This window comes from Typopeltis vanoorti, chromosome 19 (genome assembly GCF_054136105.1).
Source record: "Typopeltis vanoorti isolate ZY-2024b chromosome 19, IOZ_Tvanoo_1.0, whole genome shotgun sequence".
Taxonomy (NCBI): Eukaryota; Metazoa; Arthropoda; class Arachnida; order Uropygi; family Thelyphonidae; genus Typopeltis; species Typopeltis vanoorti.
Genome location: NC_143567.1, coordinates 4520517 through 4664695, shown reverse-complemented (window position 1 = coordinate 4664695; position 144179 = coordinate 4520517). Strand labels below are relative to the sequence as shown.

Below are 144179 nucleotides of genomic sequence, written 5' to 3'. Positions count from 1 at the left end.
AGGGAAGGGGAGCACTTCCCCCCCCCCCGGATCGATTAAAATATTCCAAAAATTATAATCGTAAAATTGATTGAGATATGTAATCTTACACCCTCGACCTTGGGAACGTTTTGTCTGTCTTAAAATTTTATTATGGGTTTGCCTCTTGCGGGGTAGCCATAGAACGCGTGTTTTATTGCAGTAATAAAACACGTGTTCCTGTTTTTGGTTCATCTTTTTCTGATTTGTGAAGAGTGACCGTTTAGTTTGCTCTCTGTTTAGTAAGTTACAGAGTGAAGTGTGAATTGTAAATTTATAGTGAAACAATTTAAACAAAAAATGCATTTTTAAAAGGTAAGTGTATGTAATTTAATATTATTTTACTTGTTAGTTTTATGATTTGTTTTTCCTCTAAACTGAAATAATTTAATTTAGGTTTAATTAATTAGTTGATTTTTAATAAAATATGCTGCTCAATTTTTCAATATATGAAATTGTGCTAAAACTATTAATTCTAAATAGCTTTTTTTTCCCCAAGAAAGATCATTAAAATCGATGCAAAATGAAAATAATGTATTTATAGTTTACATCGACAAATAATTACATAAAAAAGGTAAAAAACGTTTATTGATGTAATTATTTAATTAAATCAATAATTATAAAAATTTATGAATTAATTAATTATTTGTCTCCAAGCTTCCCCCCCTCCTGGAAAACATGACAGCACACCCAACCGAAATGATCATGCAACGCCACTAATATATATATATACATACAGGGTGGTCATAAAATAACTTTCCCTCTTCCGAGGCATTTGTAGCTAAAGTCAATAAACGGAATGAGACCAAATTTTATATTGAGACTTTTAAAGGCATGGGGAGATGATTTCCGCAAAAAAAAAAAAAGATTTAGTTCCAAAAGTCGCCGATAGGGGAAATTTTAGCGCTAGCGGAGCCGAAAACTTTAATGATTTACATTAAAGGCAGATAAAATGGAATAATAACATTTCGACGGTGTAAGCGACAGCCGCGTCACTCATTCCAGCTGGATATGTTGTGCATTATAATGATAATAATAATAATAATAAATAAACTAAAACAACAACTTGCGAGAAGACACAGAAATTAATGTAGTGATTTAACTAACAGGAAATAATGTTTTAATCATCATAATCAGGGTCCCCTAAACTACATACACGATTTTCAATGTGCTGACCTTTCTTGTGTACAACAAATTACATCATGTGAGACATGCTCTACAGCGGAGCTTAAGGAGTCGGATTGGATGTTCATAACAGTCCGCTTTATGTTCTCTTTCAAGACATGCAAGTTGGGAATGCCACCAACAAACACAACGGATTTCAAATATCCCTAGAGCCAAAAGTGACATGGAGTGATGTCTGTGTTCGAGGCGGCCATGCCGTCGGAAATAACTGACTGATAATCCTCTCATTACTGAAATGCGGGCGTAAAAGAGCTGTACTGAACGTTCAATGTGTGGCCGTGCTCCATCCTGCATAAAAATTATGGAGTCCAAACATTGTCTTTGCTGCAATGCAGGAAATGACAAAATTTCCCAGCATTCGTTGATAAATATCTCCAGTAATGGAGCAGGTTACAGGACCTGTAGGGATAATACGCTCAAAAAAGTATGGTCCTATTATAAAATCGGCTGTGAAGCCACACCATACGGTTACTTTTGGAGAATGCAGTGGTACTTGCTGGATCGCTTGGGGATGTTCAGATGCCCAAATTCTGCAGTTCTGAATGTTGACCCATTTAGGTAAAATTGAGCCTCATCACCCCACAATATTCTCCAAGGCCTGTCATTGTCGACCTCCATTCGAGCAAGAAACATTATCGCGAAGGTCATGCGCTTATCATAATCTGCGGTAGTTAGTGCTTGCACACGACTGAACTTATAGGGATAGAAATGAAGCATTTTATGTAAGATTTTCCAGACTGTACCATTCGCCAACTTGATATGGCTTATGGACCAGTACTGGTCCCTGTGTCGTCGAACATCGCAGTAGCAATGTCTGTTACTGTCTCTTCTTTGACTGCTTTCCGTCCTCTTCCAGGTCTAACTCCTAGTGATCTAGTTTCTTCAAATTTCTTAATCATAGCTCTCAGTGCTACAGCTGACATAGGACCTGTACGCAGGTTACGAAGCCTTCTAAATTCCCGAAGGGCCGCTACGGCATTGCAGTGGTTAAGGTAAAATAACTTAGCAAGTAAAGCATGCTGAGGCAAGGTCGGATGCATATTGAGCACAATTCGTAAGTCATTCGAATAACTGCCTGAACGGTTCCAACAATCCCTTTTTAAGTGAAATTGGTGGCGCTGCTGTCACGTACGCACAGTAAAATTTGCATAATCCTTTTTACCTGCGTTTACGTGAAAATTTTGACTGCTTTCGACTCCGCCAGCGCAAAAATTTTTTCTATCGGCGACTTTTATATATATACTGTATATATATATATATATATATATATATATATATATATATATATATATATATATATATATATATGTTAGTGTGAGTGATATACACTTATCATAAATCTCATCAAGAAACAATCTTTAATTATTATTTTCCATGTTAGGAAGAAGCCGAAATAAAAGTTAAAAACCCGAGAACTGTGAAATAAATAATACTTACTATATTAGTACATTATGGCTCAAAAGAAAAAGTACTGAACTTCGACAACCCCTTCAGTGCACGCATTATGAGATATGCCGTTAGACTGCATGCACATTAATTGAAGAACACATATAGAGTCTATGCAATTACATTTAGCTGTAGCAATCGAATTGGAGTTTGTAAGAAAAGACGTTAATTGTTGAGCATTATTTTCGTTCATGCTGAGCTGATAGTGCAAATTGTCCAAGCCTGCGACATGTCTGGTGATCAGTTTGTCCGTCATTTCCATAAGCGTGCCCCAAGCAGTTGTGTCACCATTACCTTAATCGAGAGTTTCTGACGTACCAGAAGTGTTCTGCCGCAAGCCAAAGGAGTCAGGGAGACCACGAACTGTTAACACAAATGAGAATCACGGTCCTCTGGCCGTGATAAACAGGGACATCACGAGTGACGTCCCTGTTTGCGGATATCAGTTAGTGAAGTCACTTATCTCAAACTGATAGTCGAGTCCACAAACAGTGAATTCACTCGTGAGGCCACTCATCTCCCCTTTACTAAGTGGACATCTTCTGCAGCAGGGTTGGGTGGAGGTCATTGCAGGGAAGGGTGACTTCACCCTCTCGACTACCTCTTCCCCCTCCTCCACCTAATCCTATTTGCTTCCTCCGCTCATTACAAGCCGGTGATAACTGTAAAAATGGAACAGAAGGAGTAAGCAATCATATGAAGTTGTTCATTAATTATATATTTACGACAATTTATCACATAATTATACCTCTGACATATGAGTGACAGAACTAGATATTCAAAATATGAAAAGGCTGTAAGAGCAAGTAATATTAGAATGACAATTTATCACATCATTATACCATACAGCAGACGCTACGACTTTTAATCAAACCAAACAATCGCAAAATGTAAAAAACACTTAGAAATAAATTAACTAAGTCTCATTTCCTATGAACGTTTTTTCCGCATCCCAACAATTTCTGACATATGAGTGACAGAACTAGACATTGAAAACATCAAAAGGCTCTAAGAGCAAGCAATATTAGGAACTCTCGATGCTGTTTTCAAAAATAAAGAGAAGTTACATTTTCTTTTCTTTTCACACAGTTGTACATGATAGAAGTTGAAAATCATGTGGCTGCCAGTCGAAACTTATTTCAAAACTTTACGATCCCTACTATTCAACAGCAGAACAACAACAACAACAACAACAACAAAAAAAAAAAAAAAACAGAGGTGATAGCTAATAACGAAATTTTGCTTTTTTTTTTTGATGGATAAAGTACAAAATGAATAGTAAAAAGTAAATAGTGACAATTTTGTTACTATATCTGTAGATGTTTCCAACAGACTAGAATATTTGTTCAACAGTTTGGAATTAAAGTAAAACTGTAAGAATTTGGTGATTTAACAGACTCTTAAAACATTTGATATAGAAAATTAAAAAAAAAATGTATCGTACTCTGCAGATAACACAAATACAAATTTTGAGGAATGAGAAGAGAGCGAAACTAATGTTCGTACAAAGTAAAAACAAGAAATGGCTCTTACATTTTTACAGTAAGAGTAGAAAACCAAAAGAAATTTGCGAGTTTGAAGATATTGAGTACAAAAAGTTTTGCTACACAGTAATATGAGATGTTTAAGTCTTATTTGATTTGGGTAGAATTGAAATCTTATTTCCTTTCACAGTGTGAAACTTCTTGCCACAAATTAATCAGAGACTTTTTTGAAAATTCACTCAGTGAATTATTAGTCTTATTTGTTCCTGCCAAACTTCAAATGTTTCAAGAAACTGTGTAAACTTTTTGAAAAAAACAAAAAATTAAAATTTCAGCTACAGAAGTAGATTTGAAGCACAAGGAATCGAAGGTAAAATTAATAGCCAGAAGTGATAATAAGTTCATCCAACAGTTTTGCAAACAAAAGCAGTTTCTGTATGTCAATGAAGGAGACATAAAAAGTAGATTTTGGAAAGCATATTTTGAATTTTTATGAGAAATGTATCTCTTATTAAGAAATGTGGGAAAGTAGGCCTCAAAACTACAGAGCAGTTTTCATGAATACAATGAAGTCGGGATTTTGAGCTTCAGTGGCCAGACGTTGATGCATCCTCAGAATTTGTTAATTCCATACCACCCTTCCGAAAAATCAGTTGTTGAAATAGACAATCTTTTTGCTAATCACGCAAACAAATCTTAAGATTCGTTTGCGTGATCAGCATTTTGATGTACTAATTAATGGTTATAAAATAATTAATTAATAATTAATTATTTTATAACCAAAAAAAAAGCACAGTTGAGTAACGAACATTTTTTTAATTATTATTAAATCTTTGGAAATTGTGAAATATTTGTAGGTAATTATGTTTCGAATTATACTCTGTGAATATAGTTGTAAATAATATTTCAACAAAAAAAAAATGCAATTGCATATCTAAATGAACAAAGTTTGGTGTCGTTGGATGTTTTCAATATTTAAATTACACTACAGTGAAATTTTTACTCAGTTATTCTGTTGATATATAAATCCATAATTTTATACCTTAATGCAATTCTCTTTAATTATGGTACAAAAAAAAAGTTAACATTTAATGAGGAAAAAGTAATGAAATTTTAAGATCTGCAAAACGACAATTATACAATTAAGAAAAAGTCTAACTTTTTAAATAGTTACAAACATACAGATTTCTGGTTAGTTATGCTGGGGAAAACAGATATCCCAGTAATTAATTATTTTATAAAATGTCTACTGCTACCGATTGACAACGAAATGTGAAAAAAAAAAAATGTGAGGGTATGTGTATGTTTGTGGGGGTAAGGAGGGTGGACACCACTGATGTCATCCAGTAGTTAATTACTTTAGAAAATGTCTAACTGCTACCTAATGACAAACCCAGAATTCCAATCTCTAATCATTACCCATAATGCCACACTCGAACCAAAGGCTCACCTCACGTCACTGACAGATGGCGGCATATCGCAGAATTACATGCTCTGACCAAAAGAAACAACGTGATGTCATCGGCAACTGGGTTCAACAGACCATCACCAGAATTCCATACTCTAACCATCATCCAGAATTTCATACATGAACAATTACCCAGAATTCCATACTGTAACTAAAAGTATGTCAACAACGTGATGTCACAGAGAGATGTGTCCCCCAGGGAAATTCCAAGGATTCCATACTCGTGACATCACTTATCTAATCACCCAATGACGTCACTGATCTTATCGACCAATGACGTCACGTTTTCTTATCTTATCTTATCTACCAGGTGATTATAAAATAACATCAAGTGTTCAGAGCCCTCTAGCAGTAATATATTGGACGAAACACACCAATATTCGGTAGATGTTCACAGTGGAACATGGGGATTCAATTTAATGGGGGGAATAGTACCAAAAGTCGCCAACAGGGGAAATTTTGGCGCTGCCAAATTAATTTTAGTAGGTGTGACTAATGAATGACTAAATGGCAAATGAGAGACAGCACACATCAATTTCATGACGTTCGATATGACCACCATTCTGATGTTCCAGGAATTGCATACAATGCACGACATTTTCAACAGTGGCTCGCAACATATCGGAATTGATTTGTCTCACGTGTAACGTTATTCGATCTTTCAAAGTTGGAATATTGGGTACATCTCCTTGATACACAATGCTTTTAATAAATCCCCACAGACAAAAGTCACAAGGATTGAGATCAGGTGATCTCGGTGGCCATGGCATGGGAAATGCATGACTAATGATTCTTCTGCCAGAGAAATGTTGTTGCAAAACATGCTGTACCTGAAGTCTGATGTGGGATGTGTACCATCCTGCATGAAGATGGTCAAATCGAGACATCCTCTTTGCTGCAGTTGTGGAACCACAAAGTTCTGTAGCATATTGGCATACCTGTTAGCATTGACGGAACAGGTCACTGGTCCATTTTGGAGATTTTCCTCGTAAAAGTATGGACCAATGATAAAAGATGCCATAAATATGCACCACACTGTGACTTTTGACGAGTGGATAGGCATCTGCAGATACACGAGCGGATTAGTTGCAGCCTAAATGCGACAGTTGCATGTTAATATCACCATTCAAATAAAAGTGCGCTTCATCACTCCATAAAATCTGCCATGGCCATCATCCACTTCCATGTGTGCTAAGAATCTCAAAGATAAGTCGATTCGTGTGGTCTCATCACCAGGGCGCAAATCAGTTTTCGTAAGTTTGTTACGCTAATCAGTCCTTTTCGTAAATTTTTCATATGCTGAAAATCATGAAGACAAGCACTGCCATTATTGTTCCACTGATAATAGAGTTTGACTAACAAAGCGTGCTCACGTAAGGTAAGAGGCTTCGAAAAGCAGTTCGTCTGTGAATGATAAGAAATCTCACAGGCTTTCCTTTTATTGCATGATCGCTCACAAGAAACGCGATAATGGAAATTAATGCATTTTACTCGGCAAACAGGGCCAAAATTTCCCCTGTTGGCGACTTTTGGTACTATTTTTTCCGTAAAATCGAATCCCCGTGTTCCACTGTGTATGTCTACCGAATATTGGTGTGTTTCGTCCAATACATTACTCGCTAGAGGGCTCTGAACACTTGACGTTATTTTATAATCACCCAGTACATCTTGTTCGTAGTGACACCCATACTACTTGGTTATTTCGTAGGAACATTTTTCTGTTTTGTGACTTCTCACTTTATGGTAATTATGCCTACATTATTGTGTTATTATTCAACTATTGTTTACAGTTTTGAATGTGTATATAAAGTCAATATCAACAATCGCCTGATTATGAACATATGATGTAAGGATAGGGAGGCTTGGAGCTTCCACAGATAGCATTCAAAAGTAAATACAATTGCTTATTTTGTGTAAGATCCCAGAACTTATTTGCTTAGAATTTAACCACTGTCAGTAGGTCGATTGTCTTCCAAGGAATATCTGAACATTGTTGCAGGTCAAGTCCATCCTGTAGTGTTGACTTTTTATTTGTCAGGTGAAGATTGTTTCATGTTCAATCATGCTATTGTCCATCGTGCAAGAATTTTTCAGTTCAGAGAGCTTGACAGTGACTTCCATCATCTTCCCTGTTCACTACAAAATATTGTCCTGAATTTCATTGAGATATTATGGGACATATTGGAATAAGAGATCTGGGGAGCAAACTCTTCTGTCAAATCTGAGGAAGGTAAAGTACTGTCTGGTGAAAGTATGGTATGTTGCGACATAGCTACAATCCTAAACCTTGTGGAATGTATGACTGCATACACTGCTTGGAAAGAAGTCAACAGACAACCCCCATAGGCGAGGTACATTGAAGCATGTAACGAGTCATGTGTTTGTAGCCAGTATAAATTACAGGAATATGATGCTCCAAGTCAGTGTAACTGTGTCAGGATGAAAAGACTGTGAGACAGCATCTGACGGATTTCGAAAGAGGGGTTATTATAAGTGCCATTTTGCAGACCTGTTCGTCAAATTGTTGACAAATTGGGATATCCCAGGTCAAAATCAGTGATCATTGGGAGATGGAAGCGCAGGTACTCAACTGCAAGTGCTACATGCAGTCGACTTCTCACCACACTCACCGAACGAGACCGTAAGGTTCTAAGAAGGATATAATAAGAATATATGTTAAAATCCACATTCGTCGGCCGACATTTTGAATGAATAGTTCTGGGCATCGACTAAAACATTAATCTGCACAAAAACATTCAAAACTGAAGGTCACGACATGGATTTCCATGGTAGGACAGCAATATACAAGCCCCCACATTATCCGAACTAACATGCAGCATCGTCGTCAGTGGTGTAAGAGCATGTACGGTGGGCCGTGTACGCTTGGAAAGCTGTGTGTTATTGAGCGACAAATCACGCTACGCCTTCTACCAGGCAGATGGACAAATGTGGGTGTGTGGATGCCTGGTGAACGTCTCTTACCAGAGTGTGTAACGCCAGATACGAAAACTTGGATACTGTGATCCAAGACTGGTGTTCAAATCCGAACGACGAACACTATTTCTAAAGATTGCAACTGCAAATTAAGAGTATACATTCAAATTTTCTTGATCGCGCACAAAGGAATCACGTGTAAATACTTAACAGAAAAAAAGGCAAATGGTTGCACTAAGCAAATTGTGTGTGAAGGAATGAAGTAGCAGACTTAGATGTCTTGTAATGTCTCAAAGACAACATCTGGATGATTTCACTCGGGGATTTGGAAAGTTGAAGGCCGAAGAATTACTAATATTACCAGACAGTTCGGAATCTCACATAGCGTTGTATCCAAGCTCTGGGCAGCTTTTCAAACCAATGGAATGTTCCAGGCATTCGTAAGATGCCTGGAACACACTGGATGTCGCTCGCTCTACCACAGAGCATGGGGACAGATTTTTGATTATAACTGCAAAATTTAATCAACACAACACGGCATGTGAACTTCCATGTCGGCTTCGTTCAACCACAAGTACGCTGATTTCTCGACAAACTGTGGCAAGTCGTCTGCTACAAGTAGGCCTACAGTGTGCATCCCTTTATTCTCAGTTCATCATAGAGCACTTTTTTCAAGTGGTGTTGTATCCATAAAAATTGAGCAAGGCACCAAAGTGCTAATATACTCTTTACAGATGAGACTCGTTTTAGTCTTTCCTCTGATTCTAGATGACACTTGATGTTGTGTGAAAGTAGCACTGCTTACCAGCTCGAGAATGTTCTTGAAAGGGATAGATACGGTGGTGTTTGGGACATGCTGTGCGAAGCCATTATTCTTAATGAATACACCGCGCTACAATTGCTGGAAATAAGGACCAAGACTGGTGAACGATATTGCAACGAATCTTCAACGTCATGTTTGATTGTTCCGTGGAGTTATACGCGAATAATTGATTTTTATGAATGACAATGCCACACCACATCATACACGAACAGTGGAGATACTTCTGGAGACTGAGGATATTAATCGAATCGAGTGGCCAGCACGCTCCGCAGATATGAACTCGATAGAACACGTTTCGGTCGCAATTCCCTTCCAGAAAAAAAAACAACGCTGTATCCTTACTCTGAAGGAGGAGTGGCCAGTTTGCTTCACGACCTCCTGAATCACTTGGTGTTAAGCATTATACGAAGTTGTTAGAACTGCATCGCCGTTCGAGATCGATATATTTCATACTAAAATATCTGTTCTCGTACTTTTCTGTAAGCACTGTACATATTTCCTTAGGAAATTTGTAACTTTTTCCAGAAATGTGCTGCAATTTAATTTGTACGAAATTTATAATTTATTGTGTAATATAATTTTTTATTATGCTCGCAATAAATATATGTTCACATTCGGCTGTAGTCATCAAAATTTTTTCGTATACAGGTAAAAATGTAGTTCGTCCTTAGCATTTGGACATCAGTGTATTTAGTGTTGTCAGAAGGAGCTGATTATTTTGATTAGCGTATTTTCATTTCCGGAATTCTAATGTCTGGTTTCTGTTCTGTTTTGATGAGAGATAATTATAGATTACTCACTTGATTTTTCAAGTAACTGAAATCTGAAAATTTTTCATAGTTTTGAATAATCACTGAAATGAGTTTTCCTGATGAATAATTTGTTTCTTTGTTTGATCAGCGTGTTAGAGTAGTATCAATATTACCCATATCAGAATAATGGAGAAACCATCTATAGACTAGGCGAACTTCGACAAGTTCTGAATGGGTTTATGCAACTCGAAAAAGTCTTAGCTACCAAATTATCTAGTTAGGTCAAGCTTTAGCGGAATTTCTCTTTTTCTTTCTGATGCTAATGACATAACCACAGTAACCACAAGGCAGTGATGCCTTGCATCAATCGAAAACCGGTAGATGCTTTCAGACCACAAGAGGTAGGTTTTCAACCTTACCCCACAGTAATATATCCTCTTCCGTACACACCTCAAGATCAAGATCCAAAAAGGAAATTTTCTTACTCCAGTGATATCGCCAACCCAAATAGACGTCTACAAATACAAATGAAGGAATACGCATTTTATCTGATTCGGTTACCGGTTACAGGGAGCTTACCAAATTCGTCCATAATAACAACTTGCATCTCACGCATTCACTCTTAAAAGAGAAGAAAATCTCCAACTCATACTCCAAGGAGCAACGGAGTGAATCTTCACAAAAGAAATTAATACTGATCTTCAAAACAGAAGATCAGTATTAATTTAGTAAGAATCCAATTAAATTCAACCGTAGGCACAGAACAAAGCAGATTCTACTTATTCCCTTCCCCCGTAGTTTTAGTTAAAATCAGCAAAAACCAGAGACCTCTATCCGAACAGTCTGTGACTTAGTTATAAAAACAGCATCCTTGACAACATTTTGATTTGTTTGGCCACACTCTATGCTAGCAGACACAATACCAAATGGCACTAAAAGTTCAGACAGAGCGTACTGTGCACCCACCTCCACCTCACGCTATCAACCTCTTGTACAGATGAAATGATTAAAGTCAAGAACGTCCATCATTCACCAGAGAAATTAAAGGTGGGGGGGGGGGACGTATAAAAGTTAGGTATCAGTGATGTTGACGCTGGTAATCGTAGACAAGTGGCGCTGTCAGCAAATATACCATGGCATAAAAAGCATAACACAAAGCCAACGGTAGTTCAGAGGGTATTTTTTTTTTATTATTGGTGTTTTAGATTTATCACAAGACTTTCTTCCGTGTTTTTACTTATAGTCTTGACGTGGTTGTCGTAAAGGTAAGTTTTTTACTTTCATTTTTTTACATAAAGTTTTTTTTCATGTCCATAACACAGTTGTTATGGACATGAAAACACCGTAACCTAATCTTTTGTGTGTAATGCTAAACTACCCGCAGGGTCGTATCTCTCATCCAAGTATCTTGCGTTACTATTTAGAATCTCCCAATGCCCGAGATGCGATTCTACATACCATAGTAGTTCCAGTTGTGACAGAGTAAAGTGTGAACTGTTTGTCCTTGCCATAACAGTACGCAATGTTCGACGGCATGCAAAAATGCAACAGTATACTACGCGCGCGAGAGCACACACATACACGAGAAAAAAGAAAAAAAACTCCTCTAACAAAAGAAAGCAACACTCCTCAGTCCTGAAAATAACGAAGTAACATGATTTCTAGGGGGGGGGGAAGAAAATCGCAATCCGAAAAGGGGAAGGGGGTTGTCCCGCCGCTAACAGAAGCAGTCATTGATTAGCCGACTTCCTCAAATTACTGAGGGAGGGGAGAATGGAGGCACCTCCATTCTCCCAGAAAAAGATAGTAGTATGACACCCCCCCCTTCGAAATCCTCGGCCGAGAAGGACTACGTAAAAGTTTGGTAAAGAGAACAGCACTACAGAAAGGTGCAAAGAAACCGAACATGAGTAAAATTGACGACACCAATATTAATGAAGTTAATTCCAGTTTTGGTCTCTTGAAATAGTGCAGTAGTCAAAGGAAGAGCAGTTGTACAAAATTCATAAGTTTGAAGTATTCATAAGTCTTGACCCACTTTGAATGGGGGGCGGGGAGAATGAAGTAAACTTCTAGGCATACTAGAATTCTAAAGGAGGGGAGCAATACCATTTGTCGGTATGAGGCGCAGGTAAGCTGAAAATGAAATTTGATCTTCCTTTTACTTAAAGTGCCAGTAGTTTTAAACCTAAATTCTAGCACATAAGAACAAGGGGAAAGTTCAAAGTGAACCTGGGCTGCAAAGGGCAACTGAATATGGGGACTTTCCCAGCCGTTGAACTCTCCCCTTATACGGACTACATATCAGCGCATAGTATTATTATTATTACGTGACACCTCCAGGGAGTGCAAGACTCATCATGGGAGGGCACACTATTCTACTTCACCAAATACATCTCATCCTCTTCACCACCACTAAATTCTCCAACCACCACACTACTGCCATGAACGTCATCATCACTAACAACAGTATTTTTTGTCTGTAAATTGCGTGTGTTCTGAATGCTGATTTGTCTGTAGGCTGCATGAAACACCCGAGTTTAGATCGTATGAGATCGGCTAACTCCACTTCAACTGAAACTTCGGACAGAAATAAGTGAAATTACATGCAAGTTAGGATTTAACTACGGTTAACTGCTCGCTGAAGCAAGAATGCTACCCGAATTAGCTATGACCTGACCTATCGACGTCTCAAATAACACTGGTATCTGCTTCCACTGTGCACTGAAGACTTCACCAACATTAAATCAAAGACCGACAGGAGTCGGTACTGCTTACACACGATTCCCAATTTGCTCTAAAGCGATACAAGTAATGCTCAGATCGGGGGTTGGGGGAGAACCAAGAGACATGTTATTATGATTCTAATTTTAGCTAAACGTACACTTACGTAGAGGTAGTGTGAAAATTTGACGTTTTTTCCCGTAGACAGGTAGGTACGGTTTTTTATTTTTATAATATAGTATTGTATTCAATTTGACCTTCCAATGTTAAGGATATCGATATAACTTATTTGATATTGTGTTCGATAAGTACTTAATAAAAATTACAACTCTGCAACATTGAATTTAATTCAGATGTCACAATATTGGCATTTAAACAAAACTGAGGAAAATGCATGCTTGAGAATGTGGATAATACAAAGATTGACAATGAGATCCGAAAGACGATTGAGAGTGTCTAAGGAAACTACCCGCGTTATTTATTTTAATTGATAATATGTAATTGCTTTAAAATATTAAAATTCGATTTTACGCATGAATAATGTTTATCGCATTTTAAATAAAACCGTATATTTTTAGTTTATTCTGCAACAATTAACCGAGTATGCCGGAGACTGAGCGCCAATAATAACTCAATAGTGATTGTTATCAGTATCGAATAATACCACACACAATAGACATTATGCACATAATATTTGTTTTTACATGCACGGTTGTCTCTAGCAAGGGAATAATCGACTGAAATTTTTGTATATACGAACTGTTTATTTCTTCACTGTTTAGAGTTTTCCAACTGTAAAACGTCACACGGTGAGCAAAACGGTTTCTAGTATTTATTAATAACCGATTAAATTATTATTATTTAAACGTCTGTATTATTTAAACTTTCACGATAATTTAAGTTTATTTATTGTAGAATATATGAAAATTAAATATTATTCTTAGGAGATATATAAGAATGTCATAAAACGATTGTAAAACAATGTAATGCCTCCTACTTTGACAGTTTCTACAGAACTGTCCATTGTCTCTCAGCAAGACAATGCACCTTGTCACAAGGCTGATGCTGCAACTGCGTAATTCGTGGACATGAACATCACCACACTTGACTGGACTACGGAGCCTTGATCTCAACCCTACTGAACATCTGTGGGATGGAGCATCCGGAGTGCTCATCGGACGTCCATCCAGCAATAGTCCAGGACTCATTACATGCCTACAGGAAGAATTGTCCCCATCTCCCATTGATTTCTATCATATGCTAAGAATAATATTTAATTTTCATATATACTATAATGCTATCGATTATATAAACTTAAACATAGAGAGAGGTATCTGCAAATTAATCAGTTTCATTATACTCTGTATTTATTTGTTGGAAGAGAGAAAGGTACATGTAATAATTTGATTAACTTGCCTATGCAAGTTAATATAATGAAAAAAAAACATTAATTTGCAGATTTTTCTTTACTTGCCACCATTGCCTGAGGCTGTTGTATTCAGCAGAAATATTTACTCATTAAAATCTGAGCAGAAAGAGCAAATATATTAATATTATAAAAATATCAAACATTTTCATTTGTTCATAGCAAATATTTTCAATATGGTTATAATTACTATTTAATAAAGGAAATATACAATTTTTAGGTGTCATGCTAAAAGAAAAGGAGAAAAAATAACCGACAACCAACCAAAGCAATATCCTTAGTTTTTTGTTGGTATAAGAAGAAAGCAGGTTCAACCGTAAGTACATTAAGAATATTTCAAATGCTAGTTTATTCTCCTTTCATTAAAAATTAAATATGGCATGCATGAGTATTATGAAATTCAGTTTGGTTAGAATAAGTCAGTATACTAATTCAAAGTAGGGCATGCTGTTTTAACACAGCAGAAAATTAGGAACAAAAACTCATCTGGAGGTGTCAAGTAATAATAATAAAGGTTTGGGTTTATAAAGATTTTGAATGATAATTCAAAATATTTTGGAATATTTCAATGAGTACTAAGTTGATACATGGAATTTAAATCAGGTTAATAACTAACACATTGTTAGTCCACACTGGCAGTATCAAAAAATGTGTGTTCATTTTGAAACTAAACAGACATCAATGAGCAGTGGTCATCAATTTATATGCCTATAATGATTGCCAATAAGACGAGAAAAGATAAACCAAACAAATAAAATTGAGGTGAGAGTAGAATAAATTCTTGGGATGTAGTGGTGAAAACAAAAAGGAATAATTACACAAATATGCAATTTGGTGATCCAGCTGCTACAAAAGGACACAAAATCTAATACAAAAAACACTGTTAGGTAGGACACAGCTAATAAACCAGTTTATTCATTTTATTTGTTGTTGCTTTGTGATACTTGATAATTTGATGAATTGATTTCTAGCATTCTCAGCCATTATTATTGGTGCAGGGAAGATTCGTGTAATAAGTTATGTCACTTTGATTGTTTAATGGTTAGATAAGACGTTAAATTTTGCATTATATTTTAAATACCCAGCTTTTATAGCAAATGATGAAATTGTATGTAAAGAACTATACTAACTAAAGTCTACTAGTCATCTTCAAAAACATTCGATATGATAAGTTTTGCAGTGGTTATTTTTATAGGAATCATACATATTCCTGATTAAACAATGTTTCATTCACAAGTTAGTTATTCTGCAAGACCCTTCTATAAACCGTTGTTTTATTATTATACAAGTAGATATAAGCACATTGTATATGTAGAATGTACAGAAATGCATACTCGGATTGAGAGGCAGTAATTAAAGAGAAATGCGACTCAGGAATACCTTTTTTGAAATCTAGCAACCAGTTGTCGATGCATGAGATCGAGGGAAGGACTTCCATTGAATTTTAATCTTGACTTGTGTGAACTTACTAAAGGTGTCACTGTGATATAAAATCATGGCTGTTCTTGAAAGTCTGGTGTCCAGTCTTTAATTTTCTCTCCCTGTTTTCCTTCCTAACCCTTTCCTGCCTCTTTCCATCTTCATTTCTTGACTCTTGGGGGGGGGTGGGGGGGGGGGGGGGTGGGGGGGGGGGGGGGTGGGGGGGGGGGGGGGTGGGGGGGGGGGGGGGTGGGGGGGGGGGGGGGTGGGGGGGGGGGGGGGTGGGGGGGGGGGGGGGTGGGGGGGGGGGGGGGTGGGGGGGGGGGGGGGTGGGGGGGGGGGGGGGTGGGGGGGGGGGGGGGTGGGGGGGGGGGGGGGTGGGGGGGGGGGGGGGTGGGGGGGGGGGGGGGTGGGGGGGGGGGGGGGTGGGGGGGGGGGGGGGTGGGGGGGGGGGGGGGTGGGGGGGGGGGGGGGTGGGGGGGGGGGGGGGTGGGGGGGGGGGGGGGTGGGGGGGGGGGGGGGTGGGGGGGGGGGGGGGTGGGGGGGGGGGGGGGTGGGGGGGGGGGGGGGTGGGGGGGGGGGGGGGTGGGGGGGGGGGGGGGTGGGGGGGGGGGGGGGTGGGGGGGGGGGGGGGTGGGGGGGGGGGGGGGTGGGGGGGGGGGGGGGTGGGGGGGGGATTAAACTGAAATCCCCACTCACTTGCCAATTCAGTCTGTTTAGGTCTTTTTACAAAGCTACATTTGTATATTGCCATTTAAGCACTTTCCAATGTCATTTACATACAAATTAAACAATAATGGTCCCAAACAGATGCCAGGGACCAGGGCTGGATTTAGACTTGCTGAGGCCCTAAGCTATACAAAACCCAGCGGCCCCCTACTGTTTTAAATTACATCAGCTGGTCTCAGAAAAATTTAAAATATATATGCTTTTTAATATATGAAAATATATTGTCTTTTTTAATTTTTATTAAAAAAATAAAGTATGCATTTACAATATCACAGAAACAATTATATAATTAAAGGGTTTTAAAAACTACAAATAAGGCTCAAAAAAAAAAAAAAAAAAAGACAAAATATCCCAGTCACTTCTACAATGCACCAAAATTATTTTAATGTTATATTTTGTATATTTAAAATTATTTAGAAATTATCATCGTGATATGTCTGACTTCATTTGAGTGATTTTTCTACGAATATTTTTTCATATATTTTTATTTGAGGCACCAGCAGATTGCGAGGCCCTAAGCTGTAGCTTTTTTTAGCTTATACGTAAATCCGGAACTGCCAGGGACACCACTAGTGATTTTCCTCTTCTGGGATATCGCTCCCACATACACAACATGCTGATGCCTATCAGACAGCCAGTCTGCAATCCAATGCACTAATCTACTATCCAATCCTCTGTTCCAATTTAACTACTAATTTGTCATGTGGCAATCTATTGAAAGCCTTTGCAATATCTAAAACTACTGTATATGCATCTCCACTTAACACTTAAGCTGTCTCTTCCTTGTCTCTCCATAGCCTTAGTAGTCTGAATTTGTTTAAGCTGACTTCTATTTTTCAGATAAAGCTTCATGTACTTCATTACTGCACAAGATGAATTCAGCTTTTTTACCATATCTAACAAACATCATCAAATTCTTGACATGTACAGGATATGATAGTACTACATGAAAAATTTGCATTCTTTTTCAATCTCCAATTTTCCTCCAAATCGGTGTTACCTGTCAAGACTCCAACAGTGTCAGATCTTATATTTCTATTGTCTAAGGCATGTTTCACTGCATCAATCCACTTATATCTTGGTCTTCCTCTGCGCTTTTTTCCTGCCAGCCTGGCAGAGAACACTTGTTTTGCTAATCTTTCCTCTCTCCCATTCTGTTTAAGAATGGGAGAGAGGAAATGTTAATTATGTCAAGTTTTTACCTAATATCCTAATTTTTTATGTGATGTTGCCACTGACACCATCACATCCTTAATCTTTCTCAGGACTCATCTGCAGTCTCCAGTCTTTGGTCAAGTGTTTTACTTCTAACCCAGCTCTCAGATTCATTTTCCTAATTTAGTGTTTTGACTAATTTCTCTCTTCCTCTATATAAACTTATTCAGTCGATTTCCTACCATACCAGCTTTGTTGATTCTGTTGTCTATTTCCATATTTAATTTACTATCTTGACTAAAAATTGTGCCGAAGTAGCTGAAATGTTTTACTTCATCTACATGTTCTGTATTCACAATGCAGTTGATATTTTCAATGCTTCTGCCTATTTTCATTGTCTTTGATTTGTTATTGCTGACCTTCATACAATATCTATTACAACAGTTATTCAATTTAGTCAGGGAATCTTGCAGACTTGTAGTGGATTTATTTATAAGTATAACATCGTTCACATAAAGCAAAGAGCTGACATTAACATCTGCAATTTTTATATCAGGTTTAATACCATTTTCCTTCATGTGATCCATATACATAATTAATAGCAGAGGAGATAATGCATCCTTGTCTAACACCAGATTTAACATTAAACCATCTTCCTGTACTTCAATTCTAACTGCTAACATCCACAATGAACCAAATATATTATTATTTGGTGACTTCTTTCAATTCTGTTAGAAGCCAGCAACATTAACAACAACAAATGTGCTGGAATGGTCTAATTGGTAGCTTCACAGACAGAAATGGTGCCTTTCCTCTGAATGGATTTTTTAGATGACAAGATTTCACATGATTCTTCACATATTTGTGAAGAATCATGCCGAGTAGTTAGTGTATCTGCTCTATAGCCAAAAGGCTGCAGGTTTGAATCCTGCCATGGTCATGGATGTTAGTGATTGTCTGTGAAAATACTAGTGGCGGTGGTGGATGGTAGATGACATTGGGGTAGTTGCAGTTATTTGTAGTTGGTGAATTTTGAGTACTGAAGACAGAGTTGTAGAGTAGGTGCCCTTTCTCGATGAGTCCTTGGACTCCTGGAGGTGTCACGTAATAGTAATAATATTGGCCAACAAAATTTCTAGGTATTCTCTCTAAAGGTGACATGCCAAATAAATGATAACCTGATAAATGATACTGATTTTCGAGCCAAGGTATCATTCAATTAACTTGCAAATCATCCTTTGCCCACAACCCCAATTTTTTAAATCCTGCTGCAGAGGATATACATCACCTTTATCAACTATTGCCTCTACAGTGTATCAGTAACACCCCCCCCCCCTCTTTAAATCTTTCCTTATATCATTGATTATACAAAATAGAGTAGTGACTCTAATAGAACCCTGAAGTACTCCACTAGTTACTCTGCTCCTCCTAGATTTCCATTCCACCATATACTTCTCTCTGGATTGTCAGCCACCCTTCCATTCATGGTACCAGCTTCATAAGCATTTGTTCCAACATTTTGTGATCACTTTCCATTTGATATTCTCTCTAATATATCTTTGCAAAGTCCAGCAGCATCATGGTGTACCTATATCTTCTCTACAGTTCTGCTGTCACTTTATTATAAAATGCAATTAAATTACTTAGGCAGGACCATGCCACTGCTCCAATATGCCTTCTAAGTCTGTCATAATTACCTGCTTCATACACTGGTATCCAAAAGCTAAGGACAAAGTACATGTTTACCTATATATGATATGAAAATATTTTCATGACCACAACCAAATGTTGGATATAAATTTATTGCCAGTAGGTTTATTACAGAAAATACATTAATAATTTCATGCAAGTTCAATTGCGATACATTTATGGAAAAAGTTACAAATTTATTAAGGATATAGTTAAAGATTGAACATTACAGAAAACTAGGTGGAGAACCATTTCAGTATGGAATTTGTCCACCCCAAACTGTGATGTAACTTGCACAACATCCTATCATGGTTAGCACAAAGTGATTCAGGAGTACTTGAGGTATCTGTCTCACTCCTTCGGAGAAGAATAAAACCTTGTTTGTTTTCTAGGGGGGGGGGGAGGAATATCAAACAGCAATGTGACTCATTGGTTTCCACAATTCATGTATAATGTGTTGTGTCATTGTCATTCACAGAAATGAATTCTTTGTCATCAGCACTTGTAGCTCAGAACGTTCACAATGGACATAACACCTTCCCACACAATTACCCTAGTACTTTTGTATCTATCCCTCTCAATATGATTCTCGCAATTCAAACTAGTATCACTGCTACACCAGATCAAGTGTCATCTAGAATCAGAGGTAAGACTAAAATGACTCATCTGTAAAGAGAACATTATCCCAATGGCATCTTATCCAATTTTATGGATATAGCATTGCTTAAAACATTCACTATGGTGAGCTGTGCAGAGTACATAATATTGGGCATGTAGTCTGCATTGGTCTACTTGTCAAAGATGTCTTGCCATAGGTTTTTGAGATATCTACATATGTGAATGTAGCTGACCTGCTATTGTTCGTCAATTATGTTTTACTGCTATAACCAAAAATCAGTAGGTAGAGTGAGGGTGACCTTTTATCAAATGTCTGGAACACGTTCGATTGGTTTGAAATACTGCTCAGAGCCTGGATACAATGCTATGCGAGGTTCCAATGGCAATATCAGTCATTCTGCAGCCTTTGTCAAGCTTTCCAGTAATTATTCCTTACATGAAATCATCCAGATGATGTCTGAAACATTACAAGACATCAACGTTTCCAACTTTATTCTTTCACAAAAAGAGCTTCTTTCAAACACAATTCCCTTGGTATAGTCTTTCCTTTTATCCTGTTGAGTGCTACCACAACTCCTTTGCATGATTCAAAAATTTAAATGTACACACTTTCTACTGTAAATCATCAGTTAGACAAATCAACTGGTGGGCAATTTGTATATCTGCAGTTGTAACCATCAGAAAGAATGTTTGTCGTTAGATTTGGACACTAGGGTACTTCAACCTGAACCCTTCATTCACAGAATCTGATATGGATTCCAGCGCTCTCAACTCTCCGGTCACTTCTATTACATGCTGTTTCAGGTAATTATCCTTTAGCAACTGTGCTAATTCTATGTCCCTTCAAGTTCCACTTCCATGCAGTGGCATAGCTGGGGGGGGGATATAATCTTCTATCATATTCAAAGCCTTGCATGCATTCTGGTAGGTTGAATATACTACACCATTTATTGTTCTTAGGTCACTGAATGATTTGGGTCCTTCAATGTGCATCAAGAGTATTTGTAAATAAAAGCATTCAGCATTATTGAGATGAACACTACAAACACAACCTAGAGCATCGCCCTTTTTCACACCAGGATAACCAACCATCCATATTGCCACCCTTTCTTTTTCATTGAAATTTGTTTTGATGCCAGATATAGTATGCAGGTACCTTGTTATAGGTCAGTGTTGGGATAAAATGATCTTCAATGCATAGCTTAAAAAAAAAAGGCTGTTAATGTTATATCCCTTGGTGACTCCACTATGCTGAATGCATTATTTTCTGTGAAGCATACTCTTTGACCATTTCCGAGTTGAACTGTGAGATGATCTACAGTTGGATGGTGATTATGAATATCTAAAGATAAAGATAAAATCCACCAAATGGCTTCAGAGGTACTGATGTATCGTCCAGAGTAGGTGAACTTGGACTGAGCCCTTGTTGATATACCTGCATACATATTTGATGGATTTGCCGGTCCGAGTGGTTAGTGTATCTGCTCTCCAGCCAAAAGGCTGTGGGTTTGAATCCCGCTGTGGGAATGGATGTTTGTAATTGTCTGTGAAAATACTAGTGGTGGTGATGGGCGGTAGATGGCATTGGTATAGATGATTGTAGTTGATAGTAGACTAACCTCCCTGGATGAGTCTTTGGACTCCCTGGAGGTGTGATATAATAATAATTTGTTCATGGTTCCTTATTGTAGTTCCATTCTTATCATTTATTGCAGTTATTTGACTTTTGCCTACTGATAAATGTTTTCTTAGTACTTTCATATTTTTGTTTTTCAATTGTTTTATTTTTGTAGTCACGTTAAGTATTACATAATCATTTCTGTACACGCTCATTTATCTCAGAGATGGCCAGAGAGATGATTGATTGCATTCTCTCCCAACCCCCAATGTTTCTCGTTTCCCTGGTTTTGTTCTTCTAAACACTAAATACTTTCTTCAAATATCTAAATTCAAAACTATTTAAATATAGTTAATCAAATATTTGTCCATCAAATTCACTGCAGACATCTATAAACTACATACAATTCCATATGCTCAATCTTTTCATTGAATTGTTTGTAATTATGATTATGAAGTCTGTCCTATCATACCAAAGCAGCATACTCACGATCTTTTCTTTCTCTGCATTTTTCACTTCTTTCAACAAATTTTTCACATCCTTTCATAGTGCATATTTCTCTTTTGAATGATTTGTTCTTGCTAAAACCATCAACTTCACATTGCTGTGAACTGTCCTCTTCACTAACATCCTTGATCTCTGCATCCAGGAAACATGCTTTTATCATTTTCTCATTAATTATACATTTTATCATTGAATTGAATCTCCATACAATATTACCAATTTCTTACACTTTCATACTTTTCCAGTCATTTTTTTTCCCATTCTCTTGCCTGCTATTCCACATGACAATTGTTTCTCTAGTTGCTCTAGTTCCTCTATCTTGTGAATGCCCAAACATATGCACTTTCACTCCTTACTGTCACCTCATCTTCTACATTACTTTCAGACACTTCTTTCTTATTATCATATTTCATATGCTACCATTCACTCCTTCCACATTCTCAAGAACACTTTCTTTCATTATATTATTAATATTTTTCACTTCATTTTCCCTCTTTTGACATGACTGGCATTTCTTGCACTTGCACAAAAACATTTGACTCTCTCTACTCTTGCTTTTATATGGTAACCCATTCACTCTTGGTAATGGACACATAGAACATACACTACATCATACAATATCCTTCATGCTTAACTCGGTGAATAATAATAATAATTATTATTATTATTATTAAACAAGACCTCGTGGAGTCAAAGACTCATCTAGGAGGTCCTTTTATCTCACACACATCTCATCATACCAGGTCTTAAACACATTCAAACTCCTTGCAGACACCACACTCTCAGGCAAGGCATTCCAATCATTCACAACTCTGCACGAAAAAAATAATGAATCTTTGTCTTCCGTTTTCATAGTACAAATGGGTGCCATGAAAAAAAAGTTTTCTAAACAATATCACCAACACAACTTCATAAGTTGAAAGTAAACAAAAAAAAAAAAATGCACAAAGCAAGTGATTTTGGGTGATTGTGGTTAGAGATTTAAAGTTCCTAGGACATATAAGGAACTGGTCAGACCACACTCGGACTGTTGTGCTCAAATATGGTCACTTGGTTTTCAATGTGATGTTGAGACATTGGAGAGGGTCCAGAGATGAATGACTAAGACAATATCAGCAGTTTGGGATGCTGGCTATGGAGAGAAGTTGAAGAAATATGGATTGCAGAGGTTGGTGGATAGGAGGAACTGAGGTGATATGATAGAGACATTTAAATTAGAGGATTTTATCAGATTAATCCAGAGGGGATTATAAAAAGAGTAGAGGAGAGGGGAGGAACAAGAGGTCATCCTGGAAGTTATGTAAAACTGTGTTGAAGAGTGGTGTGAGGAGTAGTTTTTTTACGTCTTGTCAGATTGTCAGTGAATGGAGAATTGTCAGTGAATGGAATGCATTACCAGAATGTGTTGTTAATGCAAGGAAGGTTAAAGACTTTAATAAGATATTCTATATGATAAATGTGTTGGCAGTTGAATGAACCTCCCACAGTGGGTCTGTCAACTACATGGAGGGTGTAGTAATAATAATAATATTGCTGAGTTATAAAGACATTCAGAGAATTACTGCAGTATGAAGGAGGACATTGACAACGAGTTAAGTGTGGTTGTTCCATTGTATAATGCTATAATCAGACCACTTCCTGATTTCTGTTCAGGTCACCATGATTGAAGGGGATGAAATAATCTTGGGGGGGGATTCAGATACATATAACAAATATCAGGACTGTGCAGTGTTAATTGTAAGGATAGACGAGATGGAGGGTATGCAGACTGCAGAGTTTGGATAGAAGACAAAGGGTGGATGAGATAGAGATATTTAAGCTGCTGTCGGTTTATTATCTTAACAGGTTATTCATATGGTAGAATGAGAGGGAGCGATGACAAGGGCCATCCCTGGAAGTTGCAAAAGGGAGTGATGAATAAAAGGATAAGAAATGAGTCTTTTGCATAAAGCATGGTCTGGGCAAAGTCATTGTCAATGAGAGTTGTGAATGTGCAGACAGTGGATGAGTTAAATGGTATTATAGACTTTGTTTACATCCTGTGGTGTTTTGACATGAAAATAAAAATTACTAATATTCACTCAAATTAGATTTATATGTTGGATATGTGTGATGCTGATTAGCCAAATGTACCATAGCTATATCATTCAAGTTCTGTTTTATTAAAAGCAGAAAAGTGAGCATCACTATTAACTTGCCTGGGTGAGAATTCTTCCCTTCTAACATCTTTCAACTTTGAGATCTTTATCAATGGAAACAAGCTAATTGTCCAGACACCTTTGTTATTTTAAGTTATGGAACATTCCAAATTTGTTGATAACATAAAAACTGGTGCACAGATAATAGAAAGCAGTATTTCATCATTATAGTTGAATTCATAATCTTAAATTTTTGGGCTTCTAGCATTAAATACAAAATACACTGTTTGGAAATAAGTCAATGGTCATCATAATGTGAGGAACAAACAACCACAGCACTCATCTTAATAAGATGTACAGCCTCCTTTTGCTGCAGCAATTCTGTGTAGAATGACGATCATTGGGAATTTTCTACCATTCTTCACATGTAATGAGGTACCTCACAATATCATCTATTCTGGGCATTCATAAATAGTTTCTGAGAACACGTAGTATGCACACATGACCAAGTATTTTGCATATACTCTATAGATAAGTGATGTTTTGTATACATCTACATAAACGTTTCTAATTCAGTGGCCATTAGGTGTAGTGAAATCTGAAATTCTGCAGATCCTGAAGCCTTGAAACTGCAGTTCAGCAGCCAAATGAGAATGCTGTTTTTGGCCAAAGTAGAGTTGCATAAATAGGATGAAGAACTTTAGCATAAAGTGTTGTAATACTATCCGTATAAACTTTTGTCACAGCCAAGAGTTGCAAACAGAAGATACCAGCATCTGAGGAACGTGCCTGTCGACATTTCTGGCACACAGAAGTTGACGAATACTGGCCTTGGAACATCATATTTAGTGATGAAGAACATTTAGAGTTCCTTATTTGGGCTACAGAGAATTGCTATGCATTTCATTCGATAATAGTAACCGTACAGATAAGATTTATGGCCAGATTCTTTATCACACTGTTTTTAATTCAAAGAAATCCATACAACTGAACTTTTGACCTTCCCGCTGAAGGCTCATGGATGGGACATGTCGAGCAGTTTCGTCACTCCACAACTGCAGCAAAGAGGGTGCCTGAACACACCGGTGTTGATGCAAGATGGAGCATCTTCTCATACAGAACGTCAAGTTGAACCATTACTGCATCAACATTTCAGAGGATACTTATCAGTCACTCATTGTTAGTGAAATGTACACGAAGGCCAACACATTGAATATAGTCTCCAGATCATCCCAATCTCCTTAACAGCTCTCTGCAGTATGTCAGATCTGTTTCTTGTGTTGCATTTTATGAAATGAGCAAAATGAACATCAAATAAATTCATTTGGCATTGACTCTGATTTCACAATCACTTACCATCTGGTTCATGTTATTGCAATTTTCTTCATTTTATTTATCTTCAGTGGGATTCTTTTTATTCAGTTAATAGTTACTTTGCAAATTTGATGCTTGAAATTCACATTCAGTCACTCTTGTTCAAATTAGCATTCTCTACTAAAAATTGAATTTTTGTCCTAATTTTTCTAACTTTCATGATCTACAATTATGTACACCACTTTTTAATGTTAGGCACATATTTTTGATTCCATGGGAAATTTGTTCTTATTACTTTCTCTTCCATCTCTCGGTTCCTGTGCGAGTATTGAGGGAGGGGAGAGGATACTGTTTTTTGTCATGACTCACAAATGTGTGCTATGCTATGTTGGTATAAAGATATAATATAGCTCATGAAAATCTTCATACAATTCGGCATTTAATTTTTATAAATTCACGTTTCAACAATTGGAGACCCAAAGTATTTTATTTTACTCTTCTATAATTTAGTTAGAATATATTTATTCTATTTTCTGAGGCATGGACTTCCTGGGTTCCCATTGTTTACTGATTCATATACTTTCATTCCTTCCAAAACCTGCTTTGGCCAGATGATTCAGATTTCTTAAATTGTATTGCAGTAATGGGCTCCACTATGAAGAGAGCAAATTCAAGGTTCTTTCTTAATGGCAATAACTGAGTTACTACTAGATATATACATTCTCAGCATGACTATTTGCATAATTCCAGGGATAACTTATTTAGTTTTCTATTTCTGAGTTGGCAAAAAACTTTGGAATATCCTCTATGTATATTATGTTGAATCCTCTATGTATAATTTCTTAAATTACAATTTTTTTTTCTCTCACTTCAAAACCTTTATTTTTACAGCAATTTTGTTATGGTCTTAAATAACATGTTTAAGTAAAACTAAGTTTTGTTACTGTTAACGCGACTGTGATCTCATTTAATTGCTTACTCTTTTTTTTTTTTTTCCTAACCACAACTTGAAACTGAGCGAGAAGAACCAACAAAATTAACTAAATGAAGATATGACACATGGAAATGACAGGAAGAATTACAGGTAATTATAACTGAAAAATCCTTTGTAAAATCTGTAAATAACATTAAAATATTTTATATTACATATTTTATTTAGCAACATACATTCCTTCATCAATCTACAGGTAATTATTCTCTTATTTCATCATTGAGTTATCAGCTTTTCCAGGATCGTTAAACTTCCACAACAACATCTAAATTTGTGTTGCTTTCTTAAGAAATACTTAATTATAGTAATATTTTACAGAATTGTTGAGATTTATCCACATACAGGGTGAAAATTAGACATTTGCTCACATAAGTTGCTTGGAAAGAAGTAAATGGATACCATAGTGCCCACCTTTATATGTAGGACTTCCTTTCACTGCGATGATTGCAGCAATCCAAAGGGGCATATTTTACACAAGTGTACAAAGCAATCAATGAGAATTTTGGACAATTCTTCCTGTAGGCATATAATGAATCCTGGACTGTTAAGTGGGACAGACATCCCTTGACCTCACCTGATGCTCTAGTTCATCCCACAGATGTTCAATAGGATTGACATCAGGACTCAATGAAGGCCAGTCAAGTGTGGTGATGGTTATGTCCACAAACCACACTGTTACATCATCAGCCTTGTGACACTGCATTGTCTTACTTTTTATTTATTCGTATGGGGATTCCTCCTTTCTCCCAAGTCATTTTTAGGGGAGAGGGGAAGGGGGGAATCTTCTTACTGAAAGAGACAATGGTTAGTTTCATAGAAATGCTACAAAGTAGGAAGGCATCGCATTATCCAAAAAGTCCAAGATATCTCTCAGAATTTGTTCATGGCTCCACATATAGAGGTCCAAGGTCAAATCCAAGAAAAACAGAACCATGCCATGAAACCACCACTTCTGAATTTCATAGTTATGATTATGCACTCTGGTAAAAGATACCCACTGGGCATTTGCCACACCCACACTTGTCCATCTGCTCAGTAGAGGTGTAATTCATTGCTCTATGACACAGCTTTCCAAGCTTCCACATCTCACTGTACACTCTTTGCAGCACTGAATGTGCATGTTGGTTTGGGTTATGTGGGACTTGCATATTGTGGTCCTCCTGTGGAAACTCATGTTGTGTGCCTTCGTTCTCAATGTCTTTGTGCAGATTCATGTACTAGTTGATTGCCAAAACTCTGCAATCAACCTGTTGGCCATTGAATGGTGGCTTTTACATATTATCCTTCATTGCACCCTATGGTCACAGTTGATGATTGTGGTGGGTTGTCTACTGTGGATACCACTCACAACTGACTCCCTGTGCTTCCATCTCAGCATGGTATCACTGATTGTTGACTAGGGATAGGTCAATTGGTCAACAGTTTTCTAAACAGATAGGCTTGCAGCACAGCATCCTATCACAATGCCTCTCGTAGCCATTTCACCAAGACATGGTGCACTGACTTGGGAGCATCATATTCCTCCAATTTATACTAGCTAAAATTGCATGACTCGTTACATGACACAATGCACCTTGTCCAGTTGGGGGTGTTCATTAACCTCTGTCCAAGCAGTGTACAAATACATAGTACGTATTCGGAAATGAAATTCTTAAGATTTGAACTACTGTTCTCATCATGATAGTCCATATTCTAAATCATGATTGTCTTATGCATTTTATTTATTATTTTATTATTATTATTTGTTTTGTAACTGCCTCTTTGATTTGTTTTGAGCTTCATATAGTATTTTTTTTTAATATAATTTATCATTTGTTTGGTTCAGATATCTGTCACTTAAATATTCTATCCCATTCTGTTTCACTTTTCTTCTCTTCATTTTATTTAGTATTTTTTTATATAATTTCTAGTAAACTAGTATGTTTTGCAGTTACGGTAATTTGCATTTTTGACTATACTGTTATGGGAACTGTGGTTTATATAATGTTCCCTAGATTCCATTTTTATAAATCTGTTGTCTATATTCCATTTATCATTGTCTCTTTACTGCTCTCTCTCCAGATAAATTTTGAACACCTGGAAATTATCACTCACCAATTCATACAAAAAAATCTACTGTTCACTCCTTGCTCACACCTTCCTTCTACTGTTTCCAGGAATGGTCCATTGTTCTCCTTTTGCCTCCAGAAGAAGAACAATGAACCATTCTATCAAAAACCTCATCTACCTTATTTTGATAATTATCCCTTATCAAGTTATGTCTTGATAAAGCAATCCCTCCCTCTTTCTACTCAGTGAATCTGTAATACTCTATGGGAGGAGTTATACTGGAGGAAGTAGGGGAGACGAGAGATCTGGGGTTGACGATTGATAGAAACCTGAAATTTAGAGGACATATTGCCAAGGTGGTGAAGCTAACACAGAGGATTGCTGCAATAATGAGAAGGACACTGACCTGCAGAGATAAGAGTTATCATTCCGTTGTATAAGTCTCTGATCATACCACACTTAGACTATTGTTCTCAGATTTGGTCCCCAGGATTTGAAGGGAATAAATTAACTGTGGAAAGGGTACAAAGACGGATAACAAAGATGGTTTCAGGACTGTACCATGTTATGAGGATCGGCTGAGTGAATGTGGACTGCAGAGTTTGGTGGATAGAAGAAGGAGAGGTGATATGATTGAGACTTTTAAACTGTTGAGAGGTGGTTACATGTTTGACACTGGGGAGTTTTTTGCGCTTGGTTGAACAGCGGGAAGGAGTGATGACAAGAGGCCTTCCCTGGAAGTTACGAAAGAAAACTGTTTGTAAGAGGGTGAGGAGTGGTTTCTTTGCATGGAGGGTGGTTGAGCCATGGAATGCATTGCCTGATGGAGTGGTGAGAGCGAGAACGGTCAATGAGTTTAAGGTGTGGTATGATAGATTTTGTTTCTCAGGGGAGACCTCCCCTCAATGAGTCTTGATAGACTTTGTGTTCCTTAGGAAGGACCTCCCACGATGAGTCTTTTGACTCCATGGAGGCCTGAATAATAATAATAATAATAAATTTGGATTCTCTCAGTCTGTTCTCATTCTTCATTCCCAAGACCTGAAGCTGACTTAGTTGTCTCTATCTCCTTTCCAGCAGCTCTTCCTTTCAAATATTAAAGTGAACTAAATCTGCACTGTCCTCACAATTTTAACAAAAATGCTCTGAAATTTCACATCTCTATCCACCATCACCACCAGATCCCTCATCCTATCTAAGATATCTTGGAACATTCCCTTAAGACACCTTATACCTTATTCTGCCATCTAATCCTCTTGCTTTATTGATATCAAGTTTACTCAGTAAATCATTCTTCCTGCTCACTCATCATCAGTAGTAGTTATCCTACCAATTCTCCCTGCTCTTGAGTTATATACATGTGACATTCACAAGGATTTAATTCATTGTTTAACACCTAATTACGAGTATATCCTCAGTGGTTATCATTATTACTGACCAACATCCTCCCATAATCATTCTTCCTTCTATTGGCCTCATATTGAAAAAACTCCCTAGGATGTCTTTTTGCCTTATTTGATAACTGCTGTTCATGCTGCACTCTTGTTACCCGTAACAAGCCTTGTTTAAAGGTAACAAATGCTTTCCTTGTTCTCCTTATGTTGCCACTGATCTTGTGCTCCCATCATGTGAAGCATGCAATCTCTTCCAGATTGCATTATTCACTTCTTCACTCATCCATTTTACACCTCCTTTATTTAATCTTCTGACCTTTAAAATACATTCATTGCCTCTGCCAGATAGTTCCTAAGTATGGGACCAAGCAGCATTGATTTCCTTCCCATTTAATTCCTCATACCATGATATAACTGTAAGTCAACTGAGTTTGTCAAAATCACCTTCCTTATAGTTCTACAGCTCTTTCATTAAAGTCCTCATATGCCTAGCGACCACTCAAATGACATTCATGGTCACTTTCACCAACTGTGGGAAGATTTGACACTTCATTCATCTAATAATATCCTCTTGGATAATCAAATACAAATCCTCAATTCCTGTGTGTCCTCTGTTGCATTCTGCCTGAAATAGTCATCCCTCAAAACCTCAAGAAATTCATCCTGTTTAGTTCCAGACTATATACTCATGCCAGCATATATTACCATAATGCTCACCCTTATTTTATTAGTCAGACCAATATGCCTACACATTTCTTTTTCACTGCCTTCCAGATTACCAGGTTATAGCAATATCCTACTAAATATTTCATCCTGTCACCTCTGCTTTTCACCATTCTGCTTCAACACTATTGTCACTATTTGCTCCTTGTATCACCATCTTTGATGGGCACAAATCCTCTGCAATCAACAGCACTGCTCACTTTTTTGCCGTGGATGAATTAACTATCAAATACTACAGTTTCATTCCACTTGTTTCAAAAGCATCTTTCATTTGTGAATATGCACACTAGTTCTTTTGTTTTTATAAGAAGTTCTACACCTTGCTTCTATGACTCCTCCATACCCCCCCCCTCGGCCATTCCTCTTTATCAATACTGATGTTACTCTCCTGAGACCTAAATGTTTCCTGCACATGCTTTATTATCTTAATCCTTCCTTGCACATTCATTATCTACGTGAAACCTTGTACATTTCTCAGGAAGTGTATCCCTCTTATTCTATTCACACTTGCCTCTCCATTTACAAATTCCCTAACCTTACTCTCATCTCTCCAATAGCCCATCGCTTTCATACAGCTCTATATGTCCCTCAAATTCATCCCATAAATTCTCAAAATGCTCCTTTCTCCTCAAAATGCTCCTTTAACTCTGCTAGCATACTATTCCATAATCTTTGCTCACTGTCTCAACTCATTATCATACCTAGGCAACATGCTTAACTACCTTGCCTACCACACTTATCTTTCAATCTCCTTGATACAGCCTCCTGATATCCATCCTTGCATTCTCCTTACCAACCAGATATTTATGCCAACTATCGCTATCAACACTATTGTTCCTCTACTCTTATCCAGTTCACCCTGCTCATAACTCTAAAAATGCTGAATAATTACAGTGACATGTCATGGAGTAAATGGGTTTATTAAGAAAGAAATATGTTTATGCAAGATGATGTGCACATCCACAACAATTGATGGAATCTTGGTGGAATAAAGCATTGATGATACATTACATGCTCAAAATAGGCACCTTGCCTTTCAATTCAGGTTTTACAGTGCATGCAAAGATTCTCTGCCATCTCGTAGATCAAGTGTTGGGATATCTGCTGTACTTGTCGTGTAATTTTATCTCTTATCTCCTGATCTCATATCAAGTGATGTGAGATCAGGAGAACGTGAAGGTTATGGGAATTCTGTATACCTCAAAATGAGCCTCCTGGGAAAGTGTTCTGATACTTCGGCTCTAGAACCACATGTGTGACGGGTTGCTCCATCCTGTTGTGATACCTAATGCACAAAATGGAATGTTTTTTGCATGACACATCCTGGGTGAGCAGAATCACTATTCAATGTCACAATTACACCATCCCATTCAATGAAGTGAGGCCCAATTATTCCATGGCCGGAAACCGCACACCAGTTCACTTGACCATATTGTTTAATTTAAGTCTCAGCACTGGGTTAGTTCCGAGGGGATAGAAAAAGGGGAAAAAAGTTCTGTTGCATAAAGGCGGTTTCAATTTCTCGTGAACAAATTCAGGTCTCTAAATGAAGAAACCTATAGATTTGTTTGTTTACAACCACTTAGATGGAAATGCGCTTCATCCAAGAATCAGACATTATGGAGGAAGAACAGATTTTCAACACATTGGTCAGCATGCGTGCACAGGTATTCCTGCCATTCAGCATAATCTGTTGCTGTTAAACACTGAACAACCTGAATGACTATGAAATTGCACCCAGCTCCTTAAGGATACTCGTAGTGACAGTGCAAGTGTTCCAAGTTTTACTGCTGTTCGGCATTGACAGTGTTTTGGAAACTGTAACTGTTGACACTATTGCTTGGGGTATGTTTACGAAAACGATGAACAAACTGTTCACAAATATATTGTGAACTTGGATCATTTGATATACCAACTCCACATGAACGAAAATAATGCTCAACAATAAACGTCTTTTCTTCTAACATCAACACCAATGCTACAGTTAAAAGTAATGGTATAAACTCTACATGTGCATATTAACTACTGATCACAAGCTATCATACAGCCATATTTCAATAAGATATCCTCTATCACCATAAAATTTTAAAATTTAACATTCTTTTCACGGTTCTCTTCACCACCTTAAATAAGCAGTATTATCCTTCTTTTAATCTTCTGCAATGTTTTGAAGTGCACTCATAAATTTTTGCATTTAACCATGCCAAACATGACATGACAACCTTTTGCTAGATATGCATAAATAGTAGTAGTTCAATGGTTTGCATCAAATTCATCTCTTAGAAATATCCATAAACACATCTGTGGGATTGGATGGTATACCAGCTTGAGTCTTACCTGAAGCGGCAAAGGAATTGTCAGTTCCCTTGACCATATTGTTTATTTTAAGTCTCGGCTCTGGGTTAGTCCCGAGGGGATGGAAAGAGGGGGGGAGTTTCATTGCATAAAAGAGGTTCCAAGACTGCTGTTGCAAATTACCGACCGATCAGCATATCAGGAATCATTGTCAAGGTTTTGGAGATATTAATCAAGAGCAAATACAGAAATGGATACATGAAAATGGGATACTGTATGGAGGACAGCATGGTTTTGTGAAAGGTAGATCATGCCTCAGTAACTTGCTCACGTTTTATGATACAGTGAGGGCTGAACTGGATAAGGGTAATGGATTACTGCTGGACTTTGCTAAGGCCTTTGACAGGATACCACATGGAATTCTAATCAGTAAACTGCAGCACATGGGGATGGATAGGAGGATGGTTGATGGAGAGATATCAGAGAGTAGTTTATTCAGGAGTGGAGTCCAAAAGAAGGCCTGATACTAGTAGTGTGCAGCAAGGTTCTGTTCTTGGGCCACTGCTATTTAATTTGTTCATTAATGACATAGGAAAGGATCTAAGAGGAACTGTTCATTTATTTGCTGATGATGCAAAGTTGGGAAGAGCAATAGTGAATGCACATGATGTCAAAATTTTGCAGGATGATTTGGATAGATTGGCAGTCTGGGCTAACGAGAATGGATGTCAGTTTAATGTAGCAAAGTGTAATGTTATTCATTTTGGGGTGAAAAAATTAGCAGCAGTATATCACATTAGTGGAACTGTACTCCAGGAGGTTGTGAAGCCTGAGATATGGGGCGTGTTGGTGGATAGGAAGTTGAAGTTTAAGGGGGCACATAGTAAAAGTGGCTAAATCAGCACATCAGATCACTTGGTTACTGAAGAATACTTTGATGAGCAGAGATAAGCAAGTTATTGTTCCTCTGTATCGAGCCTTGATAAGACCCCTATCTTGACTACTGGGCCCCTCGGTTCCTTCTTGATGGGGAGGAGGTAGAGAGAATCCAAAGGTGAGTGACCAAGATGATAGCTGGTCTATGGAATGAACCTTCCAAGAAAAGGTTGAAGATCTGTGGGTCACAGAAATTGGTTGATAGGCAGAAAAGGAGTGATATGATTGAGACATTCAAATTACTGAAGGGTTTTTATAAGATTAATTCAGAGGAAATTTTTCAGAACAAGTCTGGTGATGGGAGAACTAGGGGCCATCAATGGAAACTGAGCAAGAGTGTAGTTAGCAAGGGTGTTAGAACTAGGTTATTACTTGGAGAGTGGTGAATGAGTGGAATAAGCTGACAGAGTTTGTTGTGGATGACATGACTGTAAATGAGTTCAAAGTATGATAGATACTGTGTGAATGCCGAATAGTTGTTCTTGATGTGATGTTTAGGGCCTCTCTTGATGAGTCTAAGGACTCCTTGAGTTGCCTATAATAATAATAGTAGGGGTGGGATGGATTGTGTTCTTGAGAATCGCCTCGTGTATCAAAATATTGTAGTTATTTATTTTAGCAATTAATGCATCTTTAGATTGTCTGCTGAAGTTCAGCCCGTAAGTGGCTGAAAGCTACTTTCAACTTATGATTGTAACCTCCTTCCGCTATCTTTGTTTTGAAGATAAATTCATTCAGTGGCAACATGATCTACATCCGCAGCATCGTCAGTCAAGTTTCTGCGGAACGCATAGCGACTTATAGTGGTCGAACCACCCACAACTTCCAGCAAAAGATGTCGGTTGCTTTTCGCCTTCTCCCCAGACAAAGGGACAGTCACACGAGAGAATCCATATAGTTAACATCATTTTCATAATTGCATTGACGATTCAGCGCTGTTGTGCATTTGTCAGTTATTTATCACTGTAGAATCGCTCAATCCAGTCATCCTTTGAATGTCAGCTACGTTCACCTTCATCAAACCGATTCAGAACTTCCCATTTTACCGCTGAAGAATGGGATTTCCTAGGCCTTCTCTTTACATTCTTCTTTTCACTTACTTTCCTTTCTTGCCAGAAATCTTAAAGGTCGCAACATTTTTTGCAGATACAGACGATACTGGATGTACTAATAAAGCAGTAGGAACACAAAATGCTCAGACCTGGGTAGAAAAAAGCGCATGCGCCAATACTTCCACACCTTGGATAGAAAACAGCTATACTCCTTATGTATCGTAATAATAAACACGGATAACGAAATCACGTATAACAGAGTTACCACCTCTACTTAATATTAACTTTGGCAGCAAAATTTAACCATTCTGTACTTTTTATTATTTTGTTAGTACTTATTATTACTTATTAGCACTTATTACTTTATTTATAATAATAAATTTAATAAAGATGTTGGAACATTTTTTTAGGAAAATTTTGAAAATGAAGAGAACATTTAGATTTAGCATTTATATTTATAACCCATTTTCTTAGGTTAGCTGATACTCTTCGCGAGACAAGTCAGCGCTCGTAATTTCTAAACTCTAATCGTAAGGAATATGAAATGCCTAATAAAACAAGCGGCTAAAGTTGCTTGTACTTTTCGAGTATTTAACCGTACAGGAATGATTTGGATTTAACGGGAAATGATTAACACATGTTCGATGTATAGAAGTCAAGAGAGGTGGCCATCATTTTCATAGCATTGCGTTATTGACTGTAAATTATTTTGCTACATTTGACGTCTTACAATTTTACTTCTCCTAAAAACCCATTTATTCAACACGCATCTCCAAAAATTCATACCATTTTAGGATTTCGTTTTTCCGACTTCGTAGAAGAAATACTTGCATACTGAATATTTGTACGAAGTGGTCATTTCTGTATTTCATTATTTTATGCGGCCTTGTGAAAAATATGAAAATTAGTTATTCCACATTTCTATTGCAAATCAATACAAATAATAAAATTACATAAATTGTGATGTAATTTCTATTGTAATAAAATAGAAATTTTATTTTAAAAAAAATTATTGCAATGACATCTTTTAGTGTTTGTTTCTTCCATGAACTTTTAAGGTTTATTTGAAATGAGCCTCACTCAAAAATTTTATTTCTTTTCAGAAACAAAGATTAGTCGGTCTCTGCTTAATGAAGTTCGTTTACATAACTTTTGTTCCTGAAACTTTGTGGAGCCTGGTTTTTAAACATTCAAGTCGATTCTGTCCACAATGAAGGAGAAAAGTTTTCTATGCCTTTCTCTGATCAATGAGATGAACCAGTCTTTGCCTGATTTTGTAGGGTTTTTCGTCCCGGTAACGCGGGTTTTTAATCCCGCAAAATAGGTAAAGCTGTAACATCCATTGACTTCTAATGTACGCCTTTTATCTGTGTTATATGAAGTGCTACATTGCAACTCCGTGTCACCAATGTATGCTATCATAAATCTTGTAAATTGCGTCTCAATGCCAAGACTCAAATTGAAATCCAAAAGAAATGTAACGACGTTCTTATGTATAGCCACATGGAATTAGAAACCAGTTATAATTCTCAATTGTAGAATGTTTTAATTGGCAAATGAAGTGTCGAATAAAAATGTCACTGTCAGCATTCGAACGTGTCGTTCCTTAGTAAGCGAATCCAGTCACGTGTCATATCTGCAGTAAAATAGCATTGCCTGTCTTTAAGGGCCGCTTATCGGTGAGTCTCAATTAATTGTAACCGGTTAATATCACAAAATAGTAAAAGTGGAATTTTTTTTCTTATCCCTCCCCCCCTTCTAGCACTCCACAAAAATCAGTTCTGAATGTATTGTCGAATACGCAATGTTAAAAAAAAAAAAATAGTGTAAGGGTATTAAAAATAGCAAAGAGACTGGACAACCGACGTGCAATGGAGACTTTCATGTCACATGCATCTTTGGACAAATAATTATGATTAATATGTGGTAAATTAGAGAATGAAAAGCTTATATTTTAAAGTATATATATATATTTTAAAGCTGTGGGTGAAATTTGCATTTTGTAAGTAAATGAGATTTTCGCCAGTCCTATGAGCTACTAGTGAAATATCCACAGAAATCATGAACTTAAATAAAGGATGCATACTTAAGTGTTTCAGCTGTTTTAACCAGTTTTGCATGAAAGTTTCTTTCCTCCTTCCATGTGATCGCTTCAGTTGAATTAACCGATTTTATTCTGGAACGAAACTGACGCGGTCATATTTATTTCGGTCACTATGATACGTGTATGCTAGTGGATGTCAAATATGGCGCAGTGCGATGCAAAGAGACTGGACAACCGACGTGCAACGGAGACTTCCATGTCACATGCATCTTGAGACAGATCGTTCTGGCAGATCATGTTAAGTGTGGAAGAAGTTCCTTTTTATGTACCCCACAAAATACTTTTTAAATTTTCTCCAATCAGACGATATGTAATCGTGTCATGTTCCTTCACACACACTTCTCAGTCCACCTGTTCTTCGCATAAATACATTATATCACGTATCTATATCTTAGAATGTTCAAGCTAGGTTTATGGAACTGGACTGAAGTGTTCTCGGCAGCTGAGATGAAATAAGAAAAACATTAGATCTCCCCCATCCCATCAGTCATTACACTAATTTTTTTTTTCTCAGTATAAATACTAATTCTTCCCTTAACTTTGATTCTTAAGAAAGCATTTAATTCAACTCCATGGGTGAAAAAAGAGGAACCGAAATCTTAATTTTTCTTAACGATTTTAAATGTGTAAATTCGTAGTTGTGGTGCAGAGTTTTCTTTATTATTTTTTCCCTGTCTATTAGGCTCACTACGTTCATCTTTTGAATGTATGATCTGTTTCCTGCGAATAAAACGGATATCCATGTCCGCACGGTTAGCCTAGTGGGTGACTATGCGCTTCGCAACCATATGCCTGGGAAAGGGGTGTCCTGGGTTCGATTCTCGTCTCTGACGTGAGGACCTTAAGGATATTTCTCAGACATAGCCAAGTTAGCGGAACGTGGACAGCAGAGTTTTTTTTTTTTATTTATAAATAAGTTTATCTGGGATTTTCCTCCTGCAAGCAGGCAAACCAGTCCCGTGAACACAGGAATCTACAGCCACAGGATATACCAAGAGGCATAGGGCTAGTCACCTTATCCTCGGGACGGGTACGACTTAGAAGAGCTTAATATAGCCATGTAACAGGCCAATAGGCCTAATATGTAGAAGGGAGAATAAGAAAACGGATATCCAAGTTCCATATGAATGCTTCATTTCTTTCCAACGTCCATTTCATCCACTGGTATACGCTTTAGTCCAATAACCCTTCCCCCCTTTGGGATTACCATCAAAATAGATTATTTATCAGTTATACTAATTATGCGTTAACAACTAATTCGAAACCTTACGATGTCACCGAAAACGCCAGTTACAATGGGATACGAAAACAATTGGGAGTTGTGCTTCGAACGTCTGAATTTAATGGTCTGGACCTTTGGAAGATAGGGGATTTTCGGGTTTAAAGATTAAACCTTAGCAAGAATGCAAGTGAATAGGATTGCTGTATATTGGAGGCTCCAATAACAATTACAGCATAAGTCAAATACTGACGTACTTGAACTAGAAAGGTAGCAAATCTGACTGAACAATGAAAGGATTGGCGAGGTCTATGATGATCTTTTTTGTTCCGAAAAGTGGTATCTTTAATAACTGGATTTAGTTTATGAATGTGGTCATCTTTATAGCTAGGAATGCAGGAAAGAATAATTAGGAAATTGCGATTACATTTTTATTATTGAAAAGTGCATGGTTGAAGATTCTTTCAGACAAATTTGGAAATGCAAGTTGAATTACTTGCGTTTCCTTTTTTTTTTTCCCAGCTTCAGTGGTTTTTCCATGGCTATTTAAAATCTTGAATTTCTAGTTATGAATGTTCTCATTTATATCTAAATCACAGATAACTTTTGATGCCAAAATTAATTAAAAATATCATAGCTGTTTTTATTTGTCGAAATCTTGCACTGAAGTCTTCCTCCTAATATTTTAATTCATACACCACACAGGTACTAGCGCATTAACTCTGTGAATGAAGGACTCAGACTAGGAGAATTTTACTGACATGTTATATGGGAGTTGGCGATCCGGGATATTCTTTTAGTTAGGAGTTAACTCTTGTCAAATAGGTGTAAGATCTCCATTGCTCGTCACTTCTGGTACGACTTCCACACTCATCCTCGTTTTCTTAAACTGCCACATACACTACCAGTTGATAACCGTCTCTTCGTGATATCGGCGTTCTCTGTGGTATTGCCTAATATTTATTGAAGGAATTGTGGAAATTGCCATATTTATGCTAATAAAAATGCATTCAATGGCTTTATCTTCTCTTCTAAAAGCTGTTTTTTCTTTTAGATTCGTATTCCACACTCCCCATGCAGAAGGTTAGAAGCCATCCTCTTAGAAACTGCACTCTTCTGCAATAAAGCAGCTGTGCTATTTATATGAATATACGCGACGTACAAGAGTTAAATATTATTATGCAGATCAATGAATTCAACACCTGAACACTGTTAATTTCTCCAGTACTCATTCCGTGTGTGGGTGGAGGGAGAGCAAGTACCATGATGGAGTCGTAGCGAGTCATTTGATGCATAGCCTTGGGCTCGCATTCCGTCTAGTTTATAATGGTTTTTCACCAGACATCGAATTAGCCGATCCATTATGTGGTACTCCATCCCACATAACAAATTGGCCAAAAGAGCACATTCAGTTTACAGATATAACGCACTGCCCTGAAAACTTTAGTTTCTTCAACCAAACAGCAGCAAAATTTATGGAAAATTTTGTGAAATCGTACCGGAGAAAACAATAACCTGAAAATTGGAATTATTATATTTGATTAATATTGTCATGTAAGCATGAAGGCAATTTGAAATTCCAGTGGAATGCATAAACTATGGGACTTTTGCATAAGGATCTGCAATGAGTCTTCTGTGCAAAAGTACTCTTAAACTTACAGTCTACCATTAATTGTCTGGACACACCTGTTATTTGAAGTTTTGGAACATTCCAGATTTGATAACATAAAAACCGGTGGACAAGATAATAAGAAGCAGTATTTCATCGTAGCAGTTGAAAAAGGTAGTATGGCAACACGACATGAACTCGGTGACATCGAGAGATCGCTGGCTGTCACATTGGTGCCATTGCCGCTCAACTGGAATATCTAAAATCAATGACTGGCGATGTTATCAACTAATGGAGACGTTCTGGCATCACTAGAAAAACACTCGGGGCGGCCGCCAAAAATAACCGACAGAAACAGGCAGGTGTTACAACAGGTCGCACGCAAAAATCGACTACAATCTGTACAGACCATCCGTGATGAGTTCCAAAGCGCCAGTAATACCATGGGCGAGCACTAATAGTATAAAAAAGACCTCCATTTACTGGGTTTCCATGAAAGAGGAGCGGCACACAAGCCGAACATTACAACGAACAGGGCAACTCGTCTGACCTGGTGATTCGTTGATCACCAGGTCAGACGACCTGTGATCTCCATTCGTTGATGGAAAACAATTGAACAGTGGAAAACTGTACTTTGGAGCGATAAATCAAGATTCATCTATTTGCAGTCTAATTGCAGTGTGTGAAGGCAGCCTGGTAAATGCTTTTTACCACAGTGAGTTGTACTCATTGTAGAGTTTGGTGGTGAAATATTGTTGTGAGGTGCATTCAGCTTGTTTAAAGTGGGACCACTGGTCACTGTCTGTAGTTTGGTTCAATAAAGGAAACTCAGTACCTTGATATTCTGGATAATCAGGTGTAATGTACGTTGTCGGTTTTATGGAATGGACCGTGTTACTGTCAAGACGACAATGTCGCGTGTCACAAAGCTGCAGCTACTATGTAATGGTACAAGGAAATGGGTGTTTAAACGACTACCATGACCGGTGCAGTCTTGACACTATAGAACACCTGTGGGACGAATTGGAGCGGCGATTACAGAGCACGTCCTCGATCTGTCGTATTCAGTGCTGCTTTGATGGAGGAATTGTTCAAGTTCCACCTGATGTCTGCTGCACTTTGGTGGAACGCCTCCCTTAAAAGGTTTAAGAGGTGATCAAAATCATAGGTTGACATAGCGGATATTTGTGTTCGCCTGCTGGTATCAGTTGTAAATTGATAAAGTGTCCGGAGAGTTACTAGTAGACACTGTATATCTTTTATACAGTATCCAACAGTGTTTGATATTACTAAAATTGGTATCGTTCTGATTGAGGGGGGAAAGCAATATGAAGCCAGACCTAGTGTGAAATAATCTTTTACTCTGCTTTGTAAGATAACTAAGAATATAACATATTTTTTTTCTTATCTGTTGAAGAACATAAAACTAGACTCTTACAGGGTACCTCATTACCGTAAAGCGGAAAAAAAAACACTACTGAAGTTTGTCAGCCCTCCGTTTAGTACACGCCTTATGAGAATGCCGTTCGACTGCATGCATATTAATAGAAGAGCACGTATGGAGTTTACACCAATAGCTGTAGCAATGGTGTCGTTGGAAGAAAAGGCGTTTATTGGTGATTATTATTTCCGTTCAAACGGAGTTGGTAGAGCAAATGGTCCAAGCCTACGACATGTTTGTGAGCAGTTTCGTCGTCGTTTCCATAAGTGCACCAAAGCAATAGTGTCATCATTGCCTACATCGAGAGCCTCCGAAGTACTGGCAGTGTTTTACCGCAATGCAAAGGACATTTGAGGAGACCACGAACTGTTAACACAAATGAGAATCACGGGTGCATGCTGGAGCAAGTGTTAGTCTCCGAAAGGCAGTCAACGCCGCACATCGGTAAAACTTGGGATAACGAGGCAGTCACTACAGAGTATCCATAAGGAGCTTGGTGCTTTTTCGTGCGTCATTCAGGTGGGTCAGTGTTTAACAGCAACGGCTAACGATGCACTGCGAGAATATTGTGCACGCGTGGTGGCTAATGCCTATGAAGATCTACCCTTCCTCCATAATATCTGGTTCGCGGAAGCAGCGCATCTCCATCTAAGCGATCATGAAAATAGACAAACCTAGAGATTTCTTGGTTTCTCGAGACCTGAATTTGTCCAAGTGAAACCTCTTCTCAGCGAGGTCACCGAATGATGTATTTTACGGCAATGACATAATTGTTCCCTATTTCATTGAAGAGTGTGGTGTAACCGTTACCTTGAATAGCGAACGCTACATCGAGAATGTGCTGATTCCGTTCACCCAGGATATTCATAGGGTGTTTCGTGGGGTAACATTCCATTTTGTGCATAGGTATTCAAACAAGATGGAGCAATCTGTCACAATAGTCTCTAGAACCACACATCGCGTGGTTCTAGAGACTATTTACCAGAGGACTGTCTCGGGAGGGACATTTCGAGATTAACAAATTCCTTTACCCTTCAGGTTCTCTTGATTTTATGCTTTCGTTTGGGATGTGTTGAAGAAATGGATATTCCACAATGATCCGCCTTATAACCTTCATAAACTAAGGGATAAAACTATACGATATGTCCAGCAGATTCCCCAACCCTTGTTCTCCAAGATGACAGAATTTGGGCTACGAAAACCTGTATTTAAAGATAAAATGCCCATTTAGAGCACGTAATGTATCATCCTTAATGCTTTATTCGACAAAGATTATACCCAAATTTGTGGATATAGATAACATCATGTGTAAAAAATATATTTCTTTGTTCATAAACCGTTTACTCCATAACATACGAGGGTGGTCTGAAAAGTTCTTGGCCTCGACCATAGATGGCAACACTACCGGCAAGATTTTTTTCTAAGTTGGTACATCTGTCATAGCATCCATGTGAAATTGCAAGTCATTCTATCACGTAGTTTGTTTTATACAGCTGTCTCGCACAAAACTGTTGTCTGTATTCCTTGAAATAGATAAAATTCAGTATCGTGCAATTATAAATTTTTTTCTACAGGATGATTCATAACTCTTTGGCCAAACTTTAAGGGGTGATAGAACACACCTAAACAAGCACTTTTCGTCGTGCAATGCATGGTCCGAACTCAAGCGATGAAGCGCTAGGAGTTAGCAACTACTGTGTCAGGAAATGAAGAAACACAAGAACGACAGAGGAGATTTGAAACAATTGCAGACATTACAGAACATAAATTAAATACTTTTATTGAACAAATTACAGAAACTGCTCAAAATAGTGACCGCCAACATTAATCCAGGCTGCACACCTTCGACGTGGTGATTTTGCGTACGTTGGCGAAAACACCGGACATTTCTCGTACAGCGGCAGCGGCAATAGAAATCCTTGCACTAAGGTCCTCATTGGAATCGATGGGGCTATCGTAGATCAGGTTTTTCATATGGCCCCATAGGAAAAAGTGCAGACATGAGAAATCGGGCGATCGTGGCGGCCAAGGGATGGGACCACCCTGAACAATCCATCGTCCTGGAAATGTTGCATCTAAGGCGTTCCGCTCATCCACGTTGAAATGGGGTGGCGCTCCATCGTGTTGGAACCACATACGTGTTTAAATGTTTGCTAGAACAGGGTTCAGTAATTCTGGGAAGATCTCTTGTACAAATACGAGGTACGTTCTCCCATTCAGTTCTGCTGGCAGAAGGTATGAGCCAATCAAATGGTCATGTAAGATTCCAGCCCAAACATTTATGGAGAAACGCCACCGGTACGAATGTGGACGTGTGGCGTGCGGATTTCTGCTCGCTCACAAATGATAATTGTGGGTATGAAAAATGCCTTCACGCGTAAAGGTGCATTCGTCAGTGCATAAGATTTGGGCATCAAAGTCTGGCTGCACTGCAGTCTGCTGCAGAAACCACTGTGCAAAATCCACACAAGCGCAATAATCTGCAGTTGTCAAGGCGAGCACCCCTGTGCATTGGAGGGGGGATGTAATCGTTCGTCTCGTAGAACTCGCCACACCTTCGATTGTGGCACGTACGGCATAGGAAATTGCTCGTGTGCCACATTCCGTACGATCTCCAACCCTACGTAGAATATCCTCTGTAACACGTGGCGTCCTCACACTCCTTGCACGCACTGTATCTTGCATGCCGCTGACAAAGGAGTCCATTTCGCACAGATACCGTTGCAATCGCTGAAAGGTTTTACGATCAGGCACGCGTCGAGTTGGAAAGCGCTCTCGGTACAATCTTTGGGCTTCCCTCGCATTCCCGTTCGCAGCTCCGTAAATGAAATACATGTCAGCCTTATCCTGATTTGTGAAAGAATCCATCCTTTTTACACTCTAGAAAGAACGACGACTGCAAAAACCAGCGCTTATAAGTGTTCATTGGAAAGCGCCGTGTAGCGCTTCACCGCTTGAGTTCGGACCATGCATTGTATGACGTAAACCCCTTAAAGTTTAGCCGAAGAGTTCTGCATCACCCAGTATAAGAAGGTTTAACGCCAAAAGAAATTCATTCGAAGTTCATAAAAGTTTATGGGCACGCTTCTCCTTCGTTTTCGACAATTAAGAAATGTGCTGGCGAGTTTAATCGTAGCCGTACCAGCCTTGAAGATGATACACGTGAAGGACGTCCAAAAAGTGTAATAACACCAGAAATCATTGATCTAGTGCACGATATGGTATTGGATGACCAGCGAGTCAAAGTGCGTGAAATTGCTGAGACTATAGGCATTTCAAAAGAACGTGTAGGATATGTTTTCCATGAAGAATTGCAAATGAAAAAGCTTTGTGCAAGATGGGTGCCGCGCTTGCTCACAGTAGATCAAAAACCCACTCGCACGAAAATCTTTAAACAGTTCTTGCATTCACCATTACACACCAGAATCCAAACAGCAGTCAAAACCGTGACAGAAGCTGGTTGTTCAGCGTCAAAGAGAACAAAGTCGGTTCCATCAGCAGGAATGGTCATGGGCAGAGGTGTAGTTGGGACAGGGCGACGCCCTGGTGCTTTTTTAGAATATCAAAATTATTAAATTCATTATAATAAATTAGGTTAATTATACCAATGAGACTTATAATGCATTTCCAGCTTTCGGTCAAAAAATAGCTTGCCGCTGTTGTCATTTTCGTTGCAGAAAACAAGGCAATCTCTCTGCCGTCGTAATAATAGTAATAATAATAATGATAACGCCGCACTTCGTGCTCTGGATTTTAGTTTCCAAGGTAGTTTCTTTTAGGACTACACCCCTGGTCATAGCATCGGTGTTTTGGGATGCTGCATTTTGTTTATTAATTATCTTGAAAAGGGTAAAAAATAACCGGGGAATATTATTCCGAATCTTTTAACCAGACTGGACGAAAACATTCGTCAGAAAAGACCCGGTTTGCAGAACAAAAAAATTACTTTTTCATCAGGACAATGCACCTGTCCACAAAGGTGTTTTGGCAATGGTAAAATTAAGGGATCTGCACTATGAATTGTTGGAACATCCATCCTGTTCCCCAGATTTGGCTCTCTCTCTGACATCTATCTCTTCCCAAAACTAAAACTGCTCCTCGTTGGTCAGTGTTTTTCTTTGAATCAAGACGTGATTGCAGCTGTAGAGGGGTATTTTGCAGATCTTACCGAGGTACTACAGGGATGGGATAATGGCGCTCAGTGGTGCACTCAGGATTTAATCTTGGAGGGGGCCGAGCACTCAAGATTTAATCTGGGGGTGGGTGAGTCGAGTTAACGATTTAAGAATACACACTACGCATTGCATACGAGCTATGACTGAGCATCTACAGTGATCACCAATACATGATACCTGTGATCTCCTCTGACCTGGCTCGGGCAAACGAAGTAGTGCCCGAGCACTACTTCGTTCGCCTTGCGTTCACAGCGGTCGTGATTCCGGAGCGCTACAAGGCAGGGGTGGCCAACCTTTTATAGTTCATGCGTCAATTTTTTCATTTTTTAGTTAAGATGCGCCATACAAACTTATACCACTTTTCAGCCCTTTTAAAATATGGTAATATGGATATATTTAACAGTTATGCATAAAATGATTTATTATATATATATATATATATATGGTAATATAGACACTTTTAGCAGTTTTAAATAAAAGGATTTCATATAAAGACAAGATAAACATTAATTATTTTATTGAGACTTTTGAAATTGCTAAGCTTGTAATTTTTGGAGTTAAATCAGTTACAGAAAGCATCAAGCAGTTTTAATTTGAATCAGTCATTCGCGACCTTAATCATTTTCATTGATGAAAATGCTTGTTCGCATCTGTTTGTTGTTCCAAAACGACAAATATAACTCTGAGCAAATTTTCTCAGTTCTGGAAAATGTTCACAGGGCAACAATCGCCAGAAATTGATGATATCAGAAGTATCTGGGAGTGATGGAAGTTCATTAAATTTTTTTTCAATAAAGAATTGGTTTTGAGATCAATAAGTTCCATTTGTATGTTACTAGGCATCGTGAAGATTTTTTGTTCAGTAAGTGAAAAGGGATTTAAAATGCAAGTATGCAGTCTTCTTCTTCGGCAAAAGTGCAAAAACGAACTGTTAAAGGACTCTTGCAATAATATGAGTTTGTCAGTATATTCTGTAAAGTTGCCATTAGCTTAAACAGATTCACTATGTTCTTTTAAATGTGGAAGACTCAAATCCCCGTTTTCTAACTGGGAGATGAAGAGTTTTAATTTCATTTTGAATGCATCGATGTCATTTACTGAGCTAGGAAACAATCTGTTCTTGCCATGTAGTTTCAAATTTAGATTATTGAGGGGGCTGGTAACATCAACTAAAAATACTAAATCAAATAGCCATTTCTCATCAACAGGGCTTTTTCCTCATGCAGCTTATCCTTCTCTTCCAGAAAATTACGAACTTTCTTTCAGCGTCCAAAATCTACTGAGAATTATCCTTTAGAAAGCCAGCACACCTCACAATGAAGGATGAGATTACCATATTCCATATCTAGCAGTTCACAATATTCTCTGAATTCTCTTGTGTTTAACCCTCTTGCTCTAATTTTATTCACACACTTTACAACTAGTATCAAAACATGCTTCATTTTTAGAGTGTTTCCACACAGAGATTCTTCATGTATAATACAGTGTTACTTTAGTAGAGAACGACCTAAAAACCTTTCAAGTAAAGTTACAGTCCCATAAACTCTACCTACCATTTACGGTGCTCCATCAGTGCAAAAACACTGATGAGCTTACTAGAATCTAGTTGTTGATTTTTTTAGATATGACTTTACTTTGTCAAATATGTTTGACCCTCTGGTTTTTCCATGAAGTGACTCAAGACGAATAGTTCTTCAAAGATGTTAAATTACCATCAGTTCATCTTATAAAAATGCTTAATTGGGCTACATCACGTATTTCAGCGGATTCGTCCAAGGCTAAAGAAAAGAAAGCACAAGCATGAACATGGTCTTTTAATTGCTCAGTAACATCATGGGAAAGTTCTTTTATGCGTCTTGTAATTGTTTGCTTGAACAGAGCAATTTGGTTTACTTTTCTTTCAGTATTCTTATCACCAAGACATTTTGCAAATTTTTCGAGACAGGGCTTAACAACTTCCTCTCCATCAGAGAAAGGCGTGTGTTTTTTAGCTAACACAAAAGGCAATTTCATAAGATGCCTCCAGTACTGCCACACTTTCACAACTTCGTTTCACAAATATATTTGCCTCTTTTTTATTTCTTCCTTTTTCTTAACCACACATTCTTTCTGCAACTCAGACCCAGGAACTAACTTCAGTTTATCTTCTAATCCATCTTGATGTTTTCTATAGTGTCTGTTAAGATCATGTCTTCTATTATCTGATAGAGTGCTTTCACAAACAAAGCACAACGGTTTTCCTGAAGGACCGCAATAAATAAGAACTCATTTACCCACAGTTCATTAAACTGGCAGTTGCTATCACCTTCTGCTTATTTTCTTTTTCAAAGTAATGGGTAACTGACTGTAAAAAAAAAAAATATTTCAAAAAGTAAAGCTTATTATTAAATTATTTAATCGTTTTAAACATTATGAACATTCAAAAACAGTTCTACGAGTTAAAATAAGATTCCTGTTTTCATGAAGGCCTAATACAGTTCTATAAGTTTAAAAATCATATTTTTTTTTTCATTGAGTTTTCGTCTTTCTCTCTCTCTCATCCAGTGGAATACGAGATCGCTTCCTGCCATAAAACAGTCGATCAGCTGGCAATCACACACACTACCCAAACATCCTCATTACGAAAACTTTGCTGATGATCAGTTATATTTTAGGAAGAAACCTACGATACTTAAATAAAAAGGAAAGATATTGTATAAAAAAAAAACATTAAAACACACACATACAAATACACCGAATAACTGCAGGTTTCAGTAATCAGCGAATTAGGGGAGCGGGCAAGAACTTGACATACGCGTTAAAATTGAAAAAAAATTATTTTAAAATTTACAGAACTATATTAAGCCTTCATGAAAACAGAAATCTTATCTTAAACTTAAAGAACTGTTAATAAAAACATATAAGTTCGAAAACACAGAATTGTTCACTCACATCGAACGTTATGACACGCGAGTCGGCTGTAAACTGATTGAGTAACTAATGACGCATGTCACCAGTTACTCAATCAGTTTACAGCCTGTTGCTTCAAAATCAAACAAGTATAATAAGTTTGCACTCTAAAATTCAGTGGCACGTTAATTGTGTGTTATATATATATATATACATACATATATATACACACACACATACATCTTCAAGGCCCACTCTTCCTAATTGGGTTGTGGGGGCAACAGCTGCAAGAGGAACTTCCAATGGTCACGATCCTCTGCCATCAAGCTCAGGTGTTCTGGTGGGATTCCCAAACGTGTCCACCCAAGCTTTTGGATATAATCCATCCAGCGAGTCCTTGGCCTTCCACGTGGCCTCCCACCCTCTGGCTTGGCAAAGAGGGCCTGCTGAGATAGCCTCTCTTGTGGCATTCTGACCAGGTGCCCGTACCAGCGTAACTGTGATCTCTCAACACGCAGAAGCAGCGGTTGAGTATCGAGGGTTTCCCGAATTGCAGAGCTTCTGACTCTGTCGAGTTTTGTCAGCCTCGCAACCCCATTTCAGCCGCTTGGATTCGTGTCCGCATTCTTTCGGTCATTACCCAATTCTCATGACCATAGGTGAAGATGGGGACATAGACTGTATTGAAGACAGCCAACTTTGCCTTCTGGCTTAACTCCCGCTTCAATACTACCGAACGGCCAAGCTCCCGCAATATTGAGCTTGCTAAGCCAATTCGAGTATCTAGCTCTACATCCCATTTTCCATCAATTTTCCATCATCCGTGAATATGGACCCAAGGTATTTAAACTTCTCCATCTGTCTCATTGGGACTCCACTTACATTTAGAGTGCACTGGGATGGTTGTCTTGAGACCACAAATGTTTCAGTTTTGGCCACACTGATCTTCATTCCGGCGTCTGCACAAACAGCTACAAACCTATCCAAGGTCCGCTGGAATTCATCTGTGGAAGAGCTAAGCAGAACTAGGTCATCTGCAAAAAGCAGACGTCCAATGCTACATTTTACAATTCTGACACACTCACTGCCTCGGCTGTGCCTATCGATCCAGTCCATAAATATTATGAAAAGGAGGGGTGACAGAACACACCCTTGGCGGAGGCCAACGGAAACTGAAAGGTTCAGACTTTGTGCTGTTTACCCTGACACAAAACTCTGGGCATTCATACAGGGACTTGATGGCAGCTAATAGTTGACCATCTACTCCATACTCCTGTACTACTTGCCAAAGCTTATCCCGAGGAACCCGGTCATATGCCTTCTCCAAGTCCACAAAACATGTGTAGACATTCTTGGCATATTCCCAAGATTTCTCAAAGACTTGCCTTAAAGTGAAGATTTGGTCAGTTGTGCTTCTACCAGGACGAAAGCCACATTGTTCTTCCTGAAACTTTGACTCAACTATGCTCCTGCACCGTCTTTCCAAGCACTTAGCATACACTTTCCCCGACAGGCTGAGCAGAGAAATGCCACGATTGTTACTGCAATCCTTCTGGTCTCCCTTCTTAAAGACTGGTATTATTATGCCTGTCTGCCATTGCTTTGGTGCTCGCCCAGATATCCAAGCAGCCTGACACACTCGAGTCAGCCAGAGAACACAGTCTCGATTTAAGGCTTTTAGCATTTCGGGCCGAATTTCATCATCGCCAGCAGCCTTGCCCGATTTTAGCGATTTTATTGCTAAATGGACCTCTTCTGTTGTGAGACTAGTCATTGCCCCGATCTGCACCTCTTGGATGTCCACAACTGCTGGGCCACCCGGCTTAAGAAGGCTCTCAGAGTATTCCCTCCATCTGTGGAGGATATCCTTCTGGGTTGTTAAAAGTACACCATCAGAGGCCTTAATTGCCCTTGCTGTGCACGATTTCCTCCCTCGAAGGCGGCGGATGGTCTGCCAGAATATTTTGTTTGTATTTGCATAGGATGAGTCTAATCCTTCTCCAGAGGATTCCCAAGCCTTCTGCTTTGCTGTCTTTACTGCCTTAGCAGCAGCTTTTCGTGCCTCAGCATACCGCAAACGCATCTCAGGTGACCTGACTCTAAGCATTGTTAGGTAGGACTCCTTTTTTGCCCGGACAGTTTTTCGGACTTCCTGATTCCACCAAGGTGTCCTGTTCTCACTGCCCGTTGCCACGCCGAGCCGCTTTCTGCCACACCATGAGAGTGCAGAGGCAGTGACAGCTGTTCTGAACAGCTTCCATTCCTCCTCAACATCTGCAGTATGCTTGGGAATCTCTTTGAACCTGGAGGAAATGTCATATGCAAAAATAATAAATCGTATGCAATTTTTTTTTAAATTTTTCTCTGGGGTTCAGTGCACCACTTCTAATCATGGAATGCGCCACTTTTGGCGCATGCGCCATAGGTTAGCCACCCCTGAGCTAAACAATAGTCATGAAAAGACTTTGGTAAGAACAGAAAATAAATATCAAGGTGGCGGCAAGATATCTCTGGGAGGTTGAAGCTCAGAAATGGAGGAAAGATTGCTGTAAAAAATGAATTAGAGATGATAGAAAGGTGACATGAAAACTAAACTGGAGAAAAAGATCCTTTATGTATAAAGTAATTACTTCGAAAAATTGCTAAAAGTAACGAGCACAGTAGTAAAAGCACTCAACAGGCATGCAATCAGGAATACATATCCATACTTGAAGTAAAAAAGCCACCAAAATCCTGAAATGTGGAAAGGCAGCTCGAGTAGATGATTTTCGACCAGAAATGCTCAAGTATGGAGGTATAAAAACTGTTGTAATTCCTGCCTCTGTCCAGGCCTTCTGTCCTACAGTGGCTGCACTGCATAGTTCAGAAGGCCTGGACAAGGGACAAATTCCAGATGATTGGATTAGAGCTCTCATGGTGCCCCAATATAAAATAAAATGGGAAATAAAACTGAATGTGAGAATTACAGAGGTGTTTCCTTATTGAGTGTTCCTGGTAAGTTTTTATGAAAGTATACTCGAGAAACTGTTGAAAATGATTGTGGAAGCGAAACTGTTGAAGAACAAGCTGGGTTCAGGCCAAAGAGGCTATCAGGATCAGATAATTATTTTCCACCCGTTATTTTCACTTTACGAAATTGTTGAGAAATCAATGGAATATAACCAAGTCTGTATTTAAGTTTTGTAAATCTGGAAAAAGACATTTGAAAAAGGTCCCAAGAGAAAAGCTATTCAAAACAATACAGTTATATGGTGTCATTGGGGCATTATATCAAGCAATGTCTTTGAGTTGTAAGTCAGAAATGAAGTACAGAAAGAAGGTTTAACCACGCTACCGTCCAAGACGTCAAGGTCATCAATGATGCGAAATACATATAAAAATTGTAATACCATTGATATTACATTGAAATGCGTGATAGATACGAAGCGTATTTGATCCATAATGGCCGGTAAGGTGGTTAATGATAAATCTGGTGTCAAACAAGGATGTTCATTATCCCCCACCCGTTATTCATTAACAATATGGATCACATTATTAAGGAAAGTGGTTTAAACCTGATATCAAAATTGCAGATGTTAATCTCATCTCTTTACTTTATGCGGATGACGCGTTATATTTCTAAATAAATCCGCCAAGTCTGCAAGATTAACTGACTAAATTAAATAACTGTTGTAATATATAATGGTATGAAGGTCAGCAATAACAAATCAAAGAATGAAAATATGCAGAAGCATTGAAAATAATCAACTGCATTGTGAATGGAGAATCAGTAAAACATTTCAGCTACATAGGCACGATTTTTAGCTTAGATGGTAAATTAAATATGGAAATCAATAAAGCTGGTTTGGTAGGAAGTCAACTGAATAAATTTATAATGGAATGAGAGAGAAATTAATCAAGACACTTAATTAGCTGTATACAAGACTGTGTTCAAACTAATTTTAACTTATGGATGTGAGAGCTGGGTCAGAAATAAAACACTTGACCAAAGACTAGAAACCGTTGATATGAAAGCCCTGAGACATTAGGGGCATAAACGGATGGTATCAATGGCAATATCATATTAAAATGAGGATATTAGGAAAGAACTTGACATTGTTAACATCCAGGAATGTGTTACCAGAGCTACTCTCATGTAGTATGGTCACTTAAACAGAATGGGAAGAAAGATTAGGAAAAGAAATGTTCTCTGCAAGGTTGGCAGGAAAAAAAGACCCAGAGAACAAGATATATAGGTGGATTGATACGGTAAAAAGTGCCTTAGAAGATAGAAATAAGATCTGACGATGTTGGAGCTTTGACAGGTAATAGATTGATTTGGAGGAAAATTATAGACAGGAAGTTAGTAATGATGTAAATTTTTCATGAAGTACTATACCTGACTGAGTATTTGAAATAAAAGTATCAGGTATTTGAAAAAAAAAAAGTCAGGTGAAATTTCTCATGATATTCGTTAAGGCAAGAGTTAAAAGTATTCTCCAGGTGCTTGTGTCGTAAATTCAAACAAAAAAATTAGATAAATATCTTTAAAGACTTAGTTCAATTCGCTATACATCCGTTCCATCATTGGACGGTTTCTCCATTTCCGAAGCAGACTCTCAAGTCCGATCGACCCAGTCTTGTCCTCAGAGCCAATATTTGTTCCCGAATTTACTAATCTATCATGTCGACCTTAAGTTATTGCTCTGTGGACTAGATTTCACATTTGAAATTTGCTTACACCTTGTCTGCGATTCTCATACACTTAGCAACGAAATCTAAGAAAACAAGAGCAATTCCGTTATCACTTATGCTAAACGTTCAAATGTTACTCCTTAGCAAAATAATTTTATTTCAAAATAAAATACAAATAGCTTGGGAAAAAAAAAAAAAAAAAAAAACTTTATAACGGAATGACTAAAATCAGATAAATTCTCATAAAAATACATTCTTTGGGACAAAGGGTAAAAACATTAATTTATTTTCCCACTACTTATCGGTCGAAAGTGCAACGATAAAAATCTAAAAATAAAAGAATTAAATGCTTATATGAAAAAGATTTCCATCAAAGTTCACGACAGAAAGTCATATAGAAGATTTAAGTATCGGTAAGGTTTTTCCAACGTCGAATTTTCTTCAAGGACTTTAAAAGTTGTATTCCACATGATGTTCCCACGCACGGATTTAATGATCGCTGTCATCTCTTCGATCATCACGGCAAGTAGGCGAATGTGAACAATATTCCATGTATAATATGTCATCACTATCGTCTTTTTCTTTGTAATACAGATCCATCAGTGCTGTTGAAAAGGAGAAAGTCTGTTTTTTGATAGTTATATAGAAACCTTGATAATCGGCTAAGTTCAGCTGTTCCCTAAATAAATTAAAAAAAAAAAATTAGTCCAGTTTTTCTCTAAAACTGATTGAAAGCTATGACTAATGCACATTAAATTGAATAATATTGCAACACTCATGATATATGTATGCTTATTAGTGTAGTATACGTACACATCGAAGATGGTATTATTTGGAGAAAGATCAAACGCATTAGTTCATCAAATCTGTGTTCAAGTATCTTCAAAATTTGAGTTCAATAACTGTTCTAAGAGAAAGGTTCCATAAGTCGCAGAGAAATTCAATGGAACAAGTTACATTTCCTTAGGGAATACTGGAAAGGTTTCGATAGACCTGTGATCTGGGAAATATCACAATTTGAGAATATACTCAAATGAGTTAAGATTAGTAATATCACCTTAGTGTACTCCAATTTTTCGCCAAGTAGTCTTAAGTTGAAATCTGACAATTACTATGGTTGGAAAGATCGAAATTCGAATCCCGTCGTGTGAAGCGCTTTTAGAACGTTTATAACAAAGTTCCTCACCGAAACTTGTTCATCCGGCAAGACAGACCGGCCACAATGTTATTTACAGTGGTCTCAAGTCTCATGCCTAGTTGCTTTGGCCGTAACTTCAGATAGCATTTCGCAACGGGGTGTTTAACGATAGAAACGGACATTCTACTACACTCTAGATCTGATTTGGCATACATTTACTCGTACACGGTGATTAAAACATGTAACTGACACCTTAACGGGTGTTTATAAGCAGAAAAAGAAGTTTATAGACTAACTTTGAACTCAGCTACTCGAGTTCAAAGCCCGATATTCATCAAGTATTCATTTATTTGTATGAATGTTTAGAATTAAGTTATTTCTTGATCTTTAGTTTTTCTAAGTAAACTAGTGTCGCTAACGAAAGGCGAGATGAATTTTGAGATATTTGGTTTTACCAAGTTGTTTACAATGCATTTCCGACTTTTTCCGTGGATACCCCCCCCCCCCCACACCCGAGTTAAATTTTATCCGTCAATATTAATGCAGCATATTTTATACTTTGTCCTTCCTCTTCTAAAGGGAAGACTTGATTTTCTAACTGCTGCTACTGTTTTCTGAACTTAAGAAATGCTGTATATGTTTGGACGAATCGCTGGTTTGCCAAAAAACATTGTTCAAGATCGGCAAACTCCCTTTTAGATGAAACTCTTGAGGAATGTTCTCAAAATCGAGGAACTTTCATTAAGTGTCTTCTGGACGGGATTTGAACTCTGATCTTTTCATTCTGAATGAAAAGTATGTCGCGTCGTGTATGTGACATATTTGCCGAATATGTCACATCACGAACTGAATATACTTCGAAGCTGGAAGTAACAAGTTTGAGTTCGCCATTTCATTAATTAAAATGGGCTTAAATTTTAAACCAATTCCAGCACTTAGTCATTTTTACTTCGTGAAGTGTAAAACTTGCAGTTGTGTTCTGAAGAATGTCATGCTACGAGCAATCAAACTAGCTTTATTGCATAGGGAGAAGGTCCGATTCTTTCGATCACAGAAGCATTGTTGTGTATCACTCACTTTCATTAAAGAAATATCAGCAATCTCAAATTTCATTTCCTAATATTTAGGAATTATTCCACTTGGGTACTGAAATAAGTTCAAGTAACTAATTTAAGTGAACATACCTCAGTATTCTTGAGAATCTACCTACTGTCATGTGTTCGGAGAGTAAATACCTTACGGAACTCAAAGTTGGCAGTTCCGTCTCGCTAGCACATCTTTCCAGCACTACCTATAAGAATAATGCGAAGTTAGTTAAGCATCATAACGGTGTAATCAGCTTTAAGAAAAGGAAAAATTAGCTAAGAAATTTAAGCGCATTTTTAGTTAGCATAAGACAAGTTAAAGTTCGCGAATAAATTTCAACTAGATTATTTGGAATTATGAGTGAAGCAACTAAGGCTACGAAATAGGCCATAAAATTGTGTTGAAAACTTACGGATTTGAACCGCAGGACCTAGTTTTTACCTACTGAGAAAGTTTCCGCAACTTGGATCCTTCTACTTAGTAGTCCACCAGAAAGTTGAATGATAATGCACTAATAAAGCATCAACTGCTGAATATTTTGCCATCCACCATATTCGTTCCAACGATATCTCTTGGAAACGAATATTCCGTCATGTCTAATGTGTTGCTTAGTACCCAGTAACATTTCTTTGGCTGCTTTCTGTAGTAATATCATTACTACATTATCACGGTGATGAAACTTGACCACAGAAGCCAAATTTATAGTGGAAGCGTCTTCATAAGTAGTGGAATGCCATAGAGGCATCTCGTAGTGAAGTAAGTACGAGAGTCAAATTTGTTGTCATCGTAATGAATGCAAAATTAACACTAACCATGGAGAACCATATTTCCAGTTGTACCTACCCAGGAAGAGTAGTTGTTCCTTCAATGCGTTTCGCATTTAGAAGTGGTACGCCGTAGACCAGAGCCATGTCTATTACAACCAATTCTTATGGCAGCCCTGTTAGGAGAATGCAAATTTCATTAGGTTGTCTTATGATCCTCATTCTAAGTTAAAATATACTGAACTATAAATTAGCAAAGCAGTCATTTCGTTAAACGCTGTAATTCACATCCCTCCGCCAATTTGACAATTCATCGACGAATCCCTGATGTGAAGGGGGGTGCGGTATTCTTAATTGGTATTCATGTTGCGTCATTTATTCTCTTTCTTTTGCTTCTGAGGTGGCCAATAAAATAGGAAGTTTGCACTTCAATACTTTCAAAAGTTGAGTACATAAACATGATTTCTTTAAGTTAAATTCCTTACGTTTAAATAAGATTCTCTCCCGTATAATAAGGAATAGGAAACTATACGTCGATTATACCCCCCCCCCTCAATGCTGGCTGGTAAAAGTTCAGTCTGAATCATTTAGTGGAGAAACAGAATTAATTCCGTTGACTGCTCATTAATCAGTATTTGAACGTGGAATGATACTAAAACTGCAGACGAGTATGAGTGAGTAGTATTTCAACGCAGTGATTAAAAATTCATAAAGTTTAAGAAAAGTTTTAACTACAGCGTTACAATAATCTGTGGCTAACTGGGGTGGGTGTGTGTGTGTGGGGGGGGTTGGACCTCGATATTTAGTAAGGGCAGAATGGCTAATACTTCTCAGGAAGACAACGTATTCAAACATAGCCCCGGTAATGTATACCACTTCCCCCTTCCCTTCGATGACCCTGACGTTAGTTGAATGTGACGAGTTTCGGGAATCTGATATTTTGTATCTCCAGGGAAAAGAAGTGACCATCACATAAGTTCAGAGGCGCTTTGCATTCAAATACCACTTGTCTTATTTCATGCAAGTTAATATACGTTATACGAATAATTTTATTTTTCAATTATTATGAAAGTTAACTTACTGGTATTTTGTTTGGAAACTTCTGGAATGCTCTGTCACACATCTGCCTTCGTTCCTCTGCAAGCAAAACAAAAGCATTGCTTAGTTTAAGTAAACTTTTTGGGGATTATTTTGAATCAAGTGATACGCATGTCAGTCGGTTCAGAACTTTTAAAACAGAATATCGGTAGTTTGAAACTCCAATGACTAATTAAATCCAACCAATATACTCAATTGCCTATAAAGCATTACTTCACATGCCGCAAGGTCAAAAGACCCGAGTGGGCTTAATTTAACTGTCTACATAATTACATCTGAACATGAATTTGATACACGCATTCAATTTTAACCGGAATAATATCGTTTGGAACATTTGTTTAGAATAACCATTCATGCCTTGTATTGATAAGCAATGACCAACTTCATTGAAAGTTTTATTTTTGTTTGGGAAACACCGAGTAGGAAGGAATTGTTGAAACTGACGGGGGGGAAGGTAGTTTTCTGCATTAGGAAAGAGTTAAAACCTCAGGAGTCTCCAAGTTGGATAGTCTCGCACCGAGCATAATAACTAAAGCATACAAGGAAGCATTGAAGGCACTGAAAATATCCAACAATATTTTTCACTGATGAGAATTTAATTTTAGCAGCGATATTTTAATACTTTTCATACTCAGTATTACGAAACTGCCTGACCACTGTTGCCATCAAGGTAGTTTATCACATATTTAACATCTGAAAACAAAATCATTAGCATTTATTCATATTGGACAGTACTGGAAATTTAACATGCAAGGTAATTATTATCTTATTTTCCTTCTTGGGCGAATCGTTCAAATTATCGGTATTCGTTCAGACGAATCGGAGAAGATTGACAACATATTTATTAATTAAAAAAATGAAACACACGAAAACCTATTTTAATCTGGTGAACTCATTTTACACAATTAAGGACGAGAAAATTAAAAATTATTTTCCAAATTATAAAACCGATGAGTAACTTGAAGTATAATGTCTGCTAATATGAACATCGCTTACCTGCCGAATATCTTTCCTTAAACGTTTTTATGTTTTCTTCTTGTTTCATTGGCTGTTCTTCTGTTGTTGGTTTACTACCCATGACGAATTCCACGTACTCTCGGCAGATCCTTGTTGTTTTCTTTTCGTTTAGATTAAAATATCAAAATTCCTTTTCCAATCGATCCTTAAATAGTTTTAGTTATATCTCCATTAAACCAAAAGGTGGCGTTGACTTCGGACCTTCTTATTGTGAAAGGATAGTCAGATTGATTTCAAACCATATGACGGTTAAAACTTTCTTACTTGTCGACTTGACCTCTAACTGTTCGCACTTTAGAAAAAGGGGAACGATTTTTGCATATTCTAAACGCATCCCATAAACCTTCAAACTACGTATTACAACAAATTCTGCAATTGGACCGTGTGAAAGTTCGTCGCGTATTTTTAAAGTTGTTTACTTAGTGATTAACTTTCCAAACAGTCCAGAGGTTTCTTGGAAAGCTTTGTTGTTTGATATATCCCACACAAAAACGCATGTGACTCGAAATACAGGAAATGCGCCTGATATGAGAGATCGCTCCAATAACCCCAGTTTCTGAAATTAGCTCAGAAGGCAAAGTGGTCCTGATTTCGCTTTTAATCAATCAAGATATACTTTTGTTTGGGAAATTGATTTTTTTACGAACAAAATTTGTTTCAAAACATGATTTCATTTCTGGATTAACAACAAAGTTAATTTATAAAATAAATAAAAAGTAATAAATTGAGTCTTAAGCAGAGGTCCGAATGCAGTACCTGCGCTCCTGCACTTTGCCATCTTCCCGGGGAGGGCAGTTTCTCCCCTTCTTAGTTACTGCACTTGTTATTAGCAAATACTCAGGAAAAGTGTGATATTTCTGAATAGGTTTATAAAAAAAGTGTGATATTTCTGAATAGATATATATATATATATATATAAAATCACTTATGCATTGCAAGATCATGTTATTTTTGAAATAAATCAAAGATGGCCCTTAGTATATAGGAAGAGATAATTTTAAAATGATTAAAATCGGAACAGGAAGTAACTGTTCTTTTGCTGTGAGGTCTACTAACTAGTTATTATTTTCAAACTACGATTATTGCAAGTGAGAAAACGTTTCTGAAATGTATAGTAAATAAACACACTTTTCGAGTTGTCTGTTAATTTGAGTTAATTCTAAGTAGAGACAGACATCTGCATCGTACAAAATAGTCCAAATAGATTCTACAAGAAATATCACCTTAAAATGTGCTGGATTTAAATGTTAAATGTGCTAGATTAAAATTTTATAATCATATTAAGTTGAAGAAAAAAATGATTCTTTCAAGGAATCATTTTCTTATCTTCTCTCCTTATTCAGTCCAGTCAATAACAAAAGAAGTGTTTTCTAGATTTGTTAGTGAATTAGATGGTCCATAGGTAAACATACCCAGCTGACAGACAAACATTGTTATAACCACCTGGAATTAATTGTCTCTATTGCAATTGTAATCCAAACTTGCCTCGACTTAATTCTAAACAACCATCATTGTAAACTGACCAATTCTGAAAAGTTCAATTTTTGAAAAAAAAAAAAAATGTATGTCATAAATATTTCAATAAAACAAACTATAGATTTTAAAACTAATAAGAATAACAACGGTCGTAGTCCATTTAAAAATAACCATATCTGTCGGTATTGATTATTTTATTATTATTACTTCTTTTTTTTTTAGTAATTATTCGATATTATACTGACAGAACTTTTCGCAAGTGGCGATTCGTGGAGACGGAGAGTTGTAGAATAGGTGCCCGCCCTCGATGAGAGTTTTCGGACTCGTTGGAGGTGTCATGTAATAATAATATTATTATTATTACATGATCAACTGAGTTCCCCACCTTCCCCTCTGTTGGGTCCATAACTTGTTCAACTAAAATATCCTTTTGGTAACGACCTTCGTCCCAGGTAAATGGTAACGATTTTTTAAGCGTGCTCGTTTATTCGTTCCAGTCTCTTATTTTGAAGTCATACTTTTTTTATTCATATAAAGCATCATTTTAAGAATCTCTCTCTTTCTAGTTTCTTTCTATTCCAAACCCTTTAAACAGTTTTTCATAGCAGTAGGTATACACTCCTATTTAAGTGGCTTTAGTATTTAATTAAGAGCGAAATACTGAAATACAATATTTCTCGTATATCTATCTGTCCTTTAGCTTGCACTTTGCTGTGATTACTTCTCTCGATATTTTGAACGGCTATCATGTAGCTAACGAAAAATAACACCTTGCATGATTAGCTTTGGATTTCGTTCTTGTACCAGAGTTTTTTATCCTCAAAGTTTGAATCAACTTAGCCGTACATTCTGTTGAGCGAATTGTGATGTACTGATGCATGTAGGATGCAGTACATTTACGGTTTACATATTCACAAAATTAATATTCACAAAACTGTCAGGGCAATTAAAAAAAAATTCTGAATTTTTTTAATTAAAAAAAATTAACAGTTATCAACAACGCAAGAAAACAATGAAAATACTGAACTATCCAATTTAATGCTGCTCTGTATGGTTTCTCTCTCTCTGCCTTCTTCGCTTGACAATAACGTTTAGGTAATGGGAAAAATGCATGTTCAGATCTCAAGATGTCACACTTTTTTTTCGGCAATATTTCACCGGCACTTTCAGCCAAAGGTATAAACATTCAAAATATCAGTGGGAAAAATATAAACAAAAAATTAATATTTTGAATGTAATATTTAATAGATTAACATAACAGTATCAAATAATCCTTATATATGCAGGTTAAACGTCTTAAAATCACATGATCCCCAGATCCACAAAAAACCACTAACATCCACGAGAGCAACGCTCATACATATGTAATCACTCTTTTTGAGGGACTTTAGATTTTGTGAAAACTTCTCCCAAAATAATTAAAAGTAGGAAGCCAAAGTTGCCATGAATTTGGTCATTCTCACGGTGTGTTCTTTAGGCTCCTCTTTATAATGCCAAGGAAAAAACGAATTTACTGAAATTTACTGATAATAATAATAATAAAAGGAAGTGGGTGTTGTATGCCACGTGGGTGTTGTGACCACTGGGTATATTTCAAAAGCGAAATGATCGTTAAAACGTGAGATCGCTCATGAAAGTAAAGGAAGACATCATTGGATATACAGTAATAACAATGTGTAGTAAGACGCATGCGCAGTTCGTCGATATAAACTCAGCTCTGTTCAGCAAGGTTCTGTGATGGAATTACTGCAAAACGTGTCTCGTATTCCCTCGTCATCTTTCGTTGCGCACAATATTCTTATCATTTATTATTATTTTTTAAAATAATAATAACGCAAGTGAAACCTGAGTTTATTCATGTGAAGACAGCGAATTCGGCAGATCAAAATTAAGGTCAAATAGTGTCAGTCGAAATTACGTACAGTAGCGCTTCATTTTATTTCATTCTGTAAATTGATTTCCTTTTACCATATATTTTTATTATTTTTATTACGTTTTCAAGTTTCTTAGGTCTGTTTTAAATTTGTCTTTCGTATGCTTCAAGTTTTAGGTTTTTTGTCCGATCCATTTTATTTTTTCCGGTTTTTATCCTCGTTTTTTACTTATCATCAACATCATACATCACTATTCATTTATTTCATCGTCTTTTACATTAATTCTGATCAATCTTACCTCTAGGAACTACCTAAAGATTTCATTGGCTATGCAGAAGAGAGGTAGACAATGATACCTGTTTATGATCGCTTTCATTAATGGGTTTTAATACTTTCTCAATTTAGAAAGAATTGGGTCATAATTTCAAACAATCCAACCGAACCGTTCAGGGAGTGTGTGTGTGTGTGGGGGGGGGAATTTCCGATAACCTCACGCCAATGAGCACACATATTTCAATAAATAGCCATCATGTAAGTTTGTTTATTTAGATTTCGCGCAGATCATTGTATAATACAGACGAACGTTTTTTTCTTTGTTTTTTAAATGCAAGAATCTTTCGTTAACGTCGTTGAACAGTTAGAATAAACCGTATGCAGGGGCGAGCGAAAGGTATTTGCTGCCCGAATGCAAACTTTTATCAGCCGCCCCTTAAAAAAATAACTAAAAGAAATGGCATGTAGCATTTGCTACAATAAATAAAATAACAAATTATGCAAACCAAAAGTTACATGTCTTATTTATTAAAAACACAGAATACATAGTTTCGTATAGTTATTTTTAACATTTTTTCAAAAACAACGACAACAAAAAAAAAGAACAACAATTATTTCTTAATATAAACAAAGATTAATTGCACATGCCTTTATGTAAAATTTACTTGACGTGATTTTTTGTAGCAAAATCATTTATTATATCCTCCATATCTAAATTACTAACAATTTGATGTTCTATGTTAATAAGACTTCAATTGCTGAGTCTGTCCTGTGTCTATATTGTCTATATTGTACTGTGGAGATGATTTGTTATAATTTTCAGCTTTGAAAAGGATCTTTCGCCAGTTGCAACAGTCACAGGTATTGTTAAATCAATTCTTAGTGTTATTGACAAATTGGGGAAAATACTAAGAAGATCATTGAAAATATATACTCAAGTACCGAAAATGCGTTCATATTCGGATTAAGACAGATTAAAATATTTTCTATTTCCTCGCATAATTCCAAGGAGTTTATATCAGAATCTTTACCATCTGTCAATTTTATCTCCAAATCTTGACAATATTTTAATTTTTCTTTTTTCTCCATTGGTTTTAATAAATAAATGTCATTTAAAAATTCAAACATATCATTATATTCTCTCAATAATGTAAATTTTTCACCAAGTTTTGAAATTGCTATATCAATTAAAGCTAAATAAAAATTGACTTTGAAATTTTGTTCTTGCGATTCAATAACTTCCTCTTCACGTTCATACGAGAATAATCTTTTTGTTTTCCGAGGTCTGACTATTGGCATACAAGGAAAAATTGGATCACAATCCACTGTATTTGCAATTTCGGTTGCTTCCCCTAACATATTTTTGAATGCCTCATCTGGTCGGTCTATAATCCTTTAGATATTTTTTTAGGTCTATCGACATTTTCATTATTCTAGATATAATTACGTCCGGATTTTGCATCAAATTACTTATGACATTAATTTTCGATAAGATTTGGTGCCATATAACAAGAGAACATATGAATTTGAAAGATTTAATTTTTAATAATAATGATTCAAGTAGTATGGTAGGAGCTTTTGACAAGATCAAGATAAGATAAGGAATCGTAACGTGATTGATTGATTGATAAGAAGGTGACGTCTTTGTGGGCGTGACGTCATGAGATTGGAATGTTTGGAATTTCCCTGGGGGTATATGTGTCAGTGACATGAGTTCTTGTGTTTTGGATCGCGTATGGAATTATGAGTGATGGTAGAGATAAGGATTCGTGTTGTGATTGGTGGTGCACTTCTGACAAGATCAAGATAAGATAACGAATCCTGACGTGCATGTCTGTTGTTATGAGATGTAGATAAGTGACGTCATTTGTTAATTGTAAATAAGTGACGTTATTGTTTTGAATGGAAAGGATGATATTAGTGGATAAGGAGTCGTGTCGTGATTGGTGGGACACTTCCGACAAGATCAAGATAAGATAAGGTATCGTGACGTGAATGTTTGTTGTTATCAGATGAAGATAAGTGACATCATTTGTTAGTTGTAACTAAGTGATATTATTGTTTTGAATGGAAAAGGTAGATATATTAGTGGATAAGGAATCGTGTCGTGATTGGTGAGACACTTCTAACTGGATCGAGATCAAGATAAGATAAGGAATCGTGACGTGAATGTTTGTTATTATAGATTTTGGAATGTTTGGAATTTCGCTGGGGCCGTTGTCTGACAGGGACATCACGTGGTGTGTTTGGTTCATTTAGTGACTTGTGGGTGTTATTTAGAGATAAGAATCGTGACATTATATGTTTGGAAATTTCTGGGCAACATGTCTTTCTGTGATATCACATGGTGTTTTGGTTTGCCTATGGAATTGTGGGTGATGTTTTTGAGATAAGATATCTTGGAATTTTCCCAGGGTGACACACATTCGTCATTGTCGTCATGTTTTGTGTTTGGTTGTCTATAGATGGCTGTACTAATTTTCCAATACATTTTTAGGGATTTCTTTCCTGTTAAAGGGTGGGAATTCTTAGAGTACAGTTGAGTCGTGATGGCGACTGTGTTTAGGATTTTCAGAATAATTTAATTTTATGGTGGTGTCCCTCAAACATACAGTTTTTTTCCTTCTATAGATGGCTGTACTAATTTTCCAATACATTTTGGGGTATTTCTTTCGCATTAAAGAGTGGGAATTCTTAGAGTAGAGTCGTGATGGCGGCTGTGATTAGGTTTTTCTGAATAATTTAATTATATACTGGTGTCCCTTAAACATACACTATTTTTTGCTCCGACGTTTTCATTATCAGTAGGAGCTGACATTATTACAAGATTATTGGCAAATGATAACCTCTTTTTCGAATTAACGTTATCTTGTTTACAATTGTTTGGGTAATAGTGTTTTTTTTAGTTTACATGAAGAGAAAAAACCAAACGGTATTTTAAAAATAAACGGAGACTTAAAAGTTTACAATAACTTTTTTGTATGTAGTCTAGAAATTCTAATGATGATATAAATTTACTTACAGTTTTCCAGAATGATTCTTCTTAATGCAAATAGCTATTCCAAAATAGTTGAATTTTTATCCACAGCAGAACACACACACACACAAAAAAAAAAAAACACGCAAGGTTGAAAGAACGAAATTTCTGTAATAACCTGAAAAACTATTTGACTTTTGTTGCTTAGATTTTCTGTCCATTTGTTACACTGTAATTCCTTTGCATTGGGTCATTCTGTCTTTTGCCAAGTAATATATATGGAAGCGATTGGTAATTGTTGTGTGTACTTGAGCACTTTACTGACTGGTAGGATTGTAATTTTCCCGATCTTACTTGAAGGTTTGATAATACATTCCAAACATTATCTTTTTCATGACTCTTATTCTTCCTTTGATGTTTTGTGCAGTATTATCAGTTCGGGAAAGTGCGACTATTTTTCTATAGTTGACTACTTAATTTAGATTACTATCTGATTGGTTCTCTGTTTATTTCCTTCCCCCAGTTGCTCTTTTTTTTTCTAAGCTTGGTGGGAAAGTCTATGTACCTTTTTTGTTTAGGGTAAGCGTTATTTCCTGTTTCGAATTCCGAGTGGTGTTAGAGAATGGAATTCTGACAAGTGAAGTGATTTTTTTTCCAAATTGAATGGTTATTTTCTGTATTTTACTTTTAAAATGCAGCTTAACTACATATTCTAACAGAATAACTGAGCAAAATTAATAAATAAATAAAATGTATGTGAATTTATTTTCCAACACTGTAGATTTCTCATTAAGTCTTATCTTAAAGATATCTCTCTTATCTGGTCGCCAAATTGTTGTACCTAGGTGAGAAATTGTATTTATGTTGGAACTCTTGGTGGGAAATTTACTACAGCAATAATTTCCTGTTGAAAATTATTGCTGTAGTAAATTAATGCTTCCATTTTTTAAAACCAATATTACTATTAATTGTACCTTCAATTCCTTGTGCTCTTAACCTATTTCTGTAACTGGAATTTATTTTATTTTTTTATTTTTTCTTTAGCATTAGTAATTTTAAGTAAGGGATATGAGACAAACAAGGTTTGAACTCTCCGCAGCGTTTTTCTACAGCAATCTTTTTAAGAGTTTTAGTAACGTGTTGGTTTAAAATATCTAATGGCTCTGTAAAATAACCAAATTCTAACAGTAATGTGACTTTTCAGGTGAAATGTTCTCCACTAAAATTCTGGCTATTAATTTAATACCCGATTATTCCTTTTGCTTCCAAGAGTTGAGTTTCATGAAATATTTGAGGGCTTACATGACCAAATAAGACTTAATTCACTGAGTCAAAAAAAAGTTTCTGGTTAGTTTGTGGCATGAAATTTCACAAGGAAAAAAAATTGTTATGGTCTTACTTAAATTTGTATAACACATCAACGATGACACCCAATTTGTTCATTTAAATTTACACATTTTATTTGAGTGAAATATTATTTACAAATTGTATTTACTGAAACTAACATACAGAAAATAAATAAATTGAAAAATACATCACAGGTTCTTCCCATGTTTGTGGAATTGCCATCATGTGGTTTTTGACAATGTGACGCTTATCTGAAAGTTAATTTTTCATTTGGAGATCGTCAGAATTTATTACTGTAATAAAATTAAGGGTCGCATATTTATTTTTTTGAAACCAATACATATACTTCTGAGAATTATTAAAAGCAAAGAATCTTTCGTTATGTTTCCAAAAGCATTTAAAAGTACATGTTATGTTTACACATTTTGGGCATCCAGTTTCATTTAAATCAAGAACAGGCCTTCCTATTAACCTGGTTAATATTTTTGATTTTCTCTTCCTTTGGCAAGTAATATTTGATATTTGCATGTTGATTCTATCATCCAATTTCGTAGTTTGTCCAGAGATATAGAACAAATTTCCCACTTTAGCTGATGGTTATATTTTATTAACCAAGAATTCTGTTTTTTAAATCTTTCAGGTAATTCTTTCCAACTACAAGGTGATTTTGTCAATGCATATCTTACAATAATTCCATCAGAAATACAAATTTCTTTAGGAAATAAATTTGAAGTCTTATTCAAAAGAAATTGACAATCAATTATAGCAATGATAACCAAAAATTCGTATTTTTCACCCACTGTCGATTTTTTATAATCGTTTTCCTTCATTCTTCTTAGATTACTTCACATGGCACCACAAATAAATAGTTATTTATTATTATTATTATTATTATTATTATTATTATTTCACTGACTATTAGCTCTGATATTATATTTTATGTTAACTTTCTGTTACAGAATTCTAAACAATTAGAACTTTTCACAAAGAAACTTTCAAACAATTTGTGGCTCACCCATTATTTTTACATTACCAAACACAAAACACCACAACACAAAACAGCAGTTGCAGTGGATGAACGATTACCTTAAGTGTCCAAAGTCACTCGACTCTGATTTTTTTTTTTATAATTCTGTTTACCCTTACTATAGGCCCTACCCTGACCATTCCTTCAAAAATGAACCTTTTGCACAGATGACTCAATGACATGCTTTCACATACTGTTGGATATACTGTTGGTATGTTTTTATCTTACTTTGTGTAGGGAAAGGTAAAATTTGTATATGTGTTATCTGGAGAGTACAAACATTTTACCATACCAAAGATTAAGAGTTAAAGTCACGTTTCAGGTTAATTATCTGGTATGTCTATGTAAAAGAACAAAATTCTAACAGTTTGGATTTTCGATTATGTGAACGAATTGTTTTCAGATAACTCAAACAATGTCAATAGGTAGCATTAGACAATTTCTAAAATAATCCATACATGGATATCAGTACTTTTCAATACTTTTTCCCCGTTCCTGGCATTAATTTCACAGTTGTGATTTTTTTAAAAATAATTAAACAGAATTGCATTAAGGTATAAAGTTGTGGATTTAAATATCAAGTTCTAAACAGAATAACTGAGTAAAAAATTCACTGTGGGAAAACACAACAACAAAAGCACATATTTTTGTTCATTTAAGTTTACAAATGCATATTTTATTTTGCTGAAATACTATTTACAAGTATATTCACTGAGAAAAATTTGAAACATGTAATTACCTAAAAATATTTCACAATATTTAGTTTAGACCCTTAACATTTTACAAAAACTGTTTGTGTATATTTGCTGACAAAAGAATACACAGAATGTTTAGGGAGGCATTGTGTCATTTCCAGACTAACACAATATCAAATGTATGGAAGTGTGCTTACCATGGTATCTGCTTTAAAAACTCTTTTGCATGACCAACTATTTTGATGTAATGTAACCAAAAAACAGTGAGTAACAAACATTTTATTCATTGAACTCTTTGAAAAATGTTAAGAGTCTAAACTAAATATTGTGAAATATTTTTAGGTAATTACATGTTTCAAATTTTTCTCAGTGAATATACTTATAAATAGTATTTTGGCAAAATAAAATATGCATTTGTAAAATTAAATCAACAAAGATATGTGCTTTTGTGGTGTTTTTCCACAGTGAATTTTTTACTCAGTTATTCTGTTTAGATGATATTTAAATCCACAACTTTATACCTTAATGCAATTCTGTTTAATTATTTTTAAAAAAAATCACAACTGTGAAATTAATGCCAGGAATGGGGAAAAAGTGTTGAAAATTGATATCCATGTATTGATTATTTTAGATATTGTCTAATGCTATCTATTATATCCAACATTGTTTGAGTTATCTGAAAACAATTCGTTCACATAATCAAAAATCCAAACTGTTGGAATTTGGTTCTTTTACAGAGACATACCAGATAATTAACCCAAAACGTAACTTTAACACTTAATCTTTAGTATAGTAAAATGTTTGTACTCTCCAAATAACACATATACAAATTTTACCTTTCCCCACACAAAGTTAGATAAAAACACACCAACAGTATATCCAACAGTATGTAAAAGCATGTCGTTGAGTCATCTGCACAAAAGGTTCATTTTTGAAGGAATGGTCAGGGTAGGGCATATAATAAGAGTAAACAGTACTATAAGAAAAACCATAGAGTCGAGTGACTTTGTACTTAAGGCAATCGTTCATCCACTGCAGCTGCTGTTTTGTGTTGTGGTATTTTGTGTTTGGTAATGTAAAAATAATGGGTGAGCTACAAATTCTTTGAAAGTTTCTTTGTGAAAAGTTCTAATTCTTTAGAATTTTGTAACAGAAAGTTAACATAAAATATATGATCAGAGCTAATAATCAGTGAAATAATAATAATAATAATAATAAATAACTATATAGTTGTGGTGCCATATGAGGTAATCTAAGAAGAATGAAGGAAAACGATTATAAAAAATTGACAGTGTGTGAAAATTACGAATTTTTTCGATCATTGCTATAATTGATTGTCAATTTCTTTTCAATATGACTTCAAATGTATTTCCTAAAGAAATTTGTATTTCTGATGGAATTATTGTAAGATATGCATTGACAAAATGACCTTGTAGTTGGAAAGAATTACCTGAAAGAGTTAAAACACAGAATTCTTGGTTAATAAAATATAACCATCAGCTGAAGTGGGAAATTTGTTCTCTATCTCTGGACAAACTATGAAATTGGATGATAGAATTAACATGCAAATATCGAATATTACTCGCCAAAGGAAGAGAAAAATCAAAAACATTAACCAGGTTAATAGGAAGGCCTGTTCTTGATTTAAATGAAATTGGATGCCCAAAACGTGAAAACATAACGTGTACTTTTAAATGCTTTTGGAAACATAATGAAAGATTCTTTGCTTTTAATAATTCTCAGAAGTATATGTATTGGTTTCAAAAAAATAAATATGCACCCCTTAATTTTACTATTGTGTAGCTCAGTGGATGTGGCGTGTGCACACCACCGCGCTAGGCCGCACGAAGGAAGTCTTGGTTTCGAGTCTAGTCGGCGACTAGAGGAAATTTTTCTAAGCCTTTTTTCGACCGGTTCCCGAGTTAGTCGATTTCTGGTACGGGCAAGCAGGTTTTTCCTCCTGGAAACTCGGGTTTTTCGTCCTGTAAATTCAAGAAAATCGACCGTAGAACCCACATTATTTCAGACATTAAATATATTGTGTTAGGGTTAGAGACCACGAGATGGCGGCACATTTGAGCCGTCTCTCTTCACTGCGTACCACTTAATTAGTGATAGCCTTGGGCCATCTGTCTCTGATTGGGTACCAGTGGAGATTGAACTGCCCACTCAGTCTCCAAAAGTTAGGTAGGGCTAAATGGCCTCGCCTACTCCCGTATATATGGGAATAAAAAGGCGTTAGCTGATTTTTTTTTTTTTTAATTTTACTATAGTAATAATTTCCCAACTATTACCAATTGAAAAATTAACTTTCAGATGAGTCACATTGTCAAAAACCACATGATGGCAATTCCACAAACATGGGAGAACCTTTGATGTATTTTTCACTTTATTTATTTTCTGTTTGTTAGATTCAGTAAATATAATTTGTAAATAATATTTCATTCAAATAAATTGTGTAATTTTAAATGAACAAATTGGGTGTCGTTGATGTGTTATACAAATTTAAGTAAGACCATAACAATTTTTTTCCTTGTGAAATTTCATGCCACAAACTAACCAGAGACTTTTTTTTTGACTCTGTGAATTAAAAGTCTTATTTGTTCATGCAAGCCCTGAAATATTTCATGAAACTGTCAACACTTGGAAGCAAAAGGAATAATCGGGTATTAAATTAATAGCGAGAATTTTAGTGGAGAAGATTTCACCTGAAAAGTGACAATACTATTAGAATTTGGTTATTTTACAGAGTCATTAGATATTTTAAACCAATACCTTACTAAAACTCTTAAAAAGAAAAAACGCTGTGGTGAGTTCAAAACCTTGTTTGTCTCATATCCCTTACTTAAAATTACTAATGCTAAAGAAAAAATAAATAAAATAAATAAATTCCAGTTACAGAAATAGGTTAAGAGTGCAAGGAATCGAAGGTAAAATTAATAGTCATATTGGTTTAAAAAAATGTAAGCATTAATTTATTACAGAATAATTTCCCATGGGAACCAAGAGTTCCAACCTAAACACACGATTTCTCACCTACTTACAACAATTTGGCATCCGGATAAAGAGAGATATCTTTAAGATAAGACTTAATGAGAAATCTGCAGTGTTAGAAAATAAATTCACATACATTTTATTTATTTATTAATTTTTGCTCAGTTATTCTGTTAGAATATGTAGTTAAGCTGCATTTTAAAAGTAAAATACAGAAAATAACCATTCAATTTGAAAAAAAAAATCATGTCACTTTTGAGAATTCAATTCTCTAACAGCACTCGGATTCGAAACAGGAAATAACACTTACCCTAAACAAAAAAGGCACATGGACTTTCCCACGAAGCTTAGGAAAACATAGCAAGAGCAACTGGGGGAAGGAATTAAACAGAGAACCAATCAGATAGTAATCTAAATTAAGTAGTCAACTATAGAAAAATAGTCGCACTTTCCCGAACTGATAATACTGCACAAAACATCAAAGGAAGAATATGAGTCATGAAAAATATGACATTTGGAATGTATTATCAAACCGTCAAGTAAGATCAGGAAAATTACAATCCTACCAGTCAGAAAAGTTCACAAGTAGACACAACAATTACCGATCGCTTCCAGATATATTAGTGAGCAAAAGACAGAATGACCCAATGCAAAGGAATTAAGGTGCACCAAACAGACAGAAAATCCAAGGAACAAAAGTCAAATAGTTTTTCAATTTATTACAGAAATTTCGTTCTTTCAACCTTGTTTTTTTTTTTTTGTGTTCTGCTGTGGATAAAAATTCAACTATTTTGGAATAGCTATTTGCATTAAGAAGAATCATTCTGGAAAACTAAGTAAATTTATATTATCACTAGAATTTCTAGACTACATACAAAAAGTTATTGTAACCTTTTAAGTCTCCGTTTATTTTTAAAATACCGTTTGTTTTTTTCTCTTCATGTAAACTAAAAAAAAAAACACCATTACCCAAACATTTGTAAACAAGATAACGTTAATTCGAAAAAGAGGTTGTCATTTGCCAATAATCTTTTAGTAATGTCACCTCCAACTGATAATGAAAACTTCGGAGAAAAAAAAAGTGTATGTTTGAGGGACACTAGTATATAATTAAATTATTCAGAAAAATGTAATTACAGCGGCCATCACGACTCTACTCTAAGAATTCTTACCCTTTAACGGGAAAGAAATACCCCAAAATGAATTGGAAAATTAGTACAGCCATCTATAGACAACCAAACACGAAACATGACGACAATGACGGATGTGTGTCACCCCGGGAAAATTTCAAGATATCTTATCTCAAAATCATCCCCACAATTCCATAGGCAAACCAAAACACCATGTGATATCACAGAGAAACATATGTTTCCCAGAAATTTCCAAACACATAACGTCGCGATTCTTCTCTCTATACACACCCACAAGGCATTAAACGAACCAAACACACCATGTGATGTCCCTGACAGACGAGGGCCCCAGCGAAATTCCAAACATTCCAAAATCTATAATAACAAACATTCACGTCACGATTCGTTATCTTATCTTGATCTTGTCAAAAGCGCCTATCATACTACTGATTCAGCTTCGTTCCGTGTGTCGCTATCTCTTGAGTTATCTTGATATAAAATGTATAAAGCATCGTATATTTTTTTTTCTAAATTATACCTTAAAGCTTTTACAGCGTCTATGCAGCTTGACCATCTCGTATCAGAAACATTTTTAACAGTAAAACTTGGGCATTCCTCTTTTAAAATTTTCCAACGATAGGCTGATTTAGAAAAAAAATTATATATTTCCTGAATTAATGAAAAAAAATATGCTATTTCACGCGGAACACTTGCAGCATCATTTACAACGAGATTAAGCGTATGAGCGGCACATGGTACGTAAAACTCTCTCGGGTTCATATCTAATATTCTCTTTTGGAGACCCTGATCTTTGCTCTTCATGTTTTCACCGTTATCATATGCTTGAGCATGTAAATCGTAAAGATTTATATTTTCTGATCGCAAAAAAATCTACAACAAAATTTGTTAAACCTTCGCATGTTGAGTTAGTAATTGAATAAAATCCTAAAATTTTATTTTTTCCTGGCGCTCTAATGTTCTCGATAAATGTTGCCAATCGCAATAACCAATTGCATCATTGAACGCATTAATTTTATCGTTAAAAAGTTTACAAGGAAAACAATATACTGAATTTTCGCATTTAGAATACAATAACCAATTTCTGTGTATCTTTTCGTTATTACTTAATCGTTTATAGTAATAATCTGCTGAAAATTATCTGTTTTTTTTTCATCTTTTGGAAAATCAATATCATATATTTGTTTTGGTCCAACATCTATTAGAATCATTTTGAGATTATTTGTTATTTTTAAAGGCCACTTTCCTGGATAATCAAAATCATACTCAAGGATAGAATTCATAAGAGAGTTTTCGGTTGTTATACTTGTATTGCACACGCTTTTGTCACCTGTTTCTTCCGGTGAACCGAGTGAGCTGTTGAGAGTTTCAGAAGTGAAAGATGAATTTTCTAAGCATCGTTTTTAGCAGCTATAGAATCTTCAGTTAAATGTATGGCAGAAGAAGAAGAATCTTCAAACTTTTCTCGTGCAACTGAAGATTTGTCTGTACATGAAGATGTAGATGCAGCATAATTGGAAATAGGAGTCGTAATTTTTTTTACATTTTCTTCTTTCTGTGCTCTTCGTTTTCTAAATTCTGCTCCAGAAAATATTTTCTTCCGTCTGACATCTAAAAAGTAAGGGTTATTAATATTATATTAGTTAACTTTTACGATGCAGGATATATAAAAAAATGAATATTATTACTATTAATGATTATGCTGCATTGTATAATCCAAATTAGATATTAGCTACATAAAATAAATATTTGATATTTGTTTCTTGCCGCCCTATCAATGTTGCCGCCCGGATGCGGTGCACCTTTTGCCCCCCTCGGGTTGGTGCGTTCCTGACCGTATGAATAAATTTTGATATCGTAGTTTTTTTTACCATGCAAGAAATCAACAAACTTTAATTGTTATAAGATTCTCTTATTGTGTTTACTGATGCCAAGAAGTTATTAACAACAAAAGTAATACAGATGGCAGCAGTAGTATATATTCTAATACAGTGCTTCCCAAACTTATGGATGTAAAGGTCCCCTCTGGAAAAATTAAAATATTTCACCCCCCCCCCCCCATTGTGCTTCTTATCAGTACTTTTGAAATGAAACTCATATGAATAAGCATATATTTACTAATATTTATTAAGCGCCGAAATACGCAGGAAGCAAAATTTGTGAACCAACACCAATGTGTGATTTTTCCCATTAAAATATAAAAAATAACAAAAAATAAATAATAAATAATAGAAATTAAATACGTTTCTTTTAAGATTAAAAAAGAGCTAGTTAGTCTTAGCTGTTGAGGATATCATATACTGAAATACTGAAAGGCGGATGGGTGTTAGAAAGGTTCAGCAAAACTTTAAGGCACCTTAAGGATATTGACAGGAGAAAGTTAAAATACTTTGGACACATTGAAAGGATTCCTTAGAACAGTAATAAAAGGTGCCTGGGAAAAGAGGAAGGGGGGGGGTAGACTGTCAATGAGATGGATGGTATGACTAGAGTGACTGATCTTCAGAGAGTTTGAAGCCTCCAGAAAAGCATACAACAGGACCACGTGGCGAGGACTGGCGTGGCACATCGCCGAGCATCTGAGTGACGATACAGCATCTGATGTCCAATGAACAGATGGATGGCTTCATTATTTCCTTTGAAAAAAAGTTATAGATACCCTAAGAGGAGGATGGGAAGCAATGTTCATTGCACAAGATCCAGGGAAAATTTCTTTGTAATGTGCATTTCGTGTTCCAGAACCAGTTAATCAACGGCTAGAATGATATTGTTTCGCTCTTTCATCTATTCACTCCAATTTTACAAACAAATAAACCAGCCTGAGATTTCTAAGCGCAGCAGAGAAATAATATAGGAAAACGTTTCGTGGCCCTGCTGATAATCTGATTTAACCAGTCCACAGTGCTTGTAATACACGCCACTTTCTTCTCTAGCAACAACAATAAATAAAAAAAAAAATAAAATAAAATAACCAAATAAAAAAAACTAATAGCTGCACTGTAGTACTGGAGGAACTAGGTTTTTTTTCGTTTGAAATAGCAGGTTTTGATGTTCTCGTCAATGTATTAATGCTGGAGATATAAGTGTAATGAATGAGGAAGTGTGAGTATGTGAGGTTTTTTTTTGGGGGGGGGGGATTTTTATATCCACAGTATACAGTTTTGTTATTTTTCATGGTTAAGTTAGTGCACGAAATTTATGTAATTCGATTAAATCTATATATAATTTTTCTCTTCTTTATCCCTACTTTATTATGAATGGGGTTTGAAATCACATATTATTTATTTATTTTCTGTAAACATAAAATCCATTCGAACACATTTGATAGTAATGTTACATTTATTAAGGAACTAAGTTCGGCATTTCGCAGAGATTACGTTGTTGAATCCATTATCATTATTATTATTATTATTACGTGACACTATCAAGGCCATATTTAGAAAAAAAAATGCAACTGAAATCATGAAATTAGTTTCCGTTTTTTTTTTTAAGAAGAGGATATGGAGTGGCATATCTCAGTATACAAAGTAATATTGTAGAGAACGTACAACGGCATCAGTTCGAGGTAAGTACATAATCCGTGTATAGTTCGCTCACCATTTCTAGATCCCTTCTTGGCTTGGTGCCAAGAATAGTCGATTCATGCTGAAGGGGAGAAAGAAATGAAGGATGTACGAATTGCTCGCCAACATGCGAAATCACGTGCTTTCTTGTCTGTCGCTGTACTAGTACTAGCTTGATTTTTGTTGTTCTCTTTTTGCATTATTTTTTTATTATTAATTTGTATGATGGATCCAGTACAGTTAACAAGTTCTATTGTTAAACGTTTCAGTAGCTCTTGCAAAAGAATATTGAATAATGTGCTGACATTCTGCGAAAAAGAATCGTCAGAAGGCCGTCTTCTTGTTCCCCTTTCTCAAGTCATAAAACGTGCAAGTGCAATTGCGGGCGTATCGGGGTCGACTGAGAATTCGTAGGGAATCAAAAGGTGAAGGTAAGCCAAAATTTAAATCTCCTAAAAAAAAGCGCCAGAGAAAGAAAACCATCGAAACCGTAGCTTTGAATGATTTTGATGTAGACGTTATAAGAACTATTCACGAATTTTACGTGGTCGAGAAAAGAGTGCCAACTGTTCCGAAATTGATTCCTGTGCTTAAAGAAAAAATTAATTTTCCTTGGAAAAGAGAAACTTTAAGGAAAATACTTCATGAAATCGGATTTTGTTTTAAAAAGTTCCAGAATAAAAGGAAACTTATCATGAAGCGAAGTGACATTGTTTTATGTAGAACGCAGTATTTGCACGTATTAACACTCTACGTACATTTTTTCCAACTGTTATACACGCAAAATAGTTACGCTTTAAAAACAGCAATGTTCGTAAAAGAAAAGCTAAATTTTCCGACCTGTAATAATAAACAAGCTAAGTTTGTTTATTATTACATCCCAGAAGACAGACTGATTACCCTATTATCGGAATGGATTCTCCTTTTTCTGACATGCGCAGAAGTGTCGAGGGTCCTCAAATCGGTGGGCGAACTATATTAAGGCTTACGAGCTGGGAGCAGTGTGACTACTACTAGTACTTTCGTACTAGATCTAGTATTGTTTTATAAGTGTTTAGTGTTCTAGTACGTTCACCAACATATCTAGTACTTTCTTCCTTCCGAATAATAATAATAACACCAATATGAGAAATAGACATATGAGTTTAATGTTTTTCTCTTCTCCACCTCTCCATATGTCACATTTAGTGACACAAGCATGATTTCTTTTCTTTTTTTTCCCCCTCTCCCTCTCACTGTTCGCTAACCTTCTCTTCCACCCTGATCCCATGCTCACGCAATCCGACTGGCCAATGAAAATATATTCTTCGCTATTGAAACACTTCTCGCGCGTTATGAGATCATTACAACAATGAAAACAGGTGGAAAAATTAAATATTTTAATATGAGTAACTACCTTTTATTGATGTACAGCGTAACTTGGACCCCATTATGTTGCTCCACGTTTGCTCCACATTTAAAACTTCGCATATAACAATGGAATTGTCGGGATGTTTAAACAGTCAAATGTTAAAAAATTTCAAACTTCAACAATGAGATATAATCGATGTTGTACGAATTTCAATTCACTGTTCGTAGTCGCAGTTTGATTTCAAGTGGGTGTCTGTTCGGTACAGTGGATTTGAAGTCCCGTGTTTTTATTAATTTTATTAACAAATACTTGTTCAGTTCTTCATCAGATATAGATTTTCCTTTTAAACATGGATAAGTGGCAAGAAAAACTTTCTAAATTTAAATTTGATTCTAAATATCAGGGAAAAAAAAGCAACTGAAAGAATGTTTTCAGCGGTAATAATAAATAAGAATAAAATAAGAAATCAACTACAAACTCCCTTGATGAATGGACTCCTTTTGACAAAATAAAATTGAAACATTCATCAGCTACAGATTTTACTATTTCTGATGAGTTAAATAATTTAGCAAAACAAGGTACTAATATTGTAAAATGTCCTAAATGGAGTGAAACAAAATTGAGAGTTTTTTATTTGCTTTTCAAATAAAAATGTAGTGTTTTTTTTTTTTTTTTCGGATTTAGTACCTTTTTCCTGCATAAGTTGGTACTTAATATTTTTGCTAGGTGGTCACCCTTGTTGGGAGAAACCCATGTTAGAGCTTAATGGAGTGAAACAGCACCGAGAAAGGATTTAAAACGTTATTTAAGAGTGCCCCACCCTGTGAGGACTGAGTCTTTCGTCCACGTGTTTCACTTCATTTTGTTATACGATGTCTTCAGTAACTGAAATGAAATATTGGAAGAATTAAATAACATTTTTAATCCTTTCTTAGTGTTGCTTCATTCCATTAAACCTAACATGGGTAAGTGCATAATAGCTGCATTATTTCAATTTTACGTTATTTCATACACTATTGCAGTGGTGGCGAACCTTTTTATGTGCACGTGCCAAAAATATACAAATCGAGTTGCTGACGTGCCGGGCAGTTTTTAATAGGGAAAAATTAATAGAAAATTAACCTAACTTTATTTATTTATAAATGTATAATATTATTCGGTGTAAAATCGATTATCGTATTATTAAATCGATTTTAATAATGTTGGTTTGAAAACTGTAGTGATAAAAATATTTATGCATTATAACTCACCATAGAAGTCAGCTGAGCAGGGGAAGCAGCAGAAGGATGTCAACTTGTCGGCGAAACACTTGCCGTATTTAATCGAATATAACTTTCCCTCGCGTATAACTTGTACCCCTGATTTTACTTTATGAAAAATACATTAAAAAGTTTTGCATATTACCTCGCACACGAAAAATGTTTAAACATGTTCACGTCGAGGCGATAGTAACTCGCTATCCGTCTTCCCCAATAGCCATTATACTGCAGATGCAAGAAAAACAAGTAGTTTTGTTGTATCCCTGAATATGGTACAGAGCCTTTTGCGGTCTGTTAATATATTTCTCAACAAATAGTGCAATTACAGACAGCTGAATAAAAACGGCGCTAACTAATGTATCGCATGTCCCCTCTCACAGAAACTACTCTGTACAGACTCAAGCAAAACCATATGTTGCACCGGAAACACCGTATCTAACTTGAAACTTGCCACAGTTTTTGATGCAAAGACATTTTGGCATTTGCATCAAAAACTGTGGCAGTTTTTTCTTGCAATGATAGATTCATTTCGTTCATTTTGCTAAAAATGTCGGTCAAATACGCCAGTTTGCACACCCAGTTTCCATCATTTAAAACCGTCACCAATTGAGCGTTATGGTCCATCAAAAATGCTGCTACCTCTGCACGCAGTTCCATCAAACGTGTCAACGCTTTTCCTCGAGACAACCACCTTACTTCAGTGTGCAGCAGAAGGGACTCATGGTGGCCTTCCATATCTTCACACATTAGTTTGACGAGCCTGCTTTTAAGAGGTCGCGATTTTATATAGTTTATTATTTTTATGGCATCATTAAACATTATCATAAGCTCAGAAGGCATTTTTCTCGAGGCTAGCGCGTGTCTATGAAGAACGCAATGACTGCTGCTACATTTCTTTGCCTTATCTTTAACTTTGACAATGGCTCCAGCATTGTGACCCATCATTGCCGTTGCACCATCAGTACATATATTTTCACAGTTTTCCCACGGTATTTCATTTCATGAGAAGAATTCATTCAAAAGATTAAATATTTCACCTCCTGATGTGTCGGTTGGTAGTGGTCTGCAAAGAAGAAGGTCCTCCTGATAGCTTTGTAAGTAAACATAACGAACAAATACCGCCAACCAGGCGATGTCAGTCGATTCATCCATTTGTAGTGCGAATTTGGTACCTGATGCGACTGACAAGTGTCATCAGCCATATCGCTGATTCGTCTAGCAACGGTATTATTTTGATAATTATATTATTTGATAAAGGAATCTTGGAGACTAACTTAACGGCTTTTTCATCAAGCAAACACTTGATAATATCGATTGTACAAGGTTTAATAAGAATCTCTGCAATGGTATGAGCTTCACCAGCTCGAGCTATACGATAACTTATTAGGAAGCTTCCAGTACTTTTTTCATTATTGGTTTCAGCAAGTGTTGTCGTAGTTTTCTGTGAAGCCAAAATTTCGTTGCACTTCCTCTTGAAAAATCCAGACGGTTTATCTTTCAACTCGGGATGGTTTCCCTCGAAATGACGCTGCAGTTTAGCAGGAAACATGGAACTGTTGGTCAACACATTTCCGCAAATCACACAGACAGGCCGACCATCATTTGTTTTTGTGAATCCTATATTCAAGTAACTTTCTTCGTGTTTTCGTTTTTTATTGGGAGGTCATTCCCCCCACTGCCACACTTCTGTCGCGTTTTGCAAACAATGATTGAGGTGGCGCCGCAGATTCAGAAATGGTTTCTTTTGCGGAAAGCTCTTCTGACAAACAAACGCTGGAGTGCATTGCTTGGTTATCATCTTTTTTTTTTTTTTTTTTTGTCGTTGGCTCATCTGTCGAAGTAATGGAGTCAGCTGCTGATTTGTCCTCCTTTTCAAATGTCACATATTTTTTCTTCAAAGTACCTGTTTGAAGCCAGCGATCCATGCCTAAAAGAAAATTACACAGGAATATGAGCATAACCGACTTTATCCTTCATTACCCAGAATAAAAATAAAGCAAATAAAAATTTTATAACAAAATACAAATACTTACCTACTTGAAAACCAATAAAAGCACTTGAGTCAATCAATACTGTAACGTTTTTCTACCGGAAATGTATTGCAGTATTTCGGCGTTCGAACGTACGAGTAGAACAAAGCACATCACTTTATTAATGACACTTACTAACTACACAACTAAACATTCACAAAGAGGTCAAACGCACAGAAAACTCGCGAAAGAATCGCTAAAGAAATCACAATGTTATCGCTATGACAATTCACCGTGAAGTGATTGATTCTACTTTTTGTTTCTTATTCTTTAATTTCGTTCAATTTTTATTTATTTTATTTTCCTGGAGCAGCCGCAGAGCCCCTGGGAAGTACACTGGGAGCCTTAGGGCTCCTCGGAGCACAGGTTGGGAACCACTGCTCTACCAGATTGTGGTTCATTTCTGATTAGAAAAGGAGGAGCTTATAAAAAATGCTCTTGTCAGTTGAGGCGAATACGGTGTGGTCGGCGCATTGTCCTGACAGCGACCGTACCTTAACAGTACGAAAGATACGGGAGCTTGACTTGCAGATTTTTTGTGTGGTGACAGCAGCACGAAACGAGAAGCGAATTATTCTTATTTCTACGTTATTTGTGGTATGCAGCTCAGTCGGTATAGACCAGTGTTTCTTAACCAGGGGTGCGTACACCTCTGGGGATGCGAGAAAGCATTCCTAGGGGTGCGAGCTGGAAAATATACCAGCACATATTGACTAATTATTTAAATCACATTTGCTTTTTCCACGAGAGCAAAAAAGTTATGCAAACTAAATTATATTTAAGATATATAATCTTTCAACCTATACAAAATTATTCTATTTCACCAAGAAATATTAAATATAAGTTATACATATTTTTTATATGTTACATTTTAAGAAATTGAAAACCACTATAAAACTACAGCAGTAAACATAGTAAATTATATTCGAGGACGGGCACTTAATCATCGTATCTTTCGTGCTTCTTGCGAAGAAATCGGTGTTAACCATAGTGTGCTTCTCTATCACTGACATAAGATGGTTCCCCAAGGGACGTATGCTTAGCAGGGTTTTTGAAATGCGCGAGGAGAAAATTCAGTTTCTTACTAACCAGAATTGTAATTTAGTTCAAGACTTTGAAAGCAGAGATGCAGTAGTTCGATTGGCCTACTTAGCAGATATTTTCACTCACCTAAATGAATTAAATATATCAATGCAAGCAGAACCGGCGCTAGGGTCTTTGCCGCCCGCATGCAGTTTCTACCTAAGCGCTCCTGTAACGATCCGGGCGTGTGTGGTTCTTTTCTTCTTCTCTTCCGTCTAAGACGGGTTGCGTCTTCTCTTGAGCAGGATCTTCCAGTCTTCTCTATTCCTTGCTGTTCGAAAAAGTTCCTTATATGTTCTGCATCCCGAGATGTTCTTTATTAATTTCAGCCAGGTAATTCTTGGTCTTCTGGGTCTACGTTTTTCATTTGGAAAAGTATTGATTAGGACGTTAGGAAGTCTGTCTGCGTCCATGAGTACAGTGTGTCCAAACCATCTCAGTTGTTGTTTTCTAATTTTTTCTATTATTGTCTTTTTATACAATAGTTCTTGTCTGACTGTGATGTTTGTTTTATTTTCTATCACTTGTTCTATTTATTTTTGTTAAGCATTTCATTTCAAATGCCAGCAGTTTTTTCTCTTCTCTTTTTTTAACTGTCCACGCTTCTGCTCCATAGATGACTGTTGGTATAACTATTGCTTCATATAATTTGATTTTGGCTTGCTGAGATATCTTGTTTGTTTTCCAGATTTTCTGTAATTTTCCCATGGTGGTCCATCCTATCGCTATTCTGTATTTGATTGTTTTAAGTTCATCTATTGTTTCTGTTAGTTTTGATCCAAGGTAGATGTAGTTGTCCACTTGTTCTCTATTTGTTCTCCGTTTAGGGTGGCTGAGATGGTAGTTCCGTTCCTCCCTATTTTCATCACTTTTGTCTTTTGTATATTTATTGTCATGTCATATGTTTTACAGGTTTTGTTTAGCTTGTTGATCAACTTTTGTAGTTCATTTGGGGTTCTTGCAAGAAGGACGAGATCATCTGCATATTTGATATTATTTATGTTTAAACCATTGACATTGATTCCAGGCTCACTGTCTATTGCCTTCTTTACAACTTCTAGATATATGTTGAATAGGCATGGGGATAATGGGCATCCTTGCATTACACCTTTTTGGATCTCTATGGGTTCTGTTGTGAGTGTGTCCTTTTTAATTATTGCATTTGTCTTAGAGTAATATTTTATCAGAAACTGTATTATATATTTGTCTATTGCTTTTTCTAGTAGAATTTTATGAAGGCTTCGAAAGCTTGTTTAAAGTCCACAAAACAACAATATAGTTCTTTATGGTTTTCCCAGCTGAGCTCTGCTAGTTGGTGCAGTGAGAAAATTTGGTCTATTGTTGAATAGTTTCCTCGGAAACCAGCTTGTTCTGTCCTTATCATTTCTTCATAGGTGTTTTTTAACCTATTTTGTATAATTCTTATGAATATTTTATAGGTGTGAGGGAGTAAATTGATTGGTCTGTAATTTCTGCAGTCTCTTTTGTCTCCTTTTTTGTATATTAGGATGATCTTTCCAGTTCTCCAGTCATCTGGGATCTCTCCTGTTTATATTATTTTATTGAATAGGGTTGTTACATATTCTATTGATATGCTGCCTCCATATGAACACAGTTCAGTAGATATAGTATCAATGCCTGGTGCTTTATTGTTTTTCGTCTGTTTTATTGTATTATTTTTTTTAACGATAATATTCAATAATAATGATCTTTTACGATATTAAAATTTTAAATTATTTGAAATTTCTTAAATAAATTTTAACAGAACAGCCACACGTTGGTTCGCTAAATGTAACGAATCGGGGATGTTGGCTAGGCAGGATAATCGTTAAAAACCTGAATATTCAAAAAATTCTCAAAAGTTAAAGCAAATTTTGATAAAGCCACTTCACTTTAATCATTGAATGTAATGACACAAGGATTATAGCCTTCTCATCGACTCGAATCGCTAACAAAATTAAAATGAATTTTAATTAAAGTTAAATTTTATTTGAATTAAAGTTTAAAAAATTCTTGTATTTTACAAGTTACTAAATTCTTAGTAACTTGTAAAATTTTTTTAATAATTTTTGTGGAACTATCTTTTAGGAAAATAAAAGAAACTCAAGATAGATAAGAAAATAAGAAAAGAATTCAGAAATAATTAGAACATTTAATATAAGTATTCAAAAAATAACATCTTTACAGAATAACAGAAAATAAATTAAATTACATAAATATACTTGGAATTTTTTAAATTAAAATTTTAGGGTTTTCGAATTTCATATTCACAAAATTAGAAATAATGGTCTTAACGTCTAATTCCGCACATAAATCATTTTCAATAGCTATTAACGACAAACGAACAAGCCTTTTTAGTGACATGCTTGTTCTTAAGTAGGTTTTAATCAATTTCAACTTGGAAAAGGAACGTTCACAGCTCGCTACACTAACAGGTAAGGTTAATAGTATTCTTAAAGCAATTGAAAAGTTAGGGAAAGATAAATTATTGGACACAATAAAATTAAGAATATCGAAAGGGTTTTGAATATTTAAATTATCCTTTCGAAAAATTATCCTGGAAAGCACCTAACTCGTCATATAGTTCGGTTGCATTTACGTCTTTATTGTCGCTGTCCTTCAAGAGAATCTCTAAATCGTCACAACTTTTTCTTAAATCTTTTATTAATTTGTAGTAATCTATACAAGAAATTGAAATTATCATAATCTGTTTTTAGTTGTTCAAAACGTTCTATTAACGAACTCATTGCAACGTCTAGAAGTGTATAAAACACATTCACTCTAATTTATCTTTTGGCGATTCTGGCGTTTCGTAATGATGCTCGTAGTCAAATTGTCGTGTCTTCTTTCGTCGTCGAACTTCCGTACCAGTTTTAAATTCTTGTTCTCCATTCACCTCTTCACTCAGTTCTTTTGCCGTTTTTAGAACTTCTTTAAAATTTGTATCCGATCGATACTCGTGTAAGAATATTTTTAAGTTTTCGATAGATTCTAAAGCAAATGTAATGTTCATATTTTTGTCTTGAAGCATTTTACTCACAGGGTTTATTCTGTTAAGTAAATCATGCCAAGTTATAAGAGAGCAAATAAATTTGTAGTCCTTTATTTTAGCACATGTTTGTGCTTCATGCTGAGTTTCTTTATTAAAATTTTCATTATTTAAAATTTCAAAACATGCATCATAAATTTCTCCTAACTGATATCGTAGAGGGCGGATTGCATTAATTTTACTTTCCCATCGCGTTTCTGACTGTTTCAATGTTAAATTTTTTGCGAACTTTAAAAGGATTGCCCAACGTTTGTAAGAGAATGAAAAGAAATTGTATATTTCTTGAATAATTGCGAAGAAAATAATTGTATCTGCATTCACTTTGGCTGCATCGTGAATGATTAAATTTAGAGTATGAGCAGCACATGGCACGTAAAAAGCTCGCGGATTTTTGTTCAAAAGCAAATTTTAGAGCACATATTTTTTCCCTTTCATATTTGCCCCATTGTCCTTGACCTCGCATGTCTTCAATGGGAATGTTCCATTTTTCCAGTTGTTCCATTATTGTTGCACATAAACTGTGGAATCTGATATACCTGCAAAACCTAAAGTTTTCCCTGATGTTGACAATTCCATTGTCACGGGAAACAAAGCGAGTAATAATGGTCATTTGTTCTGTTTTACTTGCATCAGGTGTGCAGTCTAAAATTAAGGAATAATATTTAGATTTTCGAATTGATAATAAAATTGTATCCCTGATTGCGTTACTTAGAGTTTCCAATATTTCATTTTGACTGTCTTTACTCAAATAGTGTACTCTATTGTTTCGTTGTAGGGCTCTTTCAACATGATTTTCCATAACGGGATCAAACTTCGCAAACAGTTCGACTAATTTTAAAAAATTGCCGTTATTCCTTTCATATAATTTAGCAGATGATCCGCGAAAAGCTAAATTTTGGCTACCAAGGAATTTTATAATTTCGTTCAATATTTGTTTTCCATTTCATACATGCTTTGAGTCTGGAAATCAATAGTATCGTTTTTTAAATTTTTATCAAGTTCCTTCCATTTTAAGAAATTTTTCATGTGAGTTAAACTAGTCTCATGTCTATGCAAAGTTGTACTTACATTTCTCCAATCGTTATAACCTTCTACAAGACTACTTGATTCAGTAGGTGCAAAAAGTTAGCAACAAAAGCAAACAACAGAATTTAAAGTTTGGGAATAAATGAGCCATGTTCTCTGCACGAGCTCCCCGTTTTCCATTTTTCTATTATAATATGTGTCGCCAAATTTACGACCATAGGTATCTCTGGGATATATATTTTTCTTTTGAACAGGCCCCATTTCAATTAAAACAACTCGTCATTTTCATCAATATTTACTCATTCACCTGGATCTTCTAAATTTACAGAGACTAACAATGTGTTAGTTTCGCGGTCAACTAAAACTTAATCTCCCCTAACTGTTTTTCACTTAAATTATGCGTCTTGTTATCTTGTTCAATAGTTGCAATAATACTTTCATGCAAACTGGATGATTTGTACGGTTCTTCAACTCTGATTTCTGATGCATCGAGTTGGTTACAATATGCATCAAAATATTTTAATATTTTAACAAATTTATTAAGAGCCCCAGTTTGTTTCTTAATATCTGCTTCTTTCGCAGCATGACGCTTACGATTTTGTACACCGGATAACTTTTTTTTAAATTTTTGATTCCATTTCTATTTTATACCCACAAGAAATTATTACACAACACGACACAGAGACGAAATAATAGTCCGCATTGCGCTACTGTCAGTAGCCTACTGAGATGCGTACCATATGACTGGTTAACTAGCAACAAATGATTAGTACGAAAATTCGTTTCTGTGCATAAAAACCGTTCACCGTTTCACTTTAGATAGACTGCAGTAGACACAACATGCTGCAGGCAAGCATTTAGGCTGTTCTCGCTGCAAAATTGTAAACAGCCGGCTGATCAAAGAGGCGTAATATACAATTTTTTTTTAAATTTTTATTCGGTGTATCCGGCCTTATTTATTTTAATATTGATCATTCTAAGAATTTTTTGTTTTTATGATAAAAATTGTGTTTCTTAAAATGAACCGTGTGCCGGCGGCGGCGCACCCTTCGTAGCGGCACTTGCATGTACTGCATGATTGCCTGCTTCAGTCGGCCCTGAATGCAAGGGTATGGTGAGAACATAATAACATCTAGTAAAAAATTATTTGCTTTTATTGAAAAACTAACAATTTGGATACGTCGAGTTGAAAATGGTAAATTTGCAAACTTTCCCTTGCTTGATGAAATTGTTCTGGAAAACAAAAAGTCACAATTTTACCCGAAATTGTAATGCATTTGCAACAACTGATTGATTGTTTTCATGGATATTTTTACACGGGAGATATTGGCAAAGAGCTACTGGATCCATTTCTTTTTGATCTTAATTCTATAAACGACTGTAATTTAAATAAAAAATGATCTTATTGAAATGCGAGCCAGTGTATTCAAATGAATTTGAAAAATTGGATTTAGAATAATTCTGGTGTACTCAGAACCATTTCTACAACTGGCAAAGGCAGCATTGCAGACACTTCTACCATTTGCTACCATCTTTACGAAATGGGATTTTCATCACTTTTGCACATAAAAACAAAAACCCGAAATCGCTTAAACGCAAGTGATGATATGCGGGTAGCCCTTTCGAAAAAAGGAACCTCGCTTTCAAAATATTATTATGAAAAAGCAACAACAAATTAGTCACTAAAATTGACTAATATTTATTGAAAAATACATATACGTATATGTATTTTTCAATAAATTGTTTTGCAATAAATTTTCTTTTCTAACAAATAAAAAAACACATTTTTCAAGGGGGTGCGAGAATGTAAATTGAAGTTCACTGGGGTGCGGGCCAGTGAAAAGGTTAAGAACCACTGGTATAGACGAAGGGTTGAAACTGGTGATAACATTATTTGACTAGCGAGTCTCCTCCTCCAGAACAGTGCGTCACACTGATAGCAAATGTGCGTGCCGGGGACGTCACATTGGTTTGCGAACGGAGAAATGTGCTCGCCACACAGCGATGCGTCCGCTGCTTGGCGGACGCATCGCTGCGTATTTGAATAATCATGTTTACATTTTGTTAGGAGAGCCATCTGCAAACATATTTCGAATGTTTTTGTAACAAAAAATCAACCTTTTGTTATAAAATGCGACAAAATTACTATCAGAACGAATTTAAGAATTTTTTTCGCCAGGGTGTCATGTTTGTGAAAAAAAAGTCATATAAGGCAATATTTTTCACTTTTATTGGTGACTTGCACCGCAATCAAACTACGATAAATACTTTTATAAACGAAATAAACACAAACTATAAAGTAACTCTTTTTCAGGGTCATCTTGGAAGTAAAAAAATATACTACAGGCCGTACCGCTTCCGCAGGTAGCGGGATATTAGTTCGCTGTTATATGGCAACGGTAGTCGCAGACCACATGATAATTTCATTTTCCAAAAATAAGTTCCCTGTAGCAATTTAATGGTATGAAACATAATTCTAGCATCGGCGTGTAAGGAAGTATTAAAATAATTTTACACAAAATACCACGTGATGTGATAACGTAAAAAAATTTAAGGAACTATTTTATGCAGCATAAGCCTAGAGTACGAATGGTAAGAAAATATAGCTTATTCCATCACTTCCAAGATAAACTGAAAAAGAGTATAGTTGCGTTTATTTGCTGTGGAAATATCATGTCGTTCGTGCAAGCTGTTTTTTTTTTTCCTCAATTGAAAGCAAAACAGTCCGTCTCATACGGAGCGGAACGGTCTTTCTCCCCTCCCCGGAAATTAAAGTTCTCGGTCCTGGAGAAATCGTTCTCTGAACGATTTCTCCAGGACCGTGCAATTTGTTTCGGCCATAATTCCGACCAAAGAAAGCACTTTCGTTGCACTACTCGTACTACACCAGCTGATGTGTACGCCCGTATTTATTCCGAGCAGCCATTTGCTAAGAACCTACGTAGGAGGGGATGGTGCCGTGGCGGCAGACATAATCTCAGAGAAATGACAACGAACATCATCGTTCATAATAGTAGTTCAATAGTTCAAAACGAACTTTAAAAAAATCCCATACAACAAAGTTATTTCATTAAAATAATAGAGGGAGAGTACTACGAACGTTGAGTCTCGGAGTAGCTTTCAGAAATTAGGAAGTTGATCAATTTGTCTGAAGATTCAATCCCCAACACTCTACAAAAGTCTGTTCACTGCTTGCTTTCTTTGTATCAGCTTAAACAAGTAAACACTGAATGAAACGCAAATAAATAATATATAAAAATGCATAGCATTCCCACGGAATGCTATGATCAGTGTACTATAAATTTGACTCCCACACAACCTTTTACGTGAGGGAGTAATAACAATAATAATAAAAAAATAAATAAAAAAACCGTCCCTGATCAGAGAACAGGAGCATAATAGACATCGCATATCTACACACTCGAAAAGCAGATGTCTGACCATTCCGTAATATCATAGACTATCCCTATTTTTTTTTTTTTTTTCATTCTAAAATGTGAAACTTAAAACCTTCGCGAATTTTGACTTTCGTCAGTTTTTTTTTTCTTCTGAATATAAATTCCTGAAAATCTCTCTATGAAAGGATGACATTCTTTCTGACCCCCCCCCCCACCTCCAACAAACTCGGCATCGTTAGCAAAAAGTTCTATTCCTATTCTTTCCCTTTTTCAAACATTCGCAGTAACTTTAGTAAAGCAGTTGCTACAGGAGAGAAGGATCCTGTGACACCCAATCTTTGACATTGTTCTGTCACTTTCTACTATTTAATAGTCAGCTGCATCTCCTTTCGCTGATGCCATTCCATACGTGTTGTGTCCACTTTAAAAACGTACAAATTACCGGTGGTGGCCAACAAGACGATTGCAATTGATCACGATCAGCATTTTAAAAAAAAATAATAATAAAATAAAATAAAAAATTAAGATATCGTTAAACATATTTCTTATCAATTTAAAGTCGACTTGTACACGAAACACATCTTGTTCCTAGAAAACAGATGACGAAGAAAAAAAAAAATTACAATATTACACTGAGACGCGGTCTTTTCCTGAAATCCAAGTCATGGTGGGCCTCTCACGATGAGTCTGACTCCACAGAGTATCCCATATAGTAATAATAATTACTTCGAATTAAACTAAATATTAATATTACTTGAATTGGAAATAAATTAAAAAAAATCATTCAGTCAGTTATTCGCTGAATATTAAATTATCTAAGTAATAAAGGAGTCCTTTATTACTTAAGTAAAAAAGGAGTCTTTTTTAGGTTGAGTATGACTAAAAAAATACATCAAGTGTTTATAACTCTTACGCAAATCTTTTATCCCGTAATTCCTATGATATTTCCTAATTTATGTTGCATGTCGAGTAATATTTTTTCGGAAAATAAAATCCTATTCCCAAAAATCTGTAAACGACTCTTTTGGTTCTGCATTACTGCCAATTAACACGCGCAGCCTTAGAATAAGTAAGCAATAAGTCAACAACGGCCTTAGAATAAGTAAACAAATGATGCACGTAAGTATCAAAACAAAGTTGATTAATGAGTTTAAGTTTCAGGTAATTAGAGGTTAGTGACGTAAAAATTAGTTCTTCCTACCGTTACGGCAAAGTAAGCTTCTATGCGAACTGCATTGAAGTCTTACGACAGAAAAACAATATGAGTCATGGACAAAATTGCAGCTCATTTCGGCTTGCTTTTTACAGAGAGAGAAATATGAGTGTCACCATGAAGGAAAATTTCTAATTTGTTATTATGCTAACCTATTAATACGACGTCCGCGCGGTTAGCCTAGTGGCTTTGCGCTTCGTAACCATATGCCTGGGGAAGGAGTGTCCTAGGTTCAATTCCCGTCAACGACGTGAGAGCTTAAGGATCCGCCATAGCCAAGTTAGCCGGTCTTGGGCGTGGACAGCAGGGTTTTTTCCGCCAGTTTATCTGGTGTTTTTCATTCCGCAAACTGGTCTGAGGACACACGGATTACAGTCAGGAATACTGACCCATAGGTCTGATTCGTCAGCCTATGCCGGATAAAATTTGGGGGAACCAGATGGTACTGTGAACTCCCGTAAAAAGGGGGAACGCAGTATCATCACACGAAATTTATTTATTAATACGACTGAAACATTTACAACCACTCTGCGCGAAGAGATACAACAATTCATTGTTCTTCATTAATGTGTGCTTGATGTTTTGATTTAACGTGATCAGCAAATGGAAATGTAAGGATACCACCTCAGCCAAGAAATGCGCAGAAAGACGCATGACGCCGAAGGATGGAACGATCAACCAGGAGTGTTCAAAGTGTCATCGGGCTTACTACGTTAAAAGTTGCACAATCTCCGTTTTCATGGATGCATAGCCTTTGGAAATCTATAATATGGAGCGAGGGATCATTTTCCAATGAGATGGCTAATATGGGTATGTGTGGCACACACCTGGGTAGGTGGGCGGGAGGGGGGAACGGATGTACAATCCATACTAGAAGAACTAGCTCAAAACGGCTACACCTCCACACAAAAGTTCCTATTTGGGATGACACACTCGGGATAAGGAGGTTGCAGAATTTACCTTTCTGAGATGCGTGTCTTTCTTCATTCTGAAAAACAGTCCGGTGATCAAAAGAAGACATGCACACAATAACAGACGGATTAGACCAGGGATGGCCAACCTATGGTACATGCGCCAAAAGTGGCGCATTGCATGAATAGAAGTGGCGCACTGAACTCCAGAGAAAAATTTTAAAAAAAAATTGTATACGATTTATATATATATATATATATATACACAATTAACACACACAATAAACACACAATTAACCTACCACTAAATTCTATAGTACGCACTTATTATACTTGTTTGATCTTGAAGCAACAGGCACCGGGAAATGCTGACATGCGTCACCAGTTACTCAATCAGTTTACAGCTGACTCTCGTGTTATAACGTTCGATGAACTTCTGATTCGATGTGAGTAAAAAATTCCGTGTCTTCGAACTTATATGTTTTTATTAACAGTTCTTTAAGTTTAAGATAAGATTTCTGTTTTCATGAAGACTTAATATAGTTCTGTAATTTAAAAATAATTTTTTTCATTTTGAACGCGTATGTCAAGTTCTTGCCTGCTCCCCTAATTTGCTGATTACTGAAACCTGCATTTATTCGGTGTATTTGTTTGTGTGTGTTTTTATGTTTTTTTTTTATACAATATTTTTCCTTTTTAATTACGTATAGTAGGTTTATTCCTAAAATTTAACTGATCATCAGCAAAGCTTTCGTAATGAGGATGTTTGGGTTGTGTGTGTGATTGCCAGCTGATCGACTGTTTTATGGCAGGAAGCGATCTCGTATTTCATTGGACATAATATATTACGAGAGAGAGATGTAAACTCTCTATGAAAAAAAAAAGAAGATTTTTAAACTTATAGAGCTGTATTAGGCCTTCATGAAAACAGGAATCTTATCTTAAACTTGTAGAAATGTTTTTGAATGTTCATAATGTTTAAAGCAATAAAATAATTTAAATGAATTATTTAATAATAAGCTTTACTTTTTGAAATATATATATATTTTTGCAGTCAGTTACCCATTACTTTGCAAAAGAAAATGAGCAGAAGAAAAGCAGAGGGTGTTAGCAAGCACCAGTTTAATGAACTGTGGGAAAATGAGTTCTTATTTATTGCGAGTCTTTCAGGAAAACCGTTGTGCATTGTTTGTGAAAGCACTCTCTCAGATAATAGAAGACATATTCTTAGCAGACACTATAGAAAACGCCAAGCTGAATTAGAAGAAAAACTGAAGTTAGTTCCTGGGTCTGAGTTGCGGAAAGAATATGTGGTTAAGAAAAAGGATGAAATAAAAAAGAGACAAAATATATTTGTTAAACGAAGTTGTGAAAGTGTGGCAGTACTGGAGGCATCTTATGAAATTGCCTTTGTGTTGGCTAAAAAACACAAGCCTTTCTCTGATGAGAGGAAGTTGTTAGCCCTGTCTCGAAAAATTTGCAAAATGTCTTGGTGATAAGAATGTTGAAAGAAAAGTAAACCAAATTGCTCTGTCCAAGCAAACAATTACAAGCGCATCGAAGAACTTTCCCATGATTTTACTGAGCAATTAAAAGATCATGTTCATACTTGTGCTTTCTTTTCTTTAGCGTTGGACGAATCCACTGACATATGTGATGTAGCCCAATTAAGCATTCTTATAAGAGGAATTGATGGTAATTTTAACATCTTTGAAGAATTTATCGGTCTTGAGTAACTTCCTGGAAAAACCAGAGGGTCAGACATATTTGACAAAGTAAAGTCATGTCTAGAAAATCAACAACTAGATTCTAGTAAGCTCATCAGTGTGTGCACTGATGGAGCACCGTAAATGGTAGGTAGAGTTTATGGGACTGTAACTTTACTTGAAAGGTTTTTAGGTCGTTCTCTACTAAAGTAACACTGTATTATACGTGAAGAATCTCTGTGTTGAAACACTCTAAATTTGAAGCATGTTTTGATACCAGTTGTAAAGTGTGTGAATAAAATTAGAGCAAGAGGGTTAAACAAAAGCGAATTCAGAGAATATTGTGAACTGCTAGATATGGAATATGGTGATCTCATCCTTCATTGTGAGGTGCGCTGGTTTTCTGAAGAACAAGTTCTCAGTAGATTTTGGAAGCTGAAAGAAAGTGTTCGTAATTTTCTGGAAGAGAATGATGAACTGCATGAGGAAAAAGCCCTGTTTTGTGATGAGAAATGGCTATTTGATTTAGCATTTTTAGTGGATGTTACCAGCCACCTCAATTATCTATATTTGAAACTGCAAGGCAAGAACAATTGCTTTCTAGCTTAGTAAATGACATCAGTGCCTTCAAAATGAAATGAAAACGGTTCATCTCCCAGTTAGAAAATGGGGATTTAATTCAATTTCCACATTTAAAAGAACATAGTGAATCTGTTGAAAATAATGGCAACTTTACAGAATATACTTGGAAACTCAGTTTATTACAAGAGTCCTTTAACATTCGTTTTAGCGACTTTGCCGAAGAAGAAGAGTGCATACTTGCATTTTAAATCCCTTTTCACTTACTGAACAAAAAATCTCGACAATGCCTAGTAACATACAAATCGAACTTATTGATCTCAGAACCAATTCTTTATTGAAAATGAAATTTAATGAACTTCCATCACTCCCAGATGCTTCTGATGTAATTAATTTCTGGCGATCGTAGCCCTGTGAACATTTTACAGAACTGAGAAAATTTGCTCAGAGTCATATCTGTCATTTTGGAACTACATACAGATGCGAACAAGCATTTTCATAAATGAAAATGATTAAGAACAAACTACGGTCGCGACTGACTGATTTAAATTTGAAAAACTATTTGATGCTTTCTGTAACTGATTTAACTCCAAACATTACAAGCTTAACAAAAGCAAAGCAATTTCAAAAGTCAATAAAATAATTAATGTTTATCTCGTCCTTATATGAAATCCTTTTATTTAAAACTGCTAAAAGTGCCTATATTACCATATTTATAATAAATCATTTTATGCATAACTGATAAATATATCCATATTACCATATTTTAAAAGCGCTGAAAAGTGGTATAAGTTTGTATGGCGCATCTTAACTAAAAAATGAAAAAAAACTGACGCATGAACTATAAAAGGTTGGCCACCCCTGGATTAGACCGACCTGAGTAGTCCGGCTTCATTATACTACCCAGTTTGCATCTGCTGTCACAGAAAGCGTGTGTTGTTGTTGTATTATAATTTTTTCTTCCTCGTTTGTTTATGGGACTCCCACTCACGAAAATTTGCAAACCAATAGTATATTAGTGCGGTGGGTATTTTGTATTTTTATTCGTTTTTAAATATTCCGAAACCCTGCTCTAGAGACCAACATGGAGCTTTATCATGCCCCCAATAAACGGGGCGTTGGTCTCACACTGAGATTTGAAATTCTTCTCCCACCATCCACGTGTACAGGAAATGATATTGCATTGGTCTGTTTGCTAGATGTTCCATAAAATAATAAAAGTTGGTGAGACAGGACTGCCCAAAGCTGCTTTGTTTGTACAACTTATTTTGTTAGATACTGTGCATTTCATGTTGAATTTAAACAGGATGTTTTTAATACTAAATAAAGTATTTAATTTTGAATTACAGAAACTTTTCATTTTGTTCCTTTGCACTCTAATAGTGCATTCTCCTGATAAGTCAGCTGTCACCGAAGCTTTAGCTAGTAAAATGTTTTGTACTAACACATGGTGATCAAAATTAAAGTATTTCTGTTTAAGATCTTGTAGAGCGCCATCTAGTGATCTAAATACTGAAACTTTGCTTCATGCGGAAGCGATATCTGAGGGAGGAAAAAAGTAGTTCCAAAAATCATCAAATTTTAAAACCCTCCTGGCATTGTGCCGCAACTCGGCAGATGCCAGGAAGGTTTTAAAAGATGAACACGAATTTTTTCCTTCATTGTGTTTTTTAATAGCGTCCACAGTGATGGCACTACCCTTGCCCCAATATGTTTTGCTCATGAAGCTGTTCCACCTAAACGATTGGATGCACCCTACGAATTTCCTCACCTGAACAAATATTGAGGAGGTCCACTATCTCCATGTTCTCTGCGACGAAAGATTAGTCATTTTGAAGAAACAGGACCGATGGGAGTTAGCCCGGCAGAGGTCGCAAGCTAATCAGTTCACAAGTCAAGTGAATGAAGTTGCTACTGTTGGATCTTGAATGAAAAGATTTCCTTAAAGAAATAATTTATTCAGGATTCAACAAGTTTTAGTTAAACAACAACGAAAATGCTTGTACATAGGTAAAGATACAAATTGTTTAATGAATCATATGCTAGTACTATTTTATGTAATATTGCTTAAAGGTAAACGATGTCATAATTTTTTGTAAGAATTTATATTGGAAAAGGTATTCTTTGTAAAATATATGTTAAGGCATGTAAACAGAAGTTCAAAGTCCACTAACGAAAACCTCGGGTGAATTGCATAGCCTACTGTAAATTGTTTACCTGCGGAATGGCACGCCCTCGATGTTTTCCAGGAAGACGCGAATACAACACATGCGCAAAAGAGGGTGCGAGGGTAGAAGGTATAAAAGGGGTTTGCCCCCACCCCCTTTCGAGGGACTTTTTCTTCTTGAGGTCTGTAGCCTACTAGAGATTTTCTTGTGGAGTCGGAGAGAGGTCGAGTTCGGGATCGTATCGATAGCGTGTAGCTATTCTCTGCCATCGGGTTCGCGATATCGTACGGAAGGAACAGATGAGGAGACAATCGGTAGCCTTCAGAGTAAACTTGAAGGAACTGGCCGCCATATACGTCAACGTGGGTCGATCCGAGCCATGCTGTTTCTAGTCCGCGATGGGAAAGAAAGGCAGAACAATGAAGTCCAAGCCTAGCCTGTGAGACAATCGTCTAGAAGAAGACCGGACATTCCGTGGGACGAAGTAAGGATAAGATGACAGAATGGATATACTTCCAGAAATATGGTAATGTTAAAACCTTTTGTAATTCTTTGTTAAGGAAGAGAGAAATATTGTAATATAGAAGAAAAGAGATGCTATGTTTCAGAACTCTATATTTGTAGGAAAAGGACTTGAGCAAATATTGGATAGCAGTGTTTTAAGTCTTAGGGCTATTTCTCATGTAATTAATTGAATGAATTAGTTTGAATTGTTGTGAGTAATGATCTATAAAGTTACCGATGTGATTATCTTGAGAGTATGTGTAAACTAGTAAGGATATTTAGAAGATGCAAACAAAACTTTATGCTGTGAAATTAACCTATGATTGGATATGTTGTATGAATTACAGTTGCTTTATAACTTAGGATACCTCCATTCCAATTGAGTACATTGTTGTAAATGTGCAATCATAAGAATTTAATAAATGTATCTTGAATATCTTAACCTGTTTTGTGCCTTGAATTGAATCCAATGCACCCCTTGCTAATATCTAAATCTGAGCGGGAAAGAATTATATGACAGAGACTACGACTGCAAAATAAAGCATTTTAAGAGAGATAGATAAAATTGAGATAAAGAATAATTAATAGATTGATTAGCCTAGTATATTTTCTGAAGGTTACTCCTTGGTTAAGAGGAATTTCTAATCTAGGGATCTGGCTGGCGCAGCTTGATCAAATCAATATTGCCAGAACCTGATTAGGAGGTGACTCCAGACCGTTATTGCTGAGGATCGGACTCTATTCAGAAGTTGTTAATTATATAATATACTTCATCATTCTAAGAAACGGCCAATTGTGCGGATAGATTTTACTGTATATGAGAGAGTACAATGTTCTGATATTTGCACGTGTATAGACCATAGAAATATATAGTTAAAGTGATAATGCTACACAGTGATAATTTAAGATAAGTGATATAATTAGGCAAGCATAATAAAGTATAAAATAAAGAAATGTCACAACATAACACTACTGCCTGTTGTAGAGCAAGCCATGAATAACATGGATTGCATTGGATTCTGCAGTGCACGTGCTGTATCAAGACACATGGATGTGCTTTACACAACTGTCTGGAACATTCTATGGAAGATTCTGTATTTCTGTTCATTCAAGATAATCCTAACATAGGAGTTGCGCCCTCAACTTTGAAAGTCGACTGACATTCGCTTTAAGATTCCTTGCTCGAGTGGAGTTGGATGCCACGTGAACGTGGATGATTTTGTGAGATGAGGCTCACTTTCACCTGTCAGCTGTCAATACCCACAACTCGCATGCGATTCAACAAATGCCTTTCACACAAAATTACCACATGGTGCCGGTTTCGTTTATCATTGGACCATTCTTCTTTGAGGACCTTCGCCAGTCGGGTCCTGTGATCTGTCAGTTACTGCCGAGGGGTATCGCGATTGATAACCAATTTTATTTTGCCACAGCTACAGCAGCAACTGTGCATGGATTCAGTCATTTTTATGCAGGGGCCCTCTCCAAACATCAGTCGATCCGTATAGGAGGTTCTTCGAGAAAATTTCACGGAAGCCAGACTGATCAGCTCTGTGTTTTCCGCTGCATTGACTCCTCGTTCACTTGATCTGACCCTCTGTGACTTGCGGCTCTAGGGATTTCTCAAAAACAGGGTTTATCGGGTCATCCTGAATCAGTGGTGGCCTGCAAATAAGCACCGCGACACTGCAGCACCCGCAAGGAAAAAATTAAATTTTGTTTGTGTTTATAAATAATAACGATGCTTACAATAATAACGTAGCATATGATACACTGCCCAAACGGCAGTGTATCATATGCTTCCGCGCGTTATTTCTGTGAGATATGAACAGTTTATTATTGGTGCGTGTGGGTGGTGAACTATTTTTTGTAAATCTTATTTTATTTTGTTAAAATAATATATAATTATTTATTTATTACAGATACAAGGCTGAATTATGACGAGTGTCACTGTTGAAATATGAAAGAATTAAATTTTTCAATTATCGTTACACGAAACAAAAGCACTGCGATGCAATGCCGATATTCGTTTGCGCTTGTCATTGTTATTGATACGAAACTTTTATTATTGGTGTTTGTTCGTGGTGAGGATGAAATATTTTTAATAAAGCAATTTTTAACATGTAAATTTATTTATTAATAAATTCGTTACTGATTAGGAAAAAAAATTTTTTTTTTCTTTCTTGTATATGCAGCACTGCCACTTAAAAATTTCACCGGTCGCTACTGTCCTGCTAACTAGCCGGAATTGAAAGGCATCATAACGCAGCACATGCGCAACATCAGTCTGGCCCAACCGCGTACAAGTCGACTTTAACCTCAGTCCAGCCCAACTTTGCACAGTTGAACAAACTGTGCAAAGGATGCAGCCCAGGAAGAGCAACATATTGAACAGTACAATCCGCGAATGCAAAATAGAAGTGAATTAAAAGTGGGTTATTTATGCTTCTGTCGCTTTTCTCCTTTTTACATGCACAGAAAAAATTATTACACCTACAATAGGTGCATCACACAGCGCCCCTAGTGGTGAGTTTTGAACCTACCCCTTTTTTTTATTTATTTTTTTCTCAGATATCGCTTCCGTTTGATTCACAATGCATTCCTGCAAAGTTTAGTAGCATTTGGATCACTGGATGGCAATTTCCAATGTGTCCAATACGCACGCACGCACGCACGCACGCACGCACGCACGCACACCCACACCCACACCCACCCACCCACCCACCCACCCACCACACATTCGCGCGCTCGTGTGTGTGTGTGGTAAACAAAGCTGATTATCTGATTTCTAGCTTTAAAATTACATAAATATCAAAATTACGCAAGAATAATTACATATTGTATAAAATTTTATGATAATTAATTTACAGAAACCGATAGTGAATTTATATAACATATCTCAATAATTATTATACGACAGGGACTTTAACTTTACGTTCAAAGCGTTGTTTTTTCTGCCCTTTATCAATTTAATCGCTAATTATTTTCAGTTTCTGGGTTTACATTCTGGGTAAATATTCTGGAACTGGGTCATTTAGAGTATGCAGCTTGATCAGATGCCTTCTCGGGGCACGAGGTGGAGGTAAGTACGAATTGACAACATCGTCATAAACACTATCGTCGCCATCTGGGGGATAAATTTCTGGTTCTTGTTCATATTTCTCTTGATGAGTTTCTTGAAGTCAAATATTAAAATAAAAAAGCACGTTAAAATGCAATTATTTTTAAACTTAAATATAAAAATTACACTTAAATATTAAAATATAAAAAAGCACGTTAAAATGCAAGTAGCAATTATTTCTGAACACTTAAATATGTCACATAGATTAATGAACGAAACAGCTTCACTTAATTAAATTTTAATAATAAATAATCGGAAAGAAATTATTATTTCTATTTGTTTATTTTTTTTTAACCTGACTCCCACCTACGAAAGCTTTTGAACCTGTAGTACATCGGCACCGTGAATTTGCTAACGATTTTTTTTCTAGTTTATAATTTTTATATATTTTTGTGTTTTAATTTATTGCTTACCGATTCCGGAAACCCTGCTCTAGAAACCAACATGGGACTTTTCCAAGTCGCCTCAGGCCTCCAACAAGTGTGGCGGTGGTAGTGGTCTCAATATATTGTAATATATCTCAATATAATGAAATGCTCTTTTTTTCTTTTCTTCTAGTGAAGTTTAATGTGTGCTACTTAATTTAGACTTCGCTTTTTTGACTTTTTTTTTTTTTGGCTTTTTTTGACTGAAGACATAGCGACAAGGAACGCATGGTTCAACGTGTCGATGTGCTTCAAACAACCGAAGGAAGATTCAGTGTATCGGCTCTTAATACGTGCAAGGCACACGGGAGCAAATGAGCCCACAATGAATCTGCTCAATTTTGTGTCTTCTCGCTGAATCCATTTTGAACTTGAATCTTCCTTGAATCCATTCAAGAGGCGAAAGGACACGACCACATGTTATTATTAAGCACCAGATCTATTTAACTGTGAACGGATGTCAGCGGAAAAGGTGCTCGCCAGAGAATCGCTATTTGAAACAATATAAGTAAAACTTATACTCGTAGAAGTGGTTTATCACGATCTCTATATCTCCAATATTTTATGGTTTAGTGTTCCGTTTTTTAAAGTGTTTCTTAAAGTATTGTGCTCGTCGAATTTACGATTAATTTTGATTACAGTGATTGTTTCTGTTTTATCTTTTTAGCTTGGCATCAGAATATTAGCATTTTTTTAAATATCAACATTAAAAATGCGCAAACCTCTTTAGCACATCAGTGGCATGTGTGAAGACTACCCCCTAATACACTATGGACGCATTGTTCATTATGAGCGTAATGCTGCAATACAATATTACATTAATATTTGCCATTCAGCCAACAGACTGCGGGTTCGAAACGCAGGTCCGCCATGGAGATGGATGTTTGCGACTTTCTTTCGGTGGAAAATGAATTTCATCGTCCGGTGCGAGACCAAAGCCATGCTTATTGTAGGCCTGAGGTGGCTTAGAAAAGTTTAGTCTCTAGAGCAGTATTTCCGAATTAGATAAAATATAAAAAAATAATTAAAAATACCGTTGACTCGTCACAGTCGTAATGTACTGTTGATTTACAATCTTTCGTGAGTGAGTCACAAACACAAATCCTAATATTAAACTTATTTTTATAAACTTAATAAACATACTTTTGCTGGTTGACCAGCAAAAAAATAAAATAATAATAATAATAAATAAAATAAAACATATATAATAATAATAATAATTAAAATAACACCCCCCCCACACACAATTTTCTAAACTAAACATGTTCTCTTAAAAAAAAAAAAAGATCATTAGCATTAAGTTAAAAATAGAAGCTAAAGGACACAACCATGACTGATGCTCCTTCACAGCGCTGACTATACCATCCTGTCGCGTCTCTATAAGAAAGGAGAAATCTTAGTATTCAGATAATTTCCACTAGTTGGGGAAAGAAATGAAGATATTTTAAGAAAAAAAATCCCTTATCTTGAACACGAAATTCCAATATACAGTCAGTCAATTGCTCTGCAAAGCCTCTCATATATATCTTGTACAGGGAGCAGAGATCTGAGATCCACCAACTATTTGCCTTAAGAGAAATAGAGAGAGAGAGAGAGAGAGAGAGAAAGAAAGAAAGAGAGAGAGAGAGAGAGAGAGAGAGAGAGAGAGAGAGAGAGAGAGAGAGAGAGAGAGAGAGAGAGAGAGAACAGACAAGAAAGAAGGAAAACTAATGAGGAAAGGCTGAGACTACCAGATGTGCACACGTGACTTATAATTAATCGTTGTGCTACTGCCATTTCCACTTCAAGTTAGCGATGTTGATTTAGATTTGCGGCTGAAGTGACTCAGATTATGAGGCCATTGGATTATGTTTGCTAATTGCGTGTGTTCTAATGACCGGTTTGTCTCCTTTGCGGGATGAAAAACGCGAGTTTCCGGCATCCACACGCGTATGAGACCTGTTAACTCATCTTCATATGAAAAGCCCTGATAAAAGCTCCTAGGTCTTTCCAAACAAGGGGCATCGTCGAAAGTGACTGAGCTATGGAGACAGTTAGCGATGTTGGCCGGTGCTAACTGAAGCATTCCGATAATTTTTTTTGATAAAAACTCGTTGTTCTGAACTAATCCCAAGAGATGTGTACAGATACCACCATATAATCAGTCAAAATAATCATCATTTAGAATTAGGAATCATTTTGGAAATTGTTCCTATTCATTACAATTTTATTAGTTTCGGTTTCGTAACCACGTGTGATCATTTCTTGTCATATGTCCGATATGGAATTGATATTTATTTAAAGAAGAAAAAAAAAAGTAAACTATTTGAAATGAATTGTGCTTACTGGATATCTGATAATTGTACTAACTTCAATTGTTCTTTGTTCTGATTCATAAATGCGAAGTGTATGCACCGTAAATTCTCCGTAAGTGAATGCACCGTAAAATCATAAAGACATAAATTCTCCTTTTAACAAAGACGACAATCCATCAGCAGTTCTGATGGGTGATTGATAGCTGATGGAGAGAACGTTCGGTACCGTGGTAACGAAAAGAAACGAGAGAGAGAGAGAATGGAAGTTTGAGAAGGCACTAGAGGTTTTTTTTTTGTTTGTTTTGAAATACTTAATACAAGATTTCGAAAAATAATTTCAGTAAGGTGAATCCTTTAACTGAAAAACTGAAACCGTCCCTAAATGAATAGCAATAAAGCAGTTATTAAATAGACGTTCTGATTTAACTTCATTTAGTTAATTAATCACATGTGACATCAGTGGACGCAGTGTGTTCACTGGTGTACCTCACAGGGTTTGGGGAATGAAGCCTTCCGCTAGACAAAGTGGTGGGGTTACAGATGCCTTTTCCACACAGAGTTAATAGAACAATCACTAATATCCATGCCCATGGCGGAATTCGAACACACTGCCTGGAGAAAGGATACGCTAACCATTCGGCTAACTAAGTCGGCTTAATGCTCCAAGAAACGCTAGATGGAAAGCTCCCTATCCTGTCTCATGGACACTGTTGATGTGAATTATTTTCTCGAAACAAGTGATGTAATAGGAGCAGTCTGAAGCCATAAAGTGGCCTTAACGAAAAACTCTGCTTCGGAGCATGTTGTCTATAACGTATAATTCTTTACAAGAGAACAAAAAACTGTTTTTCTCTAGTAAAGAATTTGAAATTGCAAGCAATTAAATTGCTCATGGTAAGAATATACGCAGTGAAACAGCGAACGGAAAAATATATGCCGAATATGGAAACACTGCATAACCCCACGAAAGTTAAGTTTTACATTTTGTAAAAAGGTCTGATAAACAACTGACCCTAATGAACATTTATTGTTTTGTAGGAATTAGTTGTGAAAAACAAAATACTGTACAGCTGTCTCTTGAACAACGCGGTGGTTAGGGGTGCCGATCCCCTGCGTTGTTCGAAAATCAGAGTATAACTTTTGACTCCTCAAAAACTTAACTACTAATAGTTGTTGACCAGAAGCCTTACCGATAACATAAACAGTCGATTGACACATATTTTGTATGGTATGTATCTATGTATTATGTAATATATTCTTACAATAAAGTAAGCTAGAGAAAAGAAAATCATAAGGAAGACAAAATACATCTACAGTACTGTACTGTATTTATCAGGCTCCGAGCCGGGATAAAATTGGGGAGGAGTTGGGGAAATCAGTGGTGATGTAATAGTGGTGATGTAATACTACCCTGTAAAAAAATCTCACCAGGAACACTTTGTGGGCAATACCTACAAAGTCACCTATAGGGTCGGAAACAACTGAATGGGAAAAAACCACTGTATTTATCGATACCGTTAGTTTACGTCGTCTGTTTACGAGATGAATAGTATGTCTTTCAGTACCTACATCAATATTGTCTTATAGGATACAAAACACTAGATGTTATACGAATTACTAACGCTAGTCATCAAAAATGGAAAGATAATGTGAAAAAGAAATTCACATTTATTTACAAGATTCTTTTTTAATTGATATTGAATATGAATTTCATTGATAATGAAACAGCAGCAGCAGCAATATGATTGCTTTATGGCAGCCTAGTGCAACCGATACGATTGCTTCGCGGTAGCCTAGCCTATACACTAAGGAATGAATCGTTATAAAATTTTTATTTATGCTAATTAATTAATTAATTAATAACAGTTAATTGTATGCAGTTATGATTTAATACTGCATCTTTGCGTTTGTTTACATTTCTCTCGACTGTGAATAGTCATGTACGGTCTGTAAATGTTTGTGTACGAAACACATCCCAGTGTGAGATTTGCTTCGTAATGGTGTAGCATGTCAGATTTAATTGTTCGACGATGTGTTTTGGCCCTGAATTCGAATTCAGTATAAGGATGCAATGGACATTTTGAACTGAAGTTGAGTAGCCGGTCTCGTGTGGAAAGCCAATCATCCCTTAAAATGGATAAACTGGTGAAAAGAACACACGACGTTTACAACCAATACATTGCCTTAATTCCTCTACTTTTAATCCCAAATAACTAAAACGTTTTCTCCCTTGGTGATCATGGCGGAAAAACAATAGTATAATGATTTTTTTGTGTGATTTCCCAAACGAAAGGATGTAAACTTCAAGTGTATTAGTACCGGAATGGACTAAGGTTATTTGTTTCATTTTTAATAATTTGTATAGCTTTTTGTATTTTTTATTCATTTTTTACGTAGTTCGGAAAAACTGTTATAGAAACCAAACATCGAAAGTTTTTAAGGCCTCCATGTAGTGGATAGAAGTTGCACAACGGGCGAGGAAGTTTATCTACTGCTAAAAGACAATCTCTCTCTCTCTCTCTCTCCCGCACACGTACACAGAGGTCGCACAAGCTCGGACGTGCCTGAAACCCTTGATTTTGTACAGTGCTCTATCTAACAGTGAGTAATTTACTCTGTAGTGTCAGAGTTCTAAGCTCTTAGAACTAAAAATAGGATTATCTTAGAACTTTCATAGTTCTAAGATAATCCTGTTATCGTTCTAAGAACCATAATAGGATTAGCTGCTACAACAAGGACTAACACCTTCTCCTCCCCTTCCCAGCAACTGCTGCCACTGGGAGGTACAAAGGTCACAAGAAACAACCCTCAAAACAGTAAGTACACTATCTTAAATTTTGTATCTTAGAAACCGTAACAGTTCAGTGGGAAAGCTATAACACCACAACTTTAACACGTTCATTGTCAATCACGCGATATCGCGCGATGCGAGTTCTCACGAAACGGCCGATCACGCGTTATCGCGTTGACGTCGCTAACTAAATGAAAAAATAAAAAAAATTTGGCCACCACACGAAATTCCAATTTTCAGCTTGGCAATGAACGATATCGCGCGATCACGAGATGCGAGTTCTCACCAAACGGCCGATCACGCGTTATCGCGTTGACGGCGTTAACTAAATAAAAAAATAAAAAACATTTGGCCACCACACGAAATTCCAATTTTCAGCTTGGCAATGAAAGTGTTAAGTAACATTAAGATGGCGGCATGGGACGAATTAGAGTTCGAAAAGCTCTAGATTTGCTGTGTAACGTTGCCAAAGTAAGCAGTGATTTAAGAAAGGACATACTAACTGAAGTGAACGAACTAACGAAGGTATTTAATAAAATGAAAAATGCAACTAAAGTATCAACAGAACAACGACAAACAACCAGAGACAGGCTAACTTAGCTCACCCTACTCAGCTATACTCGCAAGTCATTAAAAACAATGCCAAAAACAAAGACGAATCCAAAAACAATCCTTGCTGTAAATTAATAGTAAAACCGGTAGCTCAACTAAACAGCGAATAAACCAAAAATATCAAAAAATAAAAAATAGATCCATTAAAAATAAAAATCGGAATCACAAAAATGAAAAGTATTAATACCAAAGGAGTGTTGATTGAATCTAAAGAAAAGACCGACAAAGACTTGCTACGTAACGAAATAGCTATGGAATGCAAACATACGTTAGTAGCAAATCCCATAAGAAACATCTTCCAAGACTGATAATATATGATATTCCCAGTGAAATTCATACGAGCAACCCAATAGACTCAATCTGCATGCAGAACGAAGAACTCTTCATCGGCGACACAGAAATTTATCATGACAAAGAAAAAAAACGAACAAGAGAAATCTAATTATAGAAGTCGATCCAACGGTGAGGACCAAATTGCTGAAAGCCAGTGTTAAAATGCTGTGGAGAATTTGCCATTGTGCAGACTATTAAGTGTTCTGAGGTGCTTTAACTGCAATAAATTTCGCCATCACACACGAGACTGCAGGGGGAAAACCACCTGTCCATTCTGCTCTAAAGAACATAAGTTCAGCGAATGCTATGAAATAAGTCCGAGATGAATTTCATAAATTGCCAAAATCACAACAAGCATGCCAAAACCGAAGACTGCAAGCACATGGCACTAAACAAAGACTGCCCGACATACAACTACTAGAGACAGCTCAAAATTCAAGACATAGATTATGGAAAGGAATAATAAAGCTTGTAGAAACAGCACCACTTCACTGGTATGCCTTCAAATAAATCTTCAACGCTCTATTAAGGCTGTAAATAACTTTACAGAACTCATAAATATAAAACATATAGGACTGGCATTAATACAAGAACTCTACAACATCAACAACAAAATATGCGGCTTTCCAAGTAATTATGAAATATTTTCCAAATATCTGAAAGAAAGAGAGCTGCAATACTCGTGGTCAACCCAGAAGTCGAGGCAATATTAATTTCACAGCACAGCAACGAAGATTCGGTACTTATTGAAATTACGTACAGAGGAATTAACACTTTTGCTGCAAGTATGTATCTAAACTATCACATTGACATAAAATACGACTTAGAAAAAATGGGCAACATAGTGGATTTTAAAATCAACTACGTCCTAATTATTGGAATAGATAGTAACGCTCTCTCGGTATTATGGTTTAACGAAAACACAAACAATAGAGGTAAAAACTTGGAAGAATTCTTAGCGTCAGATTCCCTACACATGCTAAACGACGACCGTAACACTTCATCATTTGAAGATACCAGAGGAAGCAGCTTCATTGATCTGACAATGGCAAACAATGCTATTTTACCCCTGGTTTCTGAATGGAAATGAGAAGAAAAGGAAAGCTGTTCTGATCTTCATTATCAGTAACAAAAATATAAATGGAATAAACAACACAAACCATCGCATTAATATCAAGTACACCAATAAAACCAATCCAAAGATATTTATGTAAAGTATTAAAAAGAGAATTTTCATGCCTAATCTCAGAACATCACTTTAATGGGATCAGCAAACAACAGCTCAGCTTAGACAAGAACCTAGCCATCTGGGCATTACAACAAGCCGATATAGACTTCCTTGCTTATGCGCTTTCATCAGTTCTGAAAAAATCCAGCGACCAAACACTCAGAACAACCAAGAAGCTAAACATCGAAGGAAGAAAATCCGTACCTTGGTTGAATGCCAAATATAGCTATCAGTCCAAAATTACAGACGCGAAACGAAAACAGAATCATGGAAAAAATTCTATACTGTTTCAACCATATCGAATCCTTGGAATTGCATATACGTATAAATTAGCAGCAAGCAAGAATAAGACAACACCTATATTATCAACAATTAAGAAAACAGACGGCACCTACACTAAACACTTAGCAGAAACTGCAGCTATTATGATTAACAAGTTTATTCCCGATGACGATGAATCAACAGACGAAGAAATCAACAAAACTTACAGACAAAGAATGAAAACGACGACTTATTTACAACTAATGAAATCGAGTCAGTATTAAGATCAATAGATCCAAGTAAAACTCCTGGAGAAAAGTTTACTTGGATAACCAGCGATATACTACTAACAGCATTTGTCGAATTTCACGAATTCATAACAACAGTTTGCAACGAATGCCTAAAAATAGGGCAATTTCCTTTAGTATGGAAACATTCTAAAATTGCACCCATAATGAAACCAGGAAAAGAAACATCTGACGAAATTAGCAAATACACACCAATCAGTCTCATAAACGTTGCTGGTAAGGTGCTATAAAAACTTCTGATAAACCGAATAATGCACTATGTCTACTCGAGAAACCTATTAACAGCAATCAATATGCATTTAGACCAGGGGTCGCCAAAGTTATTTGCCCGTCGACCCCGTCAAGAGTTTCTTGACTTTTTATCGATCCCCTCTATTTTACTATTACGTAATTATAATAGGACAAGCAAAAAAAGACGCTTATGTGAGTTTTTAGATTGTTTATTTTATAGTTGGTTTTTATTGTATGCATAATATAGTATATATTATTATATTACTATTACTACTACTATTACTATCACTAGTATTATCACTGGTATTACTAGTGATATTAATAAACTACGTATTACTACCAGCACTGCTCAACTCTTCAACATAGAGAATTTTAGTTCGTGAATGAATAACGATTGAATTATAATATTGATGAATTTTAGAACATTAACGCTCATTTGTATGTCGATGCGCAAAAATGAGATTGGGATCGAATACTTGTAAGTATCAGTAAATAAGAACCACGCACATGTTGCAATCTCGCCCCCAGTGCGCCGGCCGGCAGGAACCAGCAACATCCGTTTATTGGTAAATACGTCATTTTGACCTACTTGATTGGCCTCAGTAACGATTTTCATGACCTTATTCCATCTTACAGGTCCTATTCATGGACCTGTAAGATGGAAGTACTGATTCCACAATTCACTCTTAATTGCGTTGTCATTACCTCGATGTCTTTTTTCATGGAGGTAATCCAAGTTAACTGAATTAAATATTACCCATACAATGATGTCTTATAATTTTCTGTTGACCCTTAACAATCTTATATCGACCCCTTTGGCGACTACTGATTTAGACCTTAATCCAGCACAGTAGACACAATTAATGAGGTTAAAGAATTCACAGAAGATAGTCTACAACAAAAAAAAAACGACGTACTACTGATTTCACTCGATGTACAAGGAGCTTTCGATGCTGTGTGGTGGTCAGCCATAATCAATCAATTAAGAGATTTAAAATGTCCAAAAAACTTACTAGATCTTACAAAAGATTATTTTACAGACAGAAGAGCAACCATGGCATTAAAAACCACAACTGTAATGAAAGAAGTCAAAAAGGCTGCCCGCAAGGCTTCTGCTGTGGAAGCTTCGGGAACATCCAGTAAGACTCACTATTGAGACTTCCTGTCACTATAGGAACAAACGTCATAATTTTCGCCGATGATGCAATGATAACGATTCGGGGACGCGATGCCTTACAACTAAAAGTAACGGCCAACGAAAAACCCTTTAAAATTGAAGAGTGGGCATGCAAGAAGAAAGTTACATTCAATAGCAGCAAGTCCAAAGTGCTTCACATTTCACGTAAAAAATCAAAACAACCTATTACGGTCTTCCTAAATGGAGAAGTTCTCAAGGTAGCCAGTGAGCTAAAATACCTGGGAGTAATAATAGATGAAAGATTTATCTTCAACAAGCACATCTCATATGTTGCCGAAAAAAGCCTACAAATGGTAAACCTTTTAGCAAAGTCGGCAAGGATTAAGTGGGGATTAGGCCAACGAACGCTGAAAACAATATATACCGGAGATATACTATCATTAATATCTTATGTTACACCTGCCTGGAAACATTCACTAAAATCAAAGAAAAATCGACAAAAGCTAAACAGAGTTCAATGCCTTATAGCCATAAGTATAACAAAAGGATACAGACAATGTCTTTCGAGGCATCTTGCATTATTGCAGCTCTAACACCGATCTGCCTAAAAGTACAAGAATTATCTTTAATATATGAAGTAACTTCTTGAAGATATAACGGAAATTCCAACATTAATCCAAATTTCTACAAGGTTCCACTTCATTACAGTAAGTGGTCTCACCCAGCAAAGAAAAGAAATATTAAGGAGAAGGAGAAGGAAAGCTCTGAAAGTGACGAATTCCATATATACACTGACGTTCTGTTGAATTTTATTGCTGCTTTGGGGTAGGCAAACACACACACATCTAATTAATAACAATAGTTTTTAGTTAGATACTGTGTTTGCCGGTGCAATATATGGTTTTTCTTGAGTCTGGGCAGCATAGTTTCTGTATGAGGGGTCATGTGATTCATTAATTAGTGTCGTTTTTATTCCAGTCGTCTCTAATTGCACTGTTTATTGAAAAATATATTACATAGACTGCTCATGCATTCACTGATATAATAAAAGTACTCGTTTTTCTTGCCTCTGCAATACAATGACTGTTGGGGCGAGTGTGTGTTGTTTGCCGTTGCAAGCGAGTTACTATCGCTCGACGTGAACGTATTTAAGATTTTTTTCATGTGCGAGGTATATGCAAAACTTTTTAATTTGTTTTTTCGAAAAATAAAATCAGGGGTGCGAGTTATATTTGAGTAGTATGGTATTTCAACTATGGATAAGTACATTGGTACCTTCTTTAAATGGAAAAATAGTTCGGATGACAGTGATAACACAAAACGAGTTTGTAATGACAGTTTGTGTGTAGTTTCTGAAGAGAAAGAGGTCTGTAACAAATCCACAGACACACAGAATTCCCATCAGTTGCAATGCGATAATATTAATACGCTGAACGAAAGGAAAGATTTGCTGGACATTCGACCAGTGGATCGCATTCAAAGGTAAATACAATTGATTATTTTGTAAGAACATTTTTCTGTTTTGTGGCTTTTTTCCCTTTACAGTAATTATGCCTACATTATTGTGTTATTATTCAACAATTGTTTACAGTTCAGAATGTGTATATAAATCAATATCAACAGTAGCCTGATTACAAACGCGTGATAAAAGGGACGGGGAGGTTTGGAGGTTCCCCGGATAGCATTCGAAGATAAATACATTGATTATATTGTATAGGGCCGCGGAACTTATTCCTTTAGAATTTAACCACTGATATATGCATATATAAAAATATAAATATAAATATAAATTTGGATGTAAAGGTCGGAATATGTACATATAGATGAAAAAATATAAATATTAATGTGAATATTCATACAAAATTGCAAATATAAATATTAATCAGTACTTGGAAGCTACATGTATGCATTGTATGCAATGGAGCATGTAGGAATAAATTACCTCCTGGTAGGGTTACTATTAGGAGGAAAACGCAAACACACACGCACACACACATCCCCCCCCCCAAACACACACAGATTGAATATATGCTGGATTCGGACTCGCAATTGGCTCAAGAGCAGATACGCTAACCTCTCAACAGGCCAGTATGGCTAGGTGGAAGGGGTTTCTTCCAACACTAGACAGCATAATACATATTAATAGCAACTACACGGCAGCACTTGCTCTGGAAGAAAAAAAAAGTTCCTGGCTGGTTTTTATACAAGTTTTTTCTTTTCGAGAAATGAAGATATCCTTGGTGCAATGTCAGCGTGACTATTGGAAACATTGCGCCAACAGACAGCCTACGAAGGCTACCTTAAAACTTCAACTTTCGTTTCAGCTTTTGTCTGAACTTGCAAGGAGGAATGTGTCTGCACCCCGCTAACAGCAACAATAATAATAATACTCAAGTCTAAATTTACACAAAGTCATTTTACAGTCTATAATATGGAAAAGAAACATACCTGGATTTGCTCTCTCGACTACAGCTGGTTGTTCTGTCAAATGAACCTTGTTGTAGACTATTTTAATAAAAGTATGCTCAGTACTCGTTTGAGATTCGTGATCTTTGCTTTCTGTTTTCTGGATCTTCTTTAATTCTTTTTGTTGTTTAACAACATCTATTTTGATTTTGTTTTTTTGAGGTTTCACTTCAACAGCCTGAATTGTTTGTGATTTTCTTACTTCCTTTTCTACAGTTTCACCTTCTGCTTCCGCCTGGATCTCTTCACCCTTGAAGTGCGGAAATTTTCTGAATAAAATGAGCTGTTTGATTCTTAACAGTGCAAACTGTTTTAAGATCACTAGTTTATAAACAGTGACCTTAAAAATTCTTATTTTACTAAGTTATATCCCGTTTTAATTTCTATTAATATCTTATTCCAGTTTTCTGCCTTATAAACTCTTATATATAATGAAAGCAACTATAAATAAGTGAAGCGTCACAAATCCTACCAGAAGAAGTTATGTGGCGCATTAAAATGCGCGAAATGAAGAAGCTGCAGATGAAGATCGAGTCAGAGCTGAATGCCTAAAAGAGGTGGGACACCTGGTAAAACTTTCTTTTTACCTTATGTCTGAAGAAAAATGACATACCGAGAGAATTGAAAATGGCCACCCTTATCCTGATGAGTAAAAAAGTGGTCTACCACCATGTTATTAAAGAAATATGTATGTGCTATATAACAAGTGTTTTTTATTATTTTGTCCAAACCCCGTCTAAATCGCTTCTGTTGCATTTCGCAACAGAAGCTGTGTAAAACAAATACCGTCCAAGAAGAGAACGTCTCTTTTACCAGTAGGAAACAACGGACTTGCCAAAAATGTTTCTCGGCGAAAGCGTTTTCTTTCTTTTTTTTTTTTTTTTTGAAGGCGTTATCGTATTTCTAAAAGCTCATCCCATTTCATCTGACAAGTGGCTCATTAAAGCCTAGTAACTTAGCTTATTACATGCTAAGACAGTGCAGTTAATTCTATCTCCACAGCCTGCTGTCAGTGAGTGTGTTCGCTAGGCGGCTTGTCCGGCTTGCAGCAGGGAAAATCCTTCTCATCTGAGCATGATGACTTCTAACTTGCCCTTAGTTTAAATGTCTTATAAAGTACTAATTATATGAAGAGCCAAAGGCTTCAATTCGGCGACATGAACTTATTTAAGTTAAGGGATATTACATCCCAATATTGTTTCTTGGCCGAATAAGAAACTCAAAAAAAAAAAAAACGTCTTATAAAGGTCGCTCTCGTCTTAAGTAGTACGGCTAGCCCTTCCAACGAAGGACCTCCAAGCGACTTCGTTACTGTGGATATTTGAATGCACGGAGCATTGGCGCACCCAGGGAGGGGGCCAAGGGGGCCCTGCTCCCAGCAGAAAAAAAAAGGAAAAAAAAAAACACTAGAAAAATTTCCACAAATCTTTTCCTAATTAAAATTCTTTTCTTTTTTTTTAATTTATCTTGTGTCGTGTCTTCTATTTCTATACTACTTGTGAATTAGCGGTCACATAAGGTGGAAATACCCTATAGCTCTCGGGAATCCAGTCCGCTGTGAACGCAAGGAGAACGAAGTAGTGCTTGGGCGCTACTTCGTTTGCCCGAGCCGGGCCAGAGGAGATCACTGCAGATGCTCAGTCATAGCTCGTATGCAATACGTAGTGTGTATTCTCAAATCGTCTATTCAACTCGGCCCCCCCAAGATTAAATCATGAATGCCGGCCCCCTCCAAGATTAAATCCTGAGTGCACCACTGGCACTGAGAATATTATTGACCCACTAAGTAACATGAGTAAGGCATTAAATCGCATTTATTTATTTATTACTAATGGATATTAGATGGACTCTAACAAAGAAATAATCCTTTCCCTCCTACCCTTTATGAAGACGTACCACCAATTAGAAAACAAGGAAAAGGGGTTACTCAAATAAACAATTACGCAACTCTCGTGCAAAAAAAAAGAAAAAAAAACATGTAATGAAACCATAAAACAGCGAAATGAATACAACTGGTATTACGAAAACAAACAGTAACCACACAATGGATAATTAAACATGTGGACAGCACACACCTCCCTCCTTTCCATCAAAAAATCATGCTCAGCTTAGAATAATAAATTTACGGCTTTTGTGTACTCATTCCGAAAGATCACAAAAGTTTGATTTTCTATAACCGAATTTAAACCGATCTTTGTTTACTGCGAACTAATCAGAAAAGACGAGTGCTTCACCTTTCGTAGATGTATACCTAATTTCCCGAAGTCCAATCATATTGTTATTATTAAATCAAAATTAGCAATTCTGTTTTAATAATAAGCCTTGGAAAGAATTGGAAACTGTTATTTGGAAGCACTGTTGATTGAAATAACCATAGTTTAGCAAAGATCGTTTTTTTAAGTTATTCACTGAATCCAACTTCAAAAGTCCGGTAGCTTTCAACCTAATCACTCATAGAAACCATGCGGCTGTTGGTTCCACTGAATCCTATTTTTACAATAAGATTACAGTTAAATAGTATTTTTATCCTCTTGGCGACAGCTGTAATTAATTAAATCTACTGGTGTGTTACTTGTACAGACTTAAGGGCGAAATACTTCATCTGTGTTGTAAAGACGCTTCTCCTTCTTTCGAAAGAGGATACGCCTACTCCTCTGTAATTGTTGTTCATTTCACTGGTACATGTGGGTCATCAAAGGAGAAGCGGTATAGCTGTTTTATGGCTTAATTGTAGATAAATGTTTTTTTTTTTTTTTTTTGAAGGGATAAGGGTAAGTGTTTAAACCTAAGTTTTTAAGTGTTAAGAAGTTTTTCGTTGTTTTTAATTGCTAGTTTTCTTTAAAGGGATGATTTGTTTCGTTACATATTCATTTTTATTAGATAAAATTAGTGAAACTTTTTTTTTTTTGCAACATCGAACCGCTTATTCTGTTTCACACATGCGAATCGAATTCAGTGTGTAATAAAAAAAAAAAAAAAGATTCGGCGGAAACATGAGCTGCGTGATTTCTATGAGTGATAAGTTAAAACCTTCTTCCTTCTCGCTTCCCCTCCCGAATTCGTCACTGATGACATCCGCTCGCTCTACTCCTACTCTCTGAAGGTCGCAAATTCGGTGAAGAGTAACATCATATCTTCTGATCATGAACGATGCTCACAATTCCCACAACACATAGCAGAGTGAAATGTTTGCTTTTGAACTTTATGGAATGATATGGTAAATGTCAAATCAACACAGAATTGAAATAGTTGGAATTCAAACAGTTCTTTCTAAGATTATATCTCCAATCTTCTAATGCCAATCAAAAAGAATTGCATTTTGCGGTAGTTTCTTAATACAGACTTTGCTATAAAATGGATATGTAAGTTTATATTTTTATTAAATATAAAAAGTGATAATACAACCAGTATTAAAATTACAAAATTATCACCACACAGTGAAATTTTAAAATAAATGATTAATGTTTCAGTAAGCATCATACGATATTTCTATATCAGGAGTCTCTTTTCAGTCCTCCATACCTTGGATCGAATCCAGTTGGGATAAAAACTGAGTTTCTGGATGGTAGCAGGCTTTTTCCTAATACTAATACTTGAGGTTGACTAAATGGTAGATAATCCATTTCCCCCAATGTCTTTCCATTGAGGGAAAGACAGCTTGCTGCAGTGACCAAACATGGAATTCTTTGAAGTCCTCCAATAAGCAAGATAGTAGTTCCATACTGGGTAGTAAAACTAAAGACATTCAGATGAAGTGCATGACCATGGTGGGATTTGAATCGATAGCTGTTGGAGAGCAATACTAACCACTTGACTGAGCAATCGACTATTAAATGTTGGTGTTTTTTTTTTTGTTTTGATTATTACCTGTATGGGAAGTCTGTTAGAGATAAAATTTCGAGTAAATGTTGCAGAAACCACAAACGTGATGCAACTCATTTGGTCCAAAACAGTTACAAATTATGATGTAAACACAGAGGTCATGTCCGAAATTGAAAATCGTGAAATGGGCTTCCATTTAAATAACTTAGCAGATGTTATATTTAAATTGATCACAAAAATTATGTTTTTTGAGGAAGGGGGGGGGGTGTAGGAGGAGAAAATAATTTGGGAAGAGCATAGCATGGATAAATATGCATTTTTTGGCAATTTCTGTAATAATTTGTGAAAAATGATTATTTATGCACGCTTCTTTTTCTGGGCTACGAAACTTCCATTGGGGGCTTCTGCACTATTCATAAAAGCTGTTCATCTAAACAGCCATCATGTTATGATCAACATGGGCAACTAAACATTGAATGCAATAAAAACAGACACTTACAGATGCAAAACCAAAAGTACCCCCAAGCTGTAGTGTTGTCCCGACCGGCTTTATTTTTATGTGTGCTGTGTTGGAAAAAATAGTTGTTGATCATAATTGAAGTACTAAATTGAGCTAAAGCTTTTCAGAATCCCAAACTTTGAAAGCCTGGATTATGAACTAATGTCTGTTGGCTAATAGCAATTAACGACGACAATATAAACAGTACTTTAAAATAACTCTGTGCTTAGAAGTATTTTAATACTTACCAATTCCTCTTTTTCTGGTTCCTCAGCTTTACCTTTTGATGTTCCAAGACCTGGTCTCTTGATTTCTTCGAATCCAGGAAGTGTTGTCTCTTCCTCTGTTTCCTCAGCTTTACTTATCGGTGTTCCAAGATCTGGTCTCTTGATTTCTTCAAATCCAGGAAGTGATGTCTCTTCCTCTGCTTCCTCAGCTTTACTTTTTGGTGTTCCAAGACCTGGTCTCTTGATTTCTTCAAATCCAGGAAGTGATGTCTCTTCCTCTGCTTCCTCAGCTTTACTTTTCGGTGTTCCAAGACCCGGTCTCTTGATTTCTTCAAATCCTCGAGCTGTTGTCACTTCCTCTGTTTCCTCAGCTTTACTTTTTGGTGTTCCAAGACCTGGTCGTTTTATTTCTTCAAATCCACGAACTGTTGTCTCTTCCTCAGCTTCCTCAGCTTTACTTTTTGGTGTTCCAAGACCTGGTCTTTTGATTTCTTCAAATCCACGAACTGTTGTCTCTTCTTCTGCTTCTTCGGCTTTAATTTTTGGTGTTTCAAGCCCTGGTCTCTTGATTTCTTCAAATCCACGAACTGTTGTCTCTTCCTCTGCTTCCTCAGCTTTACTTTTTGGTGTTCCAAGCCCTGGTCTCTTGATTTCTTCAAATCCAGGAAGTGTTGTCTCTTCCTCTGCTTCCTCAGCTTTAGCTTGTGGTGTTCCAAGTCCTGGTCTCTTGATTTCTTCGAACAATCCAGGACTTGTTACTATTGTCTCCTCGTACATTGGTTGTGTAATCATTTCAGCAAATAGATGAACCTTTTTATTTTTCTTTGCCTCTGTTAAAACTTTTTCTACATGTTCTGTGCCAAAATGTAAAAGTTCATGAATTAACATAACTTAACAAACAGAATTTGTGAGCACTTTCTTTTTATCTGTTGTAATGAATAATTATAAATTTCTGTTCGACTTAATTGGGAATAGTATGGGAATTTCCCTAATTCATAGTATTATACATGTCCGCAAGGATATGTGCTTTGCATTATGGAATACTAAGGCAAGTGATGTGAAGTCATTGGCTTCTATATACGAGTTTCCCCGAGTCCTGCGCAAACTTTGTTTGCTTACACTTGGATAAAGGATTAAAGCAAGTATATAATGTATTGGCATATTCAATTTATAGTCACTTACTGGTATTAATTTTTCAGGTATGAACTGAAATGCATCTACGTCTAGTTTAGTTTTTCAGCTCGACTTTAAGCGAGTAGTACATTATTAGCAATGTGGCTGATGTAGAATATTACAATTTTGTAGGATGATTCCCAACCCTAGGTGCCTGTTGGTGAGTGGGTTAAACACTAGAAACATTTGCATTGGAGACCAAACTTTAGGCCTTCACTAAGCAGAGTGACTGTCAAACCACTTTGCCGCAATCTTTGCGGTGGCGACGGCGGCTCAACATGATGTATTATAACCTTGACATTTTTAACATAAAGCCCCGTCCGTAGCGCAATTGGAAGACCAGCATTGTTACTTTAGTTTGCAAAACCTCAGCGTTCGATTCTCGTTGTGACAAGAGGAATCTTTATTTGGGATTTTTATTTTCAACTGAAGGTGAGTTAGCCAATCTCATAGATAGGGAGCAAGTTTTTTTTTTTTCTCTCCTTGGTTTTTGAAACATGGTTTTTCATCATGCATACAGACGAATCAGCCATTAGGACATATGCAATTTACAGAAAAAAACACCGTTGTTGTTGGTTGTGGTGGGCAGTTGATGGCATGGATATTAGTGGTAGTGTTGTGGTGTGTAGGATTGAAGAGTGAAAGTTGTCAGTTATGATTGGAAGATTAAATAGTGGAGTAGAGGCCTCCTGCGATGAGTCCTTTGACTCTTGGAGGTGTCCCGCAATAATAGTAATAATGGAACACCAAATTCTCCAGAACATCAATATAAGTAAGTCAGCGTTAATTTTTCTGATAAATAGGTCCCAATCCAAACCGGGAAATGCTCCAACAGTACAACGAGTGGCGCTGCTGTTTCAAAAATGTGATGATATCTTTTAACATCGTATTTTTTTTTAATCGAATCACCATTTTAATTGAATATTCCCTACAGAGAAATACTAAATTTATGGATTAAATTTATTTTCGCGGATTTGGATTAAAAGCGAATAAGCAATCGAAGATTTCTTTGCTGATTTTTGTTAAGTAATAAAATTCCGTAAGAAAGAAATGGTATAAACTCCAATGGGACTTATAAAGTAAATAACAACATTTAATCATATTTTTTGCCTATCCCTTTTTGGGATGGGCAAATTTATGTTTCTGTTTTTGCTTGCCTGTTTCTTTCTTTCTTAAGAAATTTTGCACTCCATTGATACTGTTCACTTTTAGTCAGAAGCTGATAAACAAAACTTATATCAGTTCTATGTACTAGACACAACAGAATCATATTAGTGTTTACATACACAGTTGGTAAGGGGGGGGGGGAGAATTGGTAGAAAAATAGCTAAGTTACGAGAATGAACTCATTCAAGCTTCTTAGAATAGCTGGTGTATGTGTGTGTGTGGAAATGTATTTATATCACTTTCATTGATTTTTTTTTTTTTTTAGGCCTAATTTTTGGGTGGTATCGAAGTATCTTTTTGGTTAATTTTAAAACCATTTGGAGGTATTCTTAATTTTCCTTATAATAGATAATGGTCAGATTCTATTTCTTTTTTTTCTAAATATCTGGGTATCTAGTTGCATATTAGCTGTTTTCCTATTAGCTATTATACAGTCTATTGAACTTTTCTCAAGTTTCCTGTTTCCCAAGTGAATTTATGGCAGTACAGGTAACCCTCGTATAACGCGGATGTTAGGTTCCATAGAAATGCCGCGTTATATAAATCGCGTTATGCGAGACTCAGATCACATAGAAAAAGTAGGGTTAAGTTCCGAAATCGTTTTTTTTTTTAATTATATAAACAGTAATGACATACTCAACAAAATATATTTTTATTTACTTCAGGTAGCTCATGTAGGTTAAGAACACATATACTATGAAACAAATACATAGTATAAACTTATAAAATTATTATTTAAATAAAGGGGATATTAAATCTCACATTATTTCAAAGCCCAATAAGAAACTCAAAGATAGGAATCAAAGAGTTTCATGCCGAATATAGCAAACTATAAAAGTTTCGGCGGATTGTAGCGTAAGCTAAAGCACATAGTTCAACACTAGCGTTCCATTGAGGGATTATTACTATGTGATACCTCTAGGGAGTCCTAAGACTCATCAAGGGAGAGTGTGCCAACAGCATCTGCTTGCTTAAGCTATTAGTAGCAGAGGTTCTACCAATCGACCAAATCCGTAAAATAACTTTCTAGCCCAGTTCAATCCTTCTGCTAATTTCTTTAAACTGAATTCTTTAACGGATTCATCACAATCAGAATCTTCGGCAGAACTTTTCCCGCCTTTTGGTTCGACGTCATCTATTAATGTACCAGTTTCCACCTAATTTAAATCTATTTCCCTATCAGTTAATTCACTAATTTCGTTTTCAATCATATCGCAAAAGCCCTCTAAGTGGTCATTACTATAAAACTTTTACATAAAAAAGCGTTACATATTGTATGTAACTCCCTAGATAATAAAGTGCTCAGCTTGAGATTAGCACACTTATGATTTTTAATGTGCTTTCCTGGCAGAAAACGAAGACAATTTTCAACAATAAATACTTTATACGGTATGCAATTGATGTACATGCGTGCTAAAGGGTATTTCCCCTAATATAAATTCGCTACTTATAACTATATGCGCAATACGGGCAGACGCAAATTTAATGAAGATAAAATTTGATTTTTAATTTGGGAGTGAAAAATATATGAAAAGATAAAGGGTTACTACAATTTGCATAGGTTGTATAAGTACCGCATTATACGAGCGTTACCTGTATTTATGCTTGAAAAAATATTCGTAATATTTAAGTTATTATATGTGGAGCATAAGTCTAGATCCATTTCTGTTAAATATGATTTAACCAGCGGATCGTTCCTCACTCTGGAACTGAAATATTCAATTATTAATACACAAGCCTTCTATTTTATTTAATCTTTCATTTTTTGTATACTTGAATAGAAGGCAATGTTATCTTCTTGAGGCATAGACACCAATAATAGTCAGGAAGCACCGACTTATTTGTAAACTTAGTCCTGTGTAGAATTCTCTTCCTCCAGATAGTATCCTCCCAGTCGTTTTCCCATAGGCGCTCTGTTTCTGAATTGTGCCTTTTTATTATTTTTTTAATGGGTACTTTCACGGACGCTGCTCCGTTGAAGAAAGTATGATCAGTACGCACTCCAGCTCACACATATCGGACTAATATCTCATCAACTTCCTTCATTCCATTTGCATTTATTCTTTGGAATAACCTTCTCTATATTGTTTTTATCCAACGAGTGCAATCCCGACCTTTTCAAAAAATTGTGAATAGATTTTGCTTTTTCCCTTTAGTTACTTGCCCACAATGTTGTGTTATAGGTCTGGTGGCGTCTCAAGTATGAAGTCAAGATAAATAAATAAATATTCTTAAAATCGTATTAAAAACGTATCGTATTAAACACTTAAAAAAAAACAACTCACCGTTCTTCAGCAGTTTTCTGGTGTTTTCCAACTTATTTTTGCCTCTAACAACGAATAGTATAATGGGAAAGGTGCTGTAGTTGGCAGGGGGATCGGAATCTTGCAGCGAATATGGTCTTCTTGATTTTAAACCTGCATAAAAATATTCACACTATTAGGCTTAGGTTTTTCTTCTTTTGTTTGAAGCCTAGTGGATCTTAAAACGTAAAACATTTAATATTTAAATACGTAAATTTTTCATAAAAAAGAAACTTACCTGTCTCTGAGTAATGACGAGGCATGGCTAAGAACAATCTTGCAATCCAAAACAATCCAATTAAAGTAAGTTTGTTCATGACTAAACATTGGATGTTCTAAAGACCTCTTGAACACTCAATGGACGTTTTCCGAATAAATATTTCAACAATGTTTCTGATTTCGTGCTTTAACAATGCGAAGTTCTCTCCATGTTTTGACAACGGCATTGTTCGATTCATATCACACAATTATAACAATACACTAATATTGTAATTTTCTTTTCTTGACTACTTGTATAATAAACTATAATACTTTTTATGAATATTAGTCAAGTGAGTTTTAATTTTTTCGTCCTACTAGTTTCACTTAGATTTTTGCTATCGGCATCTTCAGGGATACGATTGGTAAGCGATATGAATGTTTTCCGAATAAATGGACGTTTTCCGAATAAATATTTTAACAATGTTTCTGATTTCGTGCTTTAACAATGCGAAGTTCTAGATTTTAACTGACAGTTCTAATTCATACAAAATTAGTATTGTGCGAGACAATGCGCGTGTCTCGGGAACATGATTTATTTGTTATGAGACATAATGTAATTGGCGTGAAAGTTCATTTCTTTGATGTTTGGTGATCTAATTAAAGTTTTCCAAATTTCTGGTAGGATTAGACCGTGATTCTTATTTAGGTTTCCTGTTGAACGGGCAAACATAGCAGCCTCCTTGAAGGTTCTGGAATGGTAGTTCTCTTCTATATAGGGCATATGACTCTCATCCCACTCAATAAGATGGTTGGTAGTGGCGAAGTGGGAAGAAAGGCCTGAAATATCTTGTCTGTTGTTTCTAACATAGCCTATGTGCTCCTTCTGTCTCGTTTCGAAGCTTCTAGAGGTCTGACCAACGTAACTAACACCACAGGAGCAAGGTATATTGTATACTCCAGAGTACTTGTAGAAAGGATGAGGATCTTTCGGTGATTTTAAAAAGTTCCGAATAGTATTGACCGGCTTGAATGCTACTCTAATATTGTGTGGTTTTAGAAGGATGGCCAATTTTTTGGAAATGCTGCTGACAAATGGAATAGTTATAGTACTGATGTATTGGGTGTCATCACGTTGTCTTTGTGGTATATCCGAAAAGAGAATCTTGTTGCAGGGTCTTTTAGGATAACCATTTAAGGATAGCTCTCTGGATATTGTAGTTAATTCTTTTTGTAAGTCATCTTGGTCTGTGGTGTACTGTCTAGCTCTTTTCTTAAGCATATGGATAATGCTACGTTTCTGGGATATATGATGTGACGAGTTGAAATGGGGGTAGCATCCAGTATTCGTAAGTTTTCTATACACAGGTTGATACTGTTATTGGTTTGTTTCTTTATTAGAATGTCTAGGAATGGAAGTTTTTCATCTTTTTCAATTTCTAATGTGAATTTGATGGTATGGTGGAAATATTGATTTGATTGAGATACTCCATTAGTTCTTCATTCGTATGATTCCAAATGATAAAGATGTCATCTACATATCTCTACCAAGTTTTCGGTTTTGGGGTAATTTGAGATAAGATTTTATCCTCTAGGTCTTCCATGAATAAGTCAGCACAAGAAGGAGAAGGGGGCTACCCATGGCTAATCCAGTAAGTTGTTTGTAAACTATTTTTTGCCAAACGAAATAGTTCGAAGTTAAAAAATGATTGAACAAAGTAGTGATGTTTCTTGGGAACAAGTTGTCTAAGATGTTGATGACTTCCACAATTGGAATGTTTGTAAACAGAGATGTGACGTCAAGGCTTGCTAGTATATCATCTTCAGAGATAGGGATGTTTTTAAATTTTTCAATAAAATGTTGTAAGTTTTTGATATAAGTATCCGAGTTGTGAATGTGTTGTTGTAAAATCTTGGCTAGATATTAGACAGTTGGTAAGTTGGAGAATAGATTCCATCAACTATTTGACGTAATGGTATACCCTCTTTATGTATTTTAGGAACGCCATACAATCTTGGAGTCAATGGGTGCATGGAGTTTAGCTTTCTTATTAAGTCTATAGGCCAGTTAGTCATTCCACGTAATAGTTCATTGGTGTCGTTATGGGTTTTTTGCGTAGGATCTGTACTGAGAACATCATAGACAGACGTGTCTGATAATAGATTTTTAATTTTCTCTTCATAATCTTTTGTATTTAAGATAACAGTATTATTGCCTTTGTCAGCTTTAAGTATGATGATGTCTTTATTATTCTTTAATTTGAGTAGTGTTCTTCTTTCCATTTGGTTAGAGTTGGTGTTAGGAGATCTTGACGGAGCGGAGAGGCTTATGCTGCTTTTTAATCGTAAGTCATTAGCTATTGGGTGTGGTAGCAATGAGATGGCTTTTTCTAAGTTACAGATGAACTCTATTTTTGGAATAGCAGTAGGCTTTAAGGCAAAATTGAATCCTTTTTTGAGAATTGAGATCTCAGGTTTTGTTAAAATGTGTTTAGATAGGTTTATTATCACTTGGTTATCTGATAGAGACGGTTTAGAGTTAATAATTATCATATAGAAAGTTGAATTTATCAATTTGCGTGTTTTTGCTGTAACTGAAGGATTTGGCATAACTATTGCTAATCATATTATCTAAAAGTTGCCAGGTATACTATCAAGCCTTGACGTCACATCTCTGTTTACAAACATTCCAGTTGTGGAAGTCATCAACATCTTAGACAACTTGTTCCCAAGAAACATCACTACGTTGTTCAATCATTTTTTAACTTCGAACTATTTCGTTTGGCAAAAAATAGTTTACAAACAACTTACTGGATTAACCATGGGTAGCCCCCTTCTCCTTCTTGTGCTGACTTATTCATGGAAGACCTAGAGGATAAAATCTTATCTCAAATTACCCCAAAACCGAAAACTTGGTTACAGATATGTAGATGACATCTTTATCATTTGGAATCATACGAAAGAAGAACTAATGGAGTATCTCAATCAAATCAATATTTCCACCATACCATCAAATTCACATTAGAAATTGAAAAAGATGAAAAACTTCCATTCCTAGACATTCTAATAAAGAAACAAACCAATAACAGTATCAACCTGTGTATAGAAAACTTACGAATACTGGATGTTACCCCCATTTCAACTCGTCACATCATATATCCCAGAAACGTAGCATTATTCATATGCTTAAGAAAAGAGCTAGACAGTACACCACAGACCAAGATGACTTACAAAAATAATTAACTACAATATCCAGAGAGCTATCCTTAAATGGTTATCCTAAAAGACCCTGCAAGAAGATTCTCTTTTCGGATATACCACAAAGACAACGTGATGACACCCAATACATCAGTACTATAACTATTCCATTTGTCAGCAGCATTTCCAAAAAATTGGCCATCCTTCTAAAACCACACAATATTAGAGTAGCATTCAAGCCGGTCAATACTATTCGGAACTTTTTAAAATCATCGAAAGATCCTCATCCTTTCTACAAGTACTCTGGAGTATACAATATACCTTGCTCCTGTGGTGTTAGTTACGTTGGTCAGACCTCTAGAAGCTTCGAAACGAGACAGAAGGAGCACATAGGCTATGTTAGAAACAACAGACAAGATATTTCAGGCCTTTCTTCCCACTTCGCCACTATCAACCATCTTATTGAGTGGTTATCCTATATAGAAGAGAACTACCATTCCAGAACCTTCAAGGAGGCTGCTATGTTTGCCCGTTCAACAGGAAACCTAAATAAGAATCAAGGTCTAATCCTACCGGAAATTTGGAAAACTTTAATTAGATCACTAAACATCAAAGAAATGAACTTTCACGACAATTATATTATGTCTCGTAACAAATAAATCATGTTCCCGAGACACGCGCATTGTCTCGCACAATACTAATTTTGTATGAATTAGAACTGTCAGTTAAAATCTAGTCTGTTACCTTCATATCGCTTACCAATCGTATCCCTGAAGATGCCGATGGCAAAAATCGGCGAAACTAGTAGGACAAAAAATTAAAACTCACTTGATTAACATTCATTAAAAGTATTTTAGTTTATTAAAACTCTAATATTTTTTATGCCTCACTTTTCTGAATAGAGATCGTGTTTTTTTCTCCCCTAATGTAACGTACAAAGGACCAGCTGCTCGTTAACTTAAAACTCTGTCCTCTAATGCTAACTTAAGCAGGTTAAACTTCATGTCAGATGTTAATTTGGTCTTGGCTTCTGCCCTTTCTATAGCATGTAGAAATAGCATGTGGTGCTCTCAGTAAGGTTTAAACAGTGTTTTGTACTAACGAACAGTTACATTTTACATGCGAATTCCACCCTACTAAGTTGGGATCCGTTTTTACAAATCTTTCTTGGGTATACTTCATTTTTACAATATGGTGCATGAGTACTGTGGGTGGGCTTATGGTTAAATAGTTTGGAGTTCCTGCTATAACTTTCAGAAGGCAAAGTGGTGGTCTTACAACGGGTGACGAAATTCAGTTACCACTTAAAGACATTGATGAAGCTTCAATACTCTGTTTATGTAATCTCTCTCTCTCTCTCCCTCCCTCTATGTGTGTGTGTGTGTGTGTGTGTGTGTGTGTGTGTTAACGCAGTGGATTTGTTGTATGGTACTCGAAAAAAGATACTGAATTGTCCACAGCAGCGGGATCACTGCTTCAAGTTGAACAAGGCTCATCTTTACGCCATGGCCAGTATCGGAATCGGAACCAATTACAGTCGGGTCTCTTTTTATGCGGTAGATCCGTTCCACAGAAAACCGCATATAAAAAATCGCACAAAAAGGCCTAACTTACGTTGAAAAATTAGGGATACGTTCCATAATTTTCTAAAACAGCATAAAACCGAAGCAATGAATTAAAATAAACCTAAAATCGCATAAAAAAGTTTATGAAAATTCAGGAAAATAAGAATGGCTAAGTTTGTTTTAAAGCTTTATTCATTTAATTTTATTGAAAAGTAACATTTTTTTTTTTTTCAATTTGTCATGAGAATTATCATCGCTATTAGACACTATTCGGCAACGTTTGCGAACTGGTGCAAAACCATTTTTATCACCAGAAAAGATAGTAAGGCCATCAGATCTGTATGGTAAAGGCAATGGTTCTTCACAAACAGAATTAGCTTCACCCTCGTTCTGTGTGTGCTGATTTTTTTCTTCTGACAATATAATCAGTGATTAAACTTTACGATGATGATTTCACTAATTTTTTATACAGCTCGCGATATCGGGACATACAGTTCTTCAGATCACGTTGGAATTTAATTGATGTTAATAAATTATTAATTAATAATTAAATGATGGTTAATTAATTATTTATTAATTATTAATGACGAATTATTAATTAATAATAAAATCAGCTAAATTAACAATTAATTATTATTTAATACATTACAAAATAACCAAAGTGTTCCATGAAAATTTCAGGATTTGCGAAGTGTTCCGTCGTAGGAAAAGTTTGGGAAACGCTGGATTACCCTATTATCGGAATGGATTCTCCTTCTGTTGACATGCGCAGAAGTGTCGAAAGGTCTCGTATTTGTGGGAGTACTGGGAGCACTATACATAAGTTTTGAAGTTATGCACCGCATTACTTCAAATCCGCATAAAAAAAAAAAAAAAAAAGAAACCCGAGTGTATTTGGTTCCGATTCCAAAGTATGTATATGTTGAAAAAATTTTCAAAAAATTGTTTTATTTGCATTAATAAATACACAGTTTACGCAACAATACCTCTTATAATATACTATACTTTTGCTGAAATTATTTTCCTTCTACCAAGCCCCCAGACGTGATCTCCGCTTTATTCACTCGTGCTTGGCATAGGAGATCGGTAATCGATATACGAGTATATTCGTAGGCTCTTATACTGAGGCTCATATACCAACTACGAGTATACTCGTAGTTGGCAGCGAACGTGTTAAAAACATTTCACATATTCTCAATACTCTTAAAAGCAGAGTAATTTCTTCATAAGCTTTCAATCTTGATCTAAACCAAAGAGCCATACGGCTTATGTAAATGTGCAATTACATCGGCAAAGTGGATATTAGATCCAACATTATTTCAAAGCCGAATGTTTGTAGAAACTATGAAAGTTTCGTAAACTGACCAGAGAGCTTACGAGAATCCAATCCAATCCTGGGCATCGGAATTGCCTGAGCTTGCACTACTTAAGATCTGAGCGCTGTCTAAGCGTTCATATTAGGTTTAATTTTATTATTCTTTTATTAGTTTTAATTTTATTAGTTGGCCTGACAGCTGTTTTGAACTGGTTGGTTCTCTTCTTGCCAAAATCTTTGCACTTTTCCGTAAGCGTAGCATCTATTTGTGTTTTATAGTTTTGAACACGTGTACAAAATCAAGGTATGCACTAATTTCATGTATTGTTTCGTGACACGTTTCTTTCAGTGTGTGTGTGTGTGTGTGTGTGCTGGGTCGCGGTCAAAAATGTTTGAAAAACACTGCTTTAATTAGTAGCGTAGGAATGTAACGGTCCTGGGATTATTGCCAAGGTTGCTGATGTCAGGACGCTAGTGACAGATTACCTTACCAATTATCGAAATTGTCACATTAAAAAATAAAATAAAATAAATAAATAAAACACGCATAGCTACGAATTTGCCAAGGACGCCAAAAAACTTGTTATGCTACTACTTCTGAGTTACTGTTAGTGTGATAAAAAATTTTCCCCGTTTTGGAAGATGATGTAGATGCAATACTGGATTTGTCCCGCTTTGGGTCGAGTTGATATTTAAATCCTTAAAATAATTTAAAGATTTATTTATTTATTTATTTTCCTTTCATTCATGAATATCATTATCGGACGAGGCATTCCTACAGAAAGACTTGAATTAGCATAAATTATGAAATAGCATTTGCTCTGCGGAGCTGTGGTAGCTTACTTAAGTTTGATTCTATCGACATACTGCATATGTTTTTGTTTTCGTTTTAAAATAAATTACAGATGGTTATGAAAGAGAATGGGTTTATCATGTAGAGGGGAATGAATAATAATTTTCAAAAGAAGATATCAAGTGAGATGAAGAAAATATCCTAACACAACAAATGTGCGTGCGTGCATACGCATGAACACGAGATTGGACAAAACCAGATTCACAATGATGTATAAATCAGGTTATGCAAGTTTTGAAAGGAGGCAATAGTATTTCTTGTGGGCAATGGTAAGTATTTTAATAACCAACTATTACACCTCTCCTTAAGCATGTGAAAGCATGAGAATCAGCTAGTTCTCTAAACAGTTGTCCCCCTATGTATCACGGTTTTAAGAGTACGGTGCTGTTGTATTTTCACAGTTCAAATATACGGTAGTATCTTCAACTGACTGATATAAAGGACCAAGGGTATTTGCTTCCATGACAGCTCTTGCGTTAGAGCGCTCTCATCTAACCGTGACATCCTTTAAACCCCTGGTCAAATTAGCATCCTCCTCCATTCTCCTTTGGACAAATTCTCTTCTTTGACACACATTCACGCGGTAGTAAGGCTTTTGACACAACAGATAGCAGCTGTTAACACCCACCTCGAACATTATAAGGGGTCGTATGTTATCGTCAATATGACAAGACTGGGCTAGAGAATGATCAATCATATATTTTAACCTCTCTCTATTCGCACAGGATTAAATGGGGAGAAAAATACGACACTACTCTATAAGTTATTACAATCATATGAAACAATTTTTTTTAGTCAAATCACCAATGAATCACTCCTGAAGCTCAGTGTTTTGTTGCATTAAATTTGAAAAAATTTAGAGGATGGTCGTTTTAAGATCATGTTCAGCCCTATGGCTTACTATTAAATCGCCTTAGAACGAGGACAGAACATTGGTTCTTTTGTCCATTACAATTTTAACTTGTTTAAAGTTCTGGAAAAAGTAAGTTCGTTTTGTCAGATTGAAACTTTTCGATCTTATTTTAGCGTTCACATATGAAAAATATTACTTCTGACATGCTATGACTATGGTTAGACAGAGGGGGAGGGGTACTGACCTCTAAAGATTTCTGCCTGTTTCCTGATGAGAACCAGTTAGAAACAGCTGTCAGGCCAGTGAAACCTGGGCGCTTATTTTATCGCGCTCGTCCGTATTGTTTTCTAATATTGTGTGTGGTATTGCGGAAAACAAGTTATTTCTTTCGTAAAATTTGAAACCCTACAAAATGGAGACAAAAAAAAAAGTCAAACAGCAAAACCTTTTAACCTTTAGTAGAGGCAACGACAATATTCAGGAGAAAAGTAGTGATGGTATACCGAAAGTATGCCAAGTACTAGTGCTTCAAGTTTAGAAGAAACAAAGAAAAAGAAATATGTTGATACTTCGGAATGTGCAATACAAACCAAAAAAAAAAAAAAAAAAGAAAAGGAAACTTTGTTAGGCGTTTCGACAAGGACTATTTAAAGCTTAGTTTCATTGTAACCCCTGGCAGACTATCACCACGGCCTTTTATGTAGATGTTCCGAAATTCTGTCAAATGACGCTATGAAAACTTCCAAATTTGCTCGTCATTCATTTACATTCGAAGCATAGAGATTTTATTGATAAGCCACTGGACTTTTTTCAAAGATTACGTGATCAGATGAAAAGTCAGAAAAGTGAAATGAAAATGATGACGACTAGTTACAAGTCGCTGCTTCGATCGTCTTATTTAGTTGCTCTTCGAATAGCTAAAACGAAAAAAACATTTACTATTGGTGAGGATTTAGTAAAGCCTTGCATCTTAGATGTCGTACGAGAAATTTTGGGTCCTGAAGCCACTAAAAAACTGGAGGCTATATCACTTTCGGACAGAGGAGAATTATTGATAAGGCCACCGATATTGAAGTGTTTTGCGATTCAACTTGATGAATCAACTGACGTGAGTAATCATGATATCCTATTTTGCTTAGTGAGGTATAGTGAAGATGAAGACATAAGGAAAGAATAAGGGAAGAACTTCTTTGTTGCCTTGACTTACCTGGACGGACCACTAGTTCAGAGATATTTAATGCTCTTGACGGATATTTTCAAGCGCAGGGCTTAGACTGGAGCAAATGCATCGGAGTGTGTACGGACGGTGTTGAGAGCATGACTGGACGTCGCTCAGGAGTAGTTGCGAAAATAAAGTCGCGCATCCAGAAGTTTTGTCCACTCACTGTATGATCCACCGGGAGCACCTATTGTAGCTGCAACGAAGCGTTCTACTGAACTAAACACTGTGATGAATGATGCGGATCATTAATGAAGATCATTAATGAAATTTGTAGTCGAGCTATGAACTCCAGGCTGTTCACGACACTGTGTGAGAGTATGGACTCACACCACCAACATCTCCATGCAGAAGTGAGGTGGTTATCGAGGGGAAGGGTTCTTGCACCCCTTTTCGAACTGAGGGAAGAAGTAAAGCTGTTTCTGCGAGAGCGAAAATCTGACCTGGTAGAGCCTTTGTTGAATGAGAAATGGATGGCTAAGCTTGCGTATATGGCGGACATATTTAGCCTTCTTAGCGAACTGAATATTTCTCTTCAGGGGTCTTGTAGAAATATTTTTACACTGAGAAATAAAATGGATGCGTTCAAAAAGAAGCTGGCTCTTTGAGATAGTCGCGTACAAGAAGAAGATATAGAAATGTTTCCACTTTTGGGAGAATTTTTGATTGCTGCTGATGTCAACAAGAAAGTCATAATCAACGTAATACGTCAACATTTAAGGATGATAGCTGAAAACTTTAATAATTATTTCCTGAAAATGAGGATCCTCGTAAAGGCAACCTCTGGATTAATAATCCCTTCTTGGAAGATATAAAATCATGCGCACTCGATCCCCGTGAAAAAGAAAAGCTGATCGAGTTGTCGTCTGATGTCACTCTGGTGTCCAGACATAAAATGCAATCATTGTCTCAGTTTTGGATATCACTCGAAAAACAATATCCAAAGCTATCAAATTGTTGGTCGTTTTTTTCGACTTCCTATTTGTGTGAAAAGACTTTCAGTCATGTCAGTAATAAAAACCAAACAGAGAATCGAATGGATGTTATTGCAGCGTTCGTCGCTCAGAAACAACGCTCCGGACACGTATATCAAATTTTCTAACATCTAAGCAGCAGCAGATGTCGCACTAGCTAAAAGTTGTAATTTTATAACATTGGATTTAATAAATAAAACACTATCTACATTGGTTTATGTTTCTGTCTTAGCCGTCAGCCGGTCCGCGAAATATTTCTCTTATTTTCTCCGGTCCGCAGGTGCAAAAAATTTGAAGAACGCTGGCCTAGACCACACTGCGCTGGGCCTGCAGAGCAGAAGATAAAAGCTATGCGGTATAAGTACACAAGAGTTTAGTACTGTATATTGCTAAAACACGAAGAAGTAAATTTGACTAATATAATTCCTTAAATTAATTCGCTGTAAAAAGTTAAAACTGCATGAACCCTCTTTGTGTCAGAGAGAAAGTTCTTGATGTACTGATGAGTGCTAAAATCCGTAAACGAATGCAGTTCTTGAAGAACGTGGTGGCACTACATCAGAATATTATGACTGTTACGTTAAACATACTTCAGTGGAACAACCCTCGGTAAGAGAGAAAGGGAAACATGACAGGGAGCCTAGCAATAATAACTTCCTCACTGTAGCTATTAGCCAGACTGGAGAGCGAATGTTTATTGTTTTATTCGCAGTCACTCCGAGCAATAATAATAGACACTGAATTATTTTACTCCAATCGGTTATACGAGTATCTAATGCGTATAAGTTATAGGCAAACGGTAATTAAGAAGACACAAATTGACCAAGCAGCAGCATCTGCATGTAAATGAATGCAACCAAGGAAAGGATGCAAAACTGTAGCAGCAAGCACACTGTATTCAGGTATCCATGCACACTGGAAATGAATCTGTGAATTTCTTTTAAGTGGAAGATGAATTTCATTTGCAGTGTGTGTGTGTGTGTGTGTGTGTGTGTGTGTGTGTAAGTGCCGACACTTGAATATACCATAGGTTTACATTTCCTGAGTGGTATCCGTTTAAATGCAGATAAAACTGCTGAGTCCGTTTTAACAGTAGGTTAAAACCTACTTTTAACCTACTGTCCTTTAACAGTAGGTTAAAGAGCAGATCTGTTATCCACTCAGTTGGCCGAATGGATATATATATATATATATATATATATATATATATATATATATATATATATATATATATATATATATATATATATATATATATATATATATATTGTTGAAATTAGGATTTACTCGGGATGTATACATTTATAAAAATAAATTTAACTGACTAGAACCCGAGAAAGTATAACAAAAACCTTTAATACATCACAACTAGTTTCATCGGTGATCCGACTTCTTCAGGTGAGAAATAAAAACATAAGACATAAAATAACACGGTAAAAAATGAACTTTACAGCTTAATAAAAAGCAGAATAATAACAGTCATATTTGAATAGGTGACCGCGTGCTACCGTTGGCATGAGTAGAATGTGTGCGACAGCTAATTTTTGAGCGCCAGTACTGGATTACTGCGCTATGGGAATCGGGTAAATTGTAGCTAAGATTATTGTTTAAATGAGAAGGGTCCAGAACTATTTCTTTTGATTCGATGATTCTTCTTTCGAATTCATCCTTGCAAATATATAAATTAGTAGTGCGTTCCCAATCAACTTGATGTGGCTGTTCTTCAAGGTTAGAGTTTGCCGAGAAAAGGACATGACTGGAAAGGGCGCTCGCTCGTGCTCTACTGTAGGAGATGTCACGTCTATGTTCCTCAAGACGAAGTGAAACAGATTTGTCTGTCTGGCCAAAATAAGGTCGACCACAGTTGCACAAAACTTTATAAACACCAGGAAAATGCAGATGGTTGTGTTTTGGTTTTGGTCGACTCAGAAAATCGTCGTCCTACAGATAATCTATCGCCGACAGAAAGGAAAGCAATACACCAACTTCGTAACAACAATGACATTATTATCCTACCTGCTGATAAAGGGAATGCAACTGTAATCTTAGACAAAGCTGACTACCGTTGTAAGATGAACAACTTGTTAAGTTCTAATACGTATTCTATGCTAGAAAGTGATCCCACAAGAGAACTTCATAACCGTACAAACAATCTTCTGAAATCAACTTCTGAACTTCCTAGACATACAAGACTATCTCTCCGCTCTCTCCATCCCCTCATTCCTCGGTTGTACGGCTTGCCTAAGATCCATAAGGTTGACACCCCTTTAAGACCTATTGTGGAAGGGATTGACTCACCTACATACAGTCTGTCTAAATATCTTGCAGCTTCTTTAAAACATTTAGTTGGCAATTCTTCTTCCTTCATCAAAAACTCTGAAGATTTCATCTCAAAAATAAAAAATTTGAATCTTTTAGACTCGGACAGAATGGTGAGTTTTGACATCGTATCATTGTTTACGAATGTTCCTACAGATGAAGTTCTGAGTCTTCTTAAGGACAAGGTTTCTAAAAAAGTGTTCGCTCTTCTAACTCACTGCATCAATTCCGGCTATTTCTGCTACGAAGAGAAAATATACAAACAAACTAGCGGTTTAGCTATGGGCAGCCCTCTATCTCCAGTCTTAGCTAATTTTTTTTCTAGAAGATTTTGAAGAGAAAGCTATTTCCTCAGCTACTTTGAAACCTAAACTGTGGTTACGTTACATTGATGACGTCTTCCTTATTTGGGGACATAGTTTAGAGGAACTGCAAAACTTCCTAAACCATTTAAATAACCAACATCAAAACATTAAATTCACATCTGAACTAGAGGTTAACGGCGTTCTCCCCTTCTTGGATCTAAAGATCAGTAGATTTCCTGACTGTCTTAAATTTTCAATTTTTCGAAAAACCACCCACACTGATAGATATTTACATGGTTCTTCTCATCACTTCCCACCTCAGAAACTGGGCATCATCTCCACCCTCGCCCATCGAGCAAGATGTCTCATTTTCACAGAAGAAGACCTTCAAACAGAGCTTAACTTCCTGAAAAACACCTTCTTAAATAATGGATATTCGTCTCGTAACATCACTAAACGCTTGAGACCACGCCAACATCCTCGACAAGAAGATGACTCCAACCCTATCACTCATATACAGTTGCCTTTTATCAGCACTCTTACCCCAAAACTAGCTAAGATTCTGAAAAAATTCAACATAACGACCGACTATACTACGCTGCCAAAACTTCGTTCTTTTCTGAGTCGACCAAAACCAAAACACAACCATCTGCATTTTCCTGGTGTTTATAAAGTTTTGTGCAACTGTGGTCGACCTTATTTTGGCCAGACAGACAAATCTGTTTCACTTCGTCTTGAGGAACATAGACGTGACATCTCCTACAGTAGAGCACGAGCGAGCGCCCTTTCCAGTCATGTCCTTTTCTCGGCAAACTCTAACCTTGAAGAACAGCCACATCAAGTTGATTGGGAACGCACTACTAATTTATATATTTGCAAGGATGAATTCGAAAGAAGAATCATCGAATCAAAAGAAATAGTTCTGGACCCTTCTCATTTAAACAATAATCTTAGCTACAATTTACCCGATTCCCATAGCGCAGTAATCCAGTACTGGCGCTCAAAAATTAGCTCTCGCACACATTCTACTCATGCCAACGGTAGCACCTATTCAAATATGACTGTTATTATTCTGCTTTTTATTAAGCTGTAAAGTTCATTTTTTACCGTGTTATTTTATGTCTTATGTTTTTATTTCTCACCTGAAGAAGTCGGATCACCGATGAAACTAGTTGTGATGTATTAAAGGTTTTTGTTATACTTTCTCGGGTTCTAGTCAGTTAAATTTATTTTTATAAATGTATACATCCCGAGTAAATCCTAATTTCAACAATATATATATATATATATATATATATATATATATATCCATTCGGCCAACTGAGTGGATAACAGGTGTACTCAGCTGTTTATTTCAAACTGGGAAATACAAAATCAGTTTAGGTCATAAAAAATCTTTTGCATTTTGGTAGCATGCATGCCATGCCATGAAGTGATGTAGCTTGTTTATAAAATGCATACACACCGATTACTACGCTATAAAATACTCGTAGCTAGTGAAACTGCTAAATCTTTTTTTTTTATGTTGTTGTTTTAACATCGTTTAGAACTTTTTTTTTTTTTTTTTTTTTTTTTTAAATTTGTGCAGTGTTGCAGGTAGGTTTGCCAAATATATTGGTGAGAAATATCTTGCGTAATTTTACAATTCTACAAATTAAGAAAAAAAAATGTTTGCACAGATTTATTTTCATCAAAATTCAACCTAAGGAAGTTAAGGAAATGATAGTTACATCTTACAAAATCACTATTATGTGAAAGTATATTTTTACAGCTGCATATTCACTTCCAATAGTCAACTGTCGCTGTGAGAGCTTAGTTTAATTCTAATGAATTTGCTTCCTCTGGTAAAGCATGGCATCAGTGTCATGATAAAGATAATTACTAAACCCATAAACACGAAACATGCATTTTGAGTTCATTATAGGGTTGGCTTTCATTCTGCAAAATTCCTGGATTTTGGGAGGAAGAGGGGGATTATGAGACTCATCTAACTCACCTGTTTTGAAAATTCTTTATAAACGCTTGTACTAGACAGGATTTAAATCAGCTCTTTTTGGCCCAAATCACTGTAGGTAAAGCTTACTGCATGGTTAAACTTAGGAAACGTTTTGATTTAAGAAGCTTTTTGAAAGGCTGTTGCATTATAGAAGCATTCTTTGGTTGCTTTCTATAATCCGTAAATATGATTACCACGTTGACTCGTCACATAACCTTTGTGCAAAATAGCATAAAATATGTCTGACAATATTACTTAGTCTGAATCAGAATTTAATTGGCAATGCACTATTCATTCTCTTCAAGACACGTGAATTCTGATGCTTACATGCACATGTGGTAACCAGCCATATTGGAGTAGAAAGACGAAGGAAATTTTGTATTTGTTGAATTGTTTAACATAAATTGTAGCTAATTGTTGATTGCCATTTAAAATAAACATGAAGTAACATAGCATATGTCATCAGAACCTTGTTTCTGTTATGCCTCTAAAACTTCACAATCTGAATATACTGGCTTTTTTATGCAAAAAATAAAGGGTTAGCCCTTTATTTTTATCCTCACAGATTTCTTCAGCATTAGACAAGGACTGTTCAATATGACAAGGAAATTAATATACAACCCTAATCATATTGCTGATATGTTATGGCAAAAGCCTCATTATAGAATACATGAACATATTTATACATTTGAAATCTTACAATCTTTTATGAATATATTCAGCCTTTTATTTTTAAACACAAAACTAAAGTAAAAACAAAGTAGAAGAGTTATGTAGCGTAAATAGTCCATTCCTTTATTTACAAATTTCAATATATATGCCTTCGTCTAAGACGCGTAACTGTGGTTTGTCAGGAATGAAATCGCCATCGTAGGCTTCCTGTGTGCAGCAACTGGTCGAAACATTTAATGAAGTCCATTCCCGACCCATGTCTCACCGAACTATGCGCAGGGAACTGAAGACGATCTATATTGGCAGTCGAATTCAATAGACAGTATGTGTATAAAGTAGCCGCTGTATAAAAAAGGAGTGGGTGTGAAGATATTCAAGCCACTGTTTAATGGGCTGTGTGTGTGTAAAATGGAGGGCCTCCAGATTTGAGTTGTTGCTTCCAGGGAGGTGTAATAATAATAATAAGAATAATAATAATAATAATTTTTAACACTTTATTATGTCTCAGATAAATTACATACGTATATATATATATATATATATATATATATATATATATATATTTTTTTTTTTTTTTTTTTTGACAATGACAAGGTTTATTATCATATACAATAAAACCCCGAAGTTACGCGGTAGGTAGGACCAACAAAAAGCGCGTAAGTCGAATTCGCGTAACTCGGGGTATAATTTTGCATGTAATTTATATATACAAACATACAATTTGGACCAAAGGTTTACAAAAACACCTATATTTTTTAAGAAATATAATCATAATTGTAGTTATTTCGATGTCGATGGTTTAATAAAATCTAATAGATTCATCTGACGGTATAATGTCTTTTTCTTGTCACGCAAAATTTCTTCATAGCAAGCTAATGATTTTTTTATTCCTTGCCTTGTGGCTACAATTCGTTCCTCCTTAGAATCTATGTCCTCCAAAATCTGTAAACCTTTCTTTTATGATTGTTCTTACTGTGGATTCCTGTAGATCGAACTTCTTTGCTAGCTCACAAATTTTCATTCCGCCTTCAAAATCCTTAATAATGTTGAGTTTTGTTTCCAAAGTCAATGTTTTTCTTTTCTTGCTAGCTGTAGAAGAATCGGACTTGCTTCTTTTGGACATTATTTTTTATGTGATAAAATTTTTATCAAGAACATAACATTAAACAATCGCAAGGTTTGTAGACTATAAAAATTGTGTATGAATGGAGACCGCGCGAAACACGTCAGTGCTTGTTCACAGCATGTGCGACACTGGCGAATGCGGCCGGCGCCTGAAAGATACGACTAGTGGTGAGGCGTGGAGCGGGCCGGGAATACGTACATATAAGAAACCGCGTAAGTCCGGATTCGCGTAAGTCGGGGTATGACTGTATATTATATATATATACACATATACACACACTGAGACATATATTTTCTGCACAGTACAATGATTCAGTACAAAATGCAGAGTACTTAATGTTTTATAAATATAAATATACATTTTATACAATATACAATAAATATACAATTTATATCTGCAGTTAGATAACATTGCATTTTTTACAGCATTTATACAATAACAATGAGTTATATATATTTACAATTTTTGATTTAATGTATTTAAGAGTTGTAACACTTAAATGTAATATATGGATCCCTCCCCCTTTTTTTTTGTCGATCTAGGTTCAGATGTAATTTCTCAGCTTGCATCCTTGAAGCTTTTTTTATTAAGCTTATCTGAGGATGACACGGGTTAGTTACGAGTTTATTGGTTTGATAGCTGTGTTGGAAATAGTGTGATGTTTGATAGGTCTGGTATCCACTACAGCCGTACGTTGAGAAATTCATTCGCACGCATGCACTCACACGCATGATAATTTGGAATGTCATGAAGCTTCGCTGAACTGGAAAGCCTGAACTAATATATGGTATGTAGGGTACGTGTTTCTTGTTCATACTATGTCCTTAGGGCTCTTTTCAGGCTGTTGTAGTTTGTAAGGTTCCTGTATTCAACAGGTAGTTTATTTGGCATATCTGGGATGTAGGAGCTTCGTTGTCCTGTAGTTGGCAACGAAATAATGATTCAGCATAGCTGCATTGTGACATAAATGTTTTGCTGTCAGTATTTTGTGTTCGGACATTGCAGTATATATAAAGCCGGTATTGTCTCTTTGTTCCCAAAAGATCAGTTTTACTATTTTATACTGTAATGACATTAATCTATTTAGCTTGTAGTGTGCACAGAAAGCATACGTTGTTATAGCGTATCTTAGTATATTTTGACATAGTGGTTTGTATATTAGTGTTTATACAAATATAGTGTTATACTTAATATAGTGTTTTTAGATGTGGGAACTATGTCTTTTAACCGGTAGAGCTTGCCCATTATTGTTAGGAGTTTGTTTTGTAGATGGTTTATGTGACTATTCCACTTCATATCTGCATCGAGATAGATTCCAAGGTATCGTGTTGTTTTAACCTGAGTGATGGTAGTGGTTTTACTGTTCTGTGTGTTTTTTTATGTTGGAGAGCGGATGTTGGATGATTATATATACAGTACATTATCAACTGGTTGAACGGTGGATTTCTGAATATAATTATTATTTTTTTTCTGAGTTTAGTTGTATGGAGTTTATAGTGAGCCAGTCAATGAGCAGATTTGTGTCATGCTGCATATTTATTTGGGCTATGCTTGCATTATTATGGATGGATATTATAGCTGTATCGTCTGTGTATTGGAAGATATGCCTTCGAGAGGTAGCTGAATAATATCGTGCATATAAATGTTAAATAGATTTGGGGAGAGAACAGCTCTCTGTGGCACTCCACAGGTTACTGGTAGCTCTCTACTTCGGTTTGACCCGATACGTGTGATATGTTTTTTATTTTGAAGGTAATTTGTAAACCACCTGTGCAGAGGCCCATCTATTCCAACATGTCTCAGCTTTTCTGATAAGGTTTGATGTGTGTGAGTGTGTCAAATGCTTTAGTCATACCGATCACGACTACCATGGAGATTTTGTTTTTATCTAAGGCGGTATTAATTACGTCAGTAAAGTCTTTTAAGAGAGATGTTGTTCCCTTATTTTTCTGTATTATTTTTGGGGGATAATATGAAAGTTCTCTGTATATGTTGCGAGTGTCCTTGGTACGATCCGCTTCATAATTTGATTGATAATTGGTAGTGTTGCTATGGTTCTGTAATTACTGACTAAATTTCTTTTTCCATGTTTGTATATGGATGTAATTATGGCACTCTTTAACATACTTGGTATTTGTCGGGTTTTAAATATTTTGTTTATTAATTTTAGCAGGATAGGCCTAGGTTAGTTGCGTGTTGCTTGATATCCTTAGGTCTTATACCATCAATTCCTGGGCCTTTGTTTGGGTTTGATTTGAGGTATTACAGAGAGAAGCTCTGCTTCTTTTATGGTTGGTAACCATAATGTCTGTTTTGCTTGAGGTCCAAGTGGGAGATCACGATTTGTGATTAGAGGATAAATATCCTCTAATATAATAAATATCCTGTGTAGTTCTTGGATGGAGTCTACAAAGTATTGGTTAAAGTCATTTGCTAGTTGTTGGATAGATTTTGCGTCTTTCATGAAGCTGTGTTTTACAGTTTCAGAGTCGGTTTGCATATTGGGAGCACAATCTAGCATCTTGTTGATCAGGTGCTAGGTTTGTTTCATGTTGTTTTGTGCAGAGGTTAATTTATCTCTGTAGTAGTTTCTTTTGCATTTCTTATTTGCGTTGTAAGGTGATTCCTTGTTATCTTATATTCGGTTTCTAAAGTTGCGTTATTTGGATATCGCTTTAATTGTTTCCGTAGAATGTCCGTGTGTGTACTGTATATATAGGATTACGTTTTGCGTTATCCAAGGATTTTGACTTGTTTTTGAAGGAATTCTGACTTCTAACTTCTGACTAACAACAACAACAACAATACATGCATAGCCGGTCGTTTAACACGTTCGGTTCCAGACCATCGCCGTATAGCGAATTTCATCGTATAAAAAAAGTATAAAAACGGCAGTGAATCACTGCCGTTTTTATCACTTGCAGAATGCATGTAATGGTTAAATAATGTTTTAAGTAGTAATGTGTGTGTGTGTGTGTGATTGGTCTAAATAAAGCATTCGCTTGCGTCAGGTACGCAAAATAAAAATTTAGAATAATTTAGAAAAGCGTAAAAATTGTTCTGAATCGCATGGCTAAAGGAAGACGCCAACACTACAACATTCAATGTTTTCCCATTTCGTCAGTAATATGACGTTTACGGATAACTGTAGTATTAACTAGTATATCTTTGTTTTTAACAAATGTAACAACAGTAGTGCGAGGTAAGTTTAGCCTACGGCCTGTCTGCGATACACCATTGTCAGCCAATTTTATCGTTTTATTCTCAGCAGGTAACATAATAGATTACGAGACGTCTTTTCGCTGGAAGCAAAAGCAACCATATTTGGAATTTTATCAAAGTTATAAACAAATATAAAAGAAAATAATAAGTATAAACAATTTACAGCCAGCGAAACACCAAAACACAAAGAGATGTAACGAGCAACAAACGTTGTAAATAAACACCCACGGAAACGTGGGTGGGTGTAGTAAGTAAATAGTAGTGCCCTCTCTCTTAGGTTCGAGAAAAAAAATAAGTAGTGAAAGCTAAGGCAATAGTAGAGCTACGTAACTTCTTGTTCACTTTATTTCTGTGATGTTTTCGTTTTCTGGAGATCACATCAAACAGTTACTAGGTGTTCACCCCCCCCCCCCCCCCCCCGAGCTCTCGGTATAAACAAATATGTTTTTTTTTTAGCATTCCGCTTATATATCGCTATGCATGGGTAAGAACGCTATGGTTGAGCCTGTGTCAGAAGGGTGCTAGTAACATGATATCTAATTGAAAATGGGACACTGAAAGAAGGGCCCGACGAATTTGTCAAGGGCGACAATAACCAAGGTATGCTTCCAATTCACTTCGTTTCTGAAATAGCTTATATTTTATAATCTCGATATATCGCAACAGATGAAAAAAAAATGGTTTGTCAGTAATTGTTGACATTTAGGGTATACTGCTTAAAGGCATGCCGATGGATGCACTAAATTAATAAGGAGAACCCCATGCAAGTTTTTTACAGTAATCACTATAGGACAATAGGTCTTTCTCTTCTTCTCCATTCGTGCAGCTGAAATGGTCGTGCGATTGCTCCCGATTGTTGGGACTTGAATGAATCCATATCATAGGTTGGGAGAAGAAAAAAAAATGAAAAATTTGGAATTACGGTGCCTTTTTAAAAAGAAAATTTAAAATGTCACAAGTACATTGTATAATAAATTACACAGAAATGGATCCAACATTATTTCAAAGCCGAATGTTTGTAGAAACCGTGAAAGTTTCCTTAATTTGACCCGAGAGCTTACGACAATACAATCTCCGTAAGCTCTCAGGTTATTTTCAATGATATTTTAAATAGTGCAAGCTAAGGCATCGGGCTTGAGATAACTTGCACTCCTTAACCCTGCGGACGTCGCGGCTGATCTGACAGATACAAACAGATTGTTTAATATACATATTCTTACACATATCCAGTGTATAGCTTGGAGGTCATGAGTAGCTGCGCATGCATATATTACGAGTGATATTCCACACTGTTTATGTGGTCAGTTTTGGTTTAACGCGTGTTATGTAAAGGTGTGTGATATTTCATAGTAAATTGTATCTGAGAGATACCGCGAACTCCGATGTCAGTACAGTATTGGTTTAGTTGTTTTTTTCTGTTCAATAATTTCTAGATTGTAACTGAAATTAAATAAACCATCATGTATTATATTTGCAGTTTTTTTTTTAAAGTTTTATCGCCTTTTAGCACATACTAGTAATGAATGTGTCTCTCAGATACAATCGACCTACGCTGCAATTTTTTCGACCGCGACCTCCGCAGGGTTAAAATAATACGTCCTCCGCCAAGCGTCCTTATATTCGCCTTTTATAAACGTTATAAGAGTATATATACAAACATATATATATATATATATATATATATATATATATCTCATCTCATCTTCCTTATACCCTCTTTTACCTCGGGGTGTCGAGGGTCCATCGATCATCGGACCTCACTCCGTTTACAGGATAAGGTGGTCAGCCTTATGCCCCGGTGTATCCTTTGGCCTGTAGTGTTGAGTTCTCAAGGCCAGTTTGCCTGCTTTGCGGGATGAAAAACCCCAGAATAAACTGGGGAAAAAACCCCAGGCCTTGAGAACTCAACTGGCCTTGAGAACTCAACACACACACACACACACACACACACATATATATATATATATATATATATATATATATATATACAGGGCCGACGTTACTATTTAGGAAAACTAGGCAACCGCCTAGGGCGCAAGACATGAAGGGGTGCAAAACTTTCAAAATTTTCAAAATTCAAGGCAAGAAAAATTAAAATTTGATTTTCATATATTATACATATTGTATATTCTTTTGTATATTATTAATAAAGCATGCCAACATAATTTTAATTTTTTTATATTTAAAATTTCATTTTAAAAAATATCCAACTTGTGAAATAAGAGACGCACTTGTAAACTTTGCCTAGGTCGCAAAAATAACCTGCAACCGACAGTGCATATATATGCACATAGGGGATGGGACCCTATGTGCTTATATCAGCCCGGAAACCCCCGAGTTCCGGGCTGATAAGCAGGCAAAGACAAAAAACGTGACATAAAAATTTCAAATTTCGGCTTATCTTTTTATATATATACTAGGGGGGATACGCCCCCCCTGAACCGGAGCGTATTCCCCTATTCCCGAGAACCGGCCTACCAGTCCGAGTTCCGGACTGGTAGGCCGGTTCTCCTTGAATTCTGATGACTCGAAAGGGGGTTCCACCCCCTCCCCCCCTGGCGCCCAATTCTCCCGAGTTCCGGACAGGTAGGCCGGTTCTCCTTGAATTCTGATGACTCAAATTTTGAAGAATCGAAAGGGGGGTTCTCCCCCCTTGCGCCTACGGCGCCCAACCCCCTGAGTTCCAGACTGGTAGGCCGGTTCTCCTTGAATTCTGATTACTCGAATTTTGAAGACTCGACACTCGGGGTAGCCCCTGAGTTTCAAAACGTTTCAAAAAACGTGACATAAAAAGGCTTAGCATTTTATATATAGAGAGAGTAGATTTATATATATATATGGCATCTCTGAAAGTTTGTCAATATGAAGAAATACAAACTCGCTACTACATATCAACCAAATTCACAATTTGCTACCTTCTCCAAAAGACAAACTCTCACGAATGATGCTACCTGGTATACAAAGTGCCATGTTCTTGCAACTTTGCTACTATGGACAAACAGGAAGATCTGTAAATAAACGCATCTCTGAACATCAAGACCACAGCCCGCTCTAGATTGTATATAGTTATTGGTTTGTTTGGTACCTTCTTTTCTTTGTTCCTGTTACTATGTAGACATATCTTTACATTGGCTGAGTTTAGTTGTTCATCAAGTTCCACTTCTTTATGCGCGATGCTCCTTACATTCCAAGTTGCGATTTTCATTATATGTTCCTTCTTCCAGTTGCGTTTACCTTTTTCCTGAATCATGGTCATTTCCCCTGATAGTCTGGCTTTTCTTTGGCTGAAACTTGAAAGTATATGAAGTTTCAGCCAAAGAAAAGCCAGGACAGGTTACTAGCCTTTTGCTGAGAAAGTCTAGTGATAGGATTGCTACTTAATACCTGTGGACAGGCAGTTCTAACAGTATTTGTTTAGGGTTATACCTCGTGTACCCGGTCGCCAGGTATGGACCAGAAGGAGGTGAGGTTGGCATTTGAGTGGGTTAGGTTGTATAATGGGCTTCACCACTCTTCACATACCCATGAATGTATATATATATTATATTATATTATATTCACATGGAGTATTTGCAAGCTACTCTGTACTCCATTAGTGTTTATCTAGATAAAAGAAAGCAACGTTTCAGTGCCATTTATAAATCCAAGAAATGCTCTTAATCCTGTTTCTCTTAAAGGTTGCTTCCGACTTCTCATTTCTGAGTTAAGAGAGTTAATGATTCTTGTGCGATTAATGTGAAATGTCACTCGATGATACTTTTTTCCCTGAGGTATCTGGAAAATTACACCATCGTGTCTGAGGGTGCGGTGCAGGTCAGTGAGGTCAGTTAAGTACGGTGTGATTAAACATGAAGATTTTCTTTAGTATCTGTTGTGTCTATTATTATATATTATACAATTTGCGATTTTTTTTTGTATGCTCCCCTCAGGTACAAATCCCCACCGAATTCTTCAGCAAGCCATCAGCAATATTTTCAGTTGTAGATGAACCTGTTTTCATCTTCTTTGGTATATCAGAGCAAACATATGCACAAAATGTTTTTGGAATACTTTTGTTTAATTTCCAAAAGTTGTTAAAAACTGGAGCTGTCTACTCTTCTTTCTTTTATAAAGTCTTCAGTTTCAAGTGGAATGAAAAATAGATATTTCCGTTTCTAAACAGTCTGTTTTTCATTTAAACTATATTCAGAAATATATCGAACACGTACAAACAACA

The 144179-nt window shown here is 36.2% G+C and overlaps 1 long non-coding RNA gene across 2 annotated transcripts; it reads left to right on the top strand.

Annotated features, from left to right (window-relative positions):
* The first annotated feature begins 24182 nt into the window (after window positions 1-24182).
* LOC150095828 (uncharacterized) lies at window positions 24183-97845 on the top strand. Of its 2 annotated transcripts, XR_016549908.1 has the most exons (3): window positions 24183-26528; window positions 75742-75903; window positions 97672-97845. It is a non-coding gene; the product is annotated as an uncharacterized LOC150095828 (long non-coding RNA). The 2 variants fall into 2 exon arrangements; XR_016549907.1 differs by lacking the exons at window positions 75742-75903; window positions 97672-97845 and adding an exon at window positions 91142-96191.
* Window positions 97846-144179: the final 46334 nt, after the last annotated feature.